The sequence below is a fragment of the Pempheris klunzingeri genome, chromosome 7, assembly GCF_042242105.1.
Source record: "Pempheris klunzingeri isolate RE-2024b chromosome 7, fPemKlu1.hap1, whole genome shotgun sequence".
NCBI lineage: Eukaryota > Metazoa > Chordata > Actinopteri > Acropomatiformes > Pempheridae > Pempheris > Pempheris klunzingeri.
This window is the reverse complement of record NC_092018.1, coordinates 13,206,018-13,322,536: the sequence shown is the minus strand read 5'-3', so window position 1 is coordinate 13,322,536 and position 116,519 is coordinate 13,206,018. Positions and strand designations below refer to the sequence as shown.

At 41.4% G+C, this 116,519-nt stretch overlaps 4 protein-coding genes across 4 annotated transcripts in view; 2 read left to right on the top strand and 2 right to left on the bottom strand.

Annotated features, from left to right (window-relative positions):
- The first annotated feature begins 12,212 nt into the window (after positions 1 to 12,212).
- LOC139204466 (kelch-like protein 20) lies at positions 12,213 to 19,706 on the top strand. The gene is made up of 6 exons (XM_070834498.1): positions 12,213 to 12,320; positions 15,307 to 15,450; positions 15,866 to 15,999; positions 17,051 to 17,262; positions 18,012 to 18,118; positions 18,918 to 19,706. Exons 1-6 carry the CDS (start codon positions 12,220 to 12,222, stop codon positions 18,973 to 18,975), a joined length of 756 nt encoding a protein of 251 aa, XP_070690599.1. The 5' UTR covers positions 12,213 to 12,219; the 3' UTR covers positions 18,976 to 19,706.
- A 97-nt stretch (positions 19,707 to 19,803) lies between these two features.
- Positions 19,804 to 84,491, top strand: kcnt1b (potassium sodium-activated channel subfamily T member 1b). Its single transcript, XM_070833194.1, has 30 exons — positions 19,804 to 20,345; positions 23,582 to 23,630; positions 24,589 to 24,756; positions 56,554 to 56,633; positions 57,965 to 58,070; positions 58,959 to 59,007; positions 59,222 to 59,281; positions 60,793 to 60,867; positions 61,086 to 61,169; positions 63,226 to 63,320; positions 64,178 to 64,358; positions 64,928 to 65,092; positions 65,380 to 65,516; positions 66,680 to 66,743; positions 67,040 to 67,148; positions 67,253 to 67,361; positions 68,754 to 68,903; positions 69,038 to 69,273; positions 70,211 to 70,424; positions 71,815 to 71,920; positions 72,088 to 72,260; positions 73,353 to 73,424; positions 74,275 to 74,409; positions 74,714 to 74,825; positions 75,554 to 75,655; positions 76,187 to 76,270; positions 76,371 to 76,499; positions 77,373 to 77,670; positions 83,252 to 83,336; positions 83,724 to 84,491. Exons 1-30 carry the CDS (start codon positions 20,279 to 20,281, stop codon positions 83,842 to 83,844), a joined length of 3,615 nt encoding a protein of 1,204 aa, XP_070689295.1. The 5' UTR covers positions 19,804 to 20,278; the 3' UTR covers positions 83,845 to 84,491.
- A 2,525-nt stretch (positions 84,492 to 87,016) lies between these two features.
- LOC139204313 (uncharacterized) lies at positions 87,017 to 90,076 on the bottom strand. The gene is made up of 3 exons (XM_070834312.1): positions 89,721 to 90,076; positions 89,578 to 89,643; positions 87,017 to 89,031 (listed from the first exon to the last, which is right to left on the bottom strand). Exon 3 carries the CDS (start codon positions 89,027 to 89,029, stop codon positions 87,779 to 87,781), a length of 1,251 nt encoding a protein of 416 aa, XP_070690413.1. The 5' UTR covers positions 89,030 to 89,031; positions 89,578 to 89,643; positions 89,721 to 90,076; the 3' UTR covers positions 87,017 to 87,778.
- A 4,724-nt stretch (positions 90,077 to 94,800) lies between these two features.
- The window catches only part of camsap1b (calmodulin regulated spectrin-associated protein 1b), a 25,227-nt gene continuing 3,508 nt past the window's right edge, over positions 94,801 to 116,519 (bottom strand). Inside the window, exons 3-18 of the mRNA XM_070833456.1 lie at positions 112,118 to 112,380; positions 107,728 to 107,889; positions 106,748 to 106,828; positions 103,955 to 104,096; positions 103,553 to 103,692; positions 103,195 to 103,291; positions 102,529 to 102,685; positions 101,941 to 102,023; positions 101,668 to 101,752; positions 98,706 to 101,004; positions 98,311 to 98,447; positions 98,003 to 98,220; positions 97,517 to 97,619; positions 97,262 to 97,374; positions 96,882 to 97,000; positions 94,801 to 96,512 (exon numbers count right to left, since the gene is read on the bottom strand). Of these exons, the coding sequence (XP_070689557.1) occupies positions 96,216 to 96,512; positions 96,882 to 97,000; positions 97,262 to 97,374; positions 97,517 to 97,619; positions 98,003 to 98,220; positions 98,311 to 98,447; positions 98,706 to 101,004; positions 101,668 to 101,752; positions 101,941 to 102,023; positions 102,529 to 102,685; positions 103,195 to 103,291; positions 103,553 to 103,692; positions 103,955 to 104,096; positions 106,748 to 106,828; positions 107,728 to 107,889; positions 112,118 to 112,380 (4,496 nt within the window). The 3' untranslated portion in view covers positions 94,801 to 96,215. The remainder of the gene's footprint in view (positions 96,513 to 96,881; positions 97,001 to 97,261; positions 97,375 to 97,516; positions 97,620 to 98,002; positions 98,221 to 98,310; positions 98,448 to 98,705; positions 101,005 to 101,667; positions 101,753 to 101,940; positions 102,024 to 102,528; positions 102,686 to 103,194; positions 103,292 to 103,552; positions 103,693 to 103,954; positions 104,097 to 106,747; positions 106,829 to 107,727; positions 107,890 to 112,117; positions 112,381 to 116,519) is intronic.

Sequence of the window (116,519 nt, the reverse complement as noted above, 5' to 3'; positions counted from 1 at the left end):
AGATAAGATAAGATAAGATAAGATGACGGATAAGTGATATAGATAATGAATGGATGTACGTTGATATTCCCCACTTGAAAATGTGAATCTGTATTCCCGGTATTGGCTGAAGTAAACCCTGGGGTACAAGAAAATACTGGCCTAAAGAAGCAGCAATTTGCCAATTCATTCTCTGCGCCAGCAGGACAAATCTGGGTGGGGAAAGTTAAAGAGCATTGTTTCTCCTGCCTCATTACCACCACTGGGGTGCCCTTCAGCAAGACCTTTAACCCCCAGCAGAGTAAGTGGAGCTGCTCAGTGGCCAATAGTTTTAGTGGGCAGCTTCAGGGTATGACTGTCTAGTTGAGTGAATGGGAACAGAGCTTAACCCCGGTTACATTATGTTTTTTTAAAAAAAGCTCTGACAAAAGTAAATATATCAAGATGGAAAAGACCAATACAACACAAATGTCACATGGACAGTTTATTAAACAAAAGTCTGGCTCTGAATCATTTGATATATGTTTGTTATAGGCTGCAGAAGCCAAAGACCAAGGCTGCAGTTGCACAGTTGAGAACTGGTGTGGTTGGCAGATTCATAGATATGTGTGCCTCAATGGAAACCTCCTTTTTCTTTTAAACTGTTCATATTCAGATCATTTAAGAGAGTTATTTTTCATGAAATGACTACAATAAATGTTTGTGCTGATTATCAAAATGTGGAATGGTTTAATTTGGATTTGTTTAAGTTTGCTAACTTTGTCTCATAAATCCGGAGAAGGAGGTGGACAGATCAGTATTTTATCTGATTTCTTTCTTCTTTTTTCGCCAGTGATTTATGAATATTGTTTTGGACAAGAAAGGTCTGCGGCTTTGATCATGGAAGTTTCCTTTTTTTTCGAAGCACTGCTTAAAATTTATGCACAACTCTCTGGATCCTGCTTGTATGAAGTATTGGCTAAGTTGTGTTCATGAAACAATAATAAAAAACCCAATTCATTTACTCATTTTCCATGAATACATAACAGAATTATGCTAAAAGTCCAACAGTATCTGTTATTAATCACAATTAATAAGCCACACGGTGATTGTATATGGAAAAACATGAGGTCATTTATCTTAATGTCTCACACCTGTCATAGCTCTCAAATTCTTGCTTTCTCATGCCATGCGGTGCAATTTTTCTTTTTTTCTTACTATATGTTATTACATATGTTGGGTAAATCAAAGTAGACACACATAGTGAATCCACTGAAGAGCCACGTCATAAAGAACAAACATCAGTGCCATGTCAGTGTTTTGCCACTTGAGGGTGCAAGAAGACCAATCAGACCATCACATCATGCCACTCTGTCATCTTATTTCACTGCATATACAGTAGGAGAGTGAGCTGGCGGCTCTTTTAGCAACTCTCTCCGTGGTCTGTTTTTCCTCTGTGGCTAATTACCTCTATGTCTGGCATCATCTGTTCCTGCTGTCAGAAACACTAAGTCAACGCTGCTCATTGTGGCCGCCAGTCTAACGTGCAGGTATATTTGAGTTTCCAAAAAATACTGGGCCAGCAGTACACACCACTGCTGTTGCCAGGCAGTCTGGGATGGAACATTTTGCCATCTGGTTGCAACACTGCATCAAATTTCATGTTATGGTCAAATTAATTTCATTCCAAAAAGCAGCAGTACATCACGAGGGAACTTTTTTTTGGCCGATGGGAGAAGATTTCACACATTAGCAGCATGTCAGCACACAGATACACAAGTTCCATTTTTTCATGTTAGGAGACAGATGACCTTTACCCCATTGCTGCAGCCTTTTACCTCCTGAGAGGACGTGGGGCTAAAATGTTTTATAGGTTTATATTGATGCACAATTTAACACCTGAGCACATGGACAAGTTCATAATGACTACACTGTGCTGTAAGTGCTTCGGTATCAACAAGGTTGGATTACTGACCAGACAAAGAAGCTCCACCTGGGTCAAGATGCATTTTAACCAGTAGACCATATTTATCACCAGGTTTCCAGATTAATTATGAATAATGGCTTACTGGTTAATTCCTTATGCATTGCAATGACAGATTTCCTGTATGTTGTCTTTCACAGATCACTGCTACTGTGTAAATAACAATTGCAGCAATAATGTCCTTTTCATATATATAGTATCATCATCTCAGTCCTGTGAAAACCATGTAACTCTAAAAATTGAGCTCTGCATGAGTGTACTGTGTTTCCAACATAGAGAGAATGCATTCTTTTGGATAATTGTTAATTACATAGAAGAATAATGGAGATGTAGGGACATTTCCACTCTCATATTTGAGCATAAATGAACAAATCTCAGTAAATAAATTTGGACATACATGTAGTTTTACCGGACAATGCAGTGTTAGATTATGGGAAGAGTGAGAAATGTACTCTGACTATATCTTTGACAACAGGGCAAATCCAAATAAGACAAATAGTTTGCATAATTGTAGTTCCACTTGCAAAAAAACATTTAGTTTTGTTTGTAGAACTTGGGTCCATATTTTAGTATTTTCTGCTCATAACAATAGAGTTTAGGTCCACCATGTACTTGCTTTAACAATGTGACACCACTTGTGTCATCTGTGATCTTAAGTTAACATAACACCCTGTGCTGTGTCAGTGGATGGCATGAGGGGCCTGTCCCATCTGTGCAGAGCAGCAGGGGTGCCGGAGCTGGTCCTAGCTGGAGACCAGCAGAGCCATGTGGCAGGCTGGCACCTCCTTGACCGGGACATGGAGCAGGCTGCATGTGAGGGACCAGCTAAAACAGGAAATCTTGGTGCCTGAGATTTGTCTAACCTGCAAAATTAGACATAAGCATTAAAAAAAAGCTTGTTTTATAAAGTATGCGGCCTAGGATGCATTTGCAATATGCAGTATGTAATGTATACTGAATCTGTAGAATCATTCAGTGGTGCTCATGTCCCTTCTTGCTTTGCATTGCTACACAATGACACAGCTTGACATAATTTTGTGAGATTTGTGTGCACTTTATATTGCACACTGTAGTTATTTCATGTGAAGTATTGCCTTTCAAGATATTCTCAGTTTGGCATGTATTTTGGTGTTTTTTCCTTCTGTTGGGGGGCACACAGGTCACATACTACAATCACTACAATCACACACTGGGGGAATCGCTCTGAGGTTAGCACAGCTGTCCCAGTGGTTCTGGGTGTGAGCCTAACTGTTTTGCATGTGTGTAATTTGCATCTTCACCTCGTACTGCAATTGTTGTTTTAATGGTTATTTTTTTTAATTTTATTTCTTCACTAAATGTGAACGTGTCTGTCTCACTATGTGTTAGCCCTGCACATGCACCTAGTGCTGCCTTGTTGTGCTTGTTTTACATGCTGTTATAGACTCCCCCTTGTGAGCCTGAACAGAAACACATGCTTTATAATATTATATGGATTAATTAAAACGTCCTGTGTTGTCTCATGAAATGTGGTTTAGGAGGGGTTAGTGGTTCATTTCCAGCTTTTCTTGTCCACACTATGAGGTGTTCTTAAGAGAGAACTTAATAAGTCATCTTATATTTATCCATACAGTATATGTTATGGCTTATTAAAATGTGTTTTGTTAAAAATACATTTCTGCAATTGCATTGTTATTTTATTTACTGTGTGTTATTATCCACGAATGTGTCTCCACGGTTTACAAAATTAAGTTTATGATTTCAATAAATGAGATTCTAAATCTGGCTTGGATTTAGTAACACTATACTGTACAGTACCCTTGTGACAGAATGACTGATGTCAAGCTGCAGGTAGAATAGAAGGGAGATTATCTTACTACTGTAAATTTGACCTGAGTTTCCAAGACACCTGAGAAGCCACAGTGGTAACAGTATAGCTTCCTAGCATAGATTAGGACAACAATAAGAGCACTAATTACCAGAGTCCAAAGAGAGACGACAAGGTGAATGATCACGTCGACACTTCAGGTCATTATGTATCAGCTTGTGCAATAAATGCAATGATTTGTGACATTAGTCTTAGATAAACAATCACCCTCTTTGGAATTTACCCCACTGAGATCAAGATTTCAATCATCATGTCAACACTGAGACCCAAAATAAGATGGAAAGTCTAAGCCAAAAGACAGGTAAAACCTGCCCTCTGATGATTTCTGCCTGATGGAAGGTGAAGCAGACTCATTGGTAAACCCCTGCAGGAGTGTTACAGACAGGAGATTGGTGCGTCAGACAGGAAGGGATGCTTCTGTATCTCTATCTGTCATACAGCAGTGTCCTCACTGAGCAAATATCTTCTCTCTTTTTCCAAACAGGCTGAGTGAAAGAAAAAATATCTGGCTATCACGGACACAAGCTAAACATACTTGGATAACAATATTTTAAACTGTAAAAAAATAAAAAATAAAAATAAGACAAAGTTGTTAAATCTGTCAGAGGTTCAAGGTTCAAGTCTATTCACAAGTCTTCATAATGAAACTGAGTGTCAGATTCTTGTGTTTCAGGTCCCTGAACGCTGACCATTAAAGCTGCATAATTCAATATTTTTTGTAAAACTAGATCGAATGACTAAATTCATTAATGTGAAAGGTGCAGTATCATCATCAATCATGGATTATTGTTTTTGCTTTAATGCCTGAAACTTTATAGGTTCTACATATGAGATTCAGAACCACTAGTAGTCTCAGTGTGGCACCAGCATCTCAGATGAAATCAAGACGAACAACTGCCAACGAGATTAACAACAGAATGAAATTACACTTATTTGTAAGGATGTACAACGCCAAGTGACGAGGTAGAGCAACAGGATGTACATCTTGACTATTAATTAGGTGGTTGGAATATTGTTTGTTACAATTTCTCCTCAGAGAAAGAGAGCCGGCGAGTTGGTAGAAGCAGAATAGCCCAGCGCAGAGCGGCTAGAGGTACAGATGGGGCGGCTCGAGTGAAGGAAGTGGAGACCTTTTTGATGAAGAACGTGGTTTTATCAGTGGAGGAAATTCTCTAAGATGCACGCATGGCCAGCTCAGCTCAGCTTGATATATAATTATAACAATTAGCCTACAGGGGTCAAATCCAAGGAGGAGAGGTCACATCAAAAAAGTCTTCCAACACTCCCATCATGCATTCTGCTTTATAATCTGATGACAAAGTACATTATAGTGTAAACGTATCAAGAAGATGCCTTTTCCTTTAATCCCTCCTGATACGCCTGTATAATGAAAGCTAAAGTAACACTTGCAAACAGCCTTGTGCAGGTTTATAGTGGTGTGTGGGCTCCATACAGTACAGTGAGGGCCTCTCCTGAGACCTGTCTGGTAAGTCAATAAAGATGTGGATCTGATTACTAAGCCCCTGTGTTTCAGAAATACACTAATGAACTCCTGATTCTGGTGTGCTGCGCAGCATTAGAGCTGCCCACGCTCTGCTGTAAACAGTCTGTCTGTAATGGTTTTCACTGATGCCTGTTTGTTGATGGATTAGCAATGATGTGATTATGACCATAATAATAATTAATCAATGTTAATAATAGCAATCCGTATCCACACAGAGAAAACAGAACTCAGGGTTTTTATGATATTTTAATTAGAAGGTTACTGCTAGGTTAGGGAGGCTGGTGATTGAAAAAACAGTAGGACTTTGTAGATAGAAGGATTTTACTGTTAGTCGTCAGAGACAAAGACTGATTCTTCTTCAGTGGTGTTTCATTTCATGGCTCAGAGTGATCTCTTACTGTCCGTCTGTGATTTGGGGGGGATGGTTGTCGGTTATAGTGTTCGCATCGAACTGTCCAAAAGAATTTGCTTCTCACTTCTGAGTGATTTTCTCAGTTCTCGGCTAGTTTGTGAAAACAAATGTTTCTGAGTTCCTCTGCGGCTAATGGGCAACATATCTCATGGCTACACGGGATGATATTGCTTTCTGCCATCACTGTAGATCAGATTGGTGTGTCTGGGAACTTTGGCTGGCGACACGTCCCCTCCTCTTTCTGTGGGAAGACAAAAAACACTTGCAGTAGATTTTAAAGCAAAATTGTAACACAAAACCAAACAAGTAGAAAACCACCTGAATCAAATTACTTTATAAATGACAGCACAAGATACACGGAAAAGATGAATTTGATCCCCCTTCAGTCACGTCCCTTCAGTCTCCAGCATCAAGCTGGTGCAATAAAGTCTGTTAATAACCCCACTCAGTGGTTACACTGCTACAGCTACAGCTGTTAATATTGAAGTTATAAAAGTCAAAATTGGTTTGGTTGTGCACCCCTAAAATAAGATAAACTGGTACGGGGTCAAGAAACAAAGGTGACTCGGCGCAGCGGCTAACACACTAGCATATAGCATTAGCATGTAGCTTGGAGCCATTAAACCCCTCTATCATGATCTTTTTCAGGACATGCTGGGGGAACGAATCAGAGATCAGCGATGTGGGATTAAATCCTGGTGCAGCCAACTATACACAATTTCTTTGGCAGAGCATAATTCATTTAAATTGGCTTGTTTAAGTGTATATGCTGTTGCCATCTGCGTGACACAAGAACTGTTTTCCCCCCAAAAGGAGTGTAATGATGAGAGCTACCCTGGATTATGTATTGCCGACATGATCTATCGACTGAAATGTAGCAAAAAATATAGGTATGCAATTACTTAACATATTAACATAATATTAACATAATCAAATGTTAATTTTTTATTCTAAATATTTTTAAACAACTTTGTTATCTTTTAAACTCTCCTCAAAACTTTCCTCTTCACAAAGCCCTATGGTAATAAATAATTGCTGTTATTCTGCAAACTTTGCTCTTTCTTTTTCTCCACTTTGTCTCCCAACTTCTATGTAGAGCATCTTTGGATTTCGTGAAAGGCACAATATGAATGCAAGTTATTATCATTATTATTATTATTATTATTATTATTACGTGTCTTACGCCACAGAGGATGCGTGCAGATGCTGGAGTATCTACCAACTTTGCAGTTTTTAAGTAGATCCAAACATCAACTAATAAACTTTAAGAGAGAATATGCTTGCTTTACTCTGCCCCCCTTAAATATCCAGCTCATACCAGATCCTCTGTCACACATGTTACCAAGTGTAGCATGACAGCTGTTTAACTTTATATTTTCGTGGCTCTTCTTCCTGAGGTCCATTTCACGACCTCTGTATCACTTTCCCCTCAACTGGGTTTTCATGTCAACGGCAGCACTTTTTTTTATCACTGCAGCGAACATCTCCACAACCTTTAAAGATCACATGTGGCATGCGGGGTCATGGCCGCCGCATTGCTGGCTTTGTTTGTGTTAATTTCATTGGAGTGAGAACAACTTATTTGTGCTGATTTTAAAGGAAGGATTACATAAAAAAATGTCACACAGCAACAAGATTATTTGACAATAGTACACAGTGAGATTAAGCTGTGACATCATGTGCCATTCTCACCTCACCTCTCACTAACCTCACCTATCCGGACTGCCAGTTTTTGCACCGGCAATACAGGAACGTTTCGTCTGCCTCTCCAACCACTTTTTAATGTGAGGCTACTTCAGGGAAGATATTTTTAGTCCTCAAATGCAGAACACTGTTTGAGAACACTTACCCCAGTTTTTAAAAACATAGTGTTTGGTGTGAGGGCTTCACTTAAGGTGACCCAAGGCTGCAACTAACTTTGTACCAAACTTTGGATGTGTTCATGACTAAAACCTCACTAACCTGATATTATTCAGTGATATTCAACTTTAAAGGATATTTTTAAAGATACTGACCGTTTGGAACATTACACAATAACTGGCTGATGAGCTGAACATTGTCACATTAACAGGATTTACATGTGAAATTGGTTTTTACTTGACTGTGATGTTCCTGCCCTTTTGTTGTTATACTGTCATGTCATTTAGTTTTTTATTTTTGTGTTATTTAAGGGTCTGACCTACCTTAAGAAGAGTAGAGTTAGAGTATGGGTTATGACATCTATGTATGTTTGCAGGTTTTTGCCCAAAACGTATATTTATCTAATCCGAATTTATCTAATCTCTTCTTGAACTCACTGGAGCCTTTCCCTGCAACGCAAATACCAAACCAGGATTCACGTTCCACCACAAACACCTCTGTCACATTCCAGATTATATCGTCTCCCACTGTGAGGTCCGATGACATGTTAAGGTTAAGGATCGCTTACATGCCTTATTGTTATGACATGTGATTGGCAGGGAGTGTCCAGAGACAGCTGCAGGCGAGTTAGTGTGTCATCGGGTGGCAGACAAGGCTCCCTGGCATGTGACAGGTCCAAAGGCTCAGGCGTCTGAGGTGTTCCCTCACACCTGACCACCACAGTGTACTGTAAACTACGTCACTCATGTCTGACTGAAATGATGGAGGGTCACGTTCCTCAACGCCAAGTTCTTGTGATGTTTGACGTTCACTTTTCTGGGGTAATTCCCTCTAGAAAAACAATGGTGAACTGTTGCATTAACACCCCCAAAAAAAACCTCAGCATTATGATTAAATCGAAAGTCCTCGATTCTGGGAATCCTAGGAATCATGCTTGTTTACCATCAAACCCACAAGCAAATGACAAAAATTGTATTCATCTCATCTGTCTGCGACCAGTATATTCTTGGATGTGTTCGCATAGCAGAGCTCAAAGACATTCGAGTCTCATCACCAAGGCATTCGTGAGTCACCTGGCTTTTCTTCAGATATATGTGTGTGAGTACAGGACATTTGAAATGCTGCATGTGTTCAGTAGACCCAGCTGCTGGTCAAGAAATAGCTCCCATGCATAAGCTACATAGCTGAGGCTTACAGGCCTTGAGGTATCGCTGTAGTGGCTCCGTAAAGATGGCGTTGAAATAGATGCTCTGATTAGAATTCGGACAAGATGTTGGAGCATTCCTTAAACTCGAGTCCAACTCTTCCTCTGTTAAATATGCAGCTTTACCTTCCACTGTCTCCTCTCTATGATAAGCAGTTTGTTTTGCCTTCTATCTGCTTTGTTACTTTCATGTCATGCATTGCTTTCTTTTCTCCATGTTGATGCAGGTCAAGGAATGCAGACACTTTACATGAAGGATCTGTTTATGGCCTATAAGGTTGCCTGTCAGGAGTTGTTTTTATCCTCACAGACCTAAATAAACTATTGACCTCCTGAAAATTTGGGATTTTACAGCCAAATGGATCAAGTGGCCCCAAGCGGCCAGGTGTGACCAAGCTGCCAAGGTTACAAAGCGGCCAAATGAAAGCTGCCAGGCCAGTGTTTGGGTCTTACTGTTGATTCCGGGTAGGCATGTACAGGACATTTCAGACGACGAAACGTTCATCATCTCAGTAGGGCCTTTGGGGAAGTCTCAGCTACAGGATAATTAGAAGGATCTATTGTCTGACTTTATACCTCAAGACCTCTGACTCATCTCTTGTTGGATTAACTCTGAGAGCCTTGTCGACAGGTGCAAAGCAGCCGCTTCGCCTGGTATGTCTATCTATCTGTCAATTTGTCTGTCTCCCTGTCTGTCAAACACAATTCAGAACTATCTATTGACAATTTTGTTCCCTTTACTTCTGCTGGTATCATGCTCAAGATGGACAGAAAAAGTGAAGCATGTTTATTACAGCACTAGACCTTCAGTCGTGAGGAATATTCTTCAGAAAAAACTGAAATAAAGGGTGAAAATATGACAAGGCAAAAGGAAAATGTTCCAAGTCATACTGTAATTGTGACTATCTATCTATCTATCTATCTGTCTATCTATCTATCTATCTATCTATCTATCTATCTATCTATCTATCTATCTATCTATCTATCTATCTATCTATCTGTCTGTCTATCTGTCTATCTGTCTATCTATCTATCTATCTATCTGTCTGTCTGTCTGTCTGTCTGTCTGTCTGTCTGTCTATCTGTCTATCTATCTATCTATCTATCTGTCTGTCTATCTGTCTATCTGTCTATCTATCTATCTATCTATCTATCTATCTGTCTGTCTGTCTGTCTGTCTGTCTATCTATCTATCTATCTGTCTGTCTATCTATCTATCTATCTATCTATCTATCTATCTATCTATCTATCTATCTATCTATCTATCTATCTATCTATCTATCTATCTATCTATCTATCTATCTATCTATCTATCTATCTATGTGAGTCATCTGCATAATGCTAGTGGAGTTAAACACAGTTTGTTAGTCAGCCTGGTGGAAGCCATGTACTGACAGCAGAACAGCAGTGACTACATAGAATTTGCATTGTGACCTATCTTTCTTGACCTACATGGGATGAATCATTATACCATCTGAGGTGTTTCTGTTGGACACAGATATGAATACACTGTGGGCATTCTGAAGCAGGTAGTCACGCATACTTCTGAGAAACCAAAGAAGTGGCGGAATGGGTGAGAGATTTGCAGGAGGGACCTGACAGGTTCGGGTCAGACAGTAACAGATATCTGGACTCCTGTGATGAAAATGTGGTGACTAATGTTTCTGAAAACACCAATGCATCCACATTCAGTTTACTGATGCATCAGGAAACATGGTTGCCTGTCCCTGATCTAAACTTATAGGACACTGATGGGGTCTCATCTGAACTGAAAATAAGAACCGTGTCCACAGTTGCTTTGGCATGACAGTTGTCGAAAGGAAGCTCACACTTGGGTGTGTGAGAGGAGTCTTTGGTTTCAGGCTGCAGGGACGGTGAGATGATTCACTCAGGGAAGATGTGTGGGGGTCGGTGTTGCTGCTAAGGGGAGGAGGTTTTACTCCGTGGAGCGATCAAGTGCCACAACCTTCAGAGCAAAAGGCTGTGATAGCTAGAAGTTTAAGGACGGACTGCAGGGAACAGAGGAGGCCACAGACCTGACTGACACGAAGGTGCTGCTTCGAGACAGGAGCACAAATCCTGACTGCAGACCTTGAGCAAAGCACTGAGGAGATAAAACATGGGAGTGTACAATGAACAAGGGTAAGATTATTCACCCTGATTTAGAGCCTTTGGGCTGGTCCATTTAAGAGTTGTAAAGTTGACTTTGAGGAGAACTTTGCATCAATTAAATGAATTTGTCATCCTTTGTGTAATTACTGCAATGTAATTAGCACCTCTGGGAAAAAGTGTGAGGTGATTTCATGACTGTGCATCACATGTATCACAGTAGTGAAAGAAATTATTTCAGTCCTATTTCAGGCACGTAGTTGTAAATGGGATGCACAGATTGTGGTTCTTAAAAATGTATTAACAATCTTTTTTTAATTAACAATTTTATTTTTTAATCTCTGAGCAAGCCATGACCTCACAGTCATGACAGTTTCTTCACGTCTTCTCTTTCACTGTGTAGGGCGGTCCTGGAGGAACCACAGCTCCACCATATGCAGATCAAAGGGAGCAAAGGAGGGCCCCCCCGCCGTCACCGCATGACAACCCCTCTATCCGTTCGCAGGCAGCTCAGCAGAATTCCCCCCAAAGACATCTTCAGTGACATGATGTTTGTGGGTCAGTTGCTGCATTGGTGTGCATCTGAAAGTTTATGCTGTTCTGTGCTCAGAGTGGAGGGCGGAAAAAGAGCAAAATGTCTATAACATCATGAGCGCTAACACTACGAGCAGTATTCTTTAGAAATGACAGAAATAAAAGCTGTGTTCTTTTTAAGAGTCCCACTAATCCATGACCGTGTGACGGTGAACTAGCATGGACTATAACGCACTCCAACGGTCATGCATGTCAATATGGGAGTGCTGACACCAACAGATGATATGCGCTTTCTGGCCTATTGGTAGGTGCAGTAGGTCCAATCTGAAGCATTCCAATGGTAGAAATAGCAATGGATAATAGGCCATTTAATGGCCTGATAATACGGGGATCAGGAAAATGGATAGTTTTCTCAAATAAACATTTATGCATTTATGAGTATGCCATGCTCATTAAGTGGATGCATCTGTTTCACCTTCTCAAATCATGGTCCTAAAAGACCAATTTATGCTGGATCTTATGGATCTCCTCACAGATACCAGACACTACTGTGGTCAGCTTTTACAGTAATTGCTCCAGTCTGTTCTGTACGGCAGAATGCACTCAAGAGGGTGTTCTGGTAATATTTAATATTTGGCTGGCTAATAAGCATACTGTATGTTTTGACAGGGAAAATAATGAGCGCCCTGTTTTGTTTTTTTTAGTTGGGGGATGGACCCAGGACGACCCGTCCTGTTTGGTGGAACAGTTCTGTCCCGAGTACAACGAGTGGAGAACAGCAGCACGCATGGTTCACAATCGTGGCAGTGTGGCTGTGGGCACACTGGATGGAAAGATCTACACAGTGGGTGGGGAGGACAACGTCCGGTGTTACAGCAGTGTGGAGAGGTGACAGGCTGAGCAGTTTCGAAATGCTTTTTAGTAAAAGCTTGTGCATGGTGGTCTTAATTTTGCAATTACTTTAATCCCGAAATGTCACATTATGGAATATCTTAAAGCCCTTTTAGGCGAAGGATTTCTCGCTGTAAGAATCATCATTGGAGCAGGCTTTATTTGTTTTGTCACATGCTGCGTTGGATTGTCATGTTCCGCTTAAATGCAAACATCAAACTGCTGACTTCATGAGACGCCGTAATTGAAACTGTTACTTTTGGTTTATGTCGATTTTCTGGTATGAGATGATTCAAACTGACATTTCATCACACTGGTTATCGTGGCGGGAGTGAAAGCAAGCGTGTTAGAGCCGGGGTGACACTTTGAAGTACCAGTCATCTCTTCATAAGTGAGAGCTTTCTGGTTCTGACAGTCAGGCTCTTTCAGAGGATTCCTCCTAGTGATGGGTTGATCTGTGGAGGAAGAAGTCATGTGTGTGTAATGTAGGCACCATGTGGAGATATCAAAGTCAGTCAGCAACTTGTGGTCTTGGTGCTGAGAACTGAAACAGCGACAGAGGTGGCGTTGAACATGGAACACGGAAAGATGTCTGGCCTAATAGAATATATATATATATGTGTGTGTGTGTGTGTATATATATATATATATATATAGAGAGAGAGAGAGAGAGAGAGAATAGATTTAGAATATAGATATAGAATAGATATAATAGATATAATTGAATATAAAACAAATACAAAAACATAGATATATATGACTTGGCTATATGACAGCCAAGATTTGGCTGTAAATCAACCCTGAATATCAAGAAATATCTACACGTCTTTTCCTCCTTAGGCTGCTGCCGTCACGGGTGTCTGTTTCCACCTCTTCCTGTTTCCTGTTCTCTGCATCTTCCTCTGTCGCGCCAACCACCTGCATGTTCTCCTTCATCAATCACATCCATAAACCTCTTCTTTGGTGTTTTCTGTTGCCTGGCAGCTTCATCCTTCTCTCAGTGTACCCAGCGTCTCTCCTCCACACATGTCCGAACCATCTCCAAACCTGAGCTGTTCCTCTGATATACTCACCCACCCCCAGCTCCACCTCCAGTCTATTCCAAACCATACGACACAGCTAGTCTCACCACCATCATTTAACCCCCCCCCCCCCCCCCCCCACCCTTTCACTCTTGCTGCTACCCTTTTGTTATTAATCCTTCCTGACATTCCTCTCTGGCACTTTGTTTTTCACCTCTCTTCCACACTCTCTGTTACCTTGAACTGTCGACCTCTACTCCTTGCATCCACATCATTCAACCATCCTTCCTCTCACTCATGCACTCGTACTCTGTTTTGCTTTTGACTTTCATTCCTCTTCTCTCCATTGCATACTTCTAACACCCCAGGGATGAAACCACACTGCTGCTCACCAAACTAAACCTGTCCCCGTGTTAATCTAGCTTGCACTACTCTTTACTACGGCTTCATGCTGTGACTGATAAACTTTAGACCTCTGCAGTGACTGTAGTTCTGCACATCACCCTTGATCTTGAAAATCAGGACCTCTCACTTTTCAAGATTGTGTGCAACAATCTAATCGAAGAAAAAAAAAAGTCCACTGCCATCCTTCCTAAACATCTATGCCTCCATAAGTGAGTCATCTAGACTAGATGCCCTCTCGGAATATACACAGGTAAAATATAACTATTCCTAGCAGTGAACTATGACTTTTACAGAAACTATGCTGCGGTAAAAACAGTAGAATGTTTTTTGTTGTTTTTGTCATGCCCACCGTAATTCCTGATGTATATCTTAAACCCCAATATCACATAATACTTATCTTTCTCTTATTCCTCTAGTTTTAAAATTGCTCAGTCGTAAAAACCATCAGGAGTTGCTGAATGTTAGTGAATGAAATATAAGTGAACAATTCACGGCACGACCTCTCTGAGGGATTCTGCAATCAGAAGTAAGAGAAGTGGGCTGATGTTGTTATTTTGTCGCCTGAAAGTGTTTCCCATCCATCATGCAAAAGCACTTGGCTTCCACTCACTGCTCACTTTAAAGACTTAACCTGAGGTTTGCTGTGTAGCGTACCATTTGGAATCAAGAGCTGGCCCGACAGATAAATGTTGACGTTGCCGTTGTTATTTACATAACTGAACAGCAGAGGTCAGCCTTAAGGCAGAAATTAGATGTAGCCCTTTTGACATTAAGCCCATGTTGTATCCACAAACCCTTTTATTAGTGAACAATGGACCACCTGAAATCCTTACACTGCGGGATTTTCCTCATCTTCTCGTTGCCAGGGTATCTGTTCCTCATAGGCAGAGACAGTCAAAAATAAACTGTCTGCCACACACACACACACATGCACACATGCTCTCCCACTTCCTCTCCTCCTACTCTATCAGATGTCTCAAAGGCTTGTTGGCTTGTTCCCAATTCCCACAGATAGCCACTCCTTAACTGAATGCCAGCCAGCTGACCCCGTAATGATCGTCCCTGGCTGGCTGCAGACCAATAGGGAAATATGTGCCCCAGTCTGATCAGCTGTTAATGGTCTAATTCAGATGATTTTGGTTACCTCATCTCTGAGGGTTGGTTACAGCGCTGTTGTGATATTTCAGGGGAATAGCTATCGTCCAACTCTGGCAAAAAAAATTGCCAATTAGAGGGAAGTGTTGTTTTGGGGTTGTGGGTTTTCTTTTAATGGCTTTGAAAGGAGACAAAAACATTTTTAATAGCCTTCCAGTGAAGAGGAAACACTGGCAGATGTTTACATGGATGCCCACACAGCTCAAACACTTTCCTTCAGTGTGAATGCGTGTCTGTGCTCCTCAAAAGCACAAAAGGAAAAGCAAAGCTACACAAAACACTTGAAAAATCTCACTCTCCGTGAACGCTCGTGCCCATTTTGGTTCTGCTCAAGTTATTGTCAGCGGCTGATTTTAGTTTCACACTTTGACATCCCCGCTCCTTGACCTCCATCATGACAGGTACAACCCAGACACAGACAGCTGGAGTACAGATGTAGCACCCTTGAGCAGCCCCCGCAGTGGAGTGTGTCTGGTGGCGATGGACGGGTACCTGTACGCTATTGGAGGACATGATGGCATCGCTGCCATAAATACTGTTGAGAGGTACTGAGGCATGAGTGGCATAAAAGATTAATACAGATTGAACTCTTAAGACATACTGTGAACAAATGAGACTGTGTTCAGGTTATTTCATCAACACTGAGTGGCATTACTAGAAGGAGATAAACATGTTTAAAGCACTTTTTCCTTTTCCTTTCATTCCTACCATTATCTGGTACAGCAGAAAAAAAATCAACATAAAGTGAACGGAATGAGTAGGTTGTGTCTTACGTATATGTAGAATGAAAGTAACAGTCATCTTAATTACCTGACATCTGACATTACTTTAAAAGCAAGCTGACGTGGCTGACTCTGACGAAAGAATAAAGGAATGATTCATTTGATTTATGTAAAACCTTTGATGACTGACAGGCCATTTGTTAAATTGGTCTTGCTAACCTTTGTTTCATTGTTCTAGGTACGATCCAAAAATGAACACATGGAGCAAGCAGGCAGCCATGCTGACCAGACGCACCAGAGCAGTGGCTGCCGTGCTGGAGGGTCACCTGTATGTGATCGGAGGGAATGATGGTGATATGGCTCTGAGCTCAGGTGAGAAACAATTTGTCGATTCATTTTTAGATTAATGTAAGAAAATGAATGTGAGAAAAAAATTCCATTATAAGTTTCCAGGGCCCAGTAGGAGGTCTTTCAATAGCTTGCTTTGCCAGATGAGCAGGCGAGAATCCAAAGTTATTCAATCTACATTTATACAAAACAGTAAAATCCAGCAAATCCTCACATTTGAGAAACTGGGACCAAATGAATGTCTGCCATTTTGAAATTCAATTAAAATGCACATATTTAATGTCCTGCCAGTGCTGAGTTGAGTGTTGTTGAGTTTTCATGTGCTCATGCCACAAATTATACAAAGAAGCAAAACGTTAAAAAGAATAACAAATGACAGAAGCTGAAAGTGATACTGGTCGTTTATTTATATGGGAATGTAACTTGGAAATGGTCAGCTGCTATTTTGTGCTTGGAGGCATTTTGTGAATTGACTTGTTCCCACCAAAAAAACCTTGGCTTTCTTTGACAGCTTTTTGACGTGTGACAGGACTTAAGTCACACATAACGACTAGTTTGACCTTGTACTTTCTGCGAGTAGCACATATTCACATTCTCACACACACACACACACACACACACACGCATGAAAAACCCCCTTGAGCCCCCTGACCTTGCCAAAGATAAATAAGGGTTATGTTGTGCTGCCACTTCTATTTCAGTCTGTGAGAAGAGCATGTCAGTGAAATTCCCACAACCTTTTTTGGTTCCCATCAAGTTCACGGTCTCAGCTTATAAAAATGGTTGAAAATGCTATTATTCCAAAATAAATAAATCATTTTAATGCGACTCTTATTGACAAAATGAAAAGAAAAACCGTCATATCATTCGTATCTTACTTCCTGGCTGACATTTTTAACTTTTTATGAGCATCTAAAGTTACAACAGGTCAATGTAACCTGTAACCATTTTTGTATATAAATATAAACAGTCAGCCAGTCTGTAAGTAGTGTTACTCATACTGTGTGTGTAGTTGTATTATTATATGGTATATATGGCCTCCCCTGACTTCTGCTATCCTTTAAATGTGCCCCAGTGGAGCGATACAACCCTGTAGACGGTACCTGGTCAATATGCGCCCACATGCTGAGTCCCAGGGAGAACGCCGGCTGTGCCGTCTACCTGGGACACATCTACGTGGCTGGGGGCAAAGACGAGCTCAACCTGGAGCTCTGTGCTGCTGAGAGGTTCAACCCGGACACCATGAGGTGGACTCCTGTCAAACGCATGAGGAGCAAGAGACACAGTGTGAGTAATGGCGCATCAGATGTCAGGCCTACCCTATGATTTAAGGTGCAGTTTATTTTTACATCCACATAATAAAAACAGAAAAGATGGAGAGAAGTGATATGAACCACGTTTTAGGGAATGACATAATTTTCCTAAAAGATTACCTAAAATATCTTTTTTTTCTGTAGAGGAGACTATAATAATGGTGGAAACACTAGCTATCATGCCATGGATGGATTGACAGATATAATGTTTAGCATGTTAGCATGCTACCATTTGCCAGTTAGCAATAAACATCAAACAAAGATGAGGCTGATGGGAGTGTCATTGATTTTTCAGGTATTTGGTCATAAACCAAAGTATTGGACTCTAATTGGAATCTAATTCAGAACGATTTACAATACTGTCCACAAAATTGTGATCATTATTAAGGGACAAGTGAGGAATGAATCAGGAGTGACCCCATAACTAATGAATCATTAATGAGTAGCTCCTGAATTACTATAATAAATCAAGGACTGTGTAGTAGATAATGATGAGTTACTAGAGAACAGACTGGGAGATACTGATTATTGCATAAATATCTGTGAACAGATACACTCACCACTTTTTCCATGAGTAGTTCCTGATTAACAATGAATCATTCGCTGGGTTACCTATTAATCTGGCCTGGCGATGGCACGAGATGGAACACTAAGGGATCACAGGGCTGGTTTGCTGTACTAAAACAACTAGTCAGTTCTCTCATACTCACTCTTGTGCCTCAGATGTCGCTTGTAGTATTCAACGGTACCTTACTGGCTGTGGGAGGCTCTGACGGTGTCACCAATCTGAAAACACTAGAAGTTTACTGCCATGAAACCAACACATGGAGGTAAGAGAAAAACCAACATTCTCTGTTAATGTGCTTTACATAAAACAATCTATTACATCTTTATGCTTTAAGAAACAGGCTGAATCACTATTGAGCCATAATAGTTAGCAGGAGAGTGCCACAATATGGAAATGCATCTAGATGGAAACACTTTGGAGTTTAAATAAACAACAAGGTGCAGGGACAGCCAAGCCCTAAATATAGTAGTGCAAACTATATTATAAATACTGTAGTACAAAATAATATTGCATGTATTTAAACTTACAGTCAATGTTTTAACAGTAGTGTTAGAGGCAGCTACAGCTACACTGTGTTTTTATCAACAGAGAGGGCTTAACAAGGGGAACACAAATAAGTGGATGCATAATCGTGTCGCACATTTATGAGGAAGAATACGTTTAAATGATTTACAATCAATCTCAGTTAAAAATTACACAGGGTGCAGTGTGGTCCAGACAAATGTTGAATCTGACTTTGGTCAAAGTAATGCAATGGGGAATGGGGTGGGGGTCTTATCATTCAAAGTAATTACTTAATTGAAATTAAATGTAACATTACATTAATTAATGTCTTGCAATTATGATATAGTTGTCAAACGGATTTCAAGCTTCGGACAAAAATACTTGCCATCAAGAAAGTCTGCTGCTTACATCCAGACAAATACATAGAGCCACTTTGTGATTCATGCACCAAGCTCATGTTAGGCTCCTATATATATTATATATGCCTTCAGGCTGCTCGCTGAATCTGAGTGCTCCACTGTCTGAGTCTGACTGCTTCCCTCTCCATCTGTTTTTAGACACTTTGGAAGCATGAAGAGCAAGCATCCAGGAGGGAGAGTGGCGGTGCTGTGCTGAGACTCGTCGGTGCTTACATTACAAGAACAGGACAGAGGTGTTAGAGAGAAAAAAGCCTAATGGATGTTCTCCCAGGCTCCACGACTCATTGTGCTACGGTTCAAGCAAGGCAGCATAATGACTGAATAATTGAAGAGTTCACTCCAAAATGAGACGCCGCTGCATTAGTCAAAGCTGGCAACTACTGTTATAAAATGACGAGCGTTAAATTAAAGCACATTATAGGTTACCAGGTTACCATTAAAGTTATGGGCGTTTTATAAGCCTCTAGCTTACAAAACAGACCTCTTTTATAGAGATGAATCAGCTGCAAACAATTTTCTGCTTGAATTTTTCCCCCGAAGCAGATATACTGGATTTTAGAGTCTGATACTGACATCAATATTTGGGAGTGTTAGAAGTCAGATAGTGATATATTACATAGATAGCATTATGTTTTTGGCTTTTCAAACAATCTTGATATAGAGTCCTTGGGTTATTTTTTTCATTTTTCTGCTAATTTTGGCCAATCTAACTATAATATTAATTAAGACATTAAAGTGTTTTTATTTTACAAAATATACAATACAAAAAAAAACAAGTGCTGCTTGTAAATATAAAAATTTGGGGCACTGGTTAATTACTGAATGCAGATGAATAGGTATGAGCCTATGGAGGCAAACATGGAAATAATGCAGTTGTTTGGTTAAAGAATGTGCAGGATTAGTAAGTTGCAAAGCAGTCGATTACTACCCGAGGATGAAAGTATTAATTTGAACCTTGTGTGTTGTACAAGGATGGTTTGAAGGTGAGAAACGTAGGTGGCTGTAGGAAATGGAGAAAGTGTACTGAAGGTTTTAAAAGAGAATGATATAAAGTAAAGATGTGTTTTCTGAGTTAGAAGTCTTTCTGATTTCATCATATTGGTACATCTTGTGCGTCCATCAGCTTCTGTGAGCATCCGTGATGCCAACAAGCTGTAAAAGACCCTTTGTCACTGACTGTAAGCAAGAATGACACAGAATGGGTTGTAAAACAAACAAAATCAACTAGATCAAGTTGTGGAAAAAGAAATCTGTGGGAAACCAGATCAGAGGGTGAGATAAGCGAATGAGTTCTGACTGCTGGCATGGGAAAGCATAAGTGGTTGTGTGGGCTTTAAAATGATGACGCTCGCTCAGAGCTCTTTCCCCTGGAGGATAATGGGCAGAAATGTGGAGAGGCTGAGCACAAGGAATAAGCACAGAGCAACACGTCCTTTCAGGAGAGACACACACACACACGAGCCAGCGGTGTCTCCCGTCCGTCCCTCTGTGCACACAGAATGAATATTTTTTTCAATTTGAGGGGGACCATTGTGAGGCAAGTTGCAGAGGACAGAGCTGTGGCAGGTATGTTTTAACAGATAATGACTAACATGTAACCTAATGAGACATTGTGAATTCGTAGAAGTTGCAAAGACTTTGCATGCACTGTGTATACTAGAAATTAGAAATGTTGGATTTTGGAGAAATTATGAGAAAAATGAATAAATTACTCATTTTGGGACTGTGGTGGTGTAATAGACTGTTGTGGTGCTTTTTTTTTTTTTTTTTTTTTACAAATGCCTATACATTCTCGGTGTGATGGCTCTACTTGTGTTTTTACTTACTGATACGTAGCGGTTATAGCTTCATTGGTTCAATTCTTCACTCACAAGCACATGCAGCTGCACTTTCCACCTTTTACCACCAGATGACTGGTACAATGCTGTCAGCAGTAGCACTTCGCATCGTAGAAGCAGCCTGATTTCTGTCTAGACTTAAAGCCTCAGTCTTTAGAAAAAAAAACACACATAATAGGTGGGAAAAATCATGACGACGCGGGGATTACAGCACCTATTCTGAGCTTTGTTAATTTCTCTAAAAGCCATTTTCTATAATGAGAGCTGTCAACAGTGTCAGTGTGCACAAAGGCGTTTTAAAGCTGACCGGTAGATGGCGAGGCACCGGTGCAGTAGGTGAATCCTTCAGCTCCGTCCGAGGGAGGGAAAGATGCTGATGCTGACAGGGAAGCATGGAGAGCAGCAGGGAGCTCTTGCAATGGTGTGCTTATTTTAGTTACTGCGCCAATGTTACATGACAGAGGACAGCCGTCGGAGGGAAGCGGATGTCGCGGAAGAGCAGCCGAAAAACAAACAAACTGCGCGGTATTGCTAGCTTAATTAAGAAGAAGACTGCAAGAGGAAAATGAAGTTGATAAATCGAGCGTGTCGGACTACAAATAACGGTCCATCCTCCCCTCCGCTGAGCAATGTAGTTCGTCAACGCTAGCAAACAAAGTTGTTGCTAAGCGACAGCGAAGTCCCTCCGCGAGGCTTCCGGGTTTGGGTTCGCGCATTGATATTTGGATTAACTGTCAGGTGTGCCACAAATTACGACGGTTTCGCAGGTGTGTCAGCCAATCGGCGTTGAGGACCGGGACTAATTTCCCCTCACAAACGCACAGAGAGCTAAATGGCGCTGATAATAAGCTAGCCTGTGTTTGTCTCCAAGGGGGTTTAAAGTGGATTTTAGTCGATTTCATTTACCTGAACGCGAAAAGCTAGCTTAGTTAGACCCTTGTTTGCCCCCTGACCGCCGGAGTCGACCTCCCCTCCCCTTCGTAGTTGTCATTTTCCAATGATGACAGAGGTTTCGCAGGGGCGCGTCGATAGGAGACACCCTGTGTCACACAGGCGGTGCTGTAAGGGTAGTGAAGGGAGGTTATCTAAACCAAGCCTGTGTTCACGGTGATGGGACCTCGGTGACCAACAGGAGCACAGACAGGTAAACCAAGTTTGCCAGAGGTTTTCCCTCAGGAAGCCTCACTGACTTTACTTAGAGTGCTCTTATGTCTCTTATTGTATCTTTAGTCCAGAGCATTCAAGTTGTTTAAAATGGAAATGGTATTTGTGATACTCATGGGTGAATCTGTTGAAGTTTAATGATGCCATTATGATGTTTTTACAGAATGTGACACTGTTGCTTGTTGGTTTGGCATTGGTGTCACTTAATTGTCACTTTTTTGACTGTTAGCTATGTGTTCAGTGCCACACTAATATTGGTGGTGGACCCAATTGCAGTGTTATGGCACTATTTCAAACTCACATGACCGTTTTCTTAGAGACTAAAAGTGAAATTGCTCAGAAGCATGCTTGTTTTATTTGCAAAAATAGTTTTTCAAGGTTGGTATTGTCACTAACAAACTTTTCTTTGAATGTGATGACTGCGTTTCAGAGATGAACCCTTTTTTTTTGAGTAGCCATAAGGAAAACTTACACCATCAGAGTTCAGATGAAAAGTTGAATTGTCAAAGCACGCAAAATGTTCAGGTATCGCTGATGGCAGCTGCTCTCTGCACTGTAATCACGCACAGTAAGTGTGGCATCTAGCTTGACCTTTCAGTAATTCATAATTTCATTGAAGGCTACAGGTTTTCACAGACTTTATCAGTCTTTACTCTCACCCTGGGTTGTCCTTTATCTCCACCCTGCATGTATTTTTTTTTTTCTTCGCTCCATCTGCTTTCTTCCATCAGAATCTGCGGTATTCCCTCCATTAAGTGGAGACCGTCTCTTACCGGGAGCAACTCCGTTCCCTATTATTGTGGTGACTGTGCCTCATCCATTAAGTCGGCACTCAAAGGTTGCAGACTCAGTATTTTGATAGGACATTGCTCTTTTTTTTAAATTCGTCTCGTCATGTGGTTTCCCTTAACTTTGCCTACAGTAAAGGACATATTGAGGACAATGTCTTCTTTACATCTGTGCGCTCACCTCATTGTTTCCTGTATTCCTCTCCTGTCCTCTCCAGCACACTCATTTGTTATCTCTCCACCCTCTTCCCTTCTGAGTTTCTGTGCTTTCACTGTTAATCAGGGAGAGCATGTCTCTGCGCTATTAACCCACTTAAGGCTGCCCACACTGCGCTATGATGACCACAAACACAAATGCACGGCTCTGTATCACCCACTTACTGTCTCCACTGAAGTGGCTTTAGAAGGAAATCCAAACAATCTCGGGGGGGCTCACACCGATAAATCATGTGATTGGACATCTATGAAGCTAAATATTGATTCACTCAATTAAAAGTACGCGCACACGAATGAAGCCCATCACGTTCAGCCAGACAGAACATACATTGTGCATTCATTTGACTTGGGGTAGAAATATTGCTGTTTTGAAATCATTTTCCTCTCACTGTGTTTTGCTTTAAAGGCAGAAAATGGAGTTTAACACTACTTTAATAAGGGGATCCCTCCTTATTAAACACAGCCCTCCACCTGAAATGCTACTTTCCACTTCATCAGAATATACACTATAAATAATAAAACAGCATCAATCTGGCATTAGTGAACAAATTAAATCAAAACTGCACGGCCGCACTGAAGTGCTTTTTAAGAGCAGCACATTTCAGAGGTCTTGCTGAACCCTGAGCTGAGTTAAGCCGCGACACCGGAGGTGAATGTAATCACATTACATATCTGCCAAGTCTTGAGTGTTAGGTCTGAAAGGGGTGAATTTTTTATAAGTGCGTTTAAACTCTCTCCTTGTCTGTCTTCTCCCTCTCTCCCGTCTCTCTCAATCGTTGCTGAAATCCCCCACAAGAGGCAGTCATGAGCCCTCCACGCCGATCCTCGAGTTCCCATGGTGACAGGTAATTTCTCAAAGCACTTAATTTCCCCACATGTGACATTGAGTAGCATGGTGGGAGCACATACACGCACAGCGACGTGCAGCCAATACTGTATACACTAGACATATACAAACCCATGCACTGTTCTGTTCTGTTCTATTTTTACATCTATCTCTGCAATAACCTCGTCCGAAATGTCAGCTTTGATGGTGGAAAACAGCTTTTTGAATAATGCATGCAGTTGTATATGTAAATTGTATTTTGTTTCATAATACATGATGCAAGAAAAATGGAGCAGTTGCATCAAATAATCTGGTTCAAAACTTCAGACTTTCATGCATGACTAGTTTTGGCTCAGAGAATCAGGTCCACGTTCAGCACTTCTTTTAACAAATCAAATCATTTATGTCTAAGCTGTTTGCTCAGCTGTGTTTGACACTGTCGGCAGAACAGCTCAGGAGTCTTATGTGTTTGTAGCACTCGAATGAGCCACAATGAAAACATTATTAGTTGTTCTCACTAGGTCGTCCTCAATGAATGCGTGCCATGTTTGTTTGGAATCAGTATTCATAGAACAAATGATAAAATGGGCCTTGCTAGGGTGTTCCTTTGCACATTTATTTTTCTCAGTTTTGTCCCAGATATATAAATTGCTATGTGGGGATTTCAGCACAATTTATAGTCCCTCTGAAATTTTTTTTTTCTGTTGATTGCAGGCAGTCTATTCTTACTTTCTATGCAGCCCTTTAACTGCTACAGATTTCCCACAGCATTAAATCCTCTCTCCAGTAATTTGCGTTTCAATCATTACCCTATGTTCACCGCATACACAAGCAATCTCAGGCGGCGTATTGTTGTATCTGCTAACTCGTAAACTTGAGCTGAAACATCACCATTGCAATGTGACAGGCTCTCTTAGCAGAAAAGCACTAAAGCTGGCATGTTGATGAGTGGATGCCGCTCCCCCCCTGTCCCGCAGGCCCTCCACTGAGACCTTGCAGAAGAACAACAGCAGCAACTCGGGCGTCATTCTGGACATCTCGGCTCTCAAGATGGCGGAGGTGGATACAGAGGTGCCCCCACTTCCACCTCGCTATCGCTTCAGGGACTTGCTGCTGGGGGACCAGACATTTCAGAATGATGACAGGTAGCGTAAAAAAACACTGGTAGTTTATGTGCTGCAGTACACGAGAGGCTGCTCAGGGAAGTTTCTAGAGGTGCCGATGTGGTTGTGTGTATATTTGAGCGTGTACTTGTAATCTCCCCAGATGCTTGACACGCTGTTTTATAATATAATGTTCCACACTTTCCAGGAGTTGCTTTGTGCTGAGTGTTGAAGTTTACATTGCTGTGCCCACTTTCCCTCGAGCTGCCTCATCTACTTCTACTTCAGCTACTGTTTTCCTACATTTCCCAGCATGACTTCTCACGACAACCCCTTAGAGATATGTTGGGACCTGTATTCAGCTGTTGGTTTGATGTGTAGGTGGATCCAGCAATGGAAATAGAAACAGTGGAGTGAGATGTTTTGTAGTGAAAAGTGAAAAGAGTCTTGCCACTTGCTTAGACCTTGAGGCTGTGTTGCACTGTGGACTGTTTGGACATCTGTCATCAGTTGGATATCTCTGCCTCTTCGATGATGAATTTGACATTGTTTAAATGTCACATTTGTGCAGTTTAGAAAAAACTTCTTTCCTCCTTTTATTCTAACGGACTGACACAGAAACAGAAAAATATAAGAAATACACACAGAAAAGAAGCTTAGAAATGCAGGGTCTGTGCTAAATGTCCTTACTAATATGATAGTATAGTTGGTTAGAGACTGTATTTTCATCTTTCTCTGTCCGGAGCATGAAATAACCCCTCCCTTAGCCCTTAACTGGTGTTAAGTGTTGGATAACTGCTGTGTTTGGAGAGGCAGACCAACAGATGCTGGTTGCTGCCCAAGAGCTGGAGAATTAGCCGAGCATCAGCCACGGTTGAGTACTGTGGAGCTCTCCGTGGTGCTGAAATGAAGCCGTCTCACCACAGGATCAGCAGTCACTTCAGCATTGGCTTGCAAAGAGCAAACAGAGAGCACAGCATTACGGTTTTCCTGTTGCTTTGACAGCAACTTCCAACCTAAAGTTAACGTGTGATTCATTACCTCCCATTTTCAAATCTGCTTCTCTATGTTCCTTGAAAGGATGTTGTTAAAGGGATAGTTCAGACTAATTAAAGGGGGGTTGTATAAGGTACTAATCCATAGTTTGTGTGTTGCCATCAGTTTAACATCAGTTTAAATGTATGCTATATTTAGAATATTTTCACTGCTTTTGATGGAGAACTAAAGCTGTTCTTTTTTTCTTTCTCATCACTTGCTTCAAAACCACCAGGCTCCATTCACAAAAATGGTAGTTTTACCTTGTAGTTGTACCATTGCCGCTGCCTTGATCAATGAACTAACCGTTTAAAACGCCAAAGTCACACAACACAAGCAAACTAACGGATTGAAGCAGCGGTGAACTAGCAACACTTGTGTTGTGTAAGGAGAAGTTACTGTTTTTGTGAATGGAGTGTCTTTGCTTTGAAGTGAAAGGAGAACGACTTCAGTTCCCTATTAAATGGGTTGCCAGACGGCATAGTAAAGTGTTGAAATATAGCATACACTTAAACAAATGTGTTTATTTATTTATTTATTTATTTTAGATGAACCTTTCTTGTCTTTAGGTGGTTAAAATATGTTTCTCTGCTGACCCCCTTCACAGCAGTACATTGCTTAGCATCTGTGCCAGGACTCTTGCCTACTCCTTCAAACTGTTGTTGTACCGACCGCTGAACTATGAATAAGTACCTCACACAACTCTTCTTCAAATAATTCGAACCATCCATTTAAGACTGCGCTTTTAACTGTTGGAGTCCATTAACATCAGCAGCAGCTTGTAGCCTGAGGGATTTGACGAAGCAGACACGGTTGATTGAAAATCAGCCAAGAATGTTCTCTTAAAGACGAAGGTTGGCTAGCTTCTTTTTAAAGAAACTGAACAAAGATGAAGGGAAAAGGCAGTGGTCGCACCTCAACTTAAAGGGTCAGTTCACGCAACAAAATATAGGTTAGCCCGAGCAGTGCAAATGATGTAGCTGCATTTTTATTTTCTGAGATATCCACCAGTGAAACTTTCACTCACATTCTAATTATTATTTTTCCTTGACAATCCTGTAGAAATTTTAAATTGCATCAACCTGCACATATTCATGTGATGCACAAAACTGTGATGTGACAATATTGTTATACCCCTCTCTTTCAAACCTTTCTTTGTCTCTCACAGAGAATCAGGATTACATTGCTGTACAAATGTTAATGTACATACTGTTGCCGCCTGCAAAGGTTGAATGTGACAGACTGCGCATTGTGTGTGTTATCTCTAGGCTAGAGGCTTTTGGTTGTCCGCAGCAGCAGCGCTAAGTCGATAACCCTCTGTAGATGGCTTTTTTCTGTCGTCTAGCAATTAGCTCAGTGATCTGTCTTCTATGAATTGGCTGAAATTTCACTTTGAACCAAGAATTTTGTACAGGACTAAATAATAATGTTCAATTTTGCCACCACCCTCTCTCTCCCTCTGTCTCTATCTATTGTTGTGTTCACTTGCCCTCCGTGCAGTGAATTGCTGTCAGTATGTTTTATGTCAGTGGAAGGTTTTTTGTCTACACATAACATTTAGAGCATAGTGGTATTTGACCGTTTTCCCCCACACATTGGTCTCTGTGCTTTCCCAAGGGACACAGAGATTTCTCTGTATTCGACTACAGATGCTTATGGCTTTTTTTTTCTTAGCCGCATGCCTTCTATTAGCGTTGTCATGTTGTTGACATAATAGATAATAAATGGTTTGAGCCCAATGACACAACACTGTCTCACAGAATAGGTTACACAACATATTAATTACACGGAAGGAGTCATACGGTAATATTAGGTTTCTCTTTTTACAGACTACTACATTTATTTAGAACTTGGGGTTCAAAAACATGGTAATCAGGCTGCTTGATATTGTGTGTGTGTGTGTGTGTATGCTTAATCCTGTAGTTCCCCTGTGAATTGTTTTGCTGATCACTATTGAATTGCAGAGGGTAATTAGAGTTTGTTGCTGGGCTACCAACACGTACATACATGTGTGTGCGTGCGCCAGATCTTGTCACTGACCTATATAATTCACAGATCCTGCATGAAAAGCAGCCTTTGTTTCTTCAAAACAAATAACAACTGTAAACTGCTGCTTCTCACACACACCTCTGCACAATGCGTGTTGGGAAATGAATGAAGATACAAAAGAAGAAAACCCTGTTATTAATGGCATCTTCATGCTGCTGCTCTGTAATTGCTAGTTTCTCAGCTCTGGATTGGAAACAGAAACAGACGATGGTACTGGGCTTTGGCGTGCTCTGTTTCTTGGTTGATGATCTCCTGCATGCTCATGGATTGTGATGTTTATTTCCTGTGCTTATGCCTTGTCGAGTGTAAAGCCTCTAAACAAATTAACCCCCAGAGCGAGAGTAGCCCCCCCCCCATGTACTGATGGCCTTTTGCATCTGTTTCCTTCCATCAGTCATAGTGGCCTGTGAATGTAAAGATCAGTGGGTTGAACGACTTTGGCAGTAATAATAACATAAGGCAGCACCAACGAGAGCAGTCAGAAACTCAAATAGGTTGTGACAAAAGCAGATTTACCCAGTTATTGAAACCAAATGTAATTTAAAATAGAAAATAAATGTGTACCTTCCATAACTCAGGTCCATTACTTGTTCAGTACACAAAGTCAAACTTAGAACCTTACGGTACGTTATTTTATACTGAAGCACTGTGATATAGTGAATTATCTGGAAAATTAATCAAGTAACTGTTATATAGATGAAATAACTAGACAGGAATGTACTGATACAGAAAAAACAGGCACACTCAGGTACTTCATGATCTTGATGCAAAGATGATATGAAAACCAAACAAAAACAACGTTTAAAGGCCAAGCTTAAAAACAGACAGTATTTGTCTAGTAGAATCTAGTTATTCTCTTTTTTTCCCCCCGTGGTAATCTTCTTGCTTTTAAGGAATGGCATAAACAGTAAGGCAAAATCTTTGCCAGTCGACACATTTCTTAAGTGTCATCATCCCAACCCCTTATTAAATACATAGTTTAGACAGTATAGCTCAACTGAGAAATTGTTACCGAACCAAGCTTCATGGAGTGATGTCTTCATGTCCCCAGATCGCAACAGAAACAAAGAAAACAAGACCCAGGTTGTAAAAGAGCACAAATGTCCTTAGCAACAACGTGAAGTATTTGCATTCATGGACTGAAGGACTGCACGTCAGTGTGAGTGTTTTTATGTCTGTGGGAAAATGCAAGATTCTTGTGTGTGTCACTCCAACCGTATTAAGGCAGTAAGCCCTTCTTTGCTGTTGTGCTGAGTATGTGGGTCCTTGTGTTTCAGTCCATCTCTTTGTGTCTGCGGTGTGGTTGTGGGTGTACAGTGTGGACGTGGGGGGGGTCTTTTTCCTGAGCTGTCATTATCTCCAAGGTTGGGTGTCAGAGGGCTGTAATGACTGTTTCGCTGCGTGGGTGCTGAAGAGGAACAATCACGCTGAAGTCACTGGTCTGACAGGCGATGGGTCTGTACGTGTGTGTGAGTACTGACTGTGCATGTGTTTCAGTGTGTGCTGTGTGTGTGGACACATCAGTGTGCACCTATCTGAATATATATATATAGATGGAGGGAGAGGGGGAGGGGGGAGAGAGGGAGAGAGGGAGAGAGGGAGAGGGGGAGGGGGGAGGGAGGGAGAGAGAGAGGGGGAGAGAGAGGGAGAGAGAGGGGGAGAGAGAGGGAGAGGGAGAGGGAGAGGGGGAGAGGGAGAGGGGGAGAGGGGTGTCTGTGTGTATACTGTCAGCCAGCAGTCGGCGTTAGCAATGGAATCAAGCCACCAAACTTTAATCTATGCCAACAGGGTGGAAACCAGAGAGCAGGAGGGAGAAAAATTGGTTCCATTTATCTTTCCTCTGCGTGTCTAATCTTGTTTAGTGGTGGGGGGCGTTCTCCTCTAATCAAGGCAGGATGCTGATGGAAGTAATGTTGACAGATTGAGAAGTGTTAATTGGTCACTAAATCACCTCTTAACACTACTTGTGAGTCAAATAATGGCACTAGGAAGGGTAACCCAGCACTGACACACGTCCTGCCGCCAATCAATAGCTAGTCTCAAAAATGGATCTTTCACTAATACTAACGTGAAAATGTTTTATCTCCAATATGACGGCTCACAGCAGCACAACAAAAAGCGGCTTTGTTTTTAGCGCAGTAATTCTCTGTTTCTGGGTTCTGATACATTTCACAAACCCAAGTTGTTGATGTTTAGTTTTCAGAAACCACAGCTTTCCTCCTGACAGTACCAAAAATGTCATGTTGGGGTTGCGTCTCTTAGAGGCCTCTTATCGATTCTTTTTCTGTCAATAGACATTGCAGAACAAAGCTCCAACTGGAACTGTCCTGAGATGACAGTTGTGCACGGATACTGGCAGCAGCTGTTTGTTTACATTGATTCTGTTGCAGAAGTGTCTGCTGGGATTTGATGCCTGGATGATTTCCATCTGAACGCATCTAGGTGGCAGATGATAAGTTGGAGAACAAAGTCGCAAGGAACAGAAGGAGCATAAAAACGCAGAGGAAGGGAAAGTGTAGGATGGAGTAAATGACGAATAGTGGGACAGAATGAGTGACACTGATAAGAAGATGATGATGAGAATGATTTGGTCCAATAAGTCAGTGCTCTCAGCAACACCACAGGCTCCATTCTATATCCCTCAAGTTAGATTCAGGATGGTAATTCATACCCGTATAACTAGACAGTATACAGTTTATACAGTTGTATATGTTACAAAAACTTAAGATATTACCTCCTTCCTGTGTTTGTTTTTATCTAATTTACTGTAAGGCTGGCTCATTTGATCTACCATAAGTGAAATCATGCTGCTGTTGGCAGGTTTTATCAGCTGCAGCTTGCTTGCTAATTAATAACGCTAGCTCCTTTGGTTCAAAATGCTGTCTACAGCAGACTTTTTAATGTTTCTAGCAGACTTGTTTTAAAACGATAATCCTCAAAAAAGTGGTCTTGAATATGCAATTAATTTATGCAGACATTATTTTGTGCTAAAAGTCCAAGGCTAAAGCTGCAGGCTACATAATGCTACTAAAGAAAGAGCATTGCTCTTACAGACCTACTAAGAACAAACTTACTATTTTCCTTACAGTACTCATAATTCCAAGAGTAACATATCCTTGTTTGTAGGCTTGTCAATGGTAACACTGGATGATATATTGTTCCAGAAACGCGATTAAAAATGTCATTTTTAGACAATTTTGTGCCTCAATATGATATAATAGCACAATAATGCAAGTACAAGCTTTCATAGAGTAGAGTAGAACTTTTAACTTGTAGCAGTTGTCTTAAAAATATTCAAACACTGGAATTGGAAGTGAAAAATCGGCCATCAGGGCAAAGATAAATTTCCATCCAGAGGTGGCGGCATGCGTAGAAAACTGCATCGGCTGCTTAGGCTTGCTGCTGTTCTTACACCAGCACTCACATTTTGCTCATAGCCATCGCCAGCCCTGGCCTCAAGTCACATGTCATCTTCACTTTAGAAGCGCGTGTGTGTGTAGGAGCAGCTTGAACCCTGCCCACAAAACTCCATCTCAGAGAGCAAACAAGAGGACAGGAGCAGCATGACCAGAAATGACAGAAAAACGTGTCTCAGAATAGTTTTATTCTGTTCATTCTGCTGTGAAAAACCACTTTAGCGCTTCGCCCAAAGTCTTACAATGCCTGGGAAAAAAATGATGTTTATTCTGGCATCATGTTGGCTAAAATCTCGACAGGCCTACCTGCTGGGCTACTTAGCTTAAATACTTGTTAATGATGACCTCTACATCTCAGTTAGAGGAGAAACAAACAACTTGGACACAATGAGACATTTTACATCTCAAGTTACAGTTTCCCAATGACATCTCACCTAAAAGTCTGACGTGCTTGAAAGGCCGAGTGTTGTTTCTGGTGACATGCACAGTTCTGCTTAGCAACCAGAGCTTGCAATTTAGACCATAGGTGGTATTGGTCACGACCATCAGTGCATAGTGGGTGGGTCATTGGACTTGTTCTTGGCTGTTTGAATTAGCCGTGCTGTCGGTTTCAGGATTATTTCTATTGTCCTGATGAAGCAGAGACCCCAGACATGCTGTCCACATTCTGTCTGTTTTGTCACATCCTGTAGGGGAAAGTTTCTGTAAGGATTTGTGCTGGCAGTGAGCAGAAGCTGGAATGTGAATGAGGAGACGGCGAGAATGAGGGCGAGCCAAGGCATTGCAGTCCTGAAAAGCTCAATGTGATCAAATGTGATCATTTCAGCAATTTCCACACAGATTTCTTCCCTTTCACCACAGTGGAGGTATTAGTGAAAGTGGCACAACATGCTTTACGCTGAAGAGAATGAGCATGCAGCTCTCCTTAAGCGCTTTTATTGGTCTTCATATGAAATCATTTGGAACATTACAGTGGCTGAGCGCACATTCTCACAGGAATAGCTCAAATGGGACCGACAATTAAAGGAAGGCTGCAAAGAGAGAATTGTTGGGGGAGGGGCAGAGAAAAACAAGATTGCTTTTTTACCCCTCAGAATTTTATTTTGCTTTCTGGGCCGTTGCATCTCTATGCCTGGAAATCTCTGGTGCATTTGCCGTTTAGCCCCCATACTTTGTCTTGCCAACTTAATTAGCATCGGAGGGGTTGGCTTGTCAGACTTTAATAAGCAGCTGTGATGATGGAGGCATTTGTATGAGGTTGTCAGTGCTGTGGAGGGGGCTTCAGTGTTGTGGGTGAGTATGAGCCATACAGTGACGATTATTCAGGAGTCTCAGAACACAGTTCCCTCCACTAGTTCAAGGAGATTGAATCAAACATGCGAGGCCTAAATACCAAAGCTGCATTCGGATTGTAAAACATTCACTTGGTTTTGTAAACAGCTAATTATTTGCACTTTTTTTTTTTTTTCCTTGATTATACTCTTCTCTTAAATTATACTCCATCTTAAATGCCAACTAATTATCACTCACTTGTGTTTCTTATTTGCATTTGTATAGTCATAAAAGCTGTGAGATGCCTTTTCTCTGTGGCACAGTCCTGATTTTTGCCCGGCCATGGTAATCAGGAAAATGTTTCATAATCAGTGTAGCAGCCGTGGTTCACTGATCGCGGATTTGCAGCATTATTTTACTAAAGAGCCTAGTGGCTGCCTTTTCAAATAACACAACTGAGTGCCAGTCGAGTGATTTATTTATTTATTTTTACGACCGGTTATCTCACTATCTATCTCTCTGTTCATTTAAATACAATTGTTATCATTCCTGCTTTCATTATAGTATTAGCAATCAATACAAAGCAAAATAAAATATGCCTAATTGCTAAATTATTCTGTCTTTTGTTTATGTCCTGGAATTATAACACATTGATTTACAGTACTACAGTTTAGAGGTCATGATAGCATGTTTTACAGACTATCATTATCAGTGGAACTTGTATCACAGTTGGGATGTGAGAGTTTGGTTGTTATGAAATACTGACTCAGCTTAAATTGGTTTTTTTTCCTGGTCTGAAAATGTATGCCATACTGTACATACACAGCCTATTTAACTGAATGAAATGGACCATGAAAGACTCTCTTGGCCAATATAAACGCACTACTAATGTTTTTTATTTCTCAAGCTTTTCTTGTGTGTTAATGCTGTATCAAAAGCCCCACAGGTTCTAAAAACAGTGACACTGAAGCTCATTAGCTTGATATACTTTCTTGTCAATACAAGTTTCGAGTCAAAAGATATATTGGCAAAAAACACTGAATTTGATCCAAGGGAGCATCCTTGATTTATGAAAGAGAATGTTTGGGAGATGGTGGGGATAGGAGGCCATTATTCAAACAGTTCACCCACAAGGTTCAGTACAGACTTTACTGTGAGTTATTACTGTAGAAGACATGCTTTCTGCTACTATCCAATTATCAAATTCTGCAGCTATTCACATATAATTTTAGAAAAATAAATCCCTATCTACATCTATATACATGAGCTGGCAAATAACACCTGATTGTCCTATTTTATGCAAATGCGGAGAACTACACCACTGCTTTCTGGTGCAGCTTCATGCTGGGAGCAGTTCTTTTATTCATGAAACTGTTAAATATGGCCTGTTTTGTCTCTTTAATGTGGCCTAATGAAAGTGCCTGCATATATTTGGAGAAGTTACAGAGGGAGACGGTAGTTGCATCCTCAAACCCTCAAATGTTATTCAGCAGTTTCATGTGGAGTCATAGAGTTCGAGTGAATGCTGCACGTGTTTCTGCACAATCTGAGGTAGCATGCCTACGCACTTCAACAGGCACTGTTTGATCTTTTCAGGGCACATATAAGGCATTGAAAGAAAAGACTTAATGGCATCACAGACAATTTGAAGATTAAATGACATTTTTCCTTTTTTTGGATGAACCATTAGCTCTGGCAAGCTCACTTTACACAAGTGAACATTCCTTCAGACGTCTTCATTTTGGACAGGAACATAAGGTTATGACCAGTAAATGGGTAGTTGAACCTTTTTACACAAACAGCCTTTGGCAAAACAGCAGTCAGTGAGCAAAAGCATCCCTGTGTGTGTGTGTGTGTGTGCAGTGTTCGAGTGCGTGTGTGCACTCCTGTGTGTAAGCCTGCCAGTGGCATTGGCTAGACTTCTTCCTCCTCTCTGGCTATGCTGTGCACAGACAGACAGCTCGCCCACAGCAGCGCCAGCTCATTGCCTTAATATGTTTTGACAGAGGAAGCATTATCACAGCCCTCGACGCCCATCTGCAGCACGGAGCATGATGCTGAGGCGCACCCAATGATTGTGGAGCTTTAGAGGGAGGCCTGGTGGCTCACCAAGACTCTCTTAAATGATCTGGCTCATCGGCAGCTTTGGTGTGTTCTCGCAAGCAGAAAGTAGCTCACAAAATAAAGTCACAGAGAAAAGGAGTAGTTATCTATGTCAAACCTTTGCACATTCCATAAATGGTAATTGTCAGTAAATCTTATATCCTCTTATATCCACTTTTTTTTATCCAGCAGTATGATAACACATTTTCAAGCAATGCACTCAACTACATTTTTTTTTTTCTGCTACTTAAAATGTGACAGCAGTGGCACCATGACTCAGCATGGTGTTGCATTTATCAGCTCTGCCCCCAAAACTCAGTTTCCTTTTTTTTCCTGTCCTTTTTCATCTCAGTAGATGGAAGTTACTCATCTTGCAGAATCTGGAACTGGTTCAAGTTTATGTGGCAAGCATTTCAGACTGAGATGCCTTACCAGCTATACCCAGAGCTCCACTAATAGGGTTCACTGCAGCTCTCTTTCTGTCTTTTCCAACAGGTCTTTTTGCTGCTCTCTCAAAATCCTGCCTGAACCTAAAATAATTTATGTAAATATCCAAGGTACCACTCAGTTGGCTAATTGCGCTGCAGTAATTTCAGAGCTCTCGCTACATTAATAAAATAAACTGCATCCTGCAAGCACATGTGTGTCAATAGTCCTGTATGATCAGAATAATTAACTGGAGATGAGAAATATTATCCGATCTTAATGGGCTATGGGATTCTACATTTCTGCCATAAAGGAGTATGAGCTGACAACTAACACCAAGCCAGCCATTGATAAATGTAAATTTGAATCGCATTTAAAATCTGAAAATCATGTAAACCCTTGATTTAGTCTTTTTTTCTTAGCTGAATAATAGAAGCAGAGAACAATTGCCGCTTCTGATTTGGTTTTCTATGCTTATTTTTTGCTTCATTACTGCGTAGTTCATCTTATTTCATTTCTTATTTCCTCTGGCTCTGGGGCAGGTTCCTCCAGCTTTGGTGATGTACCTGAAGGACCTAAAGGGCTTGAGCAGCTTGTTCAAGAGTGCTGCATTAGTACGACCGCACGACCCTGAAACCCAGGGCTATACTGCCATCTGTGTCATCTGATGTACGGTACATTAAGCCGGCACTGGCTCATGCTTGTTTCTTGTAGTACAGTGTGTTTTTTGCCCATGCTGCTGCTGCTGCTGCTGCTGCTGTCGGATCAGACTGGCACAGTCTGCAGTTCTCTACTTCACCACAAAGTGTCTCTGTGTTCTAATCAGTGCTTCTGCACCTGTTTCTCTTCCTACGGGTTTGTGAGCATTGCTTATGATTTCTTTGCATTCAACTGAAACCCATTCACACACCCACAAGCACACACAGAAGAGACAGATTTGTTTTTTCACATGATATTATAAATTATATGATATTATAACATCCCCCATTTTCCTCCCCCATAAAATGCATTAAACTTTTAACTGTTGGATGATGTTGTTTGGCCATTAAGAGAGGAGTCGAGGTGGGAATAACCTTGACTTAGACATACATATAACATTAGTGACAGTGCTTTTACAGGCATGTAGTTGGTCACATTGATAACATGGGGGTAATTAGTACAACCAGAGTCTGGGGGTATCCACTGGATCTCCCAGGGTCAGATATCCATATTCATACCAGCTGTTTAGGAAAAAAAAGTGGTATGTATGTGTGTATTTTATTTAGTTTTTGGTTCGCTCACCTCTCAATTTTCCCATCCAATCATGGATTAAATATGCAACCCTCTGCTCACCGCCCCACCTCCCTATAATCCCAAGGTTACTATCACCAGATAATTGAATGTGTTTCCTGAAGGCTGAACTTAAAATGCCATGTGCAATGAATGTGAATTGTATTAAGCGTTTCCTAAATGCATTACTAATGGGAGCACAGCTCATGCAGGCGCTCTGTCAGGATTAGAAATAAACTGCATCCTGTAAGCATGTGACAGTCAGTAGGCCTGTAAGATCATGATCATGAACAGGAGATGAGAAACATGAAGTGATTTTCACAAATGGCTGCTCTGAGTTCATGTCTGGCACAAAGTGCTACAAGCAGGAAATTTATGCCAACTGCAAAACAGCTCATCACTCACATATCACCGCCCCGACCAGACCAGCGAGTTGAATTCAGGATTCATTTAGTTGTTTAATGCTTGTGCACGACTGACTGCTGACGAGAGCAAACATGAGAGGAGCAGTGGCTCTGTGGTTAACTGTCACCTCACAGTAGGGAGGTATTGTTCACGGTCCAATCTGTGTGACGTCCTCCTCTATTTGCACGTCTCATGAAGGTGCTCCAGTTTCATCCACTTTTCAAACACATGCAGATGGATTAGAAAACAAATGACCCTTGGCTAATGAATGACACAACTGTGTGTTTCATTGTCTATCTTTTACTAAATCTTTTTATCAAATATTCAAGTTTTTACTTTATTATAGTTATAGTCATACAGTGTAGAGTTGCTTTTCAAATCTCATTCATCAGGATTTTGCAAACTAGAAAAGAGATGCGACATGTCTCCAAAAAAAAAAACATTTTTATTTTAGAGACATGTCTTTGCTGAAATTAACTAACAGATGCTCTAATGTTATGTCTAGTGTAGGTTTATACAAACTGGTGTGAATGAGTTTCCGTGTAAAGCGGCCTGATCACGCCGTGGGGTGTCTGTCCAGGCCACCTGCTCATTTGTCTGTGGCATCTCGTTATTCTGGTGATTCGAGTCTGATCAGTGGACAAAGCTGAATAATGAAGCATCTTTTTGTTTTTTTGGTTGTTGTTTTTTATCAATATGCTTTTAGGAAAGTAGAATTTGGAACTGAGAAGCATCCACATCTTTCACGCCGATGGATGTGATAAAGGTGATTGATTAAAGAGCAATCGCGGATCTTTTCATTTGATTATATTCGTTATATAAGCAGTCGGGGAGTCCGTTGGGTTGGCCGAGCGGTTGACGTGACGACGCGTGAGTCTCACAGACGCACGGGGACCTCTCATCTCCATCAGGGATGGAGGAGCGCTCAATAAGCAGGAGACAAGCTAATGCTCCCCTCAGAGTGTCTGAGCACCCCGTGATGCGGCAGGGAGGGAGAAGCTCTCTCTCCGCCTTCGTGCAGCACCAGTGAGACGGGGATGCGGTTTTCTGGCGGCGGCGGTCGCTGAGTGAGCCCGATCAGACGCCAGGAGGAGGAAGCACATTGGCCGCTCTCTGCTGGAGGTAGCACTCGGGAGGCAGAGAGTCATGGCAGGCGCTAAGCTGACGCCCTCGCCCTCGGAGATCGACCCAGACGTCAAGACCGAGGTGCAGAAAACCCCAGAGCCCACCTGGGTGAACCCCTCCAACCCTCTCCGGACTATGGGCTCTTTTGGGAGCGATGCCGGCCAAAGGTAGCCGCCGCAGATCCGCACCAAAGTCGCACGTTTCTGAATGCAGCTCGCTTGCACGCATGCAGCATCCGCCGAATAAGGTGATGCTGCGAGCGCAGGGTGCATAAAGTCTAATAACTTAGCTCGCTATTATCCTCAAGCAAAACTTGTGCCGTGATCAATATTGTGATACCATTAAATCTATTGGCCCGTGAATCGTCGTTACGCGGCGGGAGGTATGGACTGATTTTTTTTTTTCCCCCATTGGCGTTAAACATAAACACAACCAGTGCGCCTCGTTATGTGTCCGTTTCATGACGGATAGCTGAATGATTGCAAGCACCCCTGCTGTCAATCTCTTTTTCTCATAGCATCACTGGGATCCAGTTAATGGCTGCAGTATATACTGATTACATAATTCAGAGGATGCTGCATTCCCATTACAATTTTATGAATCCTGGTGTTCTTATATGGTGGGAAAAATCCAATTATGTCACCATTGCATTCAATGCTGAAGTTATTTTTGACATAATTCAACCACGCTGAGAGATGGGATAAAAATGCAAACCACCGGGGTTTTCGCTGACATGGCTTCATATTTCAGATTAAAAAAAGACTTGTCCACTTGTTCTATTTCAGTCTGCACCAGTCTGTATGTGAATATGTGTGTAGACCTCTGCCGTCAGGACTCTCTCCTACCATTTGGTAGACAAATTAGATTGTGATTTGTGTGAGATGGGCTGAACTCGTAAGAGCCAAGAGACACTAAATGCCTTTTTTTTTCTCTCTCAGGAGCACAAAATAGTTTGAGATATGCTGAAATGCAGCCATTAAAGCTCAAATTGCCACTCTTCTCTACAGGTTACATGAGGCTGGTTTGGCTGAAAACAAGACGATTGTGCTTGTTTGGCAGTGTTTCAGGCACCACTGCACAGCCAGTATGCTGGTGGTGCAGTGTGCTCTGACTCTCCATATTTACAGCACACATATTTCTTGCTAATACTTCTTTGAGGGCATTGACATTTTTGAGTATGTTTGTGATCAGAAATTTGGGATTTATTCATTGAGACATGGAACGTTTGCTGCAGCGTTTATTGTGTAAAGCATGTTTTTTTTTGTTGTTTTTTTTCTTAATTTATTTCCACGTTTTGATAACAAAAGCAGGGAAAACATTTAAACTTGTCTATTCTATACAAAATGACATAATTAAACTTCTCTGTTAAGTCTCTTCCAATGCTAATACCATACGTACCACCCTCCTTATCCAGACACATTAGTTTCCCTTCAACAATATAGACTCATTAAGAAATCTTCAGGGTTACACATCCACCACAATCACTTTAGCTCATTTAAGTGTTTGTCAGTCAACTGAAGCCACACAGTCCTTCAGTAAACTGAGTATATTTGCCTCTTCAAAACTTTCCACTGGGGCAAATGTCTCTCGCTTAGCTGCTATGTTTTGGATGATGGACCTGGGAGGATGTCATGATGTGTTACAAAGTTGACAGTGTTATTCCTCATTTGCAGAACACATATGGATTGGTCTCAAATATGGGCAGGAATAATTGAGGCTTAAGATTACAGTGATTGAGGTCCATCTTTCTATTTATTTTCACTGTTGTATTATAATTGCCTAATTTTATTTATTATGAACTAATTATAATTATTGGCCATAATTGGCAATAAACGTTTTCTGTAGCATGAGGAAGGTTTCTCCCAATCTGAGCTTTAATGTTCTGCACGTGTGAACAGCACCTCTCAAATCGCGTTCATCCTTTTGAAACCTTTTGATGTTTTTTTTTTGTTATTTTATAATAATGATCACAGGTTTGAGATGACAGCATAGCTCAGAGCGATCTGCTCTGTGTTTTCACAACACTAACAAGAACTGTGAATGCTTTTATAGTAAGGGTGCAAAAAAATGATGGTGACTACAGAAAAATTATAGCGTTACTTGCACTTGACTGCTGACTGTGACGTTCATGTTGAAGCTAATGATGGATGTAGGTTTGAACTTTAGATGACAAATCAGTCTTTTTTCTTTTGGCTGCAGCTGTCAACCTGTGGGACGTATCACGACGTGTAGAATGTAGGTGAGCATGATAATAGAGAAGTTAGCAAAAACACAAGTCTACCAATAATTGCAGCGATAAACGGGATCACAGGGATGATGAGGAAAGGTTTAAAGGTTGACATTTCTGAGTGCGGCTTTCTGTCATTGCTGCCATTGAAAAATATTTGACTATAATATGTGCAGTGATGGAAATGATGAAGCTCGTGGTGTCGCTGGTGTATTGTAGATCGTTGTAGTGATGATTGCCAATCTGTCAGAGTGATCAAAAGCTGTTACAGGAATAGACTGGCTGCCAATTAGTTTTGAGAAGTTGAACCATATTGATTTATGGCTGTAGTGAAATGCCAGACTGTTTGTTTTTATTGGGATCTAATACACAATTTCTGCAAGTGGCTCAGGCTGTAAAACCTAATGCATGAGTTGGCCAGTTGCCCTGGGCAACCAGATTTGGATCGCTGTCAACCATTTAGTATGGTTAGGTTGCCACTCTTGGCAATAAGTTCGTATATCTTAAATTAATGAATAAATGCTAGCCTTGGCTCGTCCCCCCCTCGCATTACTTAACTCTTTTGGAAATGTCAGATGTGGTTATTTTATTTCTAAAGTCCACTCAGAGCTCCTGTGAGTCCCCCTGCAGGCTGACAGGATGTTGTCAGGAAGCTAAGAGCTTTCTAGTTGTGAAATGTGATCACCGTGGGATTTGTGTCTAGCTGGCTTGAGAGTGAGAGGATGTGGAGGGAAGAGTGACGGAATCAATAATCTGGCCCATCGTACGACACAGCCTATAAAGAATTTATTTATTTCTGCATAATTTACAGCACATGGGAATCCCCTTTGTTTGTGTGTATAGGATTCTGTACACAGTATTAGCATCTAAATACTGTGGGCAGTAAGAGACAAAATGAGACTTGCAGCATCTTCAACAACAGGGGGATTGACCATCTTTTAAACATACTTATGTGATCAAAACAGAAATTCCTGCAGATTTATTGTGGCTCATTCAGCCTTGCCGTGAAAAATCTGTTTGGAGAATGGGCATTTGATTTGGCCCGTTGTTGTGCAGTGTGTCTGAATTTTAGGGCCCAGTGGGAACCCTAAGTCATATTCTCATTAGGGCTCCGTCAGTATATTACACAGCGTGATCTGAGTTATTTTTACTGGATATAGGCCATCGCAGTAGCAAGTTCAAAGCAGAACTTTTTATTGACTGATGTACAGCAAAGACTTTATTACAATCGCAGACATTTTAGCAACACTGAGCCTTCTACAGAGCTGTCTAATGGACCTCTGCTTTTTATCAATATACCGTACATGCACCTGTTAGATTTTTTTTTTTCTTTTAATCATGAAGTCTTATGCAGTCAGCAACGCCCCCTCAATATCAAATTTACACAGTAGACTTTGATATCATGTTCTCCACTGTTTGACTGATGCTTTGAAGGATTAATTTATTCATTCTTTTATTCTTCTATTTTTTCAGTTTTCATTTTAACTGACACCTAAATGGATTAGGAAAAGCTGGGACACAGGGAGATATCATGCAAAAAAGGTCCCGGCAGGATGTAAGGTCAAGCTATAATGGGAACACATGCTTTAGCCAGTGAGCCACACGATCAAACAGAAGAAGGGAATGAATTATATGCAAACAGAATCTCTGAAATATCTCCACAGACAATCTAATCATTGTCAGCACAGAACATCAATTACTGGTATCTTTTAAATCTATAATGCTATTTTGTGTATTGACAAAAAAGATAGCAGTAGGACTGAGGTGGAACAAAGAAAAAACAAAATCACATTTTGAATAGATATTGCAATTTCAGTATGTGTCACAATTTTAGTGGGAATGGTAATTTCATTTTCACCGAAAAAAAAAAATACAGAAATGGGGATGGAGTTTTTACTGTGGTCCGCACCAAACAAGCATTTCCCTTATGTGGGGAATATGATTTGTAGGCTGGGGAATCTCTCTAGTCCTGCAATACTTCATTTATAATGGCAAGTTGTGGCACATTTTTTTTTTAATCACACAATTGCAGCTCCTGCAATTTGGATATTGCATTCGGCCATATTACGACTTTGATAATATTTCAATTAAAGCCATAAATTGAACTGCAGTACAATGATTCCACTGAAAGTTCATCTGTGTTAGTTGACAGTTTTGTTTGTTCTTCTGTACACCAAAGCCAACTTTTACCTAATTTAGATTGGCTTTTAGTCTGCTCCCACACACCTTTTCCTAGCAGATACTTTGATGCAGTATTCCTTTTCAGATGGTATAGTAGTTCAGAAGTATATTATGTATAAATTATAGTCTTATACGCTACCTTAGAAGCGTTTAAGGACAAGTACTTCAGTCTTAATCCAAATGTTACGGTTCCCCCTGACGTAGTAAAGTACAAGCTGCGTTGGGTAATAGATCCTCATTTATCTGGAATCAACTAACAGCATGTTATTTTGCGAACCTCTGCTATTTTAACCATTTCATCTTCTCTTTATAGTTGGACGTTGGCCTTATTGTGGTTGCTTGTTAAGTACATCATGGTTTTTATGTTTCACTGTTAAATCATTTTCTTTCACAAGGACATGGAGGAGGAGGTCATTAAAAAACATGTTCTTTCACAATGTTTATCAGTTTTCCAGTTTATTACTTCATGTCACCTCATTTTACATTACTTGCTTCTCAATTATGTTGGGGTTGTTAATGATTGTACATCATTTCACTTTTATTATTGCACGGACGGCGTAGTAGGCGTCTTCATATTATGTTTATTTATAGCGCCTGCTTTCACAGAGCAATCACGCTTTCATTTTGATTTGAGCACCTGAGGTTTACTGAGGGGCTTTAATGTGGTCTTTGGGGTAAATTAAATCTTCGTTCGTTATTGTTCATTAAATCAGGAGGGTGAGATCTCTTACCAGTTCACTTGAGAGTTGAAACTCGAAAATAATGAGTGCCCTGGTTGCTATGCATGCCCATAAAGAAAAAAAACTTAAAAAAAAACACCTTAAATTGCAGGAGGATACATTTAAAACCATACATGTGGCCTTCAATTTAGTGTCAACTAAGATACTGTGTGCACCTGGCTGTGTGTTGTACATAAATGTATATTTAAGTAGCTCTTTTGTAAGTCCATAGGCAGAATCATCAATCACACCCATCGCCTTGCGCTTCCTCTCCTGCTTCTTGACAGCATTAGTTAGCAGAGAATCAATTAGAAAGCCTGGAGACTGTGAAACATGCGATAATTCGAGCGAAGCTGCCTGAACTCAAGAGCTGAACTTAATGAGAGCGATGCTCCATAAAAAGCTCACAAACCAGTCTAAGGCAGGGTGCAGGGTATCACCAGTACAGACCTTTGAGGACAACACTCTGATTGGATCATGTGCTTGGTAGAGAGCTCTCTACAATGCTGTTTCCACTGAGTCCATCATTGTTCTGATGGATCACTTGAATACACATAACTCCATCAGGAACCTGCACATGCTTAGAGCATCAGCAGTGAGTGGACACAACATCAATATGATATGATATAGAATGATATAGAAACTCTATTGAGAAATAGTCTATGTATAAAATACTCTATTGAGAAATAGTCTATGTATAAAATAATCCCTTTAAAAAAATCTGGTCTGTTCAATGCAGATAAATAACATCAAAAAAACAAAATGCAGGTACTAGGAGGCAAAAGGAACACGACATAACCAGACAGGGAATGTGTTTGCGGCCCATCCAATGAGGTAAATACCAGGCAAATAAGGGTTCAGTAGCCACAAAACAGTTCTGCCATTTGTCTTGCAGGCAGAGATTCGTGTATTTAAGGGAGAGCTGATTTTTAGAGGGTTATTTTCTCATGAATTATATGAACGTGTTAAAGCTTTATAATGTTACATTTTGGTTGAGACTGTTGTAGTTAATTCAGAACTGGGATCCTGTAAGTAAGCGATAATGTACGATTACGATACGAAGTGTCCTGATCTACAAAAGTAATAGATGTGCTTATACCATGGTGATCCATATTTTTCCCATTATTTTTCCTTTCTTCCATTTAACACCTGGTTAGGTCATTTTCAAAAGTAAGAGTTACTCTTACTAGCTGGTAACGTAGTACAAAGGTACAGGGGTACTGTTGCTATGGTTACTTGCCGTTTAATAAACTTGCAGACCGACTGAGGTTTAACTGTTGACCAGAACTATGTCTGAGGTGTTCTATTATAAAGTTTTAAAGGATACTTGTCAGCCAATCAGAAACGGGTATTTTCTATGGGAGTGGTGTAATAGAGTATGTAGGTGTTGATGATGTCCCACGGCTGTACATACAGATCAGTACCAGAATAATAAGCACAGGGCAGGGCAGGATGCTGCGGTTAGTTTTCCTTCTTAACCAGGGGTTAAATTACTGTGCTGGAACCGACTAGTCAAATTTTTGGAGAGGACAACTTGAGCTGCCTCCGTGACACATGAGGAACAGTATGGGAACTGTAGTATATAAGGAAATGCTTGCAAGCTTCCTGATGCAGGTAAACCGATTGGAAACTACAAATCCCATTTGCCCTTCAAATTGCTGCAGAGATTGGGATATGCGCGGAAGGCCCTCCCACTATAAGTCAGTCAGTCCTTGAGGCAGTTCTCAGACAGTGTACTTGAAAGCATGCTTTAAAAGTGCTGGTCATTTTTACTCTTGATGTCTCAGTAGCTCAGCTCATACTTGTGATTCCAGATGAGCTGCAAATAGGTGAGAATCAATGCTTCTTCATTGTACGCCTTTTATCATAATTGAAGTAAGACATGAAGGGCAGCATAATGCTAACAACATAGATGTGAGGATTTCTGAAATTCTTTGGTGAATGATGAATGAAAAGAGAGGGGGTCAGAGTGTTGAGTAGATCAGGCTAATGGAGGCAAAGGGAACCTCTGTTTATCTTTACCCATATACTGCTGAAGCTCTTAGCAGCTAGATAGCATCTTTATTGCTCATCAAAGTGCTGTCAAATGGACAGTGAGATCACAGCAGAGGAGTTGTTTTTGTTGTTGTTGTGTACACTTTCCCTGATAAGCAGACTAATCATTTCCAAACTGCTTTATTTCACCTCTAAACTAACGTTTTACAGGGTAGTTGGCATCTTGTGAATCTTTACTGCTAGTCTTTTGCACTGTATTATCAGTTAAATAGTTGGAAAGTGAAGTGATGCTCTGCCACATCAATCTGTTGTATATCACTCAATGCAGTTCAACTTAGCTGTTATTAGAAATTTTACAAAATGCCCTGCACTCTATTTTCTTTTGGTACCTTTTATCTATTTTATATATATTTACAGGTCCAAAACAAAGCGGAAACAATTGAATTGAATGTGGCTTTGAAAAATGGGAAACTCTTTCAGGCAATAAGATTCATAACTAAAGCCTCATAGAAATGATTTTCAGTTCATTCAAGGTCGTTTTCAGGTAACGTTACTACTTTCTAAAAAGCTGAGCGAACATTGTGATTCTTAATCTGTCAAAATTTCCACTTGAAGCCACTCGACTGTAGTAGAATCCTACAGCTGGTGATTTCACTGGGTCCAGAGGATCATAATAATCGACTGTGCTCTGGCAAAAGGTTCTTTATTAGGCCTAATTGTGGGAATGGTACAGGTTGTCTCTTGTGGCCTAGCTACTTCCTGGGTTTAATGGACACTCCATTAGTCCATTTCAAAAGGCGTAAATGGCATGACAATCTTCAGTGTGTGTCAGAAACTTTTCAATTATGCCTAAACTGCCAAGTAACTACCTTTTTATTGCACAGATTCCCTCAGCTTTTCTTCTTTGCGCTTTTGGCCTACAGACAGGCTTTGATCATTTACAAGCTTCTCAGGGATATCGACCTAAATTATATTTTTATCCATCTACTTTTGCAGAAATTGCTATTTTTAGATGTGATTTGCATTCAACATTCAAGGCATCTCACTCACTAGAATTAAACTATACTCACACATACTCAAAGCTACAAAACAGTGCAATTTAAATTTTAATCAATCAACCCAACTGAACTGTACAGGGGTGTGCATATGAAATGGACAAAGGAAGTCATAGCTTTGGAGCAATATGAAAAATTAAGTTTATTTAGGACATTTACTTTGATTGTGTATGGTGTTGCTCATACAATATATAGAGATCAAAATAGAGTCAGCCAGCCTTACATTCAATGACAACTAGTTATAAAACCCTTTCCAGGCAGTTAAATTTTAAAACTCACACTCTCACTGGCGTAAAGTGATGTTTGCAACTGAATGGGCCGTTAATGACACTGGTCTAAAGATCAGTAGCGTTAACTGCATCAGGAATGACAGTTTGTGGAGGACTGTGGACAAAACAAGAACTGCTGGTACAGAAGCTCTGATGTCTATTTCTCTTGTGTATCTTATTAAATGCTGCCTTTACATTTTTGTAAGGAGATCAAGGGAACTTCTGTTTTCTGTTGCATTAACTAGATATCTCCCCAAAAGAAACGCCACATTATCGTGGTGGGGGGGTTTGTACGCTCATTTGAACTGGGGAGCTGTGTTGTCGGGGCTAAAGGGGGCATGGCAAAGTAGTTACAGGGGTTGGGTGCTTAGCGAGCTGGGTGATAAGCACATGTGGGGAGCCCTGGCATCGCAGACTGGCTCTAGGGAATGGAATGTCACCTTTCTGGCTGGGAAGGAGCTGGTGTGGGAGGCTGAGTGGTTGGTGCCCTAAGCGAGTAAATTCAAGTATCTCTGTGTCTTGCTCATGAGTGAGGATAAAATGGAGCGTGAGATGGACAGACGGAATGATACAGCGTCAGCAGTAATGTGTTCCGCTCCATTTTAGTGAAGAGGGAGCTGAGCTGGAAGGCGAGGCTCTCAGTTTACGAGTTGATCTATGTTCCAACCCTCATCTATGGTCATGACCTTTGTATAATGAATGAAAGAACAAAAACGCGGATACAAGCAGCCAAAATGACTTTCCTCCACAAGGTGTCTGGACTCAGCCTTAGAGGAGGAGCTCAGACATCCGTGAGGGGTTCGGAGTAGAGCCAGTTGAGGTGGTTTGGGTATCTGGTCAGGATACCTTCTCATTTTGGAGGTTTTCCGGGCATGTCTAACTGGGAGGAGACCGAGGGCCAGTCCCAGAACCTGTTGGAGGGATTACATATCTCATCTGGGCTGGGAACGCCTCAGGATCCCCCAGGAGGAGCTGGAAACCGTTGCTTTGGAGAAGGAAGTCTGGAGAGCTCTGCTTGAAGTGCAAAAATGGATGGATGAATGGATAGATTCACTAGATCACAGACTCACAGCACTAATTTGACTTGTAAAGCAGGGAAGGTGCAAATGTAAGTAGTAACATTAACATTAACATGATGGCTCTATTTCATTGGGCTGTCTCAGTAAACCATCAGGGACATAAGGCTTTTTGAACTGAAGCACCTAAAGGGAGGGCAGCCATAATTAATGAGCTGTCCACTATGGTAAAAGTCTAATGCTTGAATCACAGTGGCTCTGTGGGCTCTGACTCAGCCAAGAAGTCCACGTTGTGCTGTGTTACCTGTGCCTGTGTAATTACTGGGTTGAAATGAATGAGTGCACGTGCTAAAGAAATTGGGCAGAAAAAACTCATACAATTCAAGTCAATTTCTTATCACAGAACAAATTCCGTACTACACTGTACATAAAATAGTACACTCTATTATACTCTGTAGTCCAGCCTCAGTAATTGGCTTCCAAAGATCATAGCCATAGAGTACACAAGTCAGTTTGTTCTGCATCAAATCAAGCTGTGTGTTTAACCTTTGACCTCTAACCCATCAGAACTGTCCATTTGTCAGTCGTTAAAATCAATATCTGGTTGTGTTTCTCAGTCTGTCTTTTCCCTCAGTGTTACACACTTCCCTCATCTCTGTGGTCATCTTAATATAACAACGTATGAGATTGACCAAGAGGGTGTGTCCATTGATCCCCTGTGGTTTGCATTAAGTGTCCCATCTGTTCTTCTGTCAGCTGAGGCGTTGTTTTTTTTTTAAATAACTTGTGTCGTGTTTGCCTTGCATGTGCCCTGGGAATGAATAGCTCAGAAATACACTTTGGTATTTTCCTTCAAGCTCCGATTTTCAATTTCCACTGTAAATGTGTATATTCACTTCTATGTGGATATTGAAATAGCTTCATATCCAGCTGCTTCTTGAGACATTAACAAGGGTTTTAACCAAAGTCCAAAAGAAATATCAAGCAATATCAACTAGTTCGCATAGTATTATATCCCATCTTGGGCTTTCTTGCTTCACAAAATGTGTTCAGATTCTCCCTCAAGATTATGAAATGGTCATATTCTTACTCAAGATGCATGTGAATGCAAATAAATTGCAGCGGCATCCTGAGTGGCATCCTTTCTCCTCTCCATCCCTTTCCTGCTTTCTCAACCCCGCTCTCTCCTAACCTGTGCTTATCTGTGTCCATGTGTGCTGTGTCCAGGTATCAAGAGGAGTACAGTATGGACTCAACCAATGCCCAGTAAGTCCCTGGCAGCATCATGCTTGCATGGCATGGATTGTGTCCGCAATGGTAATGTTACACAGGACTGACTGGAACTGATTTTGTTTTCTTTTCCTTTGCGAGCACCAAAGCACATGCGTAGTACTTGCGCATAGACTGGATGTGGACATAATGCACATAATGACCATGTTTGGAGGTCATAATACAGTTACATGTATCTGTAAAGTGGGCAATGATTGTTGTGGTAATGGTGCAGAATGCTGGGAATAACCCATTAATTTGTGGCTACCTTTTCAACAGTTGCTGTGGCAAAGTCTCAAAAGAAACTGTAACCTCCAGCACAGATTTTTGTCTTATTCGATCACACCACAGGAAATGGTGAAAAGGCAGCTTGTTTGTTTTTATCAAGGTATATTATCTGTCCCTTGACTGAATGTGCACACAGTTTTCTCTCCATGAGGATATCAATGTAAGATCTGGGCTTGAGAGAGTCTCTAGACAAACTAAAAATATGTTATATTTGTGGAGTAGATGTTGAAAACACCAACATGTGCTGTACTGACTGTGCATGCTGCTGAGTCACTGATCATATCGAAGTTTATAGGTTTATCAGGTTTTTGCTGTATACACTTTGCGGAATTGAGAGCCTCCTGTGACGCCCAAGCTGTTGAGATGTGATGGCAAAGGGGGTGAAGCATGGAGGCCACATCAGTAATTCACAGTAAAAATGATCTTTTTTTTGTTTGGTTGAAAATTTATCGAAATAATTCTTTAAAACTCTGTCACTTTTCACTTTTTGGCTGAAATGTTTTGCTTAGACACACGTTAAATGTGTATTTCTTCTGGTTGGTATTCCACTGCAGCAAATAGTTGTGTAGATTGATTTGTAAAAGAAAACGGGCACCAGAAAACACCATTAAGCATTATTCCAGGGGCCATCGCAGGAAGAACGGGCAACAACAACCACGGCTGACTGTGATTGACAGGGACACGCAAACATTCCCCAAGTCATTCCTCTAGAATCTGCCTTGTATCCTTAATGAAACATAACAAGACATTAAAATAAGTAAAACTAACTATCAAGATCCACACAGTTTTTCTATCAGTTGGAACCTGTTTTTAATAGTCTACCACTTTATGCAGTCTATCTATCTAATATGTATATACTGGATTTTTTTTTTTTTTCTGCCAATCAATACACGCTGGGAGTTCTTCATGTCAGTACCACATCCTGCCTCAGAGGTTTCACCACTCAGCTGTGGAGGGGTGCAGCTTGAGTGTTGTGTTTGTTGGGGCTGTGCTGCTGTTGGGGTTCCCATCACCACAGTAAACTTTTTTTTTTTTTTCTCTAAGTAGAAATTCAGGCTGACGGAGTATATTACCTTTTTTGCTATGCACAATGTAAATCCTGCTCACCTAAGGACACACAAGGACCGCTTCTATACACTGCGTGAGGCTTTAAACTCAAGGCACCGCATCTCAACACGTTAAGTATCAGACATCGTAACATATGGAGCAATTGTTTCTCTTTGATATTCATAAAAACTACAACGCTCAAATGTAAACACCTAACATAACATTGAGCTATTTCCTTTGGTTTCATCAAAACAGTCTTGTGCTGCCTCCTCATATCACAAATGTCAAACTTTGATCTCAGAGGAAGAGGAAGCTTGTCATTGCTTGTACAGGCAACCACAATGTTTGCCTTCAGCTCATCGGCACAGTCAAGGGTGCTTGAGGTTAATTCTTAGTGGCACCCACGAACCACTTGAGCTGTTCTTTTTTAATATGACGGAGTCTGATACCAACGTACCAAGGTAGGTCACAGGTTATATAACAAAGGCATTCCTGAAATGCAGTGAACATCAGAATGGTGATATACTGTATATTGTACAGCAGTGAATTCATCTAAAATTGGATATTTCTTTTGAATTTGTGAAGGAATATTGAAGGCTTTGTGACACTGCATGAGCCTGTTTTCTAATACTGGCTACCTGCTGTGGTCGTGTCATATGAGCACTTCTCCTGTTCTGAAAGTGCTACTGTGTGAATAGAGAAGTCATTTTCTTGGCAGTTCATAGAAGAGTTAAGTCAATAGAGCAGCTGTAGAGCATTGCACAGATAAGTGTGTTCTCTTACAAAGGATACAGACTAGATCATATTTTCTTTAACAAGTCTGTCCTGTTTATCTACAGGGTTGTTTTAGCAGGTTCATCTAAACCATCACAATTACAAAACATCTGCATTATTCTTTCTTGTCTTTTCCAACTGTTAATGTAATCAACCAGCTAAGATGTACATTTATTTTCTTAAAACCTACACAGCACAGATCAACACAGCTTGGTTATATGCCTTTTTCCCAGTTCCAGTGGTTACTATTGATATTTTGACTATTAACATTTTGAATTTCGAATTTCCTTTTACTGTTCTTTCATTTGGTTATGATGACTAACTGCAATCATCATCCACTCTAGAAAACAGAAGATGGTACTGTAGGCGAGGGGGTGCTGAATTTCAAAGGCATCTTTAAACATCAATGATATTACATCAAGCTCTCTCAAAGCTTCCTTATGCACCTAAAGACTTCCTTGCACTTTTTTTCTCAGCAAAATACTTCATGTTTTATATCAGGCCGTTGTATCTTCCATTTGACACTGCCACATGCTTTATTATTTTATTACACAAATAAATGGCCTGTTAGGCTCTCTAAAGTTTCTTTCTTAGGTATAATTTCTTTTTTTAACTGGCCCGATGTCCCATTTCTCAGGCGGAGTAGATTTAATTTTATCAGCAAATGTCTGAGCTTTACTATTTATAGTTTGATGCCCAGTATGTTGGGATCTGTCTGAGGTTTTGAGGGAGACTAATGCTAAGCAAGCAGATCTTCTACAAACCCTGCGAGGCCTTTTCTTCCAAGATCGTCCATTCTGACAGCCTTGTGCTGTACTTTCAGGCCCCGTTCAAGGTCCAGTTCTTTTCACAGTGCTGAGCCTTAACCTCAACGGGACTCTACACATGATGTGTACATGTGAAATGGCTTTAAGATTTTAAAAAACTGCCCAACAATCCTGATTTACTTGTTTTCATATCAGTCAAGTTTTTAAGAGTTCTGGGTTGAACAGTTTGTGGTGTTTTGAGGAACGAGGGACACATCATATGTGAATTTAGCTTTCTCGGGGACTGTTCAGCAATTTACTTTCAGTACACTTGAAATCTCGGAAGATTAATTTGTTTTTACACGAGCCCTGTAATCAACAACAAATGTCAGAACTCCTCTCCTTGGCAGACCTTGAAATACTTGACGACTGCTTTGAATCAGCAGCTGGTTTCAAGGCTAAACTATAGTAAATTCTGCAGCAGCACACTTGCACCTAGTGTCTTAGAACAAAACGCTTGAGGTCCTCGAACACATCATATACACATACAGAGAAGCTAAGACCCTATCCACTACTCCCACACACATACAGCAGAGTGTGTGGATGCTTCAGAGGACCAAAAATGACCTGCAGCTGCTCTTTGATGTACATCTTGTCAATCCACAGGTGACCCATCTCCATTAAGGTGATTACCCACCCCCTGCTGATTAGAACAGAAACTGTTAGATTTCCCTTGTGAGTGCCCATTTGACAAAGTACTTTTACGGTTGCCTTAGCTCATGTCTGGCGTGAAGCCCATCCAACTATTTTTGCACAGCACTGAGGCTAACAGACAAGTCCCCTCAGTATGGGAAGTTTTAGATGCAGCAGGGTGGAATAGAGGCAGAGAATAACAAAGACACCACAGCTTCTGAATATTCATATCCATGGGAAATATTTTTAGAATCCCTGCAGCTTTTATGTCGGGCACATTTCAGGGGCGGTGAGGGTGCATGGGAATTTTTCTATTTTCAACGGTTTGCTTTGTCAGAGGGGAGACAGGAAAAAAAAACATCTTTTCAGGCTGAGATGGGGAAGACTGTCATAATGTTTACAAGACAAGATGCATTATTATTGGTCTGTAGAGTATCTCTGTTCCCCAAAGCCTGGATCTTATCGTAAAACCACGATGCAGCATGAACTGTAGCGCAAACAACCTGATTGGTCAGAGATAGCTGAGCTGATAATTGTCACGTTTTCTGCCATGCCAACCCTTTTTTAGTTGTTAGGGAATTGGCGCTTTATCTTGCTTTTGTTGCTGCTAAATGTACATTATATAATGCCTTCTACAGCAGTGGATGCTACAGGAGGTAACTGCTGCTTTCATTAGAGACTGCAGTAGCAGAGCATGCACAAGCATCAGTGCACCACCTTGGGACTGACCTGTTGTAACTTGTTCTTATGATCTTTTTACGTGATGTTGCACTAAGCTAAGTGATACTGCTGTTCATGTGTGCCTGCCCCTGTAACACACAGACAAATATTCCATATGGCACAGAGCATCTGGTGTCTGAGTGACAATATTTTGTTTGCCATCCATAGAATTTACGCAGACATTTGAACAGCTTTCTTCTGTCAGCCAGATTATCCCGAGGTCAACAAGCTGTTTGTTGACTCAGTAAATAAACATCAAAGCAGTTGTACTCTCTCTGTGTTACAGGCAAGGGTGCATAAAATTGTAATCCTATCACTGACAATGGTCATGTTTTACGCTGCTGTTTGTGTGTGTGTTTGTTTATGCCGCTTTAACATTGAAAGCTTGATCACTGGTCATTCCCATCAGACTCAATCCCTCTCTCAGGTTACCTGTTTGTTCCGCATCGCTTTAATTATGATCATGATGCTGTTACTGACTCTGTCTCATATTCTGGATGGCTGCTGTATATATGACAGGCTCTACATACCATGTAGACTTGTTAGTTTGGGACATAAGGTCATGCTCCATCTATTGTGACTGTGTGCAAACATTCCTGGCTTATGCCTTGGCTACCTAACTTCAGGGCCTCTTCCAAGCGTTGGAAGTACCACCTTGTTGTAGATGCTGTCTGGCTTCTTGGATATTCACACTGCTCCTGTTTACATTTGACTGTCTGGCTAATGTCAATAGATTGGCAGTGGTGGTGGTGCCAAAAGTGGTGGATGCCAAAGAAAAGAGTGTAAGTACTTAAAAGGTATTGTTGTGCATCTGCAGTTACTCACAGTCGTCAAGTGTGGAAGAGGTGCTGTTTGAAGCCTCAGCTGGTCCTACTTAGAAACATGATAAAAGCTGCAGTGGCTGCCTGAGATTTTTATCACTGCTTATGTTCTCATACTTTTGTATACTATTTTGTGAACATGAATAAAAGTAATGACAGTGCAGTAAGGACTGGTGCATAAGTGTTTGAAACGGATGCATTTTCTTTTTTTGGGTTTATATAATATATCCCCTATCCACCCCTATCCACGTCAATTGTCAAGCCAATTGTCTCATATAAAAGAACACAATATTGTATCACAAATTTTTTTTGAGTCACATTTCAGGTCTTGCAAAGCTCATGTTTCCTATATGAAGTAATAATTTCAGGTACCTGTATGCAACTTGTGTAAACATGAAGCCCGTGTAGCTTCTGTCCATTTGTTTTCTGACAGCTGTGTCAATGGAGACAGTTATAACAACGCGCATTATTGGTTTCTTGTAGTCTTTTACTGCTTCTCAGGTGATGGAGCAGCCAATATGCTTGTTTTTTGTGGATTTACATATGTGTTTAGTTAGGGTGGAGTCACGGGGAAGGGAGTGTGTGGATGGTGCAGATAGACAAGAACATGTGTTGTTTGTGCGTGCCGCTAATTCATTGTGCTGGAAACACATAACACACAGACACGTGACTGAACATTTCCTGCCATGGAAGCTGTCTCCATGGTGATACAACCATAAGAGGTAAAGAGGGGATAGCTGGAAGATGGTGCATATCTCATGTTCTGCTTTCCACCTACACTCTTCTTCTACACATATATGCCACCCTTAGGACTTGACCGCTGTAATTGTTCTCCTGCTCTCTCCTCCCTTGTCTTTTTGCACCCTGTGCCCATCTTGTCAGAAAAGGCAGAAGGCACTAAGGATCCCTCCTGGAACCGTGAGACCATTATTACTTTCCCTCCATGCTCATTAGTGACAACGAGGTCTCTGCATTAGCAAAACTGTTAATAGGTCTGTCTCACTGCTTCCATTCATCTTAGCTAGCTACAGAAGCTACATCATTCATGCTGAAGCTATCATTTGGTCAAGCACCCCCCCCCTCCCAAAAGCCTATTAAACTCAATTATATCTGCTAAAACCTTTTAATAGCTTTGGATTTGTCATTGAATGCGTCATAAGTGAGAAAACATGGCTTTACAAATAGCACCATAGTTTTCTACAGTGAATTATTAATGGACGCTTTTGTGTTCGTCCTCAATATAAACCAAGCTGTATGTTCAGGTTCTCACTTATTTATGTGATGAAAATAGTCTATAACACAGTGATACAAACTGTCAACATTATTACAGATAATGTAGTATGGTCCTAAATGTGTATGCATACATATTAAACCCTCCATGGTGCCTGTTTCACACGCCAACTGATCAATATGGATGAATGTCTCAGTAGAGCAATTACGAAGACCCTTACATTAGTTTAAATTCTATGTATCATGTCTCTACAGTATGCATATGCATCACAGCAAGTGCACCATTAAGAGAATGTCAGTGTATGAAAAATAGGGCTTACTTTATTTACAAATTTGCATTATTGAGTACCAGTGCTACATATTAGGATTCAAGCTCAGTGGCATTTGTGGCTGGTTTTGTTGCACTGTGATGGGGGACTGTATAGCACATAATGGCCGACTGTAAATTGGTGGTAACAAAATAAATCAGAAGGGAGACTTTTTCCTGCACTAGATCTGCACAAAGCACATTGCAGGCACTTTTTACTGGAATCTTCCTTTGCCAAACACAATTATGGCAATGGCACATTTAACATTACCAACAATCTCTTGAAATTGCCAGGATGTGCCGTTGCAAGGAAGGACTGTACAACAACAGGATGCAAACTATCAAACCTCTATGCTCTTTGTGAACTGACTGAAATGTACCCTTCACATCAAGTATTGAACTGTGATATTTTCTGATCCAAATCATAACTTTGCTAATTACAGACTATTTAACATCTTACCAAAGTTCTTGTAAGGTTCATTGTTTTATAGGACAAGACTGACGATATTACATGTTTTAGTTAGTGTCAGAGAACTCAAGAAAAACCAAAATCAAACAATGTGTTTGTCTCTCTTTACTGTCTCATCTTCCCAGACCCTCTGTTGTACCCAGGCTAGTTTGTTCCTACTTTAAAAGTACTGTAAAACAGTGTAATTAGTAGTCATCATCAATTATTAATTATACTCCTATTATTATTCTTATTGTTGTTTTTGCTATTATTGCTGTTGCTGTGCATCTCTGTCAGAAACCACTGTCTCTCCCTTGTCTTAAATAAATGGCAGTGCCCACGTTCTTTCCTAACTGCAACAGTGAGGCTTATCTGTGTATTTCTAATAGCTTTTGGATAACAATGGAGTTCTATAGAGAGAAATAAGCTATATCAGGCTTTGGCCTCTCAGACAATACTTGCAGTAGTATCAATTCCTTGTGGGATGTGGTATTTTCATGGGACTTGTTGACAATTAGAAAAAATATAGAAAATCACTAGATGTATGCCAGATGTATCAAGGCTGTGATATTTAATGTAAAGTAGGTCTAACAGATTTTGTTAAATGATGAAAACCAAGATGTGTTATTTTTTTATCATTACTTAAACTCATGTATTGGCTAGGCACCAGTTTTGGAAAACATACAAATAAGACCCAGCCTGAATGCAAACATGATTAAATATATGAATTACCCTGAATCACAACAATTATGTGTTGTTACATCTATAGTGACGCTGATCCCTACAAACCACTCACTGTAATCAGTCAATGTGAAGGCAGCTTTGCTTCACACCTGATTATATGGCACTGTGAAGAGATTTACACTGTTTGCTCAAATGGTTGCATGCCCACCATACTACATTTACACTGACATCATCTCACTGTTCCCCACAGGGTGCAGGTGGAGTTCTATGTGAACGAAAACACCTTCAAGGAGAGGCTGAAGCTTTTCTTCATCAAAAACCAAAGGTCAAGTAAGTACAGCCGACGGGGAGCGTCACATCATTCTCTTCTCTTCCCATAATGCAAATAGTTACAGGCTTTCTGCAGCGAGATATTCTCACGCCTAAATGAACATATAAAGCATAATCTAGGAAACTGCAGTCAATGATGACGCACATGCAATTTCTGTCTCAGCGTGGGTTACTACATTAGCTGCCTCATTGTAAAACACTGTATTTTTGGGTGTGCACACTGTGGCCCAGCAAGGCCAGAGGAGTATGGCTCATTTGCTGAGAAATGAGGCATAGCTGCAGTGTTTTTCTCAATAGGAGATAAGACTAGTAATGCCACAACATCTCAGAGAGAGACATCGGTGCAGCTCAGAGGTTTGGTGCATTGTGTCTGAAAGCATTTCGCATGCAGCTAGTTGTGAAAATGTACACTATGAGAACTCTGTGTCCCTTGTAGGACACGTCTTTAACATATCCTCGGCACTGACATGGCTGTGCTGTCGTTCCCCCAACTTGTCATTGTCACTACGCCACCGCAGTCAGACAAAAAACAACAGATTCTAATGGAAATGTCACACTTGGCTGCAGGGGTCTCATGCTCTATTCCACTGCCTCTGTTTGTTTGTCAAGTTTCAAATCATTTTAACATTGACGTGGTCTTCATTTGAGGAGGTCGTGTCATTAGAGATTAGGCAGCTGCAAAGGCTGATTGGAAATGGGTAGCACCACTAGCACCACCCTCTGGTGAGCGAACGTGCCTACAAGCCTAAGTTTCTGTTCTTGATGGTGCAGGTCATGTGTGTTTATCAGCATATGCCTGCACTTATTCAGACAGGAAATTGCGATTCCACAAAAAATATTTCTGCTATTTCTGTGCAGTCTCACCAGTCTTTTAGCCCGCTGTGTTGTGCTTCATCATATTACAAGCCCATAAAAGTGCTGGTGTTATTTTCTGCTGTTCATGGAGGATTTCAAAGTTACTCGGAGGAAATCCATTGTGACAGGGTGCCAGAGCAGCAAGGAACTGCATCAGTCACGACGACAGGGCTCTGCCGATAAAGCCTCTTTAGGCGTTACACAGAAGTCATTTTGTGCACCCAAACAACTGGCACTTAAGCTGTTCCATCTCTCTGTTGATGAGAGATGTGGCTGCATCTGATGTCAGCAGCAGACCCACACTGGGTTGGGGTGGTCATAAAACTGGACAGTCTGAATTTTGAGTGGTGGATGGCAGAGCCTATGAACAAAATACCAGAGGCAGAAACAAACTCATTTTCAGGTGATCATTTCTTAAGTTCAGCCAGACTGTTTTTTTGAAACAAGTAAAATGATGTGTCTTTGTTGATCAACAGGCCTGAGAATTCGCCTGTTTAACTTCTCCCTGAAGATCCTCACCTGTGCCCTCTACATACTGAGAGTCAGCCTGGATAACCCCAAAGACCTTATGGACAACTCATGGTGAGAGTCAGCAGTTGTCATCCCACTCATTAATTATCCTCTATTCCAGATATGTCCAACATTTCTCAACAGTTGCTTTCTTATGATTTTTAGAAATTCTCTGTGGTCTGTTTTGTTGTGTTTTATGCTCTGGCAACATATTTGATGCCAAGTAAAGATAATGTGTCAGCTTTTGGTTCGGAAAAAGAAGCAAGAAGTCACTGTCCACAAACTGCTGCGCTTTTCTACATCTTCTTATGACTATCAGTGCCAAAGATCTTTTTCTTCTTCAACTCTAATTCCCATCCAACCAGAAGACCTGCTGCATGCCAGAGGATTTTTACAGGAATATTTTCCCCTTGCAACGTGCATAGAGCAACAAGTATGAAAGATATCATTAGAGCAGAGAACATTTATTCATATGAAAACATTATGGAGTCGTGAACATTGTGGAGAATTACTCCTACTGATAATCTAAAATCTTTCTAACATTTATGTCAATGACATTTGTGTGATTTTGATATCATGATATCATTAATTTTATCTGTGTGTGTGTTAAAATGAAAAAGAGCAGAGCGAAGTCACTGCCAGCGGCTTTTAGAGACGCATTGGGTTCGCTCTTTATGGCAACATACCAGCTTATGGAAATGTTTCCACCCACACGGACACATTCACACACACCTTCATGCTCTTTTTGTGTTTCCCTTGTTACTTGTTTTTCCACAGTCCAACGTGTCGGAACAACAGTACAATACAACAGTCTAATACAACAGAGCTGGCAGACATCAACTGGTATGTTTCAGTCAAAACGGCATTTTAACTGTAAACTGAAGTGTGTTCATTTTCTGATTTGCAATCATATAGAGATGCACTGAAGTGTGAGGAGAACTTTCTTATGGTTTTTGACAGGGACTTGATTTTCTGGGTTGACAGACGGAAATCTGTGTGGGCGATACAGGTGAGAGGAAGAGCACTCCAATGAAAGTGCACGTAAATCAGGTGCCACCGCATGAACTGAATCTCAATGCAGGCGTCAACCCAAACACGCTAGCAGCCATTTATTAGATAATGGCATTGCAGAGCACAGAAGTTCCTCAGTGAAGGTTGAGCAGCGTGAAGTGATGAGTTTGCAGTCGCTGGGCTCATTTATCTCCCTTTTGCCTCTGCTCTAGGTGACAGTGGCCTTAATCAGTTTCTTGGAGACCATGCTTCTCACATATCTCAGCTACAAGGTAAGGAACCAGCCCACAGTGCCCAGTGATGTTTTACAGCTGCCTGATCAATGTCCAGCAGTGCCAGTTTGTTCTTCCTCATGGGCCGACAGCTTGTAGTGTCCAGTCCAAATGCCAGTGCCAAGGCATCTATCAAAGACACTGGGCCAGAATACTTTTGCCACTAATTTTAGACTCAGACAGCACACACTCTGCCTCAGAAACAGGTTACATAAACGGGTTTGCAGGGCTGGAAGTGCTGTTTATGTGAGTTATCTAAAGGGGGCACTTTTGTCCTCAGTTCAAATGCACTTAAAGGAGTGGATTATGCAAGTAGTGAGTGAAGATATCAGCATCATGTATGCTATGGAAATAATTCAAGTTGCCACAAATAGAAATGGTCAGTTTTTGCGTGAGATTCCTCCAAAAAGGATAAGTAGAGGTATTTTCACCCCTTCAGGAACAGTAGTATACAGTGTGTAAACAGGGTGGCCAGCCAATTAAAAACAACTTACAAAATAACTGAAATACAGTGTGAAATATGGTCTAGAGCTGGTTGCTTAATTTATTTTATGAGGAACAAATTGATAAATTGTATTTTTTTTTTTTTTGTTGACGATGAAAAGTATTCTTGTAAAATGCTTTGGTGTCACAGAGTTATATTTTCTTTAGTAAGCTTTTTAATAGCTCCATCATAGACAGAATCCACCACTGTACTGCACCTTGTAGACTCTGCTCAGCTCCTTATATGTGATTATTATTCAGTACCACTTGCTGGTTGTATAATTAGCTGCAAACATACTGTGTGTATACACTGAATCATCTGGCCTTTTGAAGATAAAGTCCATGTCTTGCCAGTGTCCACATAGTATTTTGTGTCTTGAAATAAATCAGTTTTTGTTCTCCTATCTTTTGGAAATAGCTTATCTTTCCTTCAGTCAAAGCTGTATTGAATACATAATTCAGCATGTAAAAATTCAAGGACACTAACAAACTTAATTTACATAACACATGTCTAAATGCAAGTGCAGAGAATGCAGCATACAATAGTTTTATGAAGTTCAAAACTTTATAAAATCTGAAAGAATGTAGCTGTGAAATTGAGATTTAATTACAAAAGTTGAGGGTAATAATGATAATAATAATAATAATAATGTAATAATGTGTTTTTCTATGTAAACTGTTATGCAGTAGCTAAGCATCATTAACATGCTCCACAAACAAGCACATACTTTGAATGCCTAAAGAACAAAAATGGGTCAGTGAGGAGTGTTGTTTCTTGACCCAACATTAATCACTAAATCACTGCACAGCAGCTTTTAAAAGCTAAGTCACTACTGAAATTGTTTGTACCAAAGAAAGGAGCACATTTAATTTAGTTTAACATGAACTCGCGACACAGAACTTTCATCCTCTTGCCTCTTATACGGTCTTGTTTTTCTTGTCACAGCTGACTGGAATTACACCTCTCTCTAAATCAATGTGCGTCCTCGCTGGTTCACTGAATTATTCCCCATCAATTTTCTTTCTAGGGGAACATTTGGGAGCAGATGTTCCAGATATCCTTCATATTGGAGATGATCAATACAGTGCCATTTATAATCACGGTGAGTAATGAACCAATCAATTGATCGGTTAATCTGTTCCACAAAAAATTTGCAAATACACCCTCATTTAGGCTCAAGATCATTTTGGTATTGGATTAATTTGGCCAAGGGCATAATTATTTTCTTTCTTCTCTCTGTATTGAGAAGAGGTCTCAGGTATGTGAACTGCTTAGTATTTTACTGCTAGGTGTGACTTTTTCTTTCCATTTTGCTTTAAGATCTTCTGGCCTCCATTGAGAAACATATTTGTCCCCGTATTTCTTAACTGCTGGCTAGCCAAGGGTGCCCTGGAGAACATGATCGTAAGTATTTGTTGTACAATACGAATATTCCCTGCACTTCTCACCCACTGGGTACACAGCTCTCTCAGCAACAGAGCACAGTCAGAGAGGGTGCTATGACATCTTCTGCCACCATTACCAAGGCCAGTTCCCCGCAAGGTCTGTACACCCTCTACAGTAATGTATCAGCCCCAGATAGATAGACAATGTTTTAGGCTGTCGAGACTCCCTCTCCCAGTATACACAGTGGTGCATGGACAGTTACTGCTTATTAACACTTCCAGCACAGCACGAAACTGTTGAGACTCGCCCTCGACAATAAAATCTTTTAACGATGCACCACTGATATCTGGTATTTTTAGGGTTCTTATTGTGACTTCTCTTTAATATGCTTTCTTTGACTTCATCATTAATTAACAGCTGTCTGTTGTATGTACCGATGTACTAGGAGAGCGACAAATGAATTGTCCCTTGGGGATAAATAAAGTTGTCTGAATCTGATTATCCACAAATTCTTCCATTTGTAAACTCAAGCACTGTTGGCCCCCAAATTATAATTCAAACCATTCACCTCTACTGTTCCCACCGTTTCTTCACCATAGTTGCTACCTCCAACAGGAATAAACACACAATGCCTCCCAAATTACCAACCTCCCCATTTCTAACCTCTCAGACCTCACCATAACATGACCCCAGCATAAAAGAACACGCTTTCTTTTTTACTCCTGAGGCCTTTGAAGGTGCATTATCCATCCTGTGGCAGCCATATTGGAAGTCCTCCTGGAAGTCCTCCATGAGTAACGTGGCTATGAGAGCTGAGTGGGTTTATACAATTTAGCTGTCTAAACAGAATTCAATTGAGCAGGCTAATTTCTTTCTGTCTGGTTTGCTCATCTGATTTGTGCACCAGCCAATGTATCTTTTTGATGCTTGTGTTATTAGCTACATTAGTTTGGGTAACATTGTTGGCATTAATGCCCATTACTTTGATAAATCAGCCTGGTAGCTAATTAGTTGGCTATTAAAGCAGCAACCATTTGCTCAGGTCAGCTGAGCTGGCTCTTGTTTGGAGACAAGATACGAGGGGCATGAGATAGGTGATTTTTTTTTTTTTTTTTTTTCACAATGAAATAAATCCAACTCAGGCTGTTTACTTTTAGTTTAAGACTAAACAGATTCCCGTCCACCCTGCAGCATTTTATTTTCAGGTGTGTATCTCATATGGATGGTTAAATAGAGAGCTGTTACTTGCACTCATTCATTATCCTCAGTAGCTGCAGTTGTTGGGGGTTAGTGATGCAATGTTTCTATCCTGTAAATGAGATGTGATAAATATGCATGTTTTGGGACCATTTTAATCAAAAAAGCAGAACCAACAGCAAGACAAGCTAAAACAAAAAAGGGGCAAAAACAAAACAAAGCAAAATGCTGCAATGAAACATGTAAAAGAATAAAAAAAAGTATGCACAGCACAGAATTCTGGTGTTGTAGTATCAATATTGTCCGGAATTTACCAAAGGTGCAAAGAGACTGGTACATTGAATTGAAGGCAATTAGACGACATCCAGCTGGTGCAGTGTGTGCGCTCTCACTGTGATTCAGATGAGACCATGACAGCGTAAGAGCCTCATGCCAAGGCGGTAGTTGGGCAGATGGTAGAATCTGATACCAGGCTGACCAGCACATGGAGAGAAAGCAGTGACCGTGACAATTTGGAGAGGCGGCGAAGGGAGGCGGTGTCAGGCAGAACATGCTAATGAGGTGCAACTGAAAATGAGTCGTGAGCTCCTACATTTCAAGACGGATTAGATTACTAATGTAGGGGAAGAAACAATATAGTACTAAAGAGGACAGTCTATGCAAGTCAAAGCAAAGTTAATAGAAGTAAAGACATTATTTTTGATGCAGTTTTCATTGAGGATTTAAAATGTTGGTAATTAATTAGCATTCCAGAATGGAACATTTATGTTGATTCGTAATAATCGCTATAGACAGAATGGGAATGAAAATTATTAATGCGCAATTGGCCAACAGATCCGTCACCTGCCTGTCTAATTATCTCTTTTCTTGTGTCCAGAATGACTTCCACCGTGCCATCCAGAGGACCCACTCTGCCATGTTCAACCAGGTGTTCATCCTCATCTGTACCTTACTGTGTCTGGTTTTCACTGGGTGAGTGCACATCTGTTCTCACTATTCACCCAAATGCATCTGTGGGGGCACGTTTTGCTGTTTCCTGATCTTTGGTACCACATGACCCAGAAGACATTATCACAGTTGGCAGTGTGTACGTCCTGGACAAGGCAGATTATTTCAATAAACTTATTCAAAAGCTCTTGTAAACAGACGTGTTTAGCTGTTATCGGCACAGAGGTTGGGCATGATAAAATTTGACTAAAAAGTACTTTTCACGGTATCCTTCAAAGACTGTGGCATTCGTTGTCTCAAAGTCTGAACAATTTTGTGCCCAAAACTAGTGATGAGCAGCAGCAAAGTGCGTGCCAAAACATACAGCGGATATCAGGGCATATGCGCTAAAATGCAGGAAATAAGTGAGAGAGTGATAATAAGAGAGCGCAGCAGGAGAAAATTTTCAATTGAAGGGAAAATCTTTCAGATGTTTTATATGCACACAGTCATTCTCATTTATTTCCTCTTTCATCACATCAACCTATTTTAATCAAGGCTGTCACTTCTTAGACCTCTTAGCTCTTTGGCAGCCTTCTGTCCAGTCCGACATCCTCATTCCCCTCTGCCTCAGGGTTTCATTAAAATCTCCAATGAAAAAACTCAAATGATTTAGCACAAGCAGTGAGTTGGAACTGACAAAGCAGTCAATAGTGTCACTTTAAACGACATACTGAGTAGGAGCCTAAGGTGTATTGACTCAAGTGCCCTTTGATCTTGAGCAAATTGTATTTGTATCCAGCAAAGTATCTTTTCAGATGTTTTATTTTAATTATCTTCACCCACAGGAGACATGCCTGTAACGCTATCAAGTAATTGTATAATTCCTCATTTTTCTGCAGAGCTTGTGGGATCCAGCACCTAGAGCGAGCCGGGAAGCACCTGACCCTGTTTGACTCCTTCTATTTCTGCATTGTTACCTTCTCCACTGTGGGCTACGGGGATGTCACACCACAAATATGGCCCTCTCAGCTGCTGGTGGTCATTCTCATCTGTGTTGCCCTGGTGGTGCTCCCACTGCAGGTAATTACTATAGGATAAGCTAACCTAGGAGTAATGTAATAAAAAACGTTACAGTTACAAAGTGCTTTACGTGGTTAGAATTGAAGGTTTTCCATACTTCAGTAAACCTTGTACTAGGTCCTGTCCTGTCAGGAATGCTTTTGATATTCTGCATCTAGTGCTTCGGGGGTTATCATCAAATATTAAATGACATTTTCTTGCACCTGTCACAGGCTAAAAAAAAGGTGCTTACTTTGACATTTGTGGCTGCAGAACAAGTCTGCAAATCTCTCTCAAAATTCAGTCAAAGTCATGCTGACTCACACTTGGTGCAAGTCCACCTATTCACTGTGTTTGTTATTAGTAAACATTTAAACACATTAATCACATCAAATGCTCTGATGTATTTACTGTGCCTGCAGAGCAAATTAGGTGAGAAATAGGAATGAACTTCTGCTGTTTGCAGACTGCTGCATCAGCACTTTTCACTCCACTGCTTTCACCATCTGTGTCCAGACAGCAAATCCATCTCTTTCGTTTATTTCATTCTTGTTGCATCTGACATCACGCCGTTGTGATGATTGTAACAGTTTGAAGAACTAGCATACCTGTGGATGGAGAGCCAGAAGTTAGGAGGGAACTACAGCCGTCACCGGGCGCAGACAGAGAAACATGTGGTGTTGTGTGTCAGCTCGCTGAAGATTGACCTGTTGATGGATTTCCTCAACGAGTTCTACGCTCATCCCAGGCTACAGGTACCAAACAGTGGGTTTTTTATTTTGGATTATTAGAGAGTCAAGTATGTAGTCAGTATAAAGGTGACATTGTTTAGTCCATGCTTTAAATTTCTGCTTTTTTTCCAGAAAAATCAAGGTTTGCTGCTTTTTGGCTTGAGCATAGAAATGGATATGTGATAAAATAGATTTATACAGGCATTTTGCCCCGGCTGTTTGTTTCTGTGGCAGACCTTTTCGGGTGCATTTGTGGTGTGCTGAGCCTGGGCTTTTTTTTGCTGAGCTTGTTCATATCCCTTGTTTTTCAGGACTACTATGTGGTGATCCTGTGTCCAACTGAGATAGACATTCAGGTTCGCCGTATCCTCCAAATCCCTCTGTGGTCCCAGAGGGTCATCTACCTTCAAGGATCTGCTCTCAAAGACCAGGACCTGATGAGAGCCAAGTGAGTGAAGAAATGCACGCATGCTTAAACACGAACATGTACAGACAAACAAAAATATAATCATGTTTTCGCTTCCACGTCGCATTTAAGCAGACGCAAGTGTCAGGTCTGATTCCAGCTTTCTTTGTAAAAGTGCACAGGCTGCCTCCTGCTCTGGGTGATGTAACTTGGTTCTGGCAATTCAATCTGATTATCGGGCTACATGAAACCAAGCCCTGTGTAATGTCTAGTTCTTAAGACATTTGATCCTCATGTTCGGAAAAAGGTTTGAGATTCAGTCTTCCACATAATCCATATTTTATTCACTTTAGATTCCTGATAAGAATCTCTAAATTACTTAAATGTAAATGTAAGGTTTAAGTCCTCCGCTGTCAAATCAGAGTCCTTGAAGTGCTGTTAGGGGATGAGGTACTTACAAGTCCACTTGGCTGCCCTCTGCTTGCACATCGGTGTAATAGGATATCATTCTACAGTACGTTGATCATCTGCTCACATCAAAGGCCACATACATAGGCAGCAATAGAAACTGTGATACTGTAGATCTCACTAGATTGTGTTTGACCTGTTAATTCTGTCTCTGTCCCTGCTATAATTTGCAGCACCATTGTACCACTCTTGTTTTTACTGTTGCTTTAAGGGATCTTGCTTCTGTTTATCGCTTGTCGTGTTCTGATCAGTGGTATGATACTTCTCACCAGCACGTGATGATCATAAACTTGTTCAGGAGCCCTTTCTTCTCTTCAACGTGCAAAGTCGTGATTAGATGCTATGGCAATTTCACGCACCAATATGCAATAGATAAAAATCACCCAACCAGGTCAAGGCTTTTAGACGCATCAGCCTTCTTATGCTGAAAGATTTTCTTGTGATCATATCACATTGTAGTTCACGGAACATTTCCTGTCACACACGAATGATCCCTGCCCCTCATGTGTCGATCGCACTGAGCTTTAATGTCAAACAACAGCAGATTGTCTTCATGCTGCAGTAGAATGCAGCTTTTGACATTTTCAGCCATTGTCATGGGACATTAGAAATCATCCCTGCCTAGTTTTTCTTTACAGCACTGATCTCCTTAGATAATTAGTTCTACATTTGATGGAATGTCTTCTCCTTCGCCTGTCTGCGTTTGTTTTTATGTTTGTATCTCCGTCGGCCCTCAGGATGGACGATGCCGAGGCCTGCTTCATCCTCAGCAGCAGGAACGAGGTCGACCGCACTGCTGCTGTGAGTCACATCAACAGGAATCTGTGGAAGCAGTCGTAAATTCTGTTTCCTTTCCAGTAGAAACACTTCTCACTATAAGAATAGTTTCACAGGAGCAATATCCCTTCACACCCCACTTCCTTTTCATACATTAGCCAAGGGAGTTGGAGATATTTAGATGTCGTGATTCTGTAGCTGCCATCGAGTATTGAGAGCACATTGAGTTGCCAAGGCAAACTTTATGGTCCATAAAATTCAGATTGCATTTACAAATGAGTCACTGCTTGAGTGAAATGGAACCATTTACTCTCCCACAGGATCACCAGACTATTTTGAGGGCTTGGGCTGCGAAAGACTTTGCTCCAAACTGTCCTCTTTACGTCCAAATTCTCAAACCAGAAAACAAATTCCATGTTAAGTTTGCAGGTAAGCACGGGTAGACTCCCTTCCTACAGACACACAGTTATTTTGTCTTTGTTTTTTTACACTTGTAAGTCTAACACACTATATTATTGCATTATTTCAATCAGATCATGTGGTATGTGAAGAGGAGTTCAAGTATGCCATGTTGGCACTGAACTGCGTGTGTCCGGCCACGTCTACCTTAGTCACACTACTGGTTCACACCTCTAGAGGACAGTGAGTACACACCACTGTTTTACTATAACTACAGGTAATGTTAGCATTTTTTATTTACAACAATATCCACAAAAGTCATTTACATGTATGGCACTTTAGGTGATGACACTGAAATGTATCAGATATAAGAAAGAGACAGTACAGCCAAAGTCATCAAACTGGTTGAATTAAACTTTGATGACCAGTTTTTAAAGGATTAGTTTGACATCTTATTAAATTCGTGTATTTAATTAGATATCAAACTAATCTTACCACTGTAATATCTGTACCTAGATATGACGCAGCGTTAGCTTAGCTTAGCATAATGGCTGGAAATGGAGAAAGATTTAGCCTATCTTTGTCCAAAATTTGTCCTGTTTCCAGTCTTTATGCTAAACTAAGCTAATGTCTCCTGGCTCCAGCTTCGTATGTACCGGACAGTCATGAGAGTGGCATCAATACTCTCAACTAACTACGAATTATTTTATTACATAGAACACTCAATTATTCATTTAAGGTTTTTCATTGTGTTAGTCAGTTATCAGGCAAACTTAACTGGAGTCTAAAGCTTTCTTGAAATGTCACCTAAGCTACCTTGTGACCTTAGATTTAGGCTTGATGTTTTCAAACAGTAGCAACTCAGCTTGACATTCTCCTTCTCCTACTCTCTTAACTTTTTGTCTCAACCTCACATAACTAATACAAAACTATTATGTTTCAAGTCAAGATTTTACTGAACCAGAAATACTACCTCTGGTTCTAAAGTGGCTCAGCCTCCAAGAAATAAAGAATTTTATAAAGTAAACTTCCAAGCTTTCTAAGTTTGAGTGCTCTGTTAATGTTTAATACCTCCTTGTGTCATTATTCATGTGGACAGATTCAGCCCACTCGGTTAATATTAGGGAAAGATGACTGATATGCAGCAGAGTTTTGAAAGTTGGGCAGACTGTACCTGGTTTGTGCCTGCAGAGCTGACTTACTGCAGAAACTTGTCACTGCCAAGTCAGTAAACATTACACTGTTTCTTGTTTGGCAATAAATCTAGCTGTGTTTTTCAGATTCTCTACAAGGTGACCACCACATACTGTATATCCTCACTGCTATGCACAGCAGAGCCACAACACATCCATTATAATGTCCATTATGGGAACTGTCTTGAGGCTGTGAAGGTGACAGGAATGAGAATAGACTTTCATTGTGGCAGGTGTTAATTTAAATATCATCACATTGATAAAAAAGTTATGAAGTACATGAACTATCTAAATGAAATGACCTCATAGCCTTTTCTCTTTTGTTCATTATTCAGACTACAATTTACGAGGCTGGAAAGTGAAGGGCCGTGATAGGTCAGACAGATTTATCAGTCTGTGGGGAAATGAGAGCTATGGAGTTATTCTGATAATGCTGTTTCAGGGAGGGGCAGTTGTCACCAGAGCAGTGGCAGAGGACGTATGGACGCTGCTCTGGAAACGAGGTCTACCACATCCGCTTGTGCGACAGCAAGTTTTTTGGGGAGTATGATGGAAAGAGCTTCACCTACGCCTCCTTCCACGCCCATAAGAAGTTAGTAATCTTGGCACACTATACTAATAGTTTCCTCTACTTAGAGTGATTGTTAAATGTCTCTCTGAGAAAAATAAATAACATTTGGATCTGAGGCCCAGTTTCAACTTTGCCCCCCCCCCCCCACCTCCCAGATACGGTGTGTGTTTGATCGGAGTGAAGAGAGAGGATAACAAGAGCATCCTCCTGAACCCCGGCCCCCGCCACATCATGGCCGCCCCTGACACCTGCTACTACATCAACATCACAAAGGAGGAGAACTCGGCATTCATCTTCAAACAGGAAGAGAAGCACAACAAGGGCCTTCCCGTCACCGGCCTGTACGACGCCCCCTCCAGGCTGCCTGTGCACAGCATCATCGCCAGCATGGGTGAGCCTGAGAGCCAGCGGCATAAAAAAATTACTTTTAGGAGGAGAATTAAGGAAGGGAAATTTTTTTTTTTGTAATTCAGGTTGGAGACAGTCTTAAATTTGTTTGCTTGAAAGGGTTTCCATGTAAGAAGAGAAAATGGATGCTTCGATGTTTATTTCCTCTAAACTGCACTCACACTGAACATTTCTGAATGGTGGCTGCCATGGTGATGCTGTATGCTTTCGCTGACTGTTATGCATGAGTTTTCTCTTACATGCATTTTTACTTTCTTGGCTGACATTTATTGTGTTGTGCTTTTCCTTTGACCTGTAAAAGTTGATCAAGCCACTTCATATGGTAAGTTTGTGCATGATGCATCATATTTTTACACCTATTTATTAGTCCTGTAAGTTGATGGCGTATAATTGACAGCATGTTATACACTGTACAGTAATATTTAATTGCACTTTTTAATAAAAGATCAAAGATGATATATGTATTCTACATATATCATGTTTATAATATACCTGATATATGTATTAGGCATATATCATACATCATATTACATCCAGCAAATATGATGTATTAGTGAGACACAGTATGAATACTGTTTGCATGCCCTTTGTGGTAGCTTGAGGATACACTTGCGTAATTCAGAAAGCAATACATTTTCTCCTCAAGGTCAAATGAAGCTGAGCTAAAGAAGGGGTGTGATTGTGGCAACAAAGATGCTGATCAAGCTAAACATGGACCTTTCTATTATTGACCATCCAATTTGAAAAAACGTTTTTCAGAACCAGAGTGTTTTCTGGATCGTAAAATAGTTGTGGATTCGCATTTATGTTCAAACATTCACAGTCGGCCTAATAAGGCACTATGTCAGAACTGCTGTGTGTGCCATTTCTGCACAGCTGTAGAGATTGCTGCTCATACAATAAGCTTATGTAATTTTCAGGGACTGTAGCCATAGATCTCCAGAACCCCGATCCTCCCGAGGAGAGCAGCAAATTGAGCTTGCCGACGGAGAACGGCGCTGGAAGCCGCAGGCCAAGCATCGCACCCGTCCTAGAGATCGCTGACTCCTCCGCCATTCTGCCCTGCGACCTCCTCAGCGACCAATCAGAGGACGAGACCAACCAATCAGACGAGGAGGGTTCTGTAGGGTCCGAGTAAGTGTCGTGGCTGGGGTTAAAAAGTAAGAAAGAGGGGCTTGGGCGGTAATGGACCCAAAGAGATTTGGTGGTTTTGTAGTGTACAGCATGTCTGGTCTTGCAGCAGTAAAAAATGATGTCCTCATAGTGCAAGTGCCCCCTGTGCTGTGTACTTGATTGATATCACCGGTCCTCCTCGTCTTCATGTCTCAGTGGTTGTAGGAGGGGAGATGGATGGGTTTGGAAAAGGCGTGTAATCTGTATGTCATAATGCTGTAAGGTGCAGAAGTGGCAGTGATGGATGCTTATGTCATGAGAAGGAGGTCAACACGTTTCCTCTTGAGTGAAGCTCATGTTATGTGTCCTCACCAAGATCCTCACCCCTCTGTGCTCATCTGTCACTTGTCCAGACAGATAGTCGCCATGATGGCAGCTCAGTATGTCAAAGGAACCACTTTATCTCAGCAGCTTTGTTCCTCTATTTTCTCTCTGTGTGTGTGGTTTCATTAAACGGAGGGAGAGGTACATTCAGGATAAATTGGATGCTTGTGGCTCACAGTCCGTACCGCAGCCTATACAAGTCTTTTTGAACAGCAACTGTTAGACCCAGACATCAGTTGGCCTCATAAAGCTGGACCTAACCTCTGCGCCTCTATTACTGCGACCCATGACTCTTGAGTAGTTTTTCTTCTTTAAGAGTTGTCAGACAGAGCAGTTAGGGAAACAGAGGCAACTGCATTCTCTGAAATAAACACTTAGAGCAGCTCAAGGTCCCACAGTGCCATCATGTGGTGATCAGGTTGGAGCTGCATCTATACCCAAAGTCACAATCTCTCTTTTTTATTGGCAAGCCAGAGTGCACAGTGAAACTGATTGAGTTAATTGCATTTGAATCATTACAAACTAGGCGACACAGAACCAAATTGACACACTTGTTGCAAAACAAAATGAAACAATTAAAAATGAATGTACAGCAAGAAGATTGTAATTGTTTCCCGTTAGTACTGAGCTGCAATGAGTCCTTCAGGCTTATGAACATCTCAATTTGAGCATCTGCAGAATCTCGTAATAAACAATTATTATGATGGTGATATTGTGTGATAAAGTAGTGAAGAGAGATTCAGTGACACTCAGCGCTCATGTTATACAAGTTTTCAGTAAATGTGTCAGTGGAAGTCCTCACTATTTTTGTATATGTGGGTTTCTTCAGAGAAAAATAGGTTTAAAAGAGAGATTGTTGAAGGAAAGGAAACTCCCAGTTCAGAAATGAACAGCATTACTGGTGGATCTGATACTTGAATAAAAAATCCAATACCTGCACAGTATGTCAGCCAAGGTTTTTACTCCAGTTCTCTGACATTAGTTCATTTATACAGTTTAGAGGCATCTTTTGTTTCTTTTCCATCAGCTTTGTGAAGGGCTACCCCCCCAACTCGCCCTACATCGGCAGCTCTCCGACTCTGTGCCATCTCCTGCCACACAAGGCTCCATTCTGCTGCCTTCGCCTCGACAAGGTGAATTCACACGCAGGAAAGGACAGAAACAGCACAGAGCTTACCCTCAAAAACATCTTTTTTCACCATGTTTTTTATTAAAAGAAATGCCTTTTGATGTTTCTCCTGAGAGCACAGTGCGACTAAAACCTGACTGACTTCCTGCTGAATTGTCTGTCTCCTTTCAGGGCTGTACACACAACAGCTTTGAGGATGCCAAGGCATACGGCTTCAAGAATAAGCTGATTATAGTGTCTGCAGAGACAGCAGGAAATGGTCTCTACAACTTCATTGTCCCTCTGCGGGCGTACTATCGGCCCAGGAAGGAGCTCAACCCCATAGTGCTGCTGCTGGACTACCCGTAAGACTTCCAGCCATCCTTTCAGCCCAGTGTTTGCTGGCTCTTATTTCTACAATTATGTAAACAAAAATGTCAAAAAAGAAGTCAAAAACTCAATTGCTTGAAATGTCAATCATTATTTATCAGTTTTTATTCATATAGTGCCAGTTCATAAGAAATGTTATCTCAAGATACTTTTCATACAGAACAAGTCGAGACCAAACCCTTTAATTATGGGAGACTCAATGATTCAAGAATTCAAAATTAAGGATTCAAGAATTCCCACATAAGCATAACATTAGGCAACATCAGGGGAAAAAAGGGCAGCTTCCTGCTGGGGTGGCAGAGGCCTCTAGCACATGTACCACCATTTAACTCACTAAAAATGAGACAGCATGGTAATTTGCTATCTGATTATTATATGGGTCATCTAGTACTTTTTAATATTAGCACATTTTCAGAGTCCCAGGATTGCCTGCAGTGACGTAATTATCGCCTGAAGTATATGGGCTATACCAAAGTATAGAAAAATAATTGTTTCACATTCTCCCTGCAGAAAACTGGATTTAAGATAAATTGAATCTACGTGTGCCTGTTTGTGTGTTTATATATATTTGCATTTGTTTATTTGATGGATACACGCTCAAAATAGTGCTCTATATGTTTGCAATTTCAAACAACCCAAGTGCTTTCAGTAGAGAGTTGATAATGTCGCCTGGAACTATCGGCTCGCTTTGCTTCAAGATAAAGGAAAGAAGCTCCTGCATTATTCAATGACAACAGCTCCCTCTGCATATTTGTGTGTGTCTGAGGTGCAGTGATCCACTCACTTTACTGCCCTAACTCACTGTGGGTTTCATTAACTTAGGTCAAACCTCTGCGGTTTCTGAAAGAGATGGCTAAGTGACACCACCAGTTGTTTCCATAGCAACCAGTTAAATCCTTCCTCTTGTTGCGTAGTAATAAAAAATATGTTTCAAACTGTGTCTGCCCCACTCCGATCAACAAGCAAATCTCATGAAATTACAGCAGCAATGTCGTAATGCATGACTGAGGTTTCACAGAGATAATTAGTGTGGGGTGCTCATTCATGATGTTTCCTGTTTCCCACAGGCCAGACAACCACTTCTTAGAGGCCATTTGCTGCTTTCCAATGGTTTACTTCATGGCTGGCACTATTGATAAGTATGTGTTTGGATTATAAAAACTACTTTAATGATCATGTTCATCTCAGTCCATTTTTAATATAGCTACCAGCAAGACGGCTTCAATACAACTTACATTTATCCTGAATAAAATGCAATATAATCCTTCGTGGGTGCTGGCAAAGTCAGGCCCTGATTAAAGGAAACGTTAAAAACAGCCATTGGTGATGTACTTTGTATTTCTAGACTGATTATACTGATTTCCTTATTTCCACATGTTGCTGTGGGCTAAGGTTAAGATATTCCCAGCACAGCTACAGAGGAGTTAGATAGCAGAACACTTTAATAATATCAACAATAAATTATGCATTGTTGTCAGTCTCTGAGGATCCAAAGGAAAATGCTGCTTTCCAGACTCAAGTTTTGCAGTTATGTTCAAAAATCATACAGCATGAAAGCCATTACAAACCATAGAGACTCTATTCCAGCAGAACGTTGAATGCAATATGTGCACACTGGGATTAGGTTGCACCCGCTGTTTGAGAATCCATCACAAGCTCTTCCTTAAAATCTTAAGAGAGCTTAAATAGGGAAAATGTGTGGTTGCTAGGGAACACAGGTTGTGCCGTCCAATGAAAATCAATTATTTATGTAAACAGGACACTGTAGCATCACTAAGTTTTAACATAACTACCAATAACATCTAATTCTCTCATAATAACTCTTAAAACTGCCGTGAACACCATAAGTACATGATCCAGGTTTGTGGAAATTCTGTACACTAGAATAATTAATGTAATGAACTGAATTTCACATATTCTAAATGTTGTCATGGTATTTCCTGCCATGTCGTAAGTAAAAAAAAAAAAAACGGTTGTTTTCTGCGCCAGCTTGGACAACCTGCTACAGTGTGGTATCATCTACGCTGACAACCTGGTGGTGGTGGACAAGGAGAGCACCATGAGCGCTGAGGAGGACTACATGGCAGACGCCAAGACCATCGTCAACGTCCAGACCATGTTCAGGTACCACAGAGAGAGACATTAAAGTAAACAGTACTGTTTTTGAATGTGCACTCCATTTGCCTAACTAACTTCATCTGTTCTCGGTCAGACGCAGGAGAGTAAACTTGTTTGTCGGAGTTGGTGAATGAGTTAATTTCAAAGACAAACAACAGTTGCCAAAGCTCTGAGAACACTATTTTATTTAACTAAAATTAGAAGCATCTATCACTGCCACACTGCATCTTCCCCTCCCATCTCTCTACTAACGTTCCCCCTCCTCTCTCCGTCTCTGTCTCTGTCTCTCTCTGTCTCCCCCTTGGCTCAGGTTGTTCCCCAGTCTCAGCATCATCACCGAGCTCACACACCCGTCCAACATGAGGTTCATGCAGTTCAGAGCCAAGGACTGCTACTCACTCGCGCTCTCCAAACTGGAGAAGGTGAGTCCTTGAGAAGACTCCCTGGGTTTGGTTCTGACTTCTCCTTCTGTCTGAAAGTGACAAGAGTGAAACTCTGGAAGCTGGATTATATCTGCAGCAGTGTAATGTTAAAATAAGGCTAACCTTTGTCAGCACCTTGTGTTCTACACATCTAAATAGGAGGTGATCATTTTTCCTCTTATGTGTTACAAAATCAAACTTAAATATACAGATAAATGGTAAATGCTGATTATAATGTTTTGCATAGTTTAGGAGGTGAGTGAAATGGATCTGTTGATATGATATAGATAATATAGATAGAGCTATTTCACCTTCCCCAAAACTTAATATTTTGTAAAATTTAAGTGCTTTTTCATGTGCCGATATGTGATTTCTAGGTCTGTTTTCCAAGTATTGACAGAGAGAATAAAACAAGACGTAAGAGCAACCGAGTTCATGAATTTCAGTACTGTATGGTTTTAAATCATAGTTGCTTCGTACTTGCATGTGTTCTTTTTTCCTGCCTACAGCGATAACTTTAAAAAGTTGCCTCTCAACCAGCTTGAAAGTTTTCAGAGGTGAAAACCAACAGGTCTTTTTCATTTTCACATAAGTCTTCTTGGAGATGGAGCAAAAGAGCAATAGTTCGGCAAACATCAAGAGAAATGTGAGAATTTAATATCTGGTTGCTTTGTTCCTCAGATCTTTATTTCTTCCTTTGTTTTGTTTTGTTTTGTTTATCTCTTCAGATAGAGCGCGATAAGGGCTCCAACCTGGCCTTCATGTTCCGGCTGCCGTTTGCTGCAGGCAGGGTGTTCAGTATCAGCATGTTGGATACACTGCTTTACCAGGTGGGACTGACTTTTGGGGGTTCATCACGAAATATGTCAAGATAAATATAAGTATCTTATCCTTAGCTTTTCTGTGCAGCTACGTTAACCTCAAAGGAAGTCAAGAAATGAGCTGAAAAGGGCATTTAATGGCAGCGAGGTGTGTGTTTTCTACTGACATTTAGAATCTTTACATTAAACAAAGTCAGTGTCAGTGAAAGCAGTTAAGTGTTTTTCCTAAGATGAAAAGTCTCCAAAAGAACATTCAAAGACCTTTTCCACTGACTCATTGAAATGAATGAATAAAATATCCCAAAAACAAAGCTCTATTGCAGGTAGATTAAAAAAAACTCGCCTGCAACGAACAACACAGATTTAACACAGTAAATGAAACAGTGTGGGAGCATCTGGTAAATTAATTAAATAAGTTTTATTTTCCCAGTCATGTTGGGAAGCTCATATACATAAATATCTAAATCCCAATAGCTCATCAGGTTGTTTGCATCTAGGCTTGTTTATTATAGTTAAAAATGTTTTTGCCTGCTTTCACAGTCATTCGTTAAGGACTATATGATCGCTATTGCGAGGCTTCTTCTCGGGCTGGACACCACCCCTGGCTCTGGGTACCTGTGCGCTGTAAGTAGGAATGCTCATGTTGCGAAGCACGCAATTCATAAGTTTGAGTAAAGGAGTGCTTCATGGTCACGTCTGTCCGATTCTCGTGGTCCTTCCTCAGATGAAGATCACAGAGGAAGACCTGTGGATCAGGACTTACGGCAGACTCTTCCAGAAGCTCTGTTCCTCCAGCGCCGAGATCCCCATAGGGATCTACCGCACCGAGTCGCACATGTTCTCAACGTCAGAGGCAAGTTCAGTTTGATCAGACACTTGATGTCTGAGACCTCGCTGCGGTTTGGCTTTAGCCGAGGCAATAATGCTGATTTAGCTTCCCGCCATTATCCATTCCTTCTCCTTTCTCACCTGCCTTCTCCAAATTTGCATGATGTCCATCCTTGCTTTGCACCTTTTTTTCTGCTTTCATTTCTCTCCTGAAATGCCCTTTTCTTTCCTTTTCTAAATTCAAGAATTTTGTTCACTTTCTTCCTACCTAGCTGCTTTTAATAGTCATCATCTTATTTCTCTTGCTCTTTTCATTGATCATTGTTTGCCTCTTTATGCATTTCTTTTAACATTAATTAACATTGATCTTTCCTGAAAACTTTGATGAATTCTCAATAAAAAGTCACCGATAACTTTCTCTATTTTAGTAGTGATTATTCAAATAGAAATCAGCCTTTAAATGGTATTTGGCATTTTAGGTAAGAGACAAACTCACCAGTCACAAAACAGAAATGTACCATTGCTGGCTGCTGTTAATTATGCACTATTTTAATAGTGAATGATAAATAGTAGTTGTGATAATGGTGATAATAGTAAATGCACCATATACACCAACTTTTGCTTTGGATGCCACCATCTTTCATTGCATCTCTTTTTGTTTGGATGTCTGTTTGTCCTCCTCTTGTTTCAGTGCAAAGACAGTTACACGCAGGTAAGATCCAAATGCACTTGTTTTTATTTTGGATATTTCAGTCAGCGGTCACCTTTTGTTTAAAGCAGGCAAAGAGGAAAAATCCCTACTGGCATTTTTCTGGCTTTTTTTTTTTCAGTGTAGAAAGTCCATAACCATCACAGTTGCACAGACGGCAGCATTAACGCTGCCACCCTGTTCTTTCAGTCTCAAGTGTCCGTCAACGTGGAGCAAGGCATGGAGCACCGCGAGCGCGGAGAGTCCTGGAAGGAGAAGACGGCCCACAGAAACTCGACCACGAGCGACCAATCAGAGCACCCGCTGCTGAGGAAGAAAAGCATGCAGTGGGCGCGGCGGCTGAGCAGGAAGAACGTCAAACCGTCCAGCAGGGCAGAGCGCATCTCGCAGCAGAGACTCAACCTGTACCGACGCTCCGAGCGACAGGAGCTGTCTGAGCTGGTGAAGAATCGCATGAAGCACCTGGGCCTGCCCACCGTGGGATACGGTAAGTGGAGCAGCTGAAGGCATGATGCTCGGAGAGGTGACGGCCAGTCCATATATTTGCTTTGTTATGAAGAAGTTAACTTAAGGAAGTTGGCATATAACTCAGTGCTGTAGTTTATGATGCATTACTTACTGTACACACAGTATAGGTGGTTATGAAGAATTATTTGATTTAAACTTTAATTTCATTTATAATTAGATAATTATGTTTAGTCACAATGTACCTGACAGTAAATAACTCAAATTATAATGTTTGTTGCAGATCGGAGTCTCAGTTGTTTGAACATTTCTTTAAGGCTACAGCAGCCCTGGAGGTGGAAATAATGTAATTGGTTGAGTTAAAGCTCAGTGGGTAGAGCCTAAGAATCTCAGTTTTAAGGTGAGAGAAAGTAAGAAAAACTCAAATAAAAAATGTGGCAGCCCTTTTTATGTTCTCTATCATATGAAAAGGCAAGTCACCAGGCTAGCTACAAACTTTACCTGTGTGGCTGCGGGCTTGTTTGGTTTATTGACACTTTAATCAAGAGCTGATCTACATAAACCATTCTGGCTGGATTGTATTTCCTCTTGTAACGTAATATTATAATTAACAGCTTCACAAATGTGAATACCTGCCGGTTTCTATGTTTCTTAAATATGTCAACTTAGACTCTTCCTCCTTTGTTAACAATTTTCGGCCATTTCAGAGAGCAAATGATTAATCGGTAATAATAATAACAATAATGGTGAGTAATTAATTGAAATAGTTACTGAGTCTTACTGACATGATCTCACAGGAAAAAACGGTGGTTTTGCGGCAGACCTCTTGATGCTGTCGCCTACACTTAATCACCAGTGATGCGATGAGTCAAGCCACAGATATGCAGTCAATGCAGTGACGCTACTTTGAGGATATTTCTGTTTTTACTATTTTCTTTTGGGACATTTCGAATTGAGTCTTATCCCAAAAGCTCCTTTATAAGACATGCTCATCATTAGTACCTGGAGGAAGTATTCTCGTATTAGTCTGAGACGGCTTCAGTAACTGTAGCTGCTCTGTGATCGCTTGTTCTTTTCACAAAGCCTCCGAGGCTCCACTTGCATGTATGCAGGGGTTTTGTGCAGCTACAAATCGCATCATTTAAGTCGGTTTTATACTTCATCATGTTGCATTATTTAGATAAGTAGCCATGTTAGCTCCATTTCGGCGCACTCATCTGCGTAAAAAGGGGCAAAACTACTCATAGCACAACATCAGCTCCAGTCAGGCCAGAGTTTTTGTACTTTTGACTCAATAAAACAACAGAAACAGGAGTTCAGGTGATTCTTTTGCTCCACCCACTTTCAACCAATTGAATTATTTTAGCCATGAGAAAACATGCATTTGAAAACCTCAAATCTATGTTCCAGTCATTTTTATCATCATCTCATTGCCCGATTAAGACGTGGTCTTGATGGTACAGATCATTAGCATCACACTACATCATCATTAACCTTCAGAAAACCTCATTCTCTCACATCACTTTCACACTCGTCAAACTCTTCCTCCATGTGTCATCACACACACACACACACCACTACATAGTCACGACCATACCAACATGTGGGTGTGAACACATCATGCATGAAGATGCAGGAGCACCAAACGCCGTCTCAATTGCATTTAAACACAGACTGCAATTGCCTGCATTCTTACCTGCTCACTTCTGTACTTTTTTTGGTTTTTTGTTTTCTTTAGTCCTTCTCTCCTCCCAGCTTCACGCTTCAAACTAAAAAAGCAGAATCATGCCCCAGATGTGTTGCACTTGCTAAATATTATGTAACATGTCAATTAAATACGTTTCAGGAAGAACCCCAAAAGCTCAAGATCTTCTTATGAGCCATGAATGTCAGTGAGGATTACTGCAGCAGGATCATGACATGTGACAGATGAATAATTTGGAAGTGATTCTGTGCACACCCTACTGCATGGCCTATTTGCATCTTCGCTCTCACCTCTTTTGAAGAAGTTATTTTTTAAACTGCAAATGCATTCGCTGCCTGCCTGATTTTTTTTTTTTCTTTTTCTTGTCCCCCCCCCCTCTCTTCCTCCTCTGTTCCTCTCCTCCTTTCTCTCTCTGACTCTTCTGTCTTCCCTCCTTTGGCTTTGTAGAGGATGTTTCTAATCTCACTGCGAGCGATGTCATGAATCGAGTAAATCTAGGATATTTGCAAGGTAATTTGTGTGCTGTTTATAACTGATTTACAACATATGAGTGGTTACGTCCATCTTGAAAGGAATTTGTCCTTTCACCAGCATCCATTGAAGATTAGTGCACTGAATTTATCCACAAAAGTAGATATATCCATTTTTTTATCCATCCTTTGTTTGATTTTATTTTTGGTTGATATAAAATTAATAGTAAATTAGAAATGAACGAATTAGGTCGCTGAAGTTTAACAGTGAATGCCCTTGCTCAGAGTTGCAGGACATTTCAGAGCACCCGTATACAGAGGGGACCAGGCCGTCAGGTTAGCTGGTTGATCACAGTACTGCAACTTTACTGCATGAGTGTGTGGGCGAGTGTGTAAGCGTGTGTGTGTGTGGGTGGGTGGGTGTGCGCGTGTGTGTCCTGCCAGAATGAGTGGTAGACCAGCAGCCAATCTCTCTCTATCTTGCTCTGCTATCTCTCTCTCTCTGTCTGGTCATTTCTGCATTGTGTTCCCGTGAGGTGACGTCCCAAACAGCTAGAGTCCTGCAGGGCATCAGAGTATGGCTTTGAAAGAGGGGAGCGGATCACATTATGTCTGTGGATGGAAGGTTAGATGTACAGTTAAAATGTGGACCTTTTTTAGATGCATAAAGAGTAATGCGTGTCAGCGATGTCCTGCTGTAGAAACTAAAGAACTCGGTGGAGGAAATCCCACTCGGCTTTGCAACGTGGGGTTCGTTCCCTCCGCCTTGTCTGTTATTTCCATACATCAGGACACCTCACACTTATACCACGGCCACTTGACCACAGGCAGAAAAGAAGCAGCGCTTAAATTCTCATTCATTTATTTCACTTTGTTTTTAGTTTCATGTGTGGTTTGATCTGTTAGACTTAACTAGTTCTGTTGCTATGATTGCCGGCAGTTTAGTAAAGTTTGTGCAGAGATATAAAGTGGTGGTACAGACAGCCAGCGAGCACATTGGTTTTAGAATAAAACGTGACTATGATCTCAAAGTGTGAACTTTCACTTTAAAGAGCCCAAATTCAGCTGAAAATCTTGGTTTGTCTGACCTGCAGTGGTGTAACGTCTCGCCTCGCTGCAGCGATGTAAAAGAGGGTTCGGAGGAGGAGGGTTATGGAAAGATGCACGGAGTAGAAACAGAAATTGTGATCTGGGAAAGATGTATATCTATATATTAAGGAAAATAAAAATGCAAATAGGATTACAAATTGAAGTGTTAAGTGTATTTGTTGTGGCAATAACTAAGAAAGCTACCAGCCACGATAGTCTGACTGCACAGGACGGCCTTCAAATTAACTGGAGTCAGATGTAACAACACCTGCTGTGACAGAAAAGACTACAGGAACAGCGAAACGTTGATAAATGGTTGGAATCTCCAGCTTCTGCGACCTCAAGTGGTAATTTATATAATTACTAGTGTTGAATAAGATCCAGTATCTTAGATATAATATTAATTTATAACACTATTCAGATGAGGACATTTGGAATATGATGGAGACAGATGTAGGAGAGGAGTGCTTTAAGAATTTCTTCCATGTTAAGTGCAATTTATTTCTTGCTGCTTCTTTCTTCGTTTCTTACAAAAGTGGGCACTGAAGTCACTGATGGATCGTTCTGGACTGCAGAACCACAACAATAAAAACCACCACAGACTTTTTTTCTGACTGCCAACTAATCAGAAATGTTTTTTCCTGTGGCCATGGTATAATCCATATTTAATACTCTGAGTAGTCTGCAAAAACAAACAGTGGATTAGAGGGGAAAACAAATTGGTACAGTCCGTACCAACTTTTCTCTCCGCTTCCTCGATGGGACATGACCATTCCTTAGTATTGTGGAGTAAATGTAACTTCCAGATGTTGATGCAGCAGCAGGCTGAGCTCTTCCACTCTCACACTCCCAATGTGTTCTGCTCCCCTCTCAGTTTGGTTTGAGTCGCTCTGCGTTTGGTCCAGTCTGACGGATGCTGGAGCATGTCCTGTGTGTCTGTGGGGTGTGTGTCACGTGTCACTCTGGGATGGACTGTGGTGGCTGAGTGTCGTCCGTTGGCATGGCAACCTGCCGCCTTTACCAGCCTGCTGGTCCCGTGTTGAATGCGCAGGAGAGAAAAAAAAAAAAAAAAAAGGGAATGCGATGGATTATCGGTTTGTTGCGTTGCTGCGGACGCTGTCTGCATGCTGGTGCCGTTCTGAAGCTGCTGCGCATGGGGGAGCTGTTTCAGTCAGCAGGCAGCATGGGCCTCCCCTTGTTCCACAAAGTGCCCTGTCAGTAACGGTTAGCCCTTCTCTCTCTTCCACCCCGCCTGGCTTTATAAAGGGCCACAAGCAGGTGGGTTGTCATGGAGACACATGTGCCCTCCTCTCCCTTCCTCTGTCCATCACACAAGTAGGAGCCACTGTCAGAGAGCACTCAACACACACACACACACACACACACACACACACACAACACAGCAGTATGACTCATCTGAGGAGTTCATGTTAAAGTCAGTTTCCTCTTATTGAGTCTTGATGAAATTTGAATAAAATATAAGACCTCCATAGAGCAGTTTCCATGGTTACCTTAACTCTGCTGTGGAAGCTTCAAAAGAACATTGTTACTACTGTTAATGCTAATTTTTACAGTTTGACTCAAACTATTCACAGCTAACAGCTATATAGAAAGTCTTCAGAGTAATTTAAGCTAATTTTCAGTTTATTTTGTATTGAAAGACGATGAAAGAGAGGGATCGTTAAAGCATTTTTCAATTTAAAAAATAAGCTTTAAATCACATTAAAGCTCATTTTATATTTATTTGAATCAAATTAACATTTATGAGTAATTTCAGTTACCAAATAAAACAATTGCTAATTATGACTTAAAAAGTTTAATGACAATTTTTTATGATTTTAATGACTTCTAATGACAAAATAAATGGTAAAAATGATAAATCACCTTGGTGTATACGTCGGCTGAGTAGTATAAAGAAACTGTAGTACAAAAAGGCCAAACTAGGTTGGAGGTAATTTTAGTAAAATAAGATTTAAAATTAAAAAAAATTTTAATTTAAAATGGAAAAAAAGCAAAAAAACAGCTATACAGCTCTTTATTTCCCATTTAAAACTATATTGTGAGCTCAGTTTATAAACTCCTCTACTGGTACAGCTAATTTCTCATTTTAAAATTGTTCAATTGTAATTGTTAGCAGCATGTCTTTGAAAGCAGCATCCCCACAGCTATTTTCCCGCCACTCGCTCTGATACTTTGTCCTCACTGAGAGGTTGAAAACGAGGGAGTCTCATATTTTCAGTGGTTGAGGGGATCATTTGCTGGCTGATGTACTGTATAATGGAGGAGGACGAGGGACGCTCCAGAGCGGCTCAGAAGGTCTCTTCTGTCTCCTTTTACAGACGAGATGAACGACCATCAGAACACGCTGTCCTACGTCCTCATCAATCCTCCTCCCGACACCATGCTGGAGCTCAACGACATCGTGTAAGAACCAAAGCAAAGATACACTCTGCTTTTTCTGGGGGGTTTTGTCCATTACTTTGGTAACAACAGCATTATGGCACTTTGATATTTTAAATTACCACTTCACTATTTGAATACATATTTGGAAGCACAGTTCAGTTGTTATGTAGTATAGGAGTGTATGTTTTCTGTATAATGTTTGTCAGCACTATTCATTTATCTCTATATTATACTAATGTATATTTTTATCTCTAAATATTTTCCCGACTTTCCAAGTTGGAAATCTGACATCAGGTTGTGTTCTAGTTTAAAGTACCAACTGGGGACTCGGAAAATTCACTAATGGACCGCGTCATTAACCTTCACCCTCCTGCTGAGTCCTAGCTGATGTTGACTTTGTCTTAACAGGTACATTATCCGGTCCGACCCGCTGGCACACATGCCGGATGACGCCCAGGTGGGGTCGGCCCGCTGCACCAAGAACCAGCAGGACTTTGGCACAGAGACGAGGGACGAGACTCACCTCTGAAACCCCCTCTTTTCCTCGACACCCTGACCCTTAACGTCTAAGCCCCGCCTGGGCCGACAGAGCTCGTTTGTCTCACACAAATGAAAGCTCGCCTCGGGCCAAGAACAGCAGTCCATAGTGAATGTGCATTATGTGTCTCTCAGCCTCAGACCAGAAATAATCTACGTTTTAAAAGATGGCCACGAGAAGACCTGCTGTTACCCACTGAGCTGCTAAAGGAGGATGCATGAAGAGTGCCTCGCCATCAACCGCGAACGCCCCCCCCCCCACCCCACCCCCACCCACCTACTGTACTAACACACGACACCCTCGCAAAACAAGCTGAAACGGAGAACCAGGCTCTGAAGACGGCTCCCTCCTTCCAACCAAAGGTCTGAGAGATGTGAACGGTGTGACGAGAGGTCTCTGGACAGTCAAAGGAGGTTTTCTTGCACATACTCTACTGGATATCTAATCATCACTTCACCCGGGGGTGAGGTTGCCTGTTCCCACCTAAACCCACGAAGAACTGAGTCTCACGGGCAACTTCACCCTCCTCCACATCTTAACAATCATGTTTTCTACAAGTAAATGCTATGAATTTCTACCAATTCAAGCATTTACCATGAAATTACTGTACATGTGTACTTTTCTTAATTTATTACAAATGTCTGGTTTCCTTTTTCTTTATGAGCACAAACTTTTTTTACGACAAACTGTCATCTGTGAATATACACACCGTAGTGGCACTTTTATCAGCCATAATAGAATTGCCAGCTTCTCTCTTTGTTGTTTTGGACACTGATTTTTGTTGTTGGTTATTGTTAAAGAGTAAATATTGTTAATTTATTTCACTATTTTAAGTCTGTTATAGCATTTGTGCCATTCTTTTGTTGACTATTTCTTTGTAAATATCTTTTGAAATGGTTTGGACATTTTGTGCCATTTAGCATCCGTTTTGTGACAGTGTTCTGTTTCTGTTTTTTTTATACTAAGAGCCGATGCATTGGCCGGGCCGATATTATCAGCTGATTTTACCTTATCAAAGGTAGGTATGTCTGTCGATCAGTAAATGAAGGCCAAGTTAATACATAAGATAAAATAATCAAATAGTCATGGTGGCTATTCTAAATCCATTGAATGTACATACAAGTTTGCCCACAACACACTCTACTTTATTTAATGTGTATTATAACTCAGTAAAAATAGTTTGTCTTAGCTAAACACGTATTTGTGTTACAGTATTGGTGTAATTTGACAAGCTTATCTGTCAAATGTAAAATGTCTCACTCAATGCATATCTTGGTCACGAGGCTTAAATAACCAGATTTAATTTTTCAGCGTTGGACAAAAAGCTTGACACCACTTTCATATCTGTATGGTAAAGAAGAAGCCAGCATCAGTGGGAGAGTAGTTTAGCTGAGCTTAGCGGCTAAGCTAATGGAAGCAGGGGGGAAACGGCTAGCTGAACCTCTGTAGCTCGCTACTGTGATTAACATCTTGTTTGTTTCCTGTACAAAAACAGGTAAATGACAACGACAACAAACACTTTTTTGTTTGGGTTAAACAAGCTGTAAAGCGTTGCTTGGTGAGCTTAAGAGATGCTGATAAGCCGATTTTGGGGCCAGCGGTCTCCATCTACTTCCAGTGTTTATGCTAAGCTACGCTAACAGTCTCCTGGCTGTGGCTTCAAAATCGACAAACGGACACGAGAGTGGTGTCAATCTCCGTATTTAGCTTACGGGAAGAAAGCAAACAAAAGCATGTTTTCCAAAAGTTGGAACTTTTAAAGTGTCCTAATCAGAAATATTTGTCACAAACTGAATATTTGCTGACATATCATTATCAGATTACTTAAATTCAAATATCGGCCCTAAAAATCAGGCTCGAGTGTTTTTATTTGTTTGCTATTGTACACTTTTTAATTCATCTGAAGTTGGTGGTAAATATTAATTTCTTGTGAACCTCCAGTTTCAGAACTCTTGAACGAGTTGTAGTACAACTGGTAGCAGAATCGTTTTGCACAGACTTACACAGTTGAGTCTCTTTCTATGTCTGTTTGGAACGTACTTGACCTGAAAATGAAGCGCTCTCCTCTCCAAATTGTACAGGCCACACCGTGTGTATAAGGCAGCGTCAGTGTGCAGTATTTAATCATGATTTCTCATTCCTCAGCAGTATGTTTTTGGTCAATCACTGTAAATAGTAATTTTATATAATCATCGTTTGCCATGTCGTTTTGTTCGGTCTCTTCTGTGTGATAAGTGAAAGAGGACTTGAACTATTTTTGCACTAAGCTCTGCGGGGATGTCTAGAGCATAACAGCATGACCCTTTAATCTGAATCTGTGCAACACGGTGGACAGTATTCAACCATTTCTGTGAAGCATTTGTGCAGAACACGTCATACATTTTGTTGTTTTGATTTGTCTTGCAGGCATCAGAAAAGCGTATTTTGGTGAGTGCCATTCTGAAAATATGAAGTGATGGTACCGATTATGAAGTAATCTCAGTTGGATCGTTTTCCTTTTGGGAATCTACCTTTTTTTTTTTTTCTTTTTAATTGGAGGGATCACCATAAGCTTTTTTAGGTTCAACATGTATTTGCATTAGCATTTATTTGGTTTGAAATGTGTTTGCTCAGAGGTGTTTACAGGGCAGGAGAGCTGAGGAGTGAAAGTGTGAGCGACCACGACGGAGGATGCGACTGGTGTTCAGATCCATTCATTTAACATCACCCTGAATCCTCACTTGTGACAAATCTTAACACTCCACTAAGAGCTCACTTCAGATCTCCTACTGTCCGTACTTACAATACCACAAGGGGCATGTTAACACTACAAAGCATGTTTTGATATACAAGCTTGCCAAGAACGATCATTTTGTACATTTAGCAGGACATTTAATGTCCCAAGGCTAGAAAAACCCATAATCAAATCAACTGCTTGCAAGTTGGAGCCATTATTTGATACTGTGTATTTATATGAATGGAACATGCATGTTGTCTCGGTGTTATCAAAAGCTCACGTGTTACGTTTACCTCCACTTTGTTTTTAAGTCATAGTCAAACGGGTTGATCCATTTTGTACTATTTCTTATGAGAAGCGAGTGTACTTGGACATATAAAATACGAACAAATAAATGCTGCATGCAGCCAGAGTAAATGATTATTAATGTTTTTATTTCATCTCAGATCTTTAAATGTGATTCTAATGTATAATCTAACAGCTGTTAATCAGTTTTCCGCAGTGCTATTATCCACCAACAGTAAAGTTTAAACTGGGGGAAAAAAATATTTTCTTACAGTTTGGGAGTTATTTGCGCTCTCTCCGAAAGGTGTATGAGAAGATCGATACCGCCTATAATTAGTGTGGTAAAGATAAAGAGATGGTTAGCTTAGCTTAGCATAAATACTGGAAACAAGGGGAAACAGCTAGCCTGGGTCTGTCTGAAGCTAACAGAATTTGCTTAGCAGCACCTCTTAAGTGTGATTTAATATTTTCATTGTAAAATGTGGCTCATACAATGGCTTCAAATGTGAAATTCTACCAACTAACAAACCAGCCAGCTAATATAAAATGTAATATTGCATTATGGGAAAAAAAGGATCCAGTGTTTTTGGAGCTTGACCCAAACAAGACTTTTTCAGGATCATTCAGGATCTTTCGACATCTGTTGCGCCAGCTTTGACTGTTCTTTTCTTTAAATCTGTCTCTTGTAAGTCATCTAACTTTGTGAAAGTGCCACACAAAAATCTCTGGGGTGTCCCTTTAAAAGGACAGATATGACACTGGTTTCGATCTCCTCATCTCACTCTTACCAAGAAAACATTTTCCTCAAATATTTACACTTACACGTAGATCATTTTTAACCACATCAGCAGGTGGAATAAATCATTAACGTAAAGAGTGACAGAATAAAACTACGATCTTGTGTGTGGTGTCAGGTGTAACTTTCTAAACTCCCTCCGTACCGCCGTCCCAATGCCGCTGCTTGTTGACGTGTATCTGCTTCCACCTCTCTCTGGTCCAGCGGCCGTTGTTCTGAGCGACCTCGTGCAGCAGGTCCATGAAGGCGTACTCGTTGCCGGACAGCAGCGTCTCATCGTCTGGCGAGGTGCCACCAGACGGAGCCTTTGAGCCAGAGCCTCTGTTCTCTTTCCTCTGTCTGCTCGCTGCAGCTCGCTTTGCTTCGTTTCTCTGTTCGGCCTTGTTGCTGCTCGCACTGATGTTCTTGTCTTTGGGCTTCAGGTCTTGATTTTGACGACGTTTTTCCTGATTCAGATTTTCGCCATCTGTCCGTCTCACAGTGGCAGAATCCTGGATCGGCTCCTCCTTTAGCTGCTGGACGTGAGCCTCGCTGATAGAAGCGGTCTTGTTTCCCAGTTTCATGTGAGCCACATTCATTTTCAGGGGATCTTCTGTTTGATTTTCCTCAATTCCTTTTTCCTTCATGCCTGAGTCAGAATCAGAGGGATGCTGCACTTTATTGAACTCTTTCTTCACTTCACCTGGGACCTCTGGCGTCCGAACAGTGAGGACATCCAACACACAGGAGTCGTCCTCCTTCGTTTGGCACTTTGCCTGCCACTGTAGTGCAGTCAGAGGCCAGGTGGAGATCCTCGACAGAACTTTTCCCGCCTGTGATCTTTGACCTGGACCGTCAGTGGACTGTTTGTTGAGATCATCAGGTCTGGGTTTATTCTGGTTTGTACCGATGCTCAGGTAGGCGACACCGTCGGCGCTGACAGAGACACAGGGAGGGTCTTTATCGAGATTTCTACCATCAGCAGCTTGTTCGGTATCAGTGGCGTTTCTACGATTTTCCGCCTCAATTCCTCCATCTGCTTCAGTTTCACCCCCCGGTCTCTGCTTTCCTCCTTCTTGGTTTTCTGTGTCTTTCGATTGAGCCCCGGTCTCACTTTGTGAAGTCAGCTGACCTTCCACAGGAGCACAAAAAGGAGACGTAAGGAGAACCGCATTAGCCGACTTAGCTCTGACTCCACTAAAGGATCTCCTCCATCCCATCTCCGAGTCCCGGTGATTGTTCCCAGGGAAGTCTCCTTGCTCCAAGTGTCCTGGAGACTGAGCACGGCTCGATCTGCTGCCGTCTTCTTTTGGACGTCCGGGCGTCACAGTTTTGTTGTTGTGTTTCCTCCTGTGCAGCACCAGCAGGAAACACACCACGAACAGCAGCGAGGACAGCATCGCTGCAGAGGAGCAAGTCGTCAGGGAGGGAAATATCTTTAAAGGTCCCATATTCTGCTCTTTTTAAAGTTCATACTTGTATTTTGAGGTCCTACTAGAGTAGGTTTACATGTTTTTTTCCTCATAGCAGACGTGGCTACTACAGCTGTGTCTGCATGCTCAGTTTCAGAGGAACAGAACAAAAATGTGCTTCGCTCTCGCCGCAACATTTTAGTGTTGAAACAGGTTTTAGCGAAGAAAAAACAATGGCCGACAGCGAGGCTTTCAGTGGGCGGGGATAGCGAACCTGCTGAAGGTCACATGTTCAACACATCCCCTTATGACATCATAAAGGGAGCAAAATCTAAACAGCATGTTTTCATACACATTTACTGAAAGAAAACAGGAGAAAGAGAGAGGATGTTTTTTTTCCTCATAGTTTAGCGGTCTGTAGACGCACCGAGGACACACATTTATGTTGACAAGACATTAAAAAGTGCATTTTGCATAATATGGGACCTTTAAGCATCTACTAATAAGAAATCTCCAAAAAGAAAAACTAAACTTACCAATCACAGCAACAAGCGTGCAGACAATATTTGTATCCAGCGACGGTCGTGGTGTCGCATTACATTCTAGAGGGACAAACAATCAGATGAAGCACAAATCATACAAGGTTCAAATATCAGAAGACAAGGAGAACCAGGACTACCGGTCTGTCCAGTGGGTGGAGGTGTGGTTATGGGCCGGTCGGAGGGTTTAGGATGGAGAGAGATCTCTGTCGCTGATGATGATGATGGCGATGATGACGATGATGATGATGATGATGAGGATGATGGAGGCGACGTCACATAAGTTGCTAAAGACAAATCAGAGTGAGAGTGAGTGGGTGGAGGTGTGGTTATGGGCCGGTCGGAGGGCTTAGGATGGAGAGAGATCTCTGTCGCTGACGATGATGATGATGATGATGACAATGACGATGATGATGACGATGAGGACAATGATGGAGGCGACGTCACATAAGTTGCTAAAGACAAATCAGAGTGAGAGTGACTGGGCGGAGGTGTGGTTATGGGCCGGTCGGAGGGTTTAGGATGGAGAGAGATCTCTGTCGCTGATGATGATGATGATGATGATGATGATGATGATGGAGGCAACGTCACATAAGTTGCTAAAGACAAATCGGAGTGAGAGAAAGCAGCTTAAGCTCAAGGAAAATAGCACAGTCTTCTGAATGTGTTATTCCCTGAGAGTAAACAAAAGGGTGAAAGGTGCACAGGAGTCAGACTGAGTTATGTGTAAACTGGTCATGTTGCTGTGGCGCCATCTGTAGGTGAAACACCGTTCAAATCAGTGTGCACCAGTTCTCTAAATGTGGTTACAACTTTTCTGTGTTTAGGAGTCAAACAACACAAGACTACTAGAGCATGGCACCCAAATCTAGGAAAACAGCCTGGCATAAGAATAAAGGTGTCATTTCTAGTGTTCAGAAAAAGGTTTTTTTCTGGTTCTTTCAGCCAAAACTCCATCTTATAAAGAAGGCCACGTTTTTTTCTGATCAAGGTCATGTTTTAAGGAGAAAAAAGTCTTAAGAGAATACAGCTGTAACTTTAGGGAGAAAATATTATTTTTGGAAGATAGAAAATGTGATTTAATATTTCTATGAAATACCAAACCATAAAAACATTAGATTTTTCCACCTAAACAGTGAACCTCATACAATATTTTATGTTTAGTACTAAATGTGCTGCAAAGTGGTGCACAACATATGTGGATAATTTGTTCAGGCAGAAACAGGCAGACGCTGTACCAACAGATTTGTCTTGAATAAAAGTGAAATTTGGCTTCTGGGCCTCACAGATCAGAAGTGATTCAGTGAGATAGCAGCATGCTCCATAAATGACCACATGGTGGTGCTGTCCACATGTCATTTCTGAATCTGAATTTCAGAATCTGAGTCTGAATCTGAATCCACTTTTTGCAATTAATTAAAAATACATTTGTGTCATGGGCATTCTAGTGCTGGATCACAGGAGGAATAAAACTGACATTTCAAGAAGAGAGATGAAATAGAAATAGGTGACATTTGTCCATTTTTACATTTCAAATGGGGGATGTGGATGAAGTTATATAACAAGCGCCTTATTATCAGAGGTTTAATGATACTAGAATAAGTGAGATAACTCAGATTTTGTCCCTAATAATCTCCCGTAATCGTCTGATTCTGTTGATGAAGAATTTTAAACATAAACCTGAGACAAGGAGAACTGAACGTGTGGGTCTCTGCTGTGAGGACGTCAGTGGGTTTCTGATGTTGGTCAGAGAGAAGAGCTGAGATATTTAGGATGAAGTTAACTGAACTTTACACCAGACAGCAGACGTACCAGAGGATGAGGGGGCTGTCGTGAGGATACCAGTGGGTTTGGGGGGGGCAGTTTGCGTCACTGACGTCGGTGGCAGTGGAGGTGACGTCGCACACACCGACACGTTCCACACAGGTCGGCTCCTCAGAGACGGAGGAGTGTCACAGGTCACCTGCATCTGTTTGTCCAGGAGAGATCTGCTCCGTAGATCTGAGAGGAGAGGCAGCTTTGGGTTTTCAGAAAAGTTTAAAAAACACACGACTTGTTGTTATTTGTATCATGTTTCACAAACCGTTGAGGAAGTGGACAAAGTCTTCAGCTCCACAGGAACAGTCCCAGGGGTTCCCATCCAGGCTGATCCTGGTGGACCTCAGAGACCTGAAGACCTGCGGCGAGATCCGAGTCATCCTGTTCTCAGACAAGTCCAACTCGGCCAAGACGGTTTGAGAGCTGAAGCTGTTCGGACCAACTGTTCTGACCCTGTTCTTCCTCAAACTGAGCTTTGTGAGGCCAACGAGCCCGTTCAGCGTGGACCCATCCAGAACCTCTATGTGGTTTTCTGTGAGGCTGAGCTCACTGAGGACATCAGGCCGGCCGAACCAGTTTGGGTTAATCTCCCTCAGAAAGTTCCCGTTTAAACTGAGACTGTTGAGGTTCTGCAAAGAACCAAAGGCCTCTTCAGCGATTCCTGTCACGCCAGCGTTCTCGATCCTGAGCCTGGTCACAGAGGAGAGGTCGTCGATACGGAGCACAGTGGAGTTTATCTCGCCAACATCCTTCGCAGTTATCAACAGAGTTGAATAACCGGGCAAGACAGCTACTGTAAGACAACAGTATTGTGGTTACATTTAGGGGGTGTTGTGCGTGGAAATGTAAGAAGTCAACAGCAACACAAGAGCAGATTTAACAGCAAAACAGCTGCTTTCATTGAATACTTTATGACTGAATTCTGGTTTTTTTCACCAATGGGAAGGATTGGTGTGGTGTTTGTAGATACTTTTATTAAACTTTATTGATTCTATTTGAGAACAAAATGAAACCCCAGTGTGTCACTGTCATTTGTGCTCCATGAGCAGATTTTTAAACTTATTCTCATGCTGATTCGTTTATTTTCTTATTGATTAACTTCAAAAATCCTGCTTGTGCTGCCATCTAGTGGCAGATTTGCACAATGCAACATCTCCAGATTCAACTTTTTTCCTGACCATGTCACAGACCTTTTAAATGTCCTGGAAATTTCCCCAAACAGCTTTATCCTTGAATTTAACTCAAGAAGTCCCAGAGTGACAGCTACTAAACATCCCGGTGCAGTCATGTGACCCAGCGTCAATCTGTGCTCCCAGGACACCATTTCAAAAATAATGGTCTGCCTGATTAAAACCTGACACAACAAGCTGATTTTAAATAGCTTGTTTTTGTTATTAAAAGGTAAGTTTCAAACAATTTAACAATTCTAATACTGTCCTAGATTACAATTAACATGTCCTGACCATATTTTATGAAAACGTTGATATGAAATAACTGCGAACAGTAATGCAGTGACATTTCAGACCTTGGACAGTAGGGGTAGTGTCTCAAAAATAAGTTCACAAATGTGTTCCTTGTGTTCCATTTAGTCAGATTTATATCCCCCATAATTACTCACAGGAGAAAAAGGGTCAGGGTTCTTGTGGGTTAAGACGATTGGTGTGATATATGCTTGATATGACAACACCTTTCTGCCATAAGAGAGTTTGTGTTTAAACAGCATTTTGACCATCAGCTGACACTAAAACTCTCTTTTCATCATCACGACTGAAATTCTCTTTTTCAGCACTTTAATGTTGAGAACAACGATGCTTTACTGTCTTATAAGGTTTTGGGTTTCAGCACAGCTTTCATGACATGGCCCAGTAAATTCTGGGTAAAAGAGAATTCTTAAATGTTTTCATAAAGATTTTATAAAGCTGTGATAAGGACAACATTTATATCAAAAGACCACACTTATTGATTATTATCCAACAGTCAATTAAAGACTAATTACAGCTGAGTATGTGTGTGCTCTTACAGTTGATCACTGAACACTCCTCACCTGGTGGTATGGTCTGGCAGAATAAAATTGGTCTCTCTCCGACACAAGAAAGGCTCAAACGCACATTTACCAGCAACCAAGCGAGACCAGCAACAACTGTGGAGACGGAGAGGAATCGGATTAGCTTTGACTCATTTCCATCATAATGTTTCATCACTGAACACGATCACTTACCCTTCATGGTACCACCTACGCTGGATGCAGGTCTACAAGTGACGGTTTACCAGATATGAAGGTCTCATGATGACCTGAACAAGCAGGTGTGACAAAGAAACACTGTTGCCATGGCAGATCAGCGTTCGCTGTGGTTATGAGTGCTGGTGTTAAGGCGCTGAAGCTGCTGTTCCAGTTGGGTGGTGGAGTGTGAGGCCATTAGCACCGGGGGAGGCCTCAAGATGTTTTGCCTACTTAGATTGCTTAAATTAGAAACCCAGTGTCATGTTAGATGACACATTTTTGCTTCTTTACTTTGAGAAGATTCACACAACCCTGTGACATTAGTTTTAACTCATAAATGGGAGGAAAAATGAACATTGCAGTGAAAAGATGCGGCGTTGCCTCTTGTGAAAAAAAATGTGGGGAAAGAAAATACAGCATTTGTGATGTTGGTGAGCTGTTGTGTAAAGTCAGTGTGGTGCCTAAAACTAGCAAAATAAAATAAACAGTGGGTCTCACAAAATGGACAGATCAAGCCATGAGAAAAGAATAAAAATGAAAAATGTGACTTTTATTCACTTGAAAATTTATTGTTTCAGTGCTTCCATTTTTAAAATAAATAGATGGCATGGGATCAAAGATAAAATCAACAAGGATGAAAAGTATACTAGTGTAACAAAAATGGTGACCAAATGCCAGTACAATCTTTTAGTTAACATAAAAATACACTCACATACAATTAAAGATCTGCCACCGGCCCAGCCCAAACCCCCCCAAAAACAAATAGAAATGCAGCAAATGAGAAATCAAGTATTCTGTTGTTTTTGGAGACAGCAGTAGTATCATATCAGCGGAGGCCCTTCAGCTTTACATGTCAGGATTAATTCTTAGTGTTTGGTTTAGTTTTCACAATTTACGGAGCACACAACAGCAGTGTTCTTAATTAGTTCTTAGTTTTTATGCCCATTCAAAAAAAAAAAAAAAAGGGAAAAGTCTCCAACAAACAGAAAGTAAAGTGCTCGTGCAACACTTCTGGTTGTTCTCGAGGCCAACAAACGGTTTCTAAAAAAGCACTTTGATTTTTGGAAAGACAGAGAGAAGAGAGACAACGTGGCAGTGTTTGTCAACACCTTTGGAGGAATGTTCTTTAATGTTGGAACACAACTGAACCAAAGTCCCCCACCCACCCACCCGCCCGCACACAGAAACCCCCTTTGTGAACATATCAAATACTGTCGTTCGAACCGGTAACGGAGCAGCGCAGAAACACTCTTCACAACAAGAGTGTGCCGCTCTCGTGGTTTTAAGATTGAGACAGGCCGACAAAAACACTCAGGGAGGGAAGGAGAGGGGGGGGGGAGAGGGGAAAGGAGGGGGAGTTACATTGCATGAGAGAAGCCGTCGACAAGTGTTCATGAGTGCACCTTTATACAGGACAATTCAAGAGTGCCCAGTGGAGAGAGAAAACACAGCTAAGCTCTAAACATCAGAGAATTCCCGTTATGATAAAAACACATAACATCAGCTCAAACTCTATACCACATTGCTTTAATAATAAAAAAAAAAAGTTAAAATAAAAACAAAAAAAAGCATCATTTCTGTACCAAAACCTATCATTCTCCCTCCTTTCACATCCTCAAGAAAAAGGATGTCTCGACAAATAAAAGTTTTTAAAATGACCGTCGTTAACAATTTTTTTTTTGCTATACACATATCCAGTGCTACACGATCAGCGTCTAGTTTAAAAAGCGGTTGAATAAATAGACGATAGTACCACGATGCGTGAAAGGCCAACGGATGTCTGGGGGGAGTCCTGAGGAGCTCCCCCGTGACAAAAGAACAAGACAGTTCAGAGCAGCAGGTTTTTTTTCGGAGACCCCTGGTGAGGCAAACTCGGCAATGCCAGCCTGATTCGACTGATTCGACAGATTCGACAGATTCGACAGATTCGACGGTCCACGCAGGAAGAAATTGTTGTACTTGTTGGGACAGCAGAGCAGTCCGACAGTCCTAAAGGGTCGTAACAAAGCTCCCTTGCTTCAGATTTTCCGAAAAGAGCGGCAGATGTCCCCAGTGTCCGAATTCGCCTGAAGGAGAGGCGTTTCCGGAGAGCAGGAAGGACTTTAGTGCTGCAGCTGAGCTCTCCATCATGACAGTGCTGAACTAATAAATACTTCATGTAAAAATGAACATCCACCACGTATGAGAGAGACAGAGGAGAAAAAAGAAAAATGCCACATGCTCGAGTCGTGGTCGTCATAGAAAAATGCGGAGCCCGACCAACAGAAACCTGAACAGACCGCACTGAGATCACAGGGAGAAGACGCAAATTCAGACGGCGTTCCTCTTTTTGTTGCAAGCACCAGTCCCCTAAGACCACCTGTGACTCACTCTCACAAACACACACACGCACACACACACACATACCTTTTCCCTTGTTTCTGCCTTGGTACACCTACAGATGACCACATGTCCATAAAACGCAGTCCGTCCCGAGCAGTTTCCAGACCGAACATGGCGTTGAGCTTGGCTGTGGGCATCAATGCAGTCTATTCAGGAAACAAGCAAGACTGGGATACGGTGATTTGGATGACAGAGGGGTTCAAAATCCGGCCTGCTATTTTCCGCTTTTCTTTGGCACAGCACTCCTCTTGGCCTGCCACAGGTGGTTGTGGATGGTTAGGGCGTCCACGCTGACCGACACAGTCTTGGCAGGGATGACGGTGAACTGCTTTCGGTCGGAGCTGTACTTGTACAGCTTGTCGATCATCTTCTTGCTGATGCTCTTGGGTCCTGTGCCCGTCAGCTTCTGTATCTCTTCGGTGTCGGGGAAGTACGAGTAGAGCGCCCGGAACTGGCAGCCGCCGTCACGAAACAGGATCATCAGGTGGTTGGACTCGCACTTCTCCAACTCCTAATGTGGGAAGGAGATTAAACAAATAATAATAATAATAAATATGGCAGTGATATAACACAGGAATATTACATTAAAGTGTATAAAATTAAGTGACAAATACCCTTTTTGGTCTACAAAAAGAGACTTTTTGCCCTAAAAATGATCATGCTGAAGTTACAGGTGTTGCTGTTTTGGAGGAAATAAACTTGTACAAATGGAAAAGTGTTTCCCACCTGCTGAAAATTTGGTCAAATCCACACATAGGATATCACTAACAATGTTAAACAGAGTTAATTTATAAAGATTTTTGGCAACAGAGACTTTATATATGCAGGTAAATCAAACTGCTCTGTTATTAAGCGGTTGTATATCTGGTAAAAAACCGACCTCCAAGATCTGGTTCTTCTGTGGCTCGTTGACTTTGCCCGCCAGGCAGCAGTGAGAGATTGCGTTGTGGATGATTGGCTTATTAGACTTGGCGCTGGGCTCCTTGAATAGTTTGGGACCTAAAGGAGAAAAGCCAGTTAGACCACATAAGAATTAACGCATTACAAGTGAGACAAAGTAATCAGTGTGTCAGACTAAAAAACAACAAGGTAAACGCATTCCGTTTATTATGTTCTGTGAATTATGACGAGCAAAACTGTGAAATTGACTGTTTACTGTGCGAGGCCTGACATATTGGTCTGTTTTGTCACAGATCAATGCGTACCTGACCAAACAAACCACTGGTCAAAAGAACAGCGTAATGACATCTGAGCACTCACCAGTATATTCAGCCATGGAGGTGATGGAGGACGCTGTGGAGCCGTTGTCCCAGTCTCGTTCTGCAGTTCGACTGTTGTTGCGACTGCCAGGAAACGACTCCACAGAGTCACAGCTGGTGAAAGGTTGGACAAAGACATGGTGGCATTTGTTTCTAAACAGAGATCACATAAATACTGCAACTCTTAAACAATGCACAGAATATTGTTAAGCACGGGTAAGCAAACAAAAAACATTTTTAAAAATTGGGCATTTACCGCTGGGAGCCGGCCCCTCCAGAGTTGACGCTGTCGGCCTCGTTGGTGGCAGCAGAGGCCAGAGACAGATTGGAGCCTGACTGGGCATTTCTCAGGTTGTCAGCTATGTGAAACAGAGACGACACAATGATTATTTAGTAAAAATTAGAGTCACTTGAATACACAATTAAGTCCATAACTGTTTTGTTTCATAAAATTACTATTTTTTTTTTTTAGGTGGCACATCTTCACTGTAAAACACTGCAGGAAATCCTGAATAACAAACTAAACAACCCTCAGTATTATTAAGTATTTCTTTAACTTGTTATTTAAACCTATGACTCAATCCAAAGAAAGACATTTGTGTTAGAACGTGTTCTCAGTCATGTTAATAACTACTATACCTACTATATAACTACTAAACAGAAAATAAGTGGCATATAATGTGCACCATGCTGAGAAAGAAAAATGTGACAAAATGCCAAACTACTGATGTGACTATCTTACGTGTGGAAGAGCACTTGGAGAAATTATCGCTGGAGGACTCCTCTCTGAAGACAGACTTGGGTTTGTGGTGTTTCTGCTTCGGTTTGGGGGTTTTGGGCTTCACAAGGCCTTGTTCCTCAAACATCTCCTGCTGCTTCCTCCGCAGGTACTCCTGCTTTATCAGCTCCCGCCGTGTCTTCTCCTCTTCTTTACGCAAGCGGTCCTCCTCTGCCTTCCGCCTGGTATTCAAACCAAAACACCTCAACTTTAGCATTTTTTTGGAAGCTTGGCCTTATCACTCCAATGCTAATGCCTGTAAAATAGGTTACCTGGCTTCATCTCGTTTGAGCTCCGATTCTGCTTCTAGTTGTTGTTTACGGAGTCGAGCCTCCTCAGCTTTCTTCTGTTGCTTCAACAGGAACGCTGCTCTCTTCTTAGCAAGCTCATCCTCTGCCTTCTGCTCATCCTAGAACATGAAAACCAAACATGGAACATCATCTGTATATTAAATGGGAATTTACCAATATTTCCGATATCCCTTTAATTATTGTATAGTACTAGTGTAGAAGTGATGTAAACAATGTGCTAACAGAATAATCATTAGAAACAACCCCACCAATAAGTATATCACTCAATTACTAGAAAATGGATCTCTGCCATTTACAAAAGTCATCATCACTGTAAAAAATAAATAAATAAATCAATTTTCCCACAAAGGCGTTACCTTGAAGAAGAAGCCCATGACTGACTTCTGCTCTCCGTCACCTCCCTCTGTTGTTCCATCCTCAGCAGTCTCTTCCTCTGGGGGTTTCAGATCTGACAGATCGACCTCAATCAGCTGGCCTTTGCTGCGCTGCACCTCCTCTGATGGTATATTCTCTTTACCTGAACCGTCTGAAGAATTGAGCTCAGACTCTCTTGGGGAGCTGGACAGGCACTCGTCAAAGGACATTTCTGGGGCAGCCACTGTAGTCAGGTCCACTCGTGTTGGCAGGCGTATGTTGGCCTCGTCCCGAAGCCGGAAGGTGGCGCTGCGAACGTGGCCAGAGCCCGGCCTGTCGATTGTCTCTCCTGCTGTGGGGTTTCTGGGGCTGTCGGGCTGCTCGGTCCTGGGGGACCTGCCCCCAGTAAACTGCTTTGGGCGTGGTACTGTCTCTGAACCACTCTGGGTGGGAGTGAGGGTCCTGGAGCCCTGCCGGCTCTGCTCCTTGGCTATCTTTAGCTCTGACGGTTTGGACCTGGAGCTGCGGCCTGAGCTCAGCTTGGGGGGTTTCCTGGTGGGGGTGGTGCTAGTGCCAGAGAGGTGCTCCACAAAGTGAAAGCTCGCCCCTGTCTTGGAGTCACTGTTTTTGTCGCTGGTGAGATGAGTAGGTGGAGTTGCACCAGGGGGGGACTGTACATTCTGTTTCATCAGCATGTCCTGCTGCAGGGACAGCTGCATCATCTGCTGCTGGATGCTGCCGATGGCTTCGTTCAACAGCTCGATGGAGCGGCTGCACTCATTGAGGTCCAACTCTTCTTCTAAATAGAAGCTGCCACTGTTCCCTTTCTTGTCTGCTTCTAAGGCACCTGACCGAGTGGTTCCCTCCACCTCTTTGTCCCCCATCAGGGCATCAACACACAGATCATCTTTACTTGATGGTCCTTTCTCCCCACTGAGCTCGTCTTTAGAGATGTCAGCTTTAAGTGGGTTTGGTAATGTGTCGCTCTTGCCACCACCTCTCTTTACAATATGCAGGAAGGCTGCCTTTCCCAGCTTCTGCCTCTGCCTCGCCGACAGCACCTCCATCTTCTTCTTCTGGTGCTCAATGGCGCGTCGCTTCTCCTCCAGCTGCATACGGAGCTGGACAATCTCAGATGCCAGTACATTAGCGCCACCATCACCTGTGCGAGTGCATCCTCCCAAGGGTGACGAGGGGCTCTGGTCTCTTTTAAGTCTCCAGGAGGAGGCCAGGGGCCCGCTGCTCTCTGATCCATCTGGAGTGGTCCTCTGGGAGCTGGAGGCACTCGAGCGTAGGTCGTGGTTGCTGCCGAAGCGCTGCTGTTGGGCTTTGCGCTCGGCGAAGGAGGTCATGCGCACGCTGCCACTGGCCATGCTGCTGGCCTGGGAGTGAGCGCTGAGACAGGGGCTGGAGCGACCGCTGCCACCGTTCAAGTCTTTGTCGTCATGCTCTTTCACATTCATGTCCTCTTGGAGTTTGGCTGATTCTTCTTCTTCATCGTCCTCAATAAAGGCTTTTCTGGACCAGTTGGGGTCTTTAGTGGTAACGGCTTCATCCAGTTCCTCTTCCTCTTCATCCAGGTCTTCCAGCTCAGTGTCCATGCCCTGGCCAGAATTTGCTTCTTCAGAATCTGAGTGCAGGTAGAAACCACCGGCTGGCTCTGTGGACGAGGGGTCCACACTGCTGGTGATGATGGGCCTGAAAGCTGCTGGACCCTGTGGAGGCTTCCCTGACAGGTCCTCATCCTCACCCGGGGGACTAAAGGTTTGGTTCAGGGTGCAGGGAGCTTTCCTACGAACAGCTGATGTAGATCCATCTCCTCGGCGTAGAGAGCCCCTTCCTGACTGGGGCCCCTCGCCGCTCTCCTCCTCCTTGTTTAAGCATACAGACTTCTCTTTAGCCGTCTTGAGCACGGCAGGCATCAGTGGTTCTAGGTAAAAGCTATCTGGTGCAGGTTTGGACTCAGTGGAAGGTGTGGGTCCTTGGGTCATGGCAGTTGCTTGTGTCCCGTCAACCCGTTTGGCGATGACGGGACCATCTGTCCTGGCAACAGCCACCAGACTTTCTTCCTCGTCCTCAATGTTGACATTGCCCAGGAGGCCGTGGCCGTTCACTCTGCGCATTGCAGCCTGTGAAGGCTGGTGGATAGAAGTCTGGTGTTTAGGTGTAACGCTGATGACGTTGGATGCCAAGCTGTCCTTACTTATGGAGCGGGCCAGGCTCACGCTATCACCGGAAGCTATGTCTGCATCACTGTCTGTGGCTGAATGAAACATGAAGGGGCTCAGAGTGGACAGTGGTCTGCAGAAGGAGAGTGTGGGAAAATAAAGTCAGTATGAAATACAGCTTAAAATATGCAGAATTTCTATACTTAAACCTGCACTCTTTTCATTTAACTTCTAATCTTTTTCTTAAATACCCCTTTGACAGGGTAACTACTTCATAGCAAAGACAAACAATATTTCCTACATATGATATCTGATCAGAATCTGCCTCATAAAAATGAAGGAAATGAAGCATAAAGCAAAGAAGGTGGATTATTATCCTCTATATCACTATTAATATTGTAGAGAATTAAGTATCTTATTTATTGACCAACAGTCCAAAACCCCCAATTATCAGTAATATATCATATTGATAACTATGATAATATTAATAACGTGCAAATGTTAAATGTAAATATTCTAACATCTGAGAACATGAAATCGTCAAAATGTTTTTGCTTGAGAAATTACTTTGACGACAAAAAAGTTGCCAAATATTTTTCCTTGTTACTTTAAACCAAAACCCTGCAATCTTTACAAATGCGCCACCTTTTCACCTTCACAGCAGTATAGGGACTGCCATATGTGGAGAGAAGTTCCTCCAAACTAAACACAGCATAATAACAGCCCAAACATTTGATTTAGATAAGAGCCCATTTGGAAAGTGGACTTTATCTTGGTTTTTGACTACATTAGTTACCTCTGCCTCTTGTCGGGCCATGCAACAATGGAGCCTCTGGGTTGACCGTCCATCTGAGTCAGTGAGTTGGAGCGGTTTCTGATACCTAACCAGAAACACACACAAGCAATGAATAGAATCAGAATTCAGAATCAGAATTCTTTTATTTGTTATTGAGCACAAAGCACAACGAAATTGAAATATAGGTATAATATATATGTAGAAAAACAGCTGCTGGTTACCATCATATAATGAGCTGAACACAAACTTAAAGACTGTGAAGACTGTTCCTACCTGTACCATCTTCTCCTTGCTTTTGTTGCCTCTGTCGGAGAGGCAGGAGTGGGTGGGAAGGACTGAAGCTTGGACCCCCTTTACTATAAGCCAAAAGAAAATAGAAATGATCTTTAAGCAGGTAGCATTCAAATGCTATTAGGCAGAGCAAATTAGTTTTCACTGGATAAGCAAAGTGCACAGGTTACGCCAAAGACAACACAGCCCAACATATTTTTTCCCCAACCAAATGCAATGAGTTATATTTTAACACAGACAAAGTAAATGTTTAACATTTACCAGACAACAGACAAGCAGGTGGCATAAAAGAAAATCCTATCAAACAGTTCTGTAGCCGTAAAGGTAGCTAACCAAAAATCTCCCACACAAGTGCTACCAAAGCACACACAGACAAAGAGGCCATGCAATGATCAGCTTTACTTTGTGTTCATCATTATTAAATTTGGTGGGGGAGCAAAGAAAGGGTGAGAGGTAGAGGGCACATGAATGAAGGTCAGACACCGCTGCATGTCTACCCATCCTCGTGGGACTACTTAAACTGGTTAGGAGACAGGATCATGATGAGAAGGAAAGTGAGAGAAGACTTACAGGGGGTCAGTGTCTTCAGGGTGCAGGAAGTACCTGTTACAGACTTCTGGGCTGCTCTGGTTATCAGCCACACCAGGGCTGACCAGGAAGCTGCGCTTGGTGGCGTTGGAGATAGGCACTGATGGGCGGGCACTCTTGGGCTGAGCTATGGCTCGAGCTGAGTAGGGTGGAAGAAAAAGGTGTTGATCATGTTAATGCTAGTGCTAGTGGCTGATGCGGTCTGAAATTAGAAAAGCCCAATCTGATGCCTTGACTGGGGTTTACTTCTAATTGTGACACAAATAAAATGCATAAGACATAAAAAAAAAAAAGTAAGTTTAAATGCAATTTGTAATAATCATTTTGCTCAAAGATCTTGCTTATGAGGAAAAAACACAAAAAAAATAAGGAAACAACCTTAATTTCAGTAATTTCATGTTTAAGGCGACATGGCTGAGCAGAGACAACAAGTGATTTCTGTTGGCTAAACTACCTTAAGAAGCATAGCATTCAGTCCCATAGAAAATGCTAACAATACAAACTAGGCCTTTCCACATACAACTTTGAATTGTTTGTCGCTCTCATCGGGGCAAACAAAGCTAAAATTAGCGAGATTTGGACAAGCTAATGTTCTGTAGCGCAACATTTCAAGTAAGACCTACAAAGTCCTCACACTGTGATGCTTACCATCTTTGAACTCCTGGAGATCTCTAGGCTGGACAAACTCTGGCTTGACAGTCTCAAACCACCAGAAGAGTTCAGCAATGAACACCATCACATTATGCTACACAGAGAGCACAAGAAACGCATTAGAAAAAAGACTTGAATACAGACCACAATAAAAGTTAAGAGCAATAACAGTAAAGTTTAGAGAATCACCAAGAGTAGTTACACCCACCTTATACAAGTGGTTTTAAATTTTTTTTTTTTAAAAAACAGCAGTGCCTGTTGCTGCCTAATAAAATGTCTGGCTTCTTGTAATACATGGTTAAATGTAAATTTTATCATAGGTGTTTAAGACAACACATTACGTCAGTGTTTGTACCTTGAGCACCAGCGGCGAGTAGAGCATGTCCTCTGTCGTCAGATAGAAACTTTTATTCAGATACTCGCTGGCAAACTCTCTGAGTAGCTGGATGTTGTACAGGCTATCAGCGATGGATGGCACTTCCTTCAGGCAAATATCTGATTAGACAGGCAGAGAGCAGGTCAGATCAGGATACAACTCAATGACATGCTGGCTATAAATGTCACACTGACTGGACTGGGACAGTAAGTCATGTGCAAGTGCCAAAAATAGCATTGCACATGGATATTAAATCTAATGTGTTAGCAAAGAAAGCTTGACGCTCTTTATGGAAAAATTCTTTGAGGGCAACTAACAATCAGTAGCATGCAGCTATTGGACATGAGCGTGTGAAAGTGCATGCATGCAGGCCCAGCATACCCTCCAGCTTGATGAGGTCTGGGCAGTAGTAGTGGACTATAGTGAGCAGTGCAGCTCCGTCACAAATGTCCCTCATCAGGTCTTCCAGTAGCGGAAAGAAGGGCAGCTGTCGGCCTGAAGCGTGCTCCCGACGATACCGAACCTGACCACCACATAGAGAGGATGAGGGTTTTATGAGAAGAAAAGCCACAGCAACAATAAGTTACCACGGCACCACTAAGGAATGACAATCATAAAACATCCTAAATGCAATGACTAGTGTCACAAGTACAAATCTCTTTTGTTGTGAGATTCACGTCTGAACTAGTCAAAGCATATATTAATCACGGATGTTTAGGCTCCGGTTAATTCTGTAGACTATCAACTTAAGCATCAGATCAAGGTTCTCCCCAGGACTTTCAAAGCAACATGTATTTGTTTTTCTGATGTCCACTTCATGTGATCAACAGCAAGTTTAGTGTAATTTCCAAAAGAAAATTATGCTGAATGACAAAATCTTGTGGCAGGGAGAACCCTGAAGACCTGGTTATGCATGAAGAGATGGAGGTGGAGGAGTTATGACACAGAGTGGATGGTCAGCCTTCCTCAGGCCTCAGTAGGAGGGAAACTAGTGGTGGAGCACAGTCAAACTAGGCAACGTGAGCTAGCAGACCGGGAGGGAAATTGGGGTAATCGCTGGCCCAGATATAGTCAGTGAGTGAGCGGTTAGTACAGAAACTCACGGACCACATTTTGGATACATAGTCTATATATGTGTAAGGAGGGCATTTTCAGTATTTATTTCAGTTTCCACAATTCATTGATCAAACTAAACAAGCACAAATAAACTAAATACATCAGGAATTATATATATGCCAAAGTAACACTGTTTCACAGGCATGTGTACTCATTATAGAAACTAAAAATGGAGATCAGACCTACATATGATTTGGAGCAACATAAATATAGAATGCACAGGATGCCAAAGCAGACTGCTGCTTGTAAGTCCAAATGCTTCTGCATAACTTACAAATATTCAGCTTATACTGGAAACACCCCCCTTGTGTAATGACTAATCCATCAGACATTCTGTGGCCCTAGTAACAGAGCCATAGAGGAAATTGGTGCATGGTGTAAAAACAAAACAAAAAAACTGCAGTACCGAAATACCAAAGTAAGTTTGAGGTAATTCAGAAACAATGTTTCCATTGCATAGTTTAAAAACTAAAGAGCACAATTGATTTTTGAACTCTAAAACATAGCCACAATGCCCTTGATTTTTTCCTCAAATATTGATATCAGTAGCAGCCTCAAAAATACAGTACGAGTTGAACCACGGACTCCAACAAGAAAACGTATCAAGAACGATACATATATTTTCCAGTAACAATTAAATCCTTTAATAAAAGACATCAAACCTTTATTTTAAAAACATACTGATCACAGGTCTGGTGTGACTAAGAAATCACCATTCGATTCAAAAAGATCACGAATTCAAAAACAACACTAAACAGCCAAGCAGCTAAAAAGACATTTTTCTACACGTACCGTATTTTCTTAACATTTACTCTGATGCATCTACAGCGTATTAGGGGGCCACAAAATTACACAAACTGTACTGAGGCAGCTTTTGTCACAAGTCACAAGTGAAACTACCAACCACACTTAAGGAGCTCTACTACAAAATGACTTCTGCATAAGGGAGTTTTCTCCTGACTACGAGTGAGCACTGTACCGCTTCGGAGAGCTCCTCTGGCTCCAGCATGCAGTGCATGACATCAGGCTGACACACAGACACACACACAGAGCAGAGATACTGTCAAAGGAGACCGTGGGCACAGAGGAAACAGTGTGCGAGAGCAGAAGAGAGAGAGACCGGAGGGAGAATGACAAAGCAGATCAGTGAGAGGAGGTGGCCAGGGATGGGACTGCAAAGCAAAGGAGAGGTGCTGGCATGGATTTGCTCGTACTCTCACTGGGCAAGCAAACACCATACACACACGCGCGTACACACACACGCACGCACGCACAGCAAATCCACATGGCCTACTTGAGCTTGAAATGAGATAGCACACTTTGCGTAGCTCTAAGAAGCTCTTTTGAAGACTTCACAAAGGTCAGAACAACCTTACACCTGTGTGACATATTTGCCACAAGGAGAGAAAAAAGAAACAAACAAAAATGAAAATAATTGTCAGCTTGCTCCCCCTTGCTGACACACTGGCTACAAGCAGCAGAGAATGAGCTTGAATGAGCCATGGTGGAGTGTGCGCGCACATCAACACAGAACTATGCGTGCAAGGGGGAGAGGAGGAAGAAAATGGGGTTATGGGCGGGGGGCTGGCATCCAACTTACAGGGACTAGCTTCCAATACCATTTGGAGGGAGACTATCCAGTTTGCAGGGATAAGAGAGGGCAGGGAGGAACAGATGAGGAACAGGAGCAGAAAGATTACAAGAACAGGTCAGAGGTCACAGACAAAGGATCGGATCTGCTTCCGGTTTAAACAGAGAAAAAGAGAGCAGGGTCAGAACAACTCCAAAATGCCATTATCAGAGCTAAGGATCCTGCTGTTTGTCTTTAAAGAAGTTTTTGATTGATAAAAGATTTTGTGGCAATGACACCCACCTGGATAAAGATTTAATGAGGACAATGTTTTTAATAAAAAAGGATTTACTTGTAAAAGTCCCAAAAAGCCACATCTATGGTGCTACTGGCAGACATTTGTGGCTATTTTGGCTCTGGTATCTTAGGTTTTTGGATTTGTCTCCTGTAAAAGAAGCTAATAAACGACACTGTGGGTGTTGTTGCACCTTTTGGTGGCTGGGAGACTCCAGGGGGTGGTGCTTGACTTTGTGCTCCCTTTCTGTAATCTCCCTCATCTTCAGGTTCACCTGCAGAAGAAATAATGACAATTCAGTACGTTTAGATGTACTCAGAGAACCAGCTTACTCAGAAAAAACGGGTTATGGAGATAATGAAAGAGTACGTCTCCAAGCTCTTTACTAGCCTAATTACTGTGGTGCACCTATTGGTGTCTGAGCAGACTGACTGCTCAGTGAGAAATCTTTAACTACTTAGCAATGGGAACATTTATGTAGCGCTTTGGCAGTTAGCTTGTTAGCTTCAGTTCAAGTTTGACTTTGGTTCAAATCATTCTAAACACAAGGGTGCTTTGCCATGTGTGATGACTTATCCTTTCATCTAACCACTCCACTGTTACATTCTCTATCTGCAATCTTTTGTTATGCAAACAAAAATGCCACAAACTTGCTGATCCATCCTTTCAGAGTGAGGATTTGCCGTTTTTCTCAGTTTTATATTGTAGTAAATTGAGTATCTTTGGGTCCAACAAAACAAGCCATTTGAAACTTATCAGTGTTTTCTGACATTTCATGGACTAAACAATTAATACATCAAGAAGTTAGAAAAATATATATATTGACCAAATAACCAGAAGAAATGATAGAAAGTATAGTCTATCACAAACCACCACTTTCGTCTTCCCAGACAGTAGTGGTGTGGGACATCACTGTGATTAATGGACACACTGAGTCATGGCTTTCGCTGCCTCAGGCCTTCAGCTCACTGTAAGATGAGTGCAACCTGAGCCTGAGTCTCTTGTGTGTGCACTCGATCCACACACTGTCTTACAGCAGCAGTGGCATCCATGTCTCAAGAAAGCAAGTCCCTCATGATGTCAATGTGAAACTGATTATTCATGGACTGGGTGCAACATGTGTGGAACGCTGTGCATGTGCAGTGTTTATTGCTGTGCTGTGTGTGTTCAGACCTTGTTGATCCAGAAGACCATAGCATCCTCCAGGTCAAAGGGAAGTTCCTTGGAGGCACTGAAGGTAGAGAAGCGCTTGACAGAAGCCACCACTTTCTCGATGCTGATCATCTCCACCGTGTAAGCCATCATCAGGGCATCGATCATGGGCATGTGAGCACTCTGCGTGAGGGAGTAAAAAAAATAAATAAACAGAGGACAGTTCAATTTCATTGGATTTTTCCTACAGTTACAATGCAATTAAGAACAAAGCTAGAGGCAAAAAAGCTGAGATTGCAATCTAATGCAGACTTAACAGCATAAAACGTTATGGAGCTTATTGTTGTGGAATATGATCTAATATATATATATATATATATATATATATATATATATATATATATATATATATATATATATATATATACATATATATATACGTGTTTACTTTGTAATTCCAACAAGCAATGAGGACTATACTAATATACTTGTGCTAATATGTTTTTAAGTATACTCTTCCTAATAAACCTACCCTTTGAAAAGTGAGAAATGACAACCAACTGTAGACATTACTTAAGGCAATTTATCAGATTTAGAGCAGCTCCCTTTAGAGCCACAAAAGGCTGCATACATACAGCTATATTTTCACATAGCTGTACCTCAAACAAACAGATCTTAATGTGTAAAACTGGTTAAGACTAATTAGTGATCAGTTGATTCTGGGACATTACTGCCACAATGGGGTCTGGATGAATGGATGAGATGAATGGATAAGGATACTGACTAATTCAGAGCTAATGACACGGTCCAGAGGATCCTCAACAATTGTGTAGCTTTAAATAACCTACAACTGTTTAATCAAAGGCAAAACCACTCAATCAGCACAGTGGGTGTCCACCCTTACACTCCAGCAGGGCCCAGCCTAATACCTGGTGACTACCAGTCAAAATGCTTTTTGATAACCAGGGTGGGAATTAACACCAGCCATGATACTAATAAATATTTGTCCCCCAGCTGGCAAAACACAATTTTGGTCAATCTCACCTTATGTAAAACTCTGTAGCTAAGGTTTATTTCTTTGTCCACAACATCACAGCCAATAATGTAGCACCACAATTCATTAGTCTACAGAACAAATGTATACATCGTTACTGTATTTCCATTGTTTATACATTGCTATTGTATTGCTATTGTTTCAGTCAGTGCTTTGCCCTGTCATGCTGCTGGCCTAATCCAATTGGTGATGGAAGTGCACAGAGATTAGGCTCATTAACAAAACAAATGACAGCTATTCAGAGCCTTCACCACAGTACGACCCAGTTGGACAATAACAGTGCAAATCTACTTCCAGACAATCCTAGAATGTAGTAATATGCAAGGCAGGGAAAAGTTAATACATGAAGAGAAGACAGGATGAAGCTTGCATAAAGTAAACTAAAGGCTGCTCAGGCTCTGCAGGCTCAATGGATTCATTCACAGAGCAACTATTGTTCTGCGGAGCTGTTTTGTTTATTCAAAGACAATTTAAGCATTAAGGCGATTTCAGATAAATTCTTGTTCCTTTTAAACAGATCTCTATTCATAACTACTGTTGCCATGCCTACATTTGAAGGATTATTCAGGTTTATTAAAACTCTGATCTTACTTCTCAGGTATGATTAGGGCTGTGACGATAACTGCATTACCTTAATACCGCAGTCATGTGACGCCTACCACGGGGTTGAGCCCATTATCATCCTCACAGCAATATGTTAATAGAATTATGATGTAAATAATATATATGTACCCTATGCTTCAGTCATCATCTTAAAAAAAATCCATCATCTATCAGGCTCTAGTTTTCATACAGGTAAACACTTTGTGTTAAATATACAGTGCAATATGAACAGAGGAATCTTAACATTATGCATGTGCAATATGATAATGTAGAAAAATTATGTTTTAATGACTCAACTTTAAAAACAGTTATACTGCTTTTATCACTTAAATGTAAATTAGCAGTTCTTAATATATAAAGAATAGGGCTAATATAACAGCGTGCTGCGCTGCTCAATCTTTTGTTCTCCTCCAGCACCTACTCTACCCTTCATCAGCACAGCGGGTTGCCCCATGAGGAGCAGGGGCTGCTGTTGCCCTGAGCTGTGTACACGTTCAAAAGTTTAAATGGACTCAAGAGGACGGCTAGCCAGGCTTTACAAGCCTGTCTGCAGGTACAGAATCCATTTCATTCACATAAACACACACACACGTACAAAAATGCGAGTTGCTATGGAAACGCCTTGTCAAGTCAGCAAACTGGTTGGAGGGGGGTGGGTTCCAACAGTCTATCACAGATAAGCGGCGTCCTGCTCAGGATTTTCCATCTCCTCACAAGGCTTTGTGTCTGGGTGCTTACACACAGGCCGCCTGGATTATTTTGTCAGACCGCTAGCAGGAAAAGCACACGCACACCCCTGACTGGCCAGCCTGCAGAGAGGAGGCCTGCTCAACACCAGTGTTGGTTTCCATGGTAACAAAAAGGGTAGGAAGATGGCTGAGAGCAAGTGGGCTGGTTGCTGTTCACTCTGTCCTGTGTGAAGTGCTGTTGGTGAAACTGAGTGACATCAGATCTCATTGCCACCGGGGCGCGGGTGGCTGCTTTGCACTCCATTCAGTACTGTGACGTGCCGCTGTTGATTCAGGTGATGACCTGGAGGATGTGGGTCACACACTGACATGTAACCTGTTTAAAGAGCTTATCTGTGAAAAGCGTTACACTCGTATGACGAGTACAGAAAGGGTCCAGCTCCTAGTTTTCTGCATTAACAGACTTAACATCTCCATTAACATATTTATATTTTCCCCTGAAACAAACTAATGAACAACAGTGAGGCAAGCCTGGATAAAAGGCATTTAAACTGGGCATTCCAGGACGAAGGGGAAAGATTTTCAAGTGCTCGGATTCAGCAAATGCGCTTAACCGATTGACAAAAATGTAGGTGAGAAAAATATCACAGACAATAAAATCCATTCTGATAAGTATTAGCCCAAGAGTAACCCTCTTAACAGTGATGCAACTGATTAAACTGCCTGTGCTGAGAGGGCATGGGCCTCATTTTTTATTAGGATTTGTACATTCTTTTATTTTTCCATGAACTAGATGAGAAAGTGATATCTTATCAGTTAGTTCCGCATGTGAAAACATCACTAGAGAGGATGCATATCGAGGCCAAGCCAATGTTCTGTTTAAAAGATTAGAAGTCTTAAACAAGTTTAGCTAGTTTAGTTTTAAACAGAAATGACAAAAACTGAGTATGTGCTTGTTTTCTCAGTCCTCTGTTACTTTAAACTGAATGTCTTTGTGCTGCTGGTCGTTGAATATGCCGACTTGGCGTTTGAAGAATTCTGAAGGACATTTTTCACTATTTTCCGACATTTTTCATTGCCATCATTTCATTATTGATTAAGGGGTAGCAAAAATAATTAGTTTCAACCCTAAATGTAATCATCAGTAATAATGAATTGTGGTCCACTTCAACCTCCTGCCCATGTCTGCAATGTAGAAACACTGGTGCACTGGTGATAGTGAGATGCTGTCTGCAACTGTGAGTATGTTGTTAGTGATAATACTAAAAAAAGACCAGGTTTAGCTGCCTAATCAAAACAAGAACATGTTCTAACATTTGCCATAGAACAGAAGAAAGAACAGACATATGAAACCATATTAAGTGTTTTTAGAGCTAAATCACAGCACAATAATGAACACACCACAAACCTTAATCAGAGCCCTACCTTGTATGACAGTCATAATATGGCTACCATGAGTGACAGCCTATCTCTTAATTTGAATAAGACATGATAAAGGTACAACCAAATCACCTGGAGATTGTTCCAGTAAGTCAAGCTGGGAAAAATATCTGAAAATCACATATACACAACATAAAGTGTGAAACTGTATAACTGAAATTTCATGCCAGGGTTTTAAAGTTACTCTACATGGGAGATACAAGCCTATCATTGTCTGAAACGCCTGTGGCTGCGATTGATTGCACTGCTGGATAAGGATAAAAGCAATAGCCTCTTCCACTGATTTCACTGCGGTAAGATAATACATCAGAAGCAGGAAGAGCCGGGGATGTTACAGGTAATGTGCAAAGTTGTTATAGCTTCTGGCCTAGTTACCTACTTCTGACAGCCAATCTGTGCTACAAGAAACAAAAGCTACTGCAAAATCGTGGCCTGCGTGGTGCTGAATGGCTCTATTAATAATAGGAGTATAAACACATCCGTAGTGTTGACTTTTAAAATTCAACAAGATCAGCAGTTTAAGATGAAAATCAATTTGTGTACACTGAGATTAAAAAACTGCAATTGACAAATCAGGGTGACAATTAGGATGTCCGCCCTTTCTTTCAGGCGACTACCAACTCACCATTTTGATGGGCATACAGGCCAGGTCCCCATCTGTGACAGGTGTGTCGTCACTTTCCACGACATATATGCCCTTTCTGGACAGAGCCTGGATGACGGACAGGTGGGACTGAAGAGACGCCGCCTGCTCTGTCTTGAGGATGAGGGCACAGACACGGCAGTACAGCTCACAGGACAGCAGCAGGCGGATGACAGGTGGCTTGATGTGTTCCTGGTCGTACTGGTCTGTGTAGAACGGGTCCCTCAAGTCCTCTGGAATATGGTCTGCAATGAAGAGAGTGGTTAGGTAAACCATGGAGCATTGCTATGTGCTCCTAAAATAGTATTTTTATTTCTATTTCAAGTTGTGACTTGGATTGAAGACAGACATATGGGGGTTAGCTATTAAGCTAGTAAGATAACAATAAATAGTAAGACACTGTGTGATGAAGCAGGAAAACGATGGTGGCTGAAAAGCATTTTTAACACCAACATCTCCATCTGCCTCAGCCTACACCCATCAAACTTCTGCAGCCTCAACAGGCTACAAGAATGAGACAAAGCACAGCACTTTCCATGCAATATTTGTTCTATGCTGGCTGCAGTTTACTTGGAGCAAACATGGCCATTTGCAATTGTCAGTTGTAAGTTACAACTACATTGAGAGACGCATCCTGGTGAGCCGAGTCCTCAGTAAGAGCAGGCTTCTCAGGTGACACGGTGAGCTTTGCCAGCGCTAATTTAACAATACTGGAGCCACAAAAAGGAAAAGAACGAAAAAGAAAACAATGACCCACACAGGAGATTCTGTTGCTTTGGATGTGAAGTCACTCTCAAAACCAGAACCCACAGCCATATAAGGGCAAGAGATGAAGTACTTGATTTCAGGCATGCACAGACCAAATATATACTGCAAGTTAAACCACACATTGAGGCTTAAAAATAGGTCTAAAATGACAGACAAAACCTGTCCAAAAATCCTGCACTACACAAAACGGTGCGGTGACAGAAAATAACCCCATTCCGTTAAATCTGTCTTGAACTGTGCCTGGGCCCCAGTACCACAGCATAAGCCGTCTGTGTGTATGTGACGTGTTCTTAGTGTCTGCTCTGACTGACGGGATAAAGGGAGCCGCTCATCAGCAATCGCCTGCTCACAAAAACAGGAAGGCAGGCAGGCAGCTTCTTCCAGCTGCTTTTGTGGATGATAATACACTAAGCACAAATGCTGGGGCTGCACGACTTAGGAGGGAGCAAACTAGGCGTAGAGAAATATCTAAAGTATGTTAGTGAAGAATAATAAAATATAAACCAAATTGAACCAAAGACAGGTTGGACATTTTCCAATAAAAGAATAAAGCCTCTGGAATTCACGTGTCTAAAATAACTTTTTGAGTTGGGTAATGCTTGGCAAGTCTCACACTGTAGATGCTTGCATGGTCCGGTGTAAGGGATTATCCAGTTGTTTCTATGGCCATCATATCATACCTTGTGGTGAGGTTTCATTTAGTTGCATAAAGTTGTGATCTTTCCCTGAAACAATGCAACTGTCACTTGTAAACAAGTTACTTTTGACTATATTCCAAAAATACAACAAATGTGAGCATTTATTGTGAAAATGTTACCCAGAATTAGGGTTGGATAAACTCACATACTGAACATCCTTGTTCTGTGATTCCTCCTGAGCTGAGTGTTGCTCTCCTCTCATCCAACATTAGATGTGTTTTTTGTTTCTGTCTGTTTACACTTCATCACATGGCGTATCACAGTTTTGTCATATGCTGAAGCAATTTATAAAGTAGGGATGTCCCAGTCAAGATTTTTTGGCCCTGATCCCAATCCGAGTCCAATCTGATGCCTATATTTACCTAAATGTTGATTAACTGTCATATTGAAACTAATGGCTGTAGGCTACTAAATCTGACACACCTTATTTTTCATGAGCAACCGAATTCAAATATTGTAAGTAAGCCCAAATTTTCCACATTTACACACTCCAATTTTCACTCGTATATGCAGAGAAATGCTGCACTGCAGAGTCCGACTGTGGTAGAGTAGAATAGCCCTGAGACACTTGCAGACTGAGGTGCACTGTAAAGTTCAGAAAAGAAAATCAGATTTTGATTGCTTTTACTTGAGCAAAAAAAACAAAAAACAACAATCTATGAAAATAAGCCCCGACTGGCAGACATCTCTGTTCGGAAGTAATAAGGAGCTTTTGTTTTGATGCATCAAAGCTCCTTGTTAACACAACTATGAAGAATTGTTGTAATAATTAGAGTGCATAAAAAGGTATAAACTGAAATGGGTATTCTTTAAATACAGCCCTTGCGTCAGTAGCTGCTGATGCTCAGATGACATCAATCCTGAATACTGCATTCCACGTGCATTACAGCAACACGGGCCTTGACGATGTGCTGTTTGCCACTGCACACATGGTGCAAATAAGGATGTCATTGTATAACACCATTAATCTATTATGCACAACACCATGCAATCGGGGGCCTTCCTGGAGAGCTGTGTCTGAGTATATGAACACACGAGAACAGTGGCAATGATTGTGAATGAAAACAAAGGGGTCTGGCTGGGGTGAGACTTCACGTCTGACTTCATTCCACAGACACTGATGTTGTGTGGCAGCTGCCCCCCGCCCTCCTGCCACCAAGAGCCAGGCTGAAAAATTTACTAACTGGGATGGGGTGGAGCATGAGGATGGGGTCTGGCAGCAAGACCCAGGATGTGCTACAGCACAATCAGCCAACCATGATCAGCCCTGCGCTGTGCAGGGCAGAGCGGAGCAAGGACCAGCAACGTGTCTGCAACCATGACAGGTGCTCAATCTCGCCCGCGCTGTGTCTGGCTGTCCATCGCTCGGGGTGGAAGCAGCTGTGGCGCGCACAGAGGTTCATAGAGCATGTATACAAACGTAGAAATGCATGATCAAAGACTTAGCAGGGCTGATGAATACAACCCAGAGGCTCCTGAAACCCTGACAACATCATCACACGCACTTTTTAAAATGGAACTATGCCACCTAAACTGTTTAACTGTTTGTAATAGTAATTGCACAAGCCAAGCAAACTACTGTGCAGCATTAAAAACGTAGCAGACACCACATGAGCCAAAAGGGTGAGAAACAAATTGGCCTCATATATTCAGTTCCCATGGGGGAAGATAATTGCGACTGCACCTGAGAGTTCCCTCCCTCTGGGCTGGCAAAGCTTTGGGGCTACTGTACGCTCTCTATTATAACTGAGCAGTGTCTCCACCCAAGTTAATCTATGATGCATCAATTTTGTTTGTACGGACATGTTTTTATGCTGCATCTTTCAGCCTGCATCGTTAGCTGGAGCCTATGATGAAAGTGAACTGACAAGCAGATGTTTAGCCTTAGTATGAGCCCTGACATAATATGAGCCTAAGTAATGAACCTTAGAGTAAATAGGATTAGATTAGATATTAGATAGAACAAAACGCTCGGCTAAGAAAGAATAGCTTTCCATCCACAAACAGGATTACCATTAAATCTCAAATCTTACTGCCATTTGTTTAAAATGAATGTCTCAGTGGCATATGGAAATCTTTGTAATGACCACAGATAAGTTAAGAGACAGCAGAATACAAAGGAACGCTTGTATGAACCTCAGATGATGGATGATTTGACCAGAAACTCCACTAATGCAACAGACATGCAAAACACTGACTGATGCATCAGATAGCTGAGGGTTACACTCGCTTAGCTTAACTGCTACAATAAGGAGACAGTCTGGAGCAAATGAAAAAGGTAAATAGCAGTAATAAAATGGCAGAATGCTGCGATATTAATCCTTTTACATTTTGGACACTGGTGATTAATCATATGCCAAACAGTCAGGATGTTTTCCATTGCATGTTGGAGTTTAGAGGTTAAATATTTATAATGTGAGCAAAGGCTCTCAGACAAAAATTAGGCCAACAGAACATCTTCTTCTCATGGTTAATATATAGGTGTGCACAAAGCAAAGCTGTAGTAAAGGACATATAATGATTCATAGTGTATTTAATCTGAAAACGTGCCAACACTTGACTGGCTTGAGTTGTGAAGGGCGGGACTCCCAGTTTGCCTACAGACTGTTTAAACTGGAGTTTCACCAGCCACTTTCATTATTTAACCAAGGAATTCTTTTTTTCCCAACTAGAGCTCTTGATGATAGCTGCCTACCTGCCAGGAGAATGAGGAAACTTGCAAGCAAGAGGGAAATAAAGAACCTATCCACATTTGACTGTTAATTACTGTCGACTTGCTGCTCCTGATAAAGGGTATAATGTTTTTAGGACAACGTCACAGCCAACCACCACTGGATCCAACACCTATCCCTCTATGTTTTGTCTCTTGGTCAGAAGCACCATGTGCCAACGATATAGAGCTAGCGCCATGGATCGTG

Bases quoted from the DNA above. Each gene is read 5' to 3' on its own strand.
- kcnt1b (XM_070833194.1), top strand. From the start codon at position 20,279: ATGAATATTTTTTTCAATTTGAGGGGGACCATTGTGAGGCAAGTTGCA. The intron at 67,362-68,753 runs GTGAGTACACAC...ATGCTGTTTCAG, and splicing joins GTTCACACCTCTAGAGGACA to GGAGGGGCAGTTGTCACCAG. The intron at 74,826-75,553 runs GTGAGTCCTTGA...TTATCTCTTCAG, and splicing joins CGCTCTCCAAACTGGAGAAG to ATAGAGCGCGATAAGGGCTC.
- LOC139204313 (XM_070834312.1), bottom strand. From the start codon at position 89,029: ATGCTGTCCTCGCTGCTGTTCGTGGTGTGTTTCCTGCTGGTGCTGCAC.
- LOC139204466 (XM_070834498.1), top strand. From the start codon at position 12,220: ATGGTTCACAATCGTGGCAGTGTGGCTGTGGGCACACTGGATGGAAAG. The intron at 12,321-15,306 runs GTGACAGGCTGA...CCATCATGACAG, and splicing joins TGTTACAGCAGTGTGGAGAG to GTACAACCCAGACACAGACA. The intron at 16,000-17,050 runs GTGAGAAACAAT...AATGTGCCCCAG, and splicing joins TGATATGGCTCTGAGCTCAG to TGGAGCGATACAACCCTGTA.